This window comes from Melitaea cinxia, chromosome 22 (genome assembly GCF_905220565.1).
Source record: "Melitaea cinxia chromosome 22, ilMelCinx1.1, whole genome shotgun sequence".
Classification (NCBI taxonomy): domain Eukaryota; kingdom Metazoa; phylum Arthropoda; class Insecta; order Lepidoptera; family Nymphalidae; genus Melitaea; species Melitaea cinxia.
In genome coordinates, this window is record NC_059415.1 from 6759166 (window position 1) to 6903344 (window position 144179).

Consider the following 144179-nt stretch of genomic DNA (forward strand, 5'->3'; position numbering starts at 1 on the left):
AATAAATAAATAAATAAATAAATATCTTAAACACACGTACGTCTGTTTCTAGGGTAAGTTGATGCTTGTATTATAAGTAACAGCCGACTGATACAGTAAAAAAAATTTTCTATGACTATACATAGAAATTATATATATACAAATGTTACACCCACACCCGGGCAGGAATCGAACCCACAACCCCCAGAGCAAAAAACATGGCCACTAAAAACTGCGCCAACAGGCTGTCACAAGGATAAAGGGTAAAGATCGAAATACCTAAGAATAACCTAGAGATGAGGGTTTATTCTTTCCATTAGGCTAGATTGTAATCAGGCGCGAGCTAAAAAAAGTCACATCACAGAAAGTGGTCCTATCAGCAAAATATTGTGGTGTATTTTAATTAGAAGTCGATAATGTTATTGCTTTTTATACCATTGTTTGTCATAACAACATTTTTTATTTCTTTTTTATTTTTATGGAAACGATTTAGGTTAGTTTCAAGATAAAAAATTCTTAATGTCATACATATAGGACCTAGTTTTCTTGTATTTAAAATTTATATAAAAAATTCACCAGCTAATGAAACGTATTAGGAAATTGATAAAAATCATACATATCTACTAAATATTCAATTCATATTTAGGCATTGATGAAGAGTAGTTATGGCTAAAGATTTTTAAAAATGTTTCCATAAAGTTCAAATATTATTCAATTTGTTAATTTATATTTGTATTATATCGCCACATTTATATACAAAAGGTTATTTGAGGTGATCGTATTGTATAGATCTGGTTAAACAAGTAAATATGTCAGTGTTAGTCTTATCTTTAAGTTAATGCAAATCTGCAGTTACCTTTACAATAAGTTGGACGGGCGAAATAAAGAAATGTCTACGTCATTTCATTTGAGACTCTATCACCCCATAAATAAGACCTAAAAATGAAACTTGCGAGCTTTATAAATACGTGTTTACGGAGATTAAATTATTATTTATGAGATCACTTGACCACTTAAGTATCGGATTTTACTGATTTCCGTAATATATAAAATTATGCGAACGCGACAACCGCTCACCCCTAATCTTCTTTCGATCAAGCTATCCATTGAATGTAATAATTTTGCATATTACCCCATTTCACAATATACGTTTACAATTAATTGTCTGTGGTACATTTTTTAACTTAATTGTTTTTTTTTGTTGTAGAATTTTTGTGATTTAAACATCGAAAGTAATACGACCAAGTTGAGTAGGCTAGCGGATGCTTACTCCTGGTAAGGGTTTTGAAGGATGAACTAGTGCAGTATTGCATTTACACGCCCTCAAAAGCGACCCTTCCCCTTACAGCGAATCCTATGGAATACTTACAAACGACTTAAAAGCAAGCCAGTCTGGTTTTGTATTTCCAAGCGCGCGGATCGCAGACGCGACGTGTGCCACAACTATTAGTCTTTTCGAATTTTATTAAAAGAACGCTTATTATAAAATCCGTCAATACGATTACACATTTACTTTATTTTCGCACAATTTTTTTCTTATAGTAATAACTTTCGAAAAAGTTTGTTTTAAAAAGTTTTTACTAATTTTCTATTATTTTGTTTTTTAGAAAAAAAAGTCGTGATTGCATTATGTTCTTGTTCAGTTCTGTGAATATATTTTAATTATTTTTGAAATGTTAACGATATTTTGTTTGTTTTTTGAATTTTTCGGTGTTGTGAAGTGTTGTTTCTAAATTCTTAGTGTTAGAGAGAAGATTATTTTGTGCTTTGAGCGTACTTTTTCGGCACAATGAAAGTTTTTTGGAAAGTTTTGCTGTCTCTACTTCTGCTGGTGGAGGCCGCTATGGGCAACTGGTGGTAAGTAAACATTTAAGAGTGCTTTAGCATGTACTTATTTAAAAACTTTTTGTCAAAAGTATAAAAAAATTAAAGTTCCTTATATTGTAACTTACAGTAACACTATTTTAATATAGTTATTACATAAATTTTATTCCTTCTTTCATCTTAAAAGAAGAAAAAATACAATGCATTCTTCTGTTTTTAAATATTTCTAAAATATATTTGAGCTTAAAAATGTTTAAATAGGAAAGTCAATGAAGCATTCTAAGCGTTGAATTAAAAACTACAAGTGATTTCAAGACGAAAATAGCTCGCAACTTTTTGGGTTATCCAAAAATAGTGTTACAAGATGTAAATAATAATGTTTACATTAGCTAGTGTTAGTGTTTGACATGTGTTTTGTGCACTAAACACGATTTATTATATCTACTTGCATTCGTAACGCATTAAAAATAATTGTATAAGGAAATAAAATTAAAAAAAAAAAGATTAGTGATTTACTTAGCATAACTGGTTTATACGTTGGAGTTGGGTTTCTAAGCAAATGTGCTACCGAAACTAAAATAATAAAGAAAAATAATATTTTTTATAGAATGTGACAGTTTCAGAATGTGCCAGTCCAGATTAAATAAAAGTTTTTAAGGGACAGTTTCAACAGTTGTGGATAAGGTTTTATCCTGCAAATAAGTTACGATTAGACTTTAGAATAGTAGGAGATAGAATAGATAATTAGGATCTCTTTCATTTCAATTAATAAACTACAGATTTTAGATTTATTTTTGCGAATAGAAATCTATTATAAATACAGTGGAATTCGATGGCGAAAAAGAATAATACATCAAAAACTTTTATCTGTTGGATATCGTCATCCGTCAAATAGTCCACAACTGGTGAAACAGGCTCTTAATAAGCAATTTTATATGACAGTTACAGGCTATAATATGTCAAGTTATGATTTAAAGAAGCGGAGCAATATTAATTAATTAATGACTATCCCAAGCACCTCGTCTCGTGATGAGTATTTGTGGGGATCAGTTGTATTTTGCGTTATCCAGGTTTATAAGTTAGAATATGCTTTTAAATAAAAATGCGGAATTGAGGGCAAATAAGAAACTTTAAGTTCGAAATTGTTACTTTAGAAATGTACACAGTCACCTTAATAATGTTAAGCAAAACTTACAACCAGTTCAAATAGACGGAAAATATTTTTAATTTAATATATGTGTATTTAAGAAATAAGGATAAGTTAAAGTATTTCATATGTAATTATAATGATTCACTATTTTATATTCTTTTTTTCAAATATACAGATAGGTATATCTTGAGTCGTTTGTTCAAATCTTAAATGATTAGCACGATAGTGCATATTTCTGTTTTATTTTTATACATCCACTCTATAAACTTTTTCTACCCACCAACCTTACGGAAGAACGCGTGTAGAATTGCAAAAGGAAGAAAGAAAAAGTATTTTAAATACTAAATATAAAACAAATAATATACCTTGATAGAAATATTGTAACGATTTAATCGAATTTTAAGCAAAGTGGTAAAATAAAGTAAAAACTTGAAGTAATATAATTATACATAGTCTATTAATATATATTAGCTAAAGCTAACATTAGTAAAATTTGATCCTTGAGTTGATAGGCGCAGTTATATATTAAGTATTACTCTCGGGGGCTGTAAGAGTCCAAATTATTAGGACAAAATATTAAACGTCTGTTTCAGTCATGATTGACAAATATTGACTCCTTAATTTTGGAAGATTAAGTAAATATATTAATATCTAGTAGAAACTAAAATGAGTAAACATTCATTTTAAAAATAATCAAGACTAAGGGATTATCGTCTAAAATATACTTAGTATAAATTTCAACGAAATCTGCCACTCAAGTTCTATTTGTAGATAATATAATTATATAAGCATTAGCGTATATATAAGGAGAATTTTAAGAGAATTTTACCATAACAGTATTTTGCCATTACAAAAAGTTTAACGATGAACATAAGAAAAACCAACGTAGTAAAAAAATCGTAAACCGTTTACCTTTAAAAAGTCCAAATTATGTCAACTAAGCTGCTGAACAAAAAAAAACTCTTTTATAATCGAGAGCACAATGCTGAACTACAGCAAACAGAACAGCTGAGTTATTTGGCCCTTACGGATACTATTGCCATTCTTGTATTTATGAGTATGGAGATCAACATTTTTAACTCTGCTCATAATTACAAATACAATGTAATTTAATTAAATTATGAATAATGTATTGTAATACTAGATGTTTTTAAATTCCAAGTTCCACTTTTATAATAAAGAATACAAGATTATTTATAAAACAAGAGTTTGATCGACGCACGTGACTTGCGCTATATAGGTAGTTTTAATACACCATAAGATCAAAGTTATACTTCTGATGCGTAATTAACTATAGTATAAAAATAAGCGGTAGTTTGTATTCTATCAAGAAAAATATAAAATGTTTTTTTGTTTGGTTTTTCTACACTAAAACTACCAACATCATTTCAGCTTATCGAAGTCCACTGCTGGACATAGGCCTCCACAAGTTCGCGCCAAAAATAGTATGAAGTCATATGTGTTGCCCAGAGTCACCACGCTGGGCAGACGGGTTGGTGACTGCAGGCTTTGTCGCATCGAAGACGCTGCTTCTCGTCTTCGGCCTGTGTATTTCAAAGCCAGCAGTTGGATGGTTATCCCGTCATCGGTTGATTTTTTAAGTTCCAAGGTGGTAGTGGAACTGTGTTATCCCTTAGTCGCCTCTTACGACACCCATGGGAAGAGAGGTGGTGGATATATTCTTTATTGCCCCAACCACAAAACAACCAAATGAAATTTATTTACATATAGTTATCAATTATTACAAGGTCTTAAATTTTTTTTACAAAATAAGTTCTTTACAAAGCGATGATGAAGTTACTAACTGGCTTAATAATTTCATGATAAATATAAATAATAAAGTTAATGAAGTCAGTTATGTAAGTTACACTTATTAAGTACTAATACGAGGATAGTACGACTATAGACGAAAAAGTTAACTAATAGTAAGTTACTACTTTACGTTACTTTTTCGTGTTAATACAATTGAATATTTTATTTATTTATTATTTATTTATTTTATACTTTATTGTACACCACAAATATGTTACAAACAAAGCATAAAGACGGATAGTGAAGTACAATGGGTGGACTTATGGCTAATTAGCCATTTCTTACAGACAACCCATATTTTACTGTGAAAACTTGTGAGAAAAATAAAAAATTGGATGCAATAATCAATCGGCATTTGTCATGACACTAGTTAAAGCCATTAATTATAATTAGTAATTAAATTAGACATGGATTTTAATTAATTATGCAATTGTATAATTATGTAATTATATAATTAATGGCTTTTACTAGTGCCAAGATAGCACAGATTATTTCGCAAAAGTCATATAAAATGGAGAAGACACGAAGCAGATCTGTGCATTTGAGGATACAACTTCAATTATTCGTTATATTGTGAAACGTAGGTAATTTTAATGCATCGAAAAACACAACATAAGTGTTTCAAGTACGACTCGAAATTATTTAATTATCAACTGTACTGTTGTAAAATTGCTAGCCAGCGGGCCTTTTTGTTGTAAAAGTCAAATAACATACTATTTAAATAACATAAATTTTTGCCTATTAAAACAATCAATTGAAACAATAAATAATAATGCAATATAATACAATATTTTACATGATTATATCGCTAAGCACGTTTGACATTATTATAGGTATATAACTTTCTCTCTATATATAACTATTAAATATAAGTAAAATTATAACGAATTGGTATAAAAATGTTTAATTTTGTGTTATTGTAATTTAATTTAGAGCAGGTACCAATATAAATACTCGTATCCAAATATTTAATCTGCGCGATTTTGATGGTAGCAGCACCAGCTGGTGCATACAAGTGTGTTATCGACACTATGCCCGATCCTCCCCATAGTCATCCCTCTGGCTATCATACTCACCACAGGAACACATCACTATTTGAAAGTAGATTTATTAGGCTGTTATTTCCTATAAGGTTGAGATAATTTTCCATTTAGGTTGCTCCAAATTTTAAGCTTAGTTTGTATAGCTGAAGATTTATACATTGTTCATACGTGTTTACGGGATTGGCAGCTACGTGTAAAAAACTGCGAGTTAAACACTAGGATTTCGAACTCAATAATAAATATTTTGTGGTATATAAAGCGAATAAGTTCTTCGATTAGCTAATAGAAAGAAATAGTTCAGTTGACCATTTTTCATTTTCGTTATAATTATAGTTCGTTATAATAATGCCAAAGCTTAAACCATGAGTTACCAAGTTTCCTATAGATTTAATTTTAATTTTTCCTCGCTCAGTTAGCAACATACTCAAAGCAGGTTCAAAGGGATGTCATGTCTGCCTAAGTTTACCCAAGACGTGTGCATTGTTTAAAACAATCCTTGTCCAAACATTAAGGTTAACTTTCAACTTATAGAAATGGTCACGTCCTGTTTACGCGCCGCACACATAGTAATGAAATTTACTTTTAATTTTTCAACGTTCGAAATTTAAATTTATTTTCGTATGTAAAAAGTAAATAAAAAGCTGGTCACCAAAGAGGTTGCATTATTTTTATTAAACAAAGTGCATATTTCATTTTTTAAACTCAACAATCTATTTATATTTGAAAAGCAGTATTTTGTTTAATAAAAGTTTACTATGTAGACGTACATAAATAATATACATATAGTTATTTAGTTCATAGTGGATATAAAAAAATGAAGCTAAAATTACGTAGGGTATGTAGGTATGTTAGTAATGCGAAGCATTTTACATATATTAAATCGATATTGTATTATAAAATTAGCTTTTTTGCATTTTTACATTTTTGCCTGGTCTCACTTAAATTACTAAATAGATTTGAAAGATATTTGTTGCGATTTGAGTCTATAGGTTAGGGTATTGGATAATTTTTATTCCGAAATTCAAGACAGTTCTCTTGGGAGAATGGGTGTCAATGTGTGAAAGACGTTGCGGGTACAGCTTGTTTAATATAAAGGGTCTATATTGTTGTTTAAAAGTTTATAGACAACGCATTCAGCCTGTAACATCCCGCTGCTGGGCAGAGGCCTCTTTCTCCATGTAGGTGGAGGAGTTTAATCCACCACGCTGCTACACTGCTGGTTGGCGGATATGCTCCCTACTATTAGTAAAAATCGCTATCAGGTATTTATGAGCACGGTGAAGAGACCCACAAGGAGAGACATCCACACCGGAAAGAAATGTTTGTAAATACAAATATCATCTCGAGCGGGAATCGAACCCGCAAACCGTCGGTGTTTTAGGCGACTACTCACACTACTACACCGAGTAGTTGTTCTTATAGACAAACCTCGTTCAATTTCTTCTATTAGTTCATTACATTTATAATAACACCTACATTATGATGTTGATGTTTTTTCCGAGTCCGTACGGTTAAGATCGCTTCTTAGCTATAAGTTGCCATATTGTGTATTTAGTGTTAGGTTAATCTGCAGGAACATAACAATGCTTTAGAGTAGTAGCTGTTATTTTATGTAAAATCTTCTCAAAGATTGAGGTATTTCCTGTTAACATCGAACATTTTAAGATGTGTAAAATATATGTATATACTAGCGACCTCTGTCCGTCGATATTTTTTTACACGATAAGTACCTAATCACCAGCATATCACCTTTTCCGAAATACGCTGCATCTTAAGTTATAAGTATTATTCTAATCAGTTCAGTAGTTTCGCAGTAAAACCGAACAAAAAAACCGGCTCTCCATTTATTAGTATAGATAGATTTTTTAATACTCACGTCAAATTATTCAATTATTAAAAATAATAGTTTGTTATTTTTATTGTTTACGTAGCGTATGTTTATTAAAAGTCGTATATTGTTTTGAATTGATTTCCTACATAAATAGTAATGTCGGAATTCTACGAATCGTTTTACGTCATATCCGCTGGAGGCTAATTACGCCAATCTTACATTTCTCATCGTAGTTACGGTGATCAGTATCTATATACCTAATGAAATTGTGTCTAAAAGTGTTTAAAGCTTTTAAAAGATTCGTGTCAAATAATGGGTTTGCCTCCTTTTAGCCGGCTTCCAAAAAAATGGGGGTTCTTAATTCGTCTGTATTTAATGTATATTACCTCAGAACTTTTTAACGTTTCTTTTTTGAAGGTGGTGATTGTCATTTGGTCTCATTTAAATCGAGATCTGACGGCTACTTTATGAGTTATGTTTCATAACACGTATTTCATCATTACAGCCTATACAGTCCACTGCTGGACATAGGCCTCCACAAGTTTACGCCAAAAATAACGTGAACTCATGTGTTTTGCCATAGTCACCACGCTGGGCAGGCGGGTTGGTGACCGCAGTACTGGCTTTGTCGCACCGAAGACGCTGCTGCCCGTCTTCGGCCTGTGTATTTCAAAGCCAGCAGTTGGATGGTTATCCCGCCATCGGTCGGCTTCTTAAGTTCCAAGGTGGTTGTGGAACCTTGTTATCCCTTAGTCGCCTCTTACGACACCCACGGGAAGAGAGGGGGTGGCTAAATTCTTTAGTGCCGTAGCCACACAGATAAACACGTATTTACTCTAGTATATTTTCGTCTACCTTCGTTGTATTACTTGTTGATGTAATTGAAGGCGGTTTTTTTTTTAATTTGCGAGCATACGCTATTGTAAAAAATAACTGTATATGTATTTGATAAGTATAAATGTGTTACATAGGATCATCTTACATAGGATCATCTTATTATTGTGTTCCAGGCATTCACGCTTGGGGTAAATATAGTTTCGGATATAAGAATTTGTTAGTGGTCGGAGTGTCCTTTATCTCTCCGTTGTGTCTCGGAAAGCAGGAAAAGCCTTCGGTTCCGACTCCTGGTTATAGACATCATCATCTGTTTGTTACCCACAGTGGAACAACATAGGCTGTTAAGCTCCAAACTTTCTCAAAGGCAAAACCAACGAAGAACATGGTAAATATCCTGTTTTGTATAGAAATGAATAAAAAAAAATCGCATTAGTCATGACTAGAAAAGTTTAACAGTTAATTTTCAAGTAAATTTGAGTGCAAATAATATGGTACAGTTTAGTATTAGCGGTTATCTTATTCGGTAATTTAAATACTTGTTTTTAAATAGCTTAATATAATATTTGGTTATTAAACAAGTTATAAGTTATATCTGTGGTGTCAAGGAAAAAGGAGTTAAGTCACTTTTTAGTTAAGTCAATAAATAAAAATTTGATAAATGAGATTTTTGCACCGATTGATTCCAAATCCCCATTAAAAAAAGAGTTAACATTAAATAAATTAAAATATTCTAATAAATCACATGAGTTGTTTTCTTATTAATTGCCCGTTGTGTAAAACTCAAATATATGTACTTATCTCCTTTTTCCTTAACACCACAATTATAACTTATGTTTATGTGGCGCTTGATTGAACATAAACTATAATATATAAATTTTATAGATACTTTTAAAAACGTTTTTGTAGACAAGGGAGTTTCGTTAACTTTACCAATACACTTTTTCTGAAGACCTTTCCCTAAATAAAGCCATTTTATTATTTATTTATTATTAGTTAATACTTTTTTGAACATTTAAAATTCCATTAATTTATTTATTTTATTTTATTTATTTTGTTTTATTAGGAAAGCATACAGTGATACATTTTAACAATTGCTTTAAAAAAAGGAAATATCTAAGCACCATTTAGTTGCTTTCGCAAGTACAAATCTATTATTTTGAATGCTTTTAAAATTTAAAAATTTACGACAGTTAAAAATTTAAAAAAAAAAATTAAAAATTAAAAAAATACAGCATGAAATTAACTACATACACTTAATTTTTTTTTTTTTTTTTTTTTTTTAATGAACTTTAAATAAGGAAAAGAGGTTTATGATACCATATCGAACCAGTGTCTTGCCAGTTTAGTTCTAATTGTTTTTACAGAAGTGTTGAATAGGTCAAAGTCGGGGAAGTCATTCAGCTTATTGATTTGATCTGCGGACCTCAAAAGAAAGGAGTTTTGCCTATAATTTGCCGAGCAACTAGGGACATGTAAATAGTTGAGGGGATGTCTTAATGATCTTTTAGGTAGTTTTAGGTAAATTTTGCTAAGAAGATCGGGAGAATCTAATTCACTTTGCGCTATCCTGGTCAACGATGTAATGTCTGCTATTTTACGCCTTTCATGCAACGGTAATATATGATGTCTTTTGCATCTATGTTCGTAACATTCGTCAAACTTGTTAGACTTGACCTGAAGATATCTCATGAATTTACGCTGGATTGTTTCTAACCTATTGATGTATACAACATATTGTGGGTTCCAAATCTGTGAACAGTATTCGAGTATGCTACGCACATATGAGCAATAAAGGATCTTGACAAGCTTAATACTATTAAATTGAGTGCTTTGGCGTAGAATGAACCCCATTGACTTATTCGCTTTTTTTACAATATTGTTTATATGGTACTCATACGTCAGCTTAGAGTCATGAGTAACGCCCAAGTCTCGTATTTCATTTACTACTTTAAGCTCCTGCTGTCTTAGTAGATATTTAAATTTGATGTTATTAATTTTACGTGAAAATGTGATCGAAAAGCATTTTGCGACGTTTATATCTAATTTATTTATGAAACAATAATTTTCGAATCTTAAGAGATCCTGCTGTAGAAGATGACAATCCTTTTCAATACGTACACTTTGAAAGATCTTCATGTCGTCAGCATAAAGTAGGAATTTTGAATGCTTGAAGCAAGAAGCTATATCATTTATGAAAATATTGAACAGCAATGGACCCAGCAGTGAGCCTTGTGGGACTCCAGATGGTACCCAGTTCCATGAAGACATATAGCCATTGAGAACAACAGCTTGAGACCTCATTTCAATGTAAGCTTTGAACCACCTGTATAAGTTTCCGTGAATACCAGCATCTAAAAGTTTTTTCAAGAGTATTTGATGATCAATACGATCAAAACATTTACTGTAATCAGTGAATACACAGTCAACCTGTGCACCTGAATCCATACTCAATGTAATATAGTCTGTAAAGAGCAGCAAATTGGAAGCTGTTGAGCGTCTCTTAACGAAACCATGTTGCTCGGGGATAAACGAAGATGACAAAAAGCTATAGACTTGAGTATGAACTATCCTTTCGAGTATTTTTGCGAATATACATAATTTGGAAATCGGCCTATAGTTTTTCACCTCACTCTTATTTCCACTTTTGAAGATTGGGGATATAAAGGCGGATTTCCAGATTTTGGGAATGATACCTTCTTTTAATGAGCGTGTAAATAGTATTACTAGGGGTTTAGTTAGGCTGTCCGAACATCTCGTAATAAATAACGGTGGTATATGATCGGGACCGGCCCCTTTAGTCAAATCCAAGGATTTTAGTAGCTTTCTAATCGTTTCGGGGGTTATTTCTATGTCTGTGATTACATTACTATGGTTGGGAGGCGGAGCATGAGTATTAGACCGAATGCTGGAGGTGGTAGATGACAGAAATGTGGACTGAAAGTAGTTTGAAAATAATGTACAAATATCATCCCCTGTATCAGCAGTATCTCCTTCGTAAGACACGGAGGAAGGAATATTACTAGAACTTTGTTTATTTGATTTTATGAAAGACCAAAATAACTTTGGGTTTTTGGTTATCGAGTCCTCGCATTTCTTAATATAAGTAGCGTAACAATTTGATTCCAACGATTTAGCCCTGTGACGGAGTAAGGAGAAGGAATCATAGTCTTCAGTGTTACCATAAATACGGTACTTTTGAAGAAATTTAAACTTTTCCTTGAGTACCTTTTTCAGAGAGGCATTGTACCATGGTGGAAAGTTAGTAGCTTTTATAACTTTGTGGGGAACATATTTATTAATCACTTCATTTAAGCAATTATAAAAATTAAATACAGCTTCTTCAACCGAATTTTTTTGCAAGAGTTTATCCCAGTTCAAATCATTTAAGTGTTGCCTAATGTTTACATAGTCGCCTGCCTCAAAAAAGTACTTCAGTCTCGGCTTGGTTGGGAGTTGCTCGTAATGAACACTTTCAATTATTATGTCAAGGGACTTATGGTGAGGGTCTTCTGGCACTAGTGGGTCGTCACAGGAAGAAACTCGTAAGCCTTTGTTACATAATACTAAATCTAGAATCCTGTTATTTATGTTACGGTGAAGATTATATTGATTAAGATTACATTCCGATAATGTGTCAAAGAAGTAAGTTTGTGACTCACCTGTTACTCCGGAGTATTGCGGGTATGTGCTACACTCAAGGAACCAGCTAACGTTGCTAAGGTTAAAGTCGCCCATAATTAAAAATAAATCACTTGGATGTGAATTAATTATTTGTTCAAGATTATCTGTGAAATTAAACAGTTGTGAGTTATAAGAATTACCATGATTTTCGCTACAGAGATATACTGTACATACGTGCATTTTACTGGTTTTGTTACCAATCTTAAGAGTAACGGTTACCCACATGTCTTCAGCCGACGAGGACCACTCCGGGCGGTCCACCGCACTGATTTCGCGACGTACAGCCAGCAGCACACCCCCTCCGTATCTCTCTTGGGTAGCAATATAATTTCTATCTCTGCGCCAAACCATATAACGGTCATCAAATAACTCACTGTTATATATACCATCAAACCAAGCTTCAGTCAATGAGATAATATCATAAGATTTAAGCAATAGATTTCGCTTGAAAAGATGGGTTTTTGTGCGTAGACCTCGTGTATTTTGATAGTATATATTAAGATCAAATGAAGCCATTATTGATAGATAGTAATACATAGCTTAAACAAATCGAGTTGAGGTATTTACAGCGTAATAAAAAGACACTATTCGAAGCCGAAATCCCCGCACATATAATATGTAGGTACCAAACATAATTGTTTGTGAGATTATGCTTATCTAAAATAAGAATTACATAGCCCACGATACACGCCATCACACAGGCGTAAAGAAATGAAGAACAACGCAAAAATGATTTGACTTTTAAGTATATAAAATCATATGATTTAAATTGTAATTTTGTTACATTCTCGGCAAGCGTATAATAGACGGTAGTAGTGTAATAAATAAGTGTAAGCGAATCTATTCTCAGCAATGCACGTGCGCAAGCGATAATGAGCGCTATGACATCGCAAACGCAAGCGCATATCGGCGTTAGCTGTGCACACCGGTGTAAACTTACGTGTGATAACTGAATGACTGCCCCGTTCTCGTTAGTTATTACGCTCAGCAAGTGGTAAGACGAACAAAAGACACCGGTTATTAATATGATTCTCAAACTAATTATATTATTATGTTTAAATAAAAATGAGCTAAACTTTAAGTAATTTTCAAGAGATCCTTCTCGCCTTTTATAAAAAATATTGGTGATGTGTCCGATTTCCTGGCCATGATTTTGCAGTGTTTGACCCAGATGTACTTGAAATTCTTCTCCTTCGCCATTTTTTTTGCTTTACTGAGTAGGTTTTTGTTTCGTAGCGTCAGATGATCGTGAATATAGAAATCTCCCGCAGTACTGAAACCCAGGCCAGACAAGTTAAGATGCTGCTTATTACGGCGTGACGAGGCAACTAACTCCTCCTTAGTGTAGCGGTTGTTAAACGCGATGATTATGGGTTTCTCAATATTGGGTATTCGCGTTGGGATTCGCGCAATATAATTGATTTCTTCCTTTTTTATAGGAGCGTTGCATATGACACCAATTTTGTGGGCAATTTCGTATAGATTTTCGTTTTTCTTCTGAGGGATTCCTCTTATTTCTATATTGTTGGCTCGTGCCCATTGATCTCTATCTTCTAATTCGTGATGAAGCTTAGCAATCTCAGCCTGGAGGGTGGGTACGTCCCGAGCAATATTTTCAACTTTAGTAACTCTTGTTTCCAAGGCTTGGAGTGTCACTGAAAAATTATTTAAGGCCTCTTGAACCAATTCATGTGACTCTTTTAGATCTTTCAAATCACATTTAATCATTTTCACGTCTTCTACCAATGATGCCAGAGGAGCCAACTGCAGCACAACATCATTCAGCTGTGCTTGAATCCTGTCCAACTGGTCAGTTAGAGGGGAAGGTGAAACTGGTGAAGGGGAGAGGCCAGACTTGCATTTTGGGCATCGCCAAGAGTTCTTCCTGTCTCCTAACTTTCTGTATCCTCCTTCTGTGATCCCAGCGCAAGAAAAATCAAAGTGCTGTTTACAAAGACTGCACACCGGTCCATCTGTATGTTGCAATCCACAACTAGCACACGTCACCATTTCGTAGGTTTGAGAATCACTGGTTTCGATAGAAAAGCAAACAAGCGTGTATTCTCTATTAGCGCCGAAACGAGACTAAGTAACTACTGACTATTAAAGAATATAAAACTTAAACATAAGTGCAAGGTAGTTATATCACTAAAAGTGATCTTTTACAGATAACCTCTATCAACAGATAATAATATTATGAATAATTAATTCTAGATTTCTATTTAGTAGTCATAATTTGTTTAAGGAATTATATTTGTTATTAATCTAAGGTGTGTTTTACGTTTACTAAAAACGAAAAAAAAACCGACTTCAATTACATCGACCAGTAATACAACGTAGATCGACGAAAAAATAGTCAAGCAACTACGCGTTATTAAAGATTACTCAAAAAGTAGTTATCAGATCCCAATAAAATTTATATATGACCACATGATAAACATCAGCTGTTGATTAAATTAAAAATTATCAAAATCGGTACACCCAGTAAAAAGTTATTACGGATTTTCGAGAGTTTCCCTCGATTCCTCTGGGATCCCATCATCAGATCCTAGTTTCCTTATCACGGTACCAAACTAGAGATATCCCCTTTCCAAAAAAAAAAGAATTATCAAAATCGGTACATCCAGTAGAAAGTTATGCGGTATAATACAACGTAGGTCGACGAAAAAAGCGTCAAGTAAAAACACATTATTAGATATAACTCGAAAAGTAGTTGTTAGATCTCAAATAAATTTAAATGGGACCAATTGGCACACACCACCTTTCGATTAAAACAAAATTTGTCGAAATCGGTCCACACGGGCAAAAGTTCTGATGTAACATACATAAAAAAAAAAAAAAAAATACAGTCGAATTGAGAACCTCCTCCTTTTTTGGAAGTCGGTTAAAAAGTAATAATAGCGAAGTAAGTTCGACATCTATCCGCAACATGCGTTTGTCAACCGAGCTTTGATGTAGACGATTTCCGCGCACTAAAATTATTTATATACTCACAGGAACGAAGTAGCTTGCACCGTCTTTTGTTACCGATTTCGTAAACAAAGCCAGGTCGGGTTCAACATTAAAATACACACGTGTTTTGTTTATTTACTGTAAACTTATTTGTTTAGATTTAGTTTTCGGCGTTGAATGTCATGTCAGAATGTATTTTAGTGCATTTTTGTTATTTTGTAATATTAATTACAAATTTTTGCTTGCTTATATATTTTTTATTTAAACAAGTCATAAATTGAATAATTAACATCAACGACTTTATCTTTGGGATGTGTATCAAATTACACAAATAATAAAATAAGAAAATAAATGTTACGTTTATGACATCTATTTTTCTTTTAAATATCATTGTTTTTTTATTTTATTTTTATTTATGTGCTAATATTGGTTGTATCTTTATTATCTTTATAAGTAAAATAATTATATATTTTTAATTAAAAAATATGTAAATCTTTTACTACGCAATTTAGTGTAACAATACGAGGGTCCAATAAGTTAGAAAAAACTCTATTGCAGTCATTCAAGCTTATAAATCATTAAACTTACAGAATATAATTTCAGGCTTCAGTGCTGTCCTAAAAAGACAGTATACCACTATTTCTTTATACACATTACACAAAGGTGAGTCAACAAGCGACGTCACAGGAGCGAACTAGTTTAAAATAAATGAAGTGTCAAATAAACAGCGTCATCTGCGCATGCGCCTTTGATCTCTTCCAGTTAGTCTGTGTTTTCTTAATTACGGGAAATTATGTGGTTGGTCGCTTAAAATATTGTCTAATTAGTATGGTCCGGTAGTGCGAAACGTCAGAATGAGTGAATGATATATTTGTGATATATTGTTATGCTAATATGGTTGATAGAGTTACATTTTACAACTAACAAGTTGTTCGCTACCTCTTTCGTGATTTTGCGTTTTGACTTTCATCCTCTCACTAAAGGTAAGTGGAATAAATTTTTGAATGAGAAGTACCCGTTTGACTCTTGCCCTCTTCCACCCTCTCAAGGCAAATGAAATGGATTTTTGGATAAATTGTCCAACAATCCTTGTAGTATGAACCTAAATATGACTAAAGATAATCCGCAATTTTTGGCACAAATGTGGTCTAGATACTGCGAAACAGACAAAAACCGAAAAAATAAATAAATTAAATTCTTAGCTTTATTATTATTCAACTTTTATTTGTATTAAAATTGTATAGAAGATGAACGATAATTTTTCTCGCAAAAAAACGTAGATAGCCTGAGATCGAGAACAAGACATGATGTACTGTTTTATCCTGACGTCTGACAGATATCGAAAGAGAGAGAAAAAAGATCGGAAATCATTAAAGCCACTAGATGTCGCTAGTTTTATATCGGGTAGATTTCACTCGCTGCTAATATAGCTTATTTCGAAAATAAGCTTCAAATAGACTTTCACAAAATTCGCGTAGCGTAAATCATATGCTGACATAGATAATTTAGATGTTTATTTAGATTTTAAATTAGAGTAAATCATACCAGTAGAAATTTTCACTAATAAAAAAAAAAACATTAATAATAGATTACGCGATGCATTTTATTGCTAATCATCTACTTCTTTTGTTGACATAATAAATTATTGAAAATTGCTTTAGAAAACTGTTATTTCAAAAATGATGCATATAGTACATAAAAAGTTTTTTTTAAATTAATATTAGACTAACATACAACAAGAAGGAAAGTTGTAGAGCTTGTCTTAACATTTTAAAATGCCTAAAGCATTCAAACACTGATGCACCTAACGTCATGGACAAAACGCATGTACTACTTACGGACGTCAAAGCGTGTTATTTCTTACTGAAACTGCTAAAATATTGTGCTGTTCTATTGTGATGGTACAACGCTCTCGTACCGCACCTTTGAGCTTAAGTATCGGAAGTACGCAACATTTTGACGTTCTAGCGCGAAGTTAAACATTTTGTTAACCACCTTCAAAAGAGAAGTAAAGTAGGTTCTCAATTGGACTTTTTTTTTTAATACTAAATTTCCAATGTAACTTTTCATACCTATACTAATATTATAAAGAGGTAAAATTTCTAACTTGGTTTGTTTGTAGGAGGTAATCTTCGCAAATACTGATCTGATCATAAAAACTCTTTCAGTAACAGAAAGCTACACTATTCAGGAGTGACATAGGCTATACTTTATTATTATTTACCAAAAATTCTGTGAAATAATAGTATATGTAAATGAAGTCGGGAAAATGCGAGCGAGATGAAAAATTAGATGAAAACTTTATTTGCATCACAAAAATAATAATTCACGCCCAACGAAGTGGGTACAGGTCGACTAGTATTATATAAATGGGAAAAGAGAAATAAAAATAAAAATTTAAATGTGGAATATCAGTGTTATGAATTGATTTTATAACCCATATTTATATTAAGATTTTATAGCATTTCGAAACAGGGAGCTATAATATATCGATAACTGATAACATAGTATATAATATTTTTTTTTTTTAATTTAAAAATTTACATTACCGGGCTCAAAATGCCCATGGCTTTTCTTAATCATGCATGCATTATTACAATAACACAGGCGATTTTTAACCGACTTCAAAAAAAAGGAGGAGGTTACTCAATTCGACCGTATATATATATTTTTTTTTATGTATGTTCGGAGATAACTTCTTCGTTTATGAAACGATTTGGATAATTCTTTTTTTGTTGGAAAGGAGATATTCATAGTTTGGTACCATGATAAGGAAACCAGGATCTGATGATGGGATCCCAGAGAAATCGAGGGAAACTTTCGAAAATCGTAAGGGTGACTAGTAAATTTAATCATGTTTTCATTAAGTACTATAAAGCACTACTATTTAATAAAGGTCTGGAGTCGATCTGATGATGGAGAAGAAAGATAGTCGAGGGAACTCTTCAACAATTTATAGCAATTACCTGCTTTTTGAACTTAATTCGTTTCTATTGATGAGAACTTTGCACCTGTATGAGTTATAAGTGCCATTACAGTCTGATGATGGAGACAAAAGTTAGTCGAGGGAACTCTTTAATGATTTATAGCAATTACCTGCTGTTTGAACTTAATTCGTTTCTATTGATGAGAACTTTGCATATATATGGGTTATAAATGCCATTTCAGTCTGATGATGGAGACAAAAGATAGTCGAGGGTACTCTTCAACGACTTATAGCAATTACCTGCTGTTTGAACTTAATTCGTTTCTATTGATGAGAACTTTGCACCTATATGAGTTACAAGTGCCATTACAGTCTGATGATGGAGACGAAAGATAGTCGAGGGAACTTTTCAACGATTTATAGCAATTACCTGCTGTGTGATCATCTGTGTCGCAGGACCAGGTTTGATGATGGAGCCCATAAACACTCGAGGGAATTTCTCAACAATTTACAGCAGTTACTTTTTGCTGTTTGACGACCTCTTTGATATAATGGTGCATGTGCCGTGTCGGCGGCGCCTAAACACCGACGGTCGCAGGTTCTATTCCCGCCCGGAGTGGATATTTATGTTTATACAAATATTTATTTTCGGTCTAGTTGTTAATCCTTGTGGTTCTCCCAACCTAGCCTCGGAGAACACGCTAGACTGTCAGTCCCGGTTGTTATTACGTACACCTGATAGCGAACTTTACTCATAGTATTTCGACGCGTTAGCGCAGCGGTCACAGCACCGGCTGTTGCGCTGGCGTTAGTTGGTTCAATCCCCGCGCACGACAGACTTTTGTATTGGCCATATAGATGTTTGTCATCATCTGGGTGTTTGTGCTTGTGTATTGTGTATGTTTCCGAACCCTCGAAATAAGAGAAAAAGCATTCTTGTTAGGTCTACCCATCACTAAAAATTGTAAAATAAAATGATTTTTGACAAAAAAAAAACCGACTTCAAAAAGGAAACTAAAAAGTGAAAAATAAATTTACTTAGTACAAAGTAATTCGTATTTTGATTTAGTGAATCAGAAATGATTAAATAAATATTTTATAATTTTGAAGTTGGTGCCAAGTAAACACTACAACAACCTGGCTACAATAACAAATACAAACAACACACACACAACAAACAAGTACAAAAAATATTATTAGATATGTCACAACAATAACAGAATAATAACAGTATTCAACCTAATAGCCAACTAAGTAAATTTATTTTTCACTTTTTAGTTTCCTTTTTGAAGTCGGTTTTTTTTTTGTTAAAAATTATTTTATTCATTACGACTACAAATCGACAGTCCTGTGACTGCCTAGTAAAACTAGGACGTGGTCCGACGCTGACGGTTTTTTTTCTTACAATTACTGTTTGATGGAAAAGTATACGCATCATTCATTCGTAATTTCTGAACATATCATTATTTTTATTATCTATGTCTATATTTACACTTATTTGCTAGTTATCATATATGTACACTTATTTCCTAGTTACCATATATGTACACTTATGTTCTACTTACAATGTACACTTAACCTATGTTACTGTTAGTAAGGGTTTGTTTTTTTCTAATATATTTATTTATATATAGTTATTATTAATATTTATCTATTTATAATTTAATTATTTAAGTATATAAGTTGTTCACATTGATATTATGTTATAAACATGGACACATGTTATTTGAAAATACTAAGCATTCTTTTATATTTTGATTAATTATATTATTGGTTAGGTTTGATAGAGTGAAAAAATATAAACATTTTTTACCATTAAAAACAAGTACTTACTCATTTAAAGGTAAAAATATTCATATGGCATTGTCGTTAAAAAAAGTGTTAGTAATTAATTCTAATAAAAAAGAAACAATTAGTCCTTATAGATAAAATTAATGAATAATTTATTAGCTTATGTTATAAATCCAGCTTACACGCATTCAATTTTCACACATATTTGACATAACTTGAATAATGTTATTGTTATTTTAGTTACTTCAAGTAGAAATTAGCTTATAGATTTCGCCTAATTTAGAATTATCTAATTACATAATTGAACGAAAAATTCATTAGCTTTTTATCAGCCTTAATGCGTTACTACATATAATTCTTCTTGAGTTGACGAAAATAAAAATCACATGACAGCATGGAACGTCTTTATAAACTCTTAGAATAAGAGGAACAGCTTCAGAACATTGTAACATCAACAAGCTCAAGCGTACCGAGCTTTTCGAGGACTCCAATAATAAGCCATAAAGCTGTCTTATTATTTATTCGTAAAAGCTATCAGGACCGGTTAATTTAAATTGAATTTTGGTATGAAGAGGCGGTTCGGTAGGCGTCAACAATTATGTGTAATGAAATATGCATTGTTTTCGTTATTTATATCACTTTATATGTTTTTTTTTATTTTAACGTTACTTAAACTCGTTTTGTATAGACCTTGTATTTATATTTATTTTTTTATAAATATATTCAATTACGTTTACAGATTAAAATGGTATATACGATAAAAAGTAACTTGACTGTATGGAGAGTAATTTACGGCTATTCTTAAATTGTAAACAATGTTTATAAAAACACTGTATTAGTAGTTTTTAGAATCAGCAAGTAATAAATTCTTCATGTCGTTTCTTTTTATTTTTATACACCTGTAAGACCTTACTTGTCCATCTGTATCTCAGGATCAATTCAATAAATTCTCGGGCTTGATAGGCTGTTTATAGTGGAATGTTATAGGCTATAAATCGTCATGTTACGAGTCATAGTAGTGGAGTTATAATCATAAATGTCAATCAATATCTGTTAAAGAGGTTCTGCTGTAGTTATTTTGTAAGATTAGACTTTATAAAATCAGAATTAACACGATTACACACTATTTTATTACTACATTTAGATATTAAATACATAGTTATTGTGGTCTTCCCCACATTGTTCACTTGCACCCGTTAAGCTCCCCCCTTTCTCTGTTATTATCATAGACACCTGATAGCCATCGTTACTTCTAGTAGGGAATATAACCAAAAACCCGCATTAAAGCAGCGTTGTAGATTAACCTTTGACCCTGCTTCTACACGGAGAAAGATGTCAATGCCCAGTTGTGGGATTATATAGAATGAATCAACAAATAGTAATAGTATATATGTATGTATTTGATTAAGTGGTCACAATATTGGCTGCTATGCAAGCTGTCGCGTTTTCCTCCTCTTCTAACAAATAAGTGTATAGAATAGAGTATACTATAAGTACTAATAACCGTTCCCTCTCTTTTTTACATATTGTGTATATATTTATATATTTTTTGATTGGCCTTCTTGACCTTCCTTCCTGACAATACTAAACAAAAAAAAAAAACTATGCCAATTTGGTGCAGCCGTTTGAAAGTTACGCGCTTATTTTGGCGATTCATTTTTATTTATATAGATTTGACAATATTTTATAATCCGTATTTTACCAAACCTGATTGAGGATGATAAAGAAATATAACTCAGTTTCAAAAATAGTTACACTAATGGTCTGATAATGTACCTACTGAGTTGATTCTACGTACTCGCTAGCTATTTAACGGTTGAGTGCCGATGCTTATTAATTTTGTATTCTTGAAAGAAAAAAAATAGGTAAAAAAACTTTTTAAGTTAAACGGTTTTATGTTAAACATACATTGCAATGTTTAAGATAAATGTACTAAAAACCAAAAAATAATAAAATAGATACAGTCGTGGGAATTATAAACATATGCATAGACTAGACTAAAATAAAACCGTGGGGCACGTCAATTGTCTACAATCGTTGATTAAAATGTTTGTTTTGTAATGTTACACTATAATTAGGCAGTTGTTCAACCGACAACGATGGACGTGTGATAAGTAGGGCTAGAATGTGGAAACAAGCTAGCAAGCTCGATTATAAGCGAGTTTTAGGGTTTCATAGTGGTGAGCGAGTAGTACTTTTATCATATGTTTTGTCGATTAAAAACAAACTACGAGCAGTGAAACGATTCCTCGCCAGCCAGCAGTGTGAATGTCCAACGATAAACTAGTTGAAACATCTCTTTTATTTACATGGAGTGTATAACTATTGGAATTTCCATGAGTAAGAAAATATTAAGTAATTTCCTCACCGTCTGCGGGCCAACTGCCTATTTTAACGACGAATTAAACGATTCTTCTATCGCACATTAAGTCGATAATTTGTAGACAATTGACGTGCCCCACGGTTTTATTTTAGTCTAGTCTATTCATATGTTTATAATTCCCACGACTGTATCTATTTTATTATTTTTTGGTTTTTAGTACATTTATCTTAAACATTGCAATGTATGTTTAACATAAAACCGTTTAACTTAAAAAGTTTTTTTACCTATTTTTATTTTCTAGTTTTTAGTTTTTATTTCGCATTCTGTTTAATTCATTTAGTGCTTCATTATTGCAAGGCCCATCTTAAATATTGAGGTTGTATAGTGCACTGTATTCTTCTTGTCAAGCCCTTTTATTTGATACCTATATTGGTGGGATTGATAAAAAATTGTTATCAGACATTTGGTAGCGGCGGCCAGCTTAGATTTCAATTTTGCATAGTAAATTGTATTCTACTTGTTGAGACCTTTCATTTGATACCCATGTTGATGGGATTGATAAAACCTAAGTTATCCGCCATTTTGTAGAGGCCGCCATCTTGGATTTTAATTTTATATAGTACATTGATTATACTGGTTGAGCACTTTCATTTGATACCCATATTGATGGGATCGATAAAACCTACGTCATCCGCCATTTTGTAGCGGCCGCCATCTTGTATTTCAATTTTTTATAGTATATTGTATTCTGCTTGTTGAGCCCTTTCATTTGATACCCATATTGATGGGATTGATAAAACCTACGTTATCCGCCATTTTGTAGCGGCCGCCATCTTGGATTTCAATTTTTTATAATATATTGTATTCTGCTTGTTGAGCCCTTTCATTTGATACCCATATTGATGGGATTAATAAAACATAAATTATCCGCCATTTTGTAGCGGCGGCCATCTTGAATTTATAATGATAATGAATAAACATAATTTTATTGTCACCAAAATCCAAAGTGTATACAAAATTTCAGATTAATCGGTTGACAGGAAGAGGGTGAAATTTGAATTACTAAATTTGACCCAAGAATAAATAATAAATAAAAAATAAAACAAACGGGGTGAGCTAAATAAAACCGTTTAAAAACGTGAATCACATTTATGTAGTCGTTTCAGCGCCGATATACTCGTATTTCTGAACTTATAGGAAACGTGATGAAATTTTTAGATTTTTTAACAAAACTAAATTTTTACAATAATATTACTTACTTATTATTTTAATTTCTTTTTTCAAAATTATTTTAATTAATATTAAGTAATTTAAATATCGTTGACTGTTTTTGTTAATGTACTTTAATATTTTGTACAAAAAAAGTAGTTAAACGTAGCAAAACGCTTGTGATAGTTCGGCAACGCGCTTGCGATAGTTTGCCTACAAACTGTGGCGACGATGGCCGCTTAATCGCAGCCTAATCCGTTTTGAGTTTAAATGCATTTTTATAGTTTGATAACTTTTATTACGGCTTTGTTTCACAGTCAAAACATTATCGTAATTTTTAATTATGCCTAACTTTATTATTTTAAAATGAAATCTATACTAACGCGATTTTTTTTTGTTTTCTTATTACGCTGATAGATTTGGAGTTCAGTTTTTCTGAATTATTATAATATGTGTAATATTACGTCATCTAATCTTCAAAATAGCAAAATCTAAAACAGGACATTTCGACTTGAGTGGCGATACTTTAAATTATTGGTAATATAATATCAACTTTTTTCTCATTAACAATATTCTTTTATTATTAATTTTATAGTTTGTATACTCATGATTATAAATCGTTTTCAATTAATCTTGATCCTCTTAATCTGTCTGCAAGGTGTAAATGTAATTAGTTAGTTACGAGATTTATGTTGACTCTCTATAAAAATGCTTACAACCAGTTTTTGTATTAATTCTTCCACTTCATAAATGTAGGTATATATTCACATATGGTATATATGACCAGGGACCATTTGCAACTTTGCTCGTAATTTTCTTTTTAGTACCTATTTTTTATATTTAATATGCACACAGTCGTCTGTTTGTAATGTAGGAAGCATAATTTTAATGTAATTATCGACTGATATGTATATAATTTTTGTTATTAATTTAAAAATAAATAATACGTGTTATACCCAGATTCGGGGCGAAAACCGAACCCGTAACCCTGGAAAAATAAGTAAATTAACTCTTGATTGCGCCAGTTTGAATCATAATGCAAAAGTTTGTGAGAACGGATGGATGTTTATTGTTCTTTCAGCCACTACTACGCCGCTGACTGTAATTAATCTGGCACGTAGATAACTGGAGCTATTTTTCTAACCCGGCATTCCAACGGGATCGAAAATCACGTAGGTGAAACGTCAAGGTGTAGTTAGTTTATAATACGTCTATAACTTAGACGAGAATAAGGACTTTTTTATTTAATCATCTTTTAAATTATTAACAAATGTGTCAAAGACTAATATAACAATACTAACAAACGAAAATAATCGTATTTTTGGTATTGACTTAATAAGTGATAAATAATAGTACAATGATTCAGTAATTCTAAAGCAAAAATTTTCATAGTTACGATTACGTTTCAGCCTGTAATATCCCACTGCTGGGCATAGGCCTCTTTCCCCATGTAGGAGAAGGAGAGCAAGATTCAATGCGGGTTGGCGGATATATTCCCTACTATTAGTAACGATCGCTATCAGGTGTACATGATAACAACCGGGACCGACGGCTTAACGTGCTCTCCGAGGCACGATGGAGAGACCCACAAGGACTGCACAAACACCCAGACTACGGCATACATCTGTATGGCCAATATTAATGTTTGTCATATGCGATGATTGAACCCGGAACCGCCAGCGAAACAGCCACAAACCAGTGCTGTGACCGTTGCGCCAACGTATTTGATAGTTAAGAAACTTAATTTTATTTGGAGTATTTTAAGATGATTAAAGACTTTTGGTATTTCCTTCAAGAAAAAAAAGCTATACAGACGATCAAATTGCAAAACAATACAAAATGTGTCAATAATTTACGTTCGTTACTTTGTCGAGTATTAAAAATAAGCCATGACTCATTACACTAGTCAAAACTGAGACGCCGAAATAATCAGAGCACTTAAAACTAAAAACCTTAACAATGTCGAACAAGACCTCTCTTGTGTTCTTCTAATGGCGCCTGACGTTAAACACACACACTAAACTAAATGTTTATAATTAGGAAACCTATTAACAAATGTACCGAGATGGCTCAGTGAATAGAATCGATAGGCATATGGTACAAGCGTTCAAATCCAGGCATCTATTGGTGATTTTTTTTGCCAACATGTCTTTAAAATTCTTGTCGTGTAGGTAGATATGATGGTTGTTATACTAAGACATTCACGTTAACAGCAAAAAGTTTACAGCAAAGTATGTCAAACAATCAAAGACATTGGAAAATAAAAGAATTCGGTCCAACGTTGGATCAAACTAATAAATAGGATTCAATAGAATTACATTATAATGACAATAATATAACGCAATAAATACTGTTATAGAATGTTTTTAAAATTTTATTGTAAGGGACAATGTACTATCAGAATTATTTATTTTCGCCAAGCAATTATGTCCGTTTTACAAATTAAATAAAGGTGATAATGTTGTGTTCGAATTTTAAAAATAGTTTCGTTTTACCCTTTCTCATTATACGAATAATAACCGTATTACACTGGGGAGTTTAAAAGCACATGTGTTCATCACATCTCGTTCAGATTGCGACCAATTCAATTTTCTAAAGTAATATTTCACACAAAACATGCCGGATAAAATCATTTATAAAGGCGTCACTAAACATTTACATATCGGTGCTCGGTCCAGGGTTGCCACTATTCAATTTTTATTAAAATTTTTCATTAAAATTTTTTCATCAAATTTTCATTTTAATCATCTACCGTATTAAAAATATAAGTATATAACGTTAATTGTTAGTATAATTGAACTGCAGTCAACCAAGATCGTAACTTTTTAAAATTTAATATAAAAAAAGTTAATTAAATGTATAGACTTTTAGGTATTGAGTAATCTTGATGTGAAAATATTGTGACCTTTCTCGTAAGTTATGTAACAAGAAAAAATTGATATCGATGACCGCAAATTGCTTATAAATTTAACGATTCTAGTTTGTTTTTTAAAAAATATATTTTAATTTAACTAAAAATAAAATTTAATAAAATATACCAGAGACAACCCTAACATAGCCTAAGGGCTAGTGCACAACGCTCGGCTAATTTGGTGATGTTATACAAGTCGCCTCACTCTTTACCCTCTATTACGATATTGGACTATTCAAGTGATGTCAACTATATATATAAATCTATCGATAAATTATCGTACAATGAATTTATTTTTGTCGACAAGTCTTGTTCAACCTACGACGTCATAACTTTAAATATATTTTCTAGAGTTTTAGTTAATGGGTTTTAAATTTTAAATAATTTAATATATTTTGTTTGGCATTTCTGATTTTTTTTCGGTATGTGTTAAAAAGAATTTTGAAAATATTAGTTGTAAATATAATTCAGTATAATAATCTCAATCACTAGAAAGACTTTATTAAATGCTAACACTCCGCCCGAAAGAGATGTTACGCGACAGGAGAAAACATACCAGGGAAAAACTTAAATTACATTTTCTCCTGTTAAAATATATTTCTTTATATCGATATTCGTACATCACTAATAATATGAATACTTAATTTCACCCCTTTCGTGTTTATTTATTGGGCGTATATTTCATAGGTCGGAGTGATGTGCATGCTCAGTTGAAGCAGATGGGGTGAAATGCAACTTAGGGCACTAACAGACTGTCTCTTAACTATTTATGTAAATCTAAAGTAAAATTATAAACTCTTCTTTATTTGTTTATAATTTAGAATTGCAATAAATAAAATAAAAACATTTTACTATCAATTTTGATTACATATCTATAATAGTTATGTTTGATAGATAAATAAATAAAATCTATAATCTCATGAGTAATACTGGTAGAATAAAAAAAAGTGTTCTGAAGTCTGTTTTTTGAAAATGCTATGTTATATTACATTTTATTAAGTAACATAAATACGGATAAAACGGCTTAGGTGATTTAGTATAATAATAAACTGGTCAGTTTGTTTATTTAAATTTTTGTTAATTATATCTGTAAATACAATTGTATTTATTACTAGCTGACCCGGCGAACTTCGTATCGCCTAACACAAACTTTATCGTATTGGTATTAAAGTTCAAATTGACTTTTAAGTATTATCACAAATCAATGTATGGGAGTATAGAAAAGTGTTGTTTTTAAACTTTTTCATTGATTTTTTCTCTCCGTAAGAACCATCCTCGTACTTCAAGGAATATTAAAAAAAAAAAAATTAGCGAAATCGGTCCAACCGTTCTCGAGTTTTGCGCTTAGCAACACATTCAGCGACTCATTTTTATATTATAGATTTAATTCTACACGTTGAAGTTACTTTTGGAAATATTTTGGATCTATAATTGCTATTTAAGCTAAAACTTTTTTCTTTTCGAAAGGATACATATGAAAACTGTACCGTAAATATTTTAACATCTTTGGTTCGACATTTTAAAAGTTACAAACATTATAATCCCAAGCTCAAATAATTTGCAGGCTAGACCTGTACACAAATTTTTAACCGACTTCCAAAAAAGGAGGAGGTTCTCAATTCGACTGTATTTTTTTATGTATGTTACTTCAGAACTTTTGATTGGGTGGACCGAAATCGACAATAAAAAAATTAATCGAAACGTGATGCGTTTCATTTGGTCCCATTTAAATTTATTTGAGATCTAACTACTACTTTTCGAGCTATATCTAATAATGCGTTTTTACGTGACTATTTTTGCGTCGACCTACATTGTATTATACCGCATACCTTTTTACTGGGTGTACCGTTTTTGATGATTTTTAATTAAATCGAAAAATGATGTTTATCGTGTGATCAAATTTAAATTTCATCGAGATCTGATTACAAATTTTATGAGTAATCTTTGATAACGCGTATTTACTTGACTATTTTTTCGTCTTCCTATGTTGTATTACCGCACAAGTAGCAGGCCGAAGACGGGCAGCAGCGTCTTCGGTGCGACAAAGCCAGTACTGCGGTCACCAACCCGCCTGCCCAGCGTGGTGACTATGGGCAAAACACATGAGTTCACGTTATTTTTGGCGTAAACTTGTGGAGGCCTATGTCCAGCAGTGGACTGTATAGGCTGTAATGATGATGTTGTATTACTTGTCGATGTAATTGAAGTCGTTTTTTTTTTCGTTTACGAGCAAATACAATTATTGGGCGTACAGCTCATATTAAACTGGCTTAACTGTTATTGTCTTAATAGCAGCATAATAAGCAGATGGTAATCGTGAACGAAAGTAGTATATTAAAATTTTTGTTTTTAAGTTACCTAGAGAGAAATATAGATTTTCTAGGAAACATAAAACAAAGAAATATGAATAAATCCATATTTTTTTATGAAATATTAGTACAGGAATAAACAGAAATGTTATTATGTGATTTAATTGCTATCTGTAGTAATATGATCCTCACGTAGCTTGGATATCTTTCTCACAGTGTTCTAAGAATACTGGAATTAACCAGAATTTTATAAAACTTTAATTATAATGATAGAAGCAGTTTCCAGCTATTTCATAAAACTTTGACAATCACTATGTCGTTACTAGGTTTCCCTTCGTAGTTCTATTTTCTGTTAAAAATCCTAACGTTTTAAAGATATTTTTAATTACATTATTTTGACACATTTACAATTTAATTATTATTATTATACTTAAGAACGATTTGATTGATCACTGTATTCAGCCTGTAATATTCCACTGCTGGGCATAGGCCTCTTTCACCACTTATTATTCACAGATAATTGCGGTATAAATCATGTACTGTTGAATACTGTCTATGTATCGTAATAGCTATGCTTTTCATTAATTTGTTGATAACAGGTGCCTCTCCAGTGTTCACCGTATCGTTAAAATCTAAGAAGATAAAATTTTAAACGCTTAATCACACATTGTGAACTTTTTTACTTATTCTTAAGTTTCGTACATTCCACATTCTTATCCTTCGGTTTTTGAGATATTCTGGAATCTTTGTATCGTTGTCACAAATAGTGGATGCCATCTTGGTAATTCCATTTTTAAACTTAAGAATTTTTATTTGCAATTCTAATTATAATTGAAATTAATTATAGAACCTATAATTAATTAATTAAAATTACATATATTTAAATATTATTTAATTAATTAGGATTAATATGGAATTAATTATAGTTATAAAGGTACAAGCGGCGAATTATGCGAGTCATTACATTAACAATTTTTTCAAAAATTATATTTGAAATTATTCAGAAGATACGGACATTATTCAAATTTGAAACAACTGATCGTTATTAAGAGCACCTTGAAGCTAAAAATTCAGGACTTATAACTGTTGAAAGGAATCTCAATTAAGAGCTATTCACCCTGGAGTCAGTACGGTGCGATGAGGTTCGATCTCGATATACATAAGTATATATTGTAATGTGTTAACACACGAATTGTAATTAATACGTTTCAACCTGTAACATCCCAATGGCTCTAGGCATCTTTCTCCATACAGGAGAAAGATCAGAGCTTATCCACCACGCTGCTCTACTGCGTGTTTTCTTTTATATACGGCTAGGTCAGCAAACAAGCGTACGGTAACGGTAACGGTCCTGGTAGTAAGTGGTTACTGTAGCCTATAGAAGCCTGCAACACCAGAAGTATCTCAATTGCGTTGCCGACCCTACCCCAGATCTTGCCCGTGAGCTAGCCACCTTATTCAACACAGGAACACAACACTACTTAAGATCGGTATTAGTTTATATCTCCATTGACATGTGTCGTCTTAGCCAAGCACTGTAGCAGTCGAGTTTTATCCGGCGAGGAGAATGAAGGTGATGCAAGGCAATCGTGTTATATAGCGATATATCAGTGGAAGATCAAGCAGAGCAGACAAACACTACACAGATCACTTATTCTTATTATCAACCACAATCTAATTTTCTTTTCATTTTATTTTATATTACTCGTATTTACTTTTATTTGTAAATTTAAACGGACCGTTTAGTTGTCAAATGACAGACAATGACCTTTCGTATTCATTTGTTTTATACAAATACATATATAGGTCTGTGACTGCGTTTTTCGCATAGCTGTTCTCGATGCGTATCATTCTTTACATATAAACGACTCTAATTAAGACTTATTTCGACAATCAAAACCTTTCCAAGCAATGACAGTTACCTTATTTCTTATTCGCGTACATTTACCTTAAAAATATTTTATATAAATTATTAAAAGAATATCAGTCTTAAATCACATTGAAGACCTATCTAACTTTCACAATCTAAGAAATGAGTTTTTATTATGTATGTGTTTTAATATTAACGTAGTTAGTGGTAAAGTCAGCTTTGAGTTGTTGAAGTAAAGTTGGTATACTGTCTTCAGAAAATTAATGAAATACTACTGTCATAGCGTTGTGTACCATGTTGTTGTTGTGGGTGGTTAGATTTGTTCTTTTTTCGACAAAATCGGTAAACAAGAGACGGATTACCTGATATTATGCGATTACCGTAGGTTATAGACGCCTGCAACACCAGAAGCGTTGCAAACGCGTTCTTGACCCTATCCCTGACAGTCTCCAGGAGCTCTGACTACCTTACTCGTCACAGTAATAAAAAATTGCTCGAGAGCAGTATTATTTAGCTGTCATCTTCTATTAGATTCTTCCCCAGTCGGGCTGCTTCAGATTTTGAGCAGCTGCTATGCCCTACCTCAATCAACAGAGAGAATGAGGGTGAGAAGCTAACATTCCCTTCATTTCGTTCCATACTACAGTTTCACTCCCTTCGTTTTAAAAACTTTGACGGCTACCAACAGTGTTTTTAATTATACAAGATTTAGCACGATTGTAATTTTGAAACTTCCGATATTTCGGTGACCGTACAGACGCCAGTGGTCACGGGTGACTTATGTCGGTAAGTTCCATATAAGTAAACGCATTTGTAAGACAGTTGACAATTTCATTTAAAAAACTTAATTAATTAATTTAACATTAAAACTCGTTTGACATTTCATTAATTAGCTAATTGACTTTTGATATTAATATTATGCAATCTATTTTTCTATTAATAAGAGCACACCTTTTGTTATTAACAAAATGCAATGAAATTAATTTCCGAAATGGGTGTTTTATTGAATTATGTAACAAATTTGTTTGTTAAACCGACATTGGCGATTGTAATGTAGGTAATGTTTTTATAGTAAAATATTCAAATTGTATTAATTATTGAAATGAAATAAAGGTGAAATGAAAGATGTCTGCCGTTAAACGCATTTAACATTATGTTAAGTAGGTACAGTTGTAGTCCATGTATTTTTTATTTTAAATAAAAAATTAATATATAATCATAAGCTGTATTTAAAGTTATAATTTAATTTTAGACACTTGGCTCTAGTTAGTTGAGTTACTAAAGTTTTATGATGATACAATTCTTTTTAACCTTACCTTATAAAAGATTTATAGCCTACTATATGTTTCCATAGTAACTTTGTGATTTAGCTTTGTATCATTAATATAATAAGGAACGCAAACAAAGTCGTAAGTATTGGCTAGCTTTAGTACAAAAAGCAAATATACAATTTAAACATTAAAATTGATTATCTCTCATTGATTTAGAACAAATGTAGTATTAAATATAAATTAATTGAATTTTATCTTTGAATATTTATTTCCTCTATTACATACAATATTTGCATATAAAATATTGGTCCAGTTTTTTTAGTCATTTTTTACCGATCACAATCGTATATTTGATGCGCCCGCGGCGGTCTACGTATACAATCAGTATATGTTGATATACCTACTAGTGGATTAATTAGTAATTATGAGATGAAGATTCTTCGACGGATAGAATTTTCAATCGGAGTCGGTATGTATAATGAAAATTTAAACATCGTCCTCATCGGCAACACATAAAAAGGAATGGAATGCCGACGCAGCTCCGGTAGAAATTTTTAGAACCTTTACAAGCTGATACGAACCCAGACCCATACAGCACAGTAAGAAATAAACGGCTACTTATTGTATTTAAACGCCTTAAGACTTAATGTTTAACGAAGGCACATACTGCCTTATGCTCCCTGGCACGATGAAATGGTACGGCCCAGTAAAAACGGTCTGCAATTTGGATCTTTTCATTTTTGAGATTTTTAACCCCCAATGGAAGAGTGTTGTTAAAACTGTCAAGTATGTGTGCGTGTATTTGACCTTCGAGTTATTGAGATGTTTTTTGATACACTTTTTAATTTTGATAAATTTTATTGTTCGATTGATATTGTAAGACACATCGAAATACTTTTGAAATGTTCAAAGAATACGTTGCGTTGTGTTTTGTTTTTACATCTTTGTTATTATTATATATTTTTTATTTATAGACGATTAGCTCAAAAGCTGATGTGTCTATGTCAATTGTGTTTAAAAATCATTTTTGCAGAAGTGAAATCTTGTGTAATTTTAACCAGCTATCGAGTCGGTTTTTGAAAGCATTAATTGAATGGCCAAAATATTTCCTTCATTTGGCGCCCTCTACGTCATTTTTTGGGTTATATTTAGGATTTTGTATGTTTCGATTAGGTTACCACGTAGGTGTCCTTCTTTTTTGTTGGTGTTGTGAGGTGTAAAACGTGGAAATTGTCCTGATACAACTTATTGCGTAGAAAATGTGGGATCTTAGCGGCTTTTCTTTGTATGTTTTCCAATAAAATGATATCTTTTGGTACTAGGGAAAGGATCAGAGCTTAATCCACCACGCTGCTCCAATGCGGGTTGGCGGATATATTCCCTACTATGAGTAACGATCGCTATCAGGTGTACATGATAACAACCGGGACCGACTGCTTAGCGTGCTCTCCGAGGCATGGTGGGGAGACCCACAAGGACTGCACAAACAGCCAGACCACGGCAAACACCTGTATGGCCAATGTATGTCATGTGCGGGGATCGAACCCGCAACAGCCAGCGCAACAGGTACAATCCATGGCTGTAACCGTTGCGCCAACACCTTCACCAACAGTAAATTGTATGTCACATAGGCTATTTTCACTTTATTTTCGTAATAATATCAGTAAATTGGTTCATGTCTGGCTCCTTACGCAAAGTCCTCAGTAATGTTAACTGAGGTAGGGCATAGTAGTCCTCAGCAATTTTAACTGAGGTAGGGCACAGCAGGAATTTCCGGCTCAAAATATGGAGCAGCCCGACTGGGGTAGTACCTCGACCTTACAGAAGATCACAGCAAAATAATACTGTTTTCAAGCAGTATTGTGTTCCTGTTGGTGAGTAAGGTGACCAGAGCTCCTGGGGGATTGGGGATTGGGTCGGCAACGCGCTTGCGATGCTTCTGGTGTTGCAGGCGTCTATAAGCTACGGTAATCGCTTACCATCAGGTGAGCCGTACGCTTGTTTGCCGACCTAGTGACATAAAAAAAAGTCACTTGCTTTTATATAGGCAGTAAGACTCTTGTGGACCTTTAGAAGTAACAAAATACTTTTTTGTTCTGATTGTCTTGGTAATTTGGTTGTTGTGTTTACGGTCGCTCGTTCGATACTCTCTAACGGCATATTTGTGTATTTTACTAAACAGGTCTTTATTATGATCTAAATAGATAATAATTTTCATATATTTAGTAAAATACTAGTTATTCAAGTTTTCATTTCACTAAAATTTTTGTATCTTTTGTTGTCCAATAAATAAACTTTTTTATTTTTTATATTTTATAAATAAACAATACCAATACATAAAAACAAAAGGTTGAATAATATAAGTCCTATAAAAATGTATCAATTAAAACGATAAACATTTCCGAGCAAGGATTTTAACACAACACGAAATTGTTTAAGCGATCCCATTATGAAGGTATCACATAATGGTCTCCGGCCGTAGATAAATTCCGGACTTTTAATTACTTACATATTTCACACGATAAAATATTCTAAAGACGGGCATTAGTGAGGGTTTTTTTATTATTAATTTTGTTACCGAAAATGTTTAAAATTTAGACCACCTCTGACTCTGGTAGCACAATATGACACGACCGCCATTAATTTTAAGCCACGCTATGTGTTGTCAACAGTTTCTTGTTGTTGTTTTTTTGTTAATAATATTATTTAGTTATTTATGTGTTTTGATTATTGAGGTCCGGGATAATAAGATGTCTGGTGAATTCGGATAGTTTTGGTATGTTTATTGTGGTAGATAAATCATGTTTTAATGATTTATTGTATGTGTTATTTATTTTTTAAATTAAATGTATATTTTATTTGAATATTAACACACGGTTTTATTTTTTAATTTAAATGTATATATTGAACATTTACACACGGTTGTCTGTTCCTAAGGTAGGTGGGTAGCTTGACTACTATTTAGATACACATGTGCGATACACATGTGCCTAATTAGTTATTTTACCTATTTAGTTTATTGGCGTCTATAATTTTATTTGTATAGAAATAGGTTGTATAACTTTATGAGTTACGTGAATTGTTAAATACAATATATTTAACATGTGAGATTTCTTGTAAAGTGGTATTTAAGTATTATTTATCTATCGAAATGAATAAAAACAAATCTGTGAATTAACCGAATAAGGTAACTCTTTTATTGTGTTCGTAAAAATAAAATTTGTAAAACGATAATTTATTTTCAAAATCGATACAGCCACGAAAAATTTCTGGCTGTCGAAGTTCGACGGTCTATACTACTAACTAATTAAACAACGTAACCTCTTATATTTTAAAATTCCCAGACCCAAGTTCATTATTGTGTAAAAATTATATTTCACTTCGAGTTCATCCTATCAGCGATCGGGGTCTTTAAATTTTGTTGTCTTTTTTTTGTAATTTTTCATCAACGCGAACTACCAAAGAAGTTATTAAGGCGATATGATCGAGACCGTGGACCTTCTTTCTAAAGGTTCTCGTTAATTTTCAATACTTAATTTAGCCATCGAATATTTTAACTCAAGTAACGTATACAATTTTGATCATATTACGTGAGGGAACGAAGATTTGTTTTAAATTGCTCTTAAGATGATTTAAAGAGTTTAATTAATTCTAATAACTTTTTAGTAATGTAATCATAATGCTGTATAATAAATAAATAAATAAAATGTTTATTTTCTCAATAACCGACACATAACAATAATAACACAAAGGTTGACTTCTTCTTTTGAGTGCAATAAGCTCCCGTGCCCTTCCCATACTTAATCGAAAGTTATAAGACGAAGCAAACTAAGTTTTACAGAGAATACAATGAAATAAAAGAAAAAAGGAAGAAAATTGTTAGTAATAACCTGTGCGTGTGTGTGTGTGTGTGTGCGTGTGCGTGTGCGTGTGTGTGTGTGTGTGTGTGTGTATGTGTGTGTGTGTGTGTGTGGGTGTGGGTGTGTTTGTGTGTGTGTGTGTGTGTCTGTGTGTGTGTGTCTGTGTGTGTGTGGCAGTGTGTGTTTGTGTGTGTGTTTGTTTGTGTGTGTGTGTGTGTGTGTGTGTGTGTGTGTGTGGGTGTGGGTGTGGGTGTGTTTGTGTGTGTGTGTGTGTGTGTGTGTCTGTGTGTGTGTGGCAGTGTGTGTTTGTGTGTGTGTTTGTTTGTGTGTGTGTGTGTGTTTGTGTGGTTTTTGTGTATAATGACTAAGTATTTCGATATCCAAAACTATTTACAAAATATGCCCAAGTAAAACTTCTGTATCTCCATAATTAAGAGTTTTAAGGCACTTTTACTTTTACCTTAATCAAATCGACTCTTACATAAATACACACAGTTGTATATTATTTGCGTATAATCATTTTTTATATACTAGTATATAGGAGTAGGTATTAAAGTAAAAGGTCACTCATTCATTCTCAAAGTAATAAAGAAATCTTGAGTGTATTAGTTGAAGTTTGGCACGTTGGTTGATTTTTGAAGCATTCAAAAACCAAACCAAAAAAAAAATATTAAAAATCAGATAGATTAGAGCAGATGTCAAAAACGATAGTAGAAGAACTTCAATACATATAAATTAAGTGGTTTACCGTAAATATTTTAATTGTTTTTGTTAAGCATTCTTCTAATCATCTTTATCAGAATACTACACCCGTGGTAAGCCGCATTGCTATTACAAGTATAACTTTATCGTTTGAATTAAAATGTCCAGGCATATACCGCAACGATTTAAAAAGTATAAAATAAAGTCCTTTACTAAGTATTATGATAAGGATCGAGATATTTACCATATCTTACACATCAAATAAAAACATCAACAACCGGTGTGGTCTGTTAAGCCGTTTCTAGACGATATTGCATTTTAATGATGGCTTAACTTTACTATTTAAGGATGTTTTTTACAACTGGAAATAAAAAAGGGGATTTGAAAGCAGATATCATAATAAAAAATGAAAATTATGGCAGTGTTATCATGTACTTAATTGCATAGCTTTGCGTAGTACGGTGAGTTGAACGAAAAAAAATATGTCTCTTGTTATAATAACACTACGTAGTTAGTAACCAAATACTAGTTACTATTATATACATGAAGTTGTATTTGTTTGTTGGATTACTTTTTATTGTTTATGTTTTGTATCTGGAAAAGTTAGCACAATATAAAGAAGATTTAAGACTTATATTGTGTATAAGGTTAACGCACTATCATTTTATAAGAGAAAAAATAAATAAAACTAAATACAGAAACAAGAAACAATTTTTGGTGTGATTATAAAATGATAATTATGTTAGCAGAAGTTGACAAAGGGGTAAAATTTAGAGTTAAGATGAGTAGAATAGAAATAAATGTCAAAGATGGGGATTCAAAGAAAAATACTGGAAGCCACTGACATATTTTATCAACACCTAATAGAAAGTGATTAGGGTAAATATGAGTGATGATCTTTATGTTTAATAAATCGAAAATAAAAATCGAAAAATACTCAAGCAAGTTATTATAAGATGGTGACAAGACAGTGTCGGAATCTGGTTCAATAGGTATTTTGGATGCTTATTTATGAATATATTAGAAATAAAGAGTATGCTTCTGTAAAGGCACCTGTATTTGTTATTTTGTTAATTGTTTTCTAGAGGATGACAATAAAATTTCTTCCCACAGGGAATCGTGCGTCGTCTAGTATCAAAAAAGTTTTTAATCTCTTGTTTTAGTTACTATACAGACAGATAGGCTTCAAAGAAGCTTATTGCAACTCCGCTATACTATATTGAATAAAAAAAAATTGGCTATTTCACATTTCTGTTAACTCAAGTGATTCAGCCTACTGTGAAAGTGTAAGTTTAAAATGTCACCACATAAAAATACTCTTAAAAATTTGGTGTTCATAAAATTAAAACAAAATGAGTTTGTATCAACTCTGCGATATTTTTTTTTTGTTAATTAAAAGAAAGGGCGCGATCCGTTCGGACAATTTTCCAGAATTATCAAAATTCCTTTAAAGAGTCTCATAAAATATTTTAACTTTACGCATCCAATTAATATGTACAGTAAACCATACTGAATATTTTAAAACATTTTTTAAGTACATTTTTTAAAATTTTCTGGAATAAAGCAATTTAAATATTTTGTGTTCATGTTTTTATGGTTGTATAGTTAAAACGTAACTATACGTATTTGCTTTCAATATTATTCTAGGAATTATAAAACTACATTTTATAAGTACATACAAGAATAAGGGCATTTTATAGATTCCATGGGATATGGTTTTATCAGGTGTATGAAAGATAACTATAATTAGCCTTACGAATATGGAGGCGTCAAATAATCTTGGCTTACTTTTAATGAATACGGTACTTGGGGATTCGTCTGTACAGACAAAGCAACTGCGCGTGTATTGCAAGTTGTTTTTTTATTATTTGAAATGTTGTCTGTTTTTTTTTGATTTTATCTTAGGCGAGCACCGCATCACTGTTACACAAATTTAGTAGTTTAATGAGTTAATTAGTGATAAGACCTCGTTTGCACTTTTTTAAAGTTAGAGTATTGTTATTTTCTTTAATGTTATTCTTGTATGAATAATTCTAGTACTGCGAATGCGTAATAGAGTATTGAATAAATAAATTAACACATTTTGTATAAAAACACAAAGTAAATAAAAATCCCAGTCAAATACCTATTAATTTAATCAAATAATTGATCGAGATAACAAAGCTCTCGAAAATGAGTAAGTTCGAAGTTAAATAGCTCAGCTGGCGGCGGCTGATAATCGCAGTGTTATTAAATTCATTGTAGTAGGAAACATCGTTGGCTTTACAAATAAGAAATATATTAACGATCGACTCTATCGCTTCATTTACTAGATATTTCATGTGGTTTCACTAGCTTTACAGTTTATGTTTTGTAATATAGTTACTATATATATATATATATATATATATATATATATATATATATATATATATATATATATATATAATGACCTACAAATTTAAAACTTTTAAGATTTCTAAATTTAAACGTATCCTTTTAAATACAGAATTTAATAGCCAGTAAAATACATGAAAAATGAGAGAATTCTAACAAAGACAAAGATAAAAAAATCATCGAAAAATGACATTCATCGTAATCGATTTAAACCAATTTAAATTTACATTCAACATGTCAATGTCACCAAACACATTGACCCGGGAAAAAATTATTATAATTTTTTACGGGCTTGTAAACGTGAACATCTCAAACAAAAATTGCTTAAAAGGTAAGGGGTATCAACATATAACCAGTTAATATTTTATAAAGGAAATGCTCGTCCCTAATAATACAAAGGTCTTTTAAAGAGATCAATTTGGGTGGCTCCGGGAACTGGTAGTTAGTTTTAAAACTATGATATGTTTACTAAATTTCTTTTGGACATTTTCAATTTTATCAATGTAAACATTCTATATTGGATTCCACACAGTTGAAGCATATTCGAGAATTGAGCGAACGTAGACATTGTACAAAGTAAAATGCGTGGCACTATTACGAAAATCTTTACCTACTCTAAGAACTAATCCCAGCGTTTGAAACGCCCTACCACAATGTAGTCAACGTGACTGTTAAAGAAAAGTTTACAGGTAAGGTACACTGCCCGGTCTCTTACCTCAGTAACCCTCAAAATTAGTTCGTTATTAAAGCAATATAGAAGGTGATTTAATTGGTTTAAAATTTTCATATTGTTAGCAGATAATAATATTTCCGAGTTCTTAAATTCTTTATTTACGTTATTTATAAAAAGATTAAAAAGAAAAGGGTCGAAATGAGACCACTGAGGCACACCTGAGGTAACAGGTACAAAAGATATTTAACCAAAAGATTTTACTATCACAGCCTGACTCCGCTCTCTATTATACGAAATTATCCAACATAGGAGATCGCCATGTATACCAACTTCTACAATCTTAAGAATTACCAAATAATGTGACATTTCATCAAATGCTTTTAAGTAATTGGTACACACCACGTCAGCCTGACTACCATTTTCCATATGAGACAATATTCGAAGTAAAAATTCATTTAAATTAGACTCTGTAGATTTTTTACCGTATTGTGATTCAATAATTATAGGCCTTAAAATTGGATAAATGCAGCCATGTATAGTTTTTTCAAATACTTCAGCGATAACACATTTTGGAAATAGGTCTGTATTTCTGAACCTTTTTCCTGTTTTTTATCAGACTTAAAAGCGGGTACCACAAATGACTGTTACCATAATAGCGGCATTATCCCGGAATTCAGGGAATCGCTAAAAAGCAAGAATATTTGAAGCGCAAGACTATCACTACACATTTTTAGAAAATATGGAGAAATAAGGTCCCATTTTTATTTAAACTTAAATTTTTATAAAGAAATTAGAATAAAACTTAATTGTGAAAAGATATTTGGCTGGAATAATACTAAACAAGAAAAAAAAAAAATTAAAATTCAACGTTTACACTTAAATATTGTTGTAATTAAAGCTAAGTTTTTCCTCAATGAGCAACATCCGAGCTAGACGTACAGTTGTACCGCCTCGCGAGGCTGACGACACTCGATAACAGCGGAGTGCACTATTCTTATGAATAGGGGTGGAACTTTTGCAAAATAAAATTACAATAGCAAAAATTAATTTTGTAATAACTTAAGTAATATTTTCATTCGATATCTAAAAAAACGTTATGTCCTATAACAAAAAATAATTTTAAAGTTATTTTAGAGACATTCTGATTATTGGTTGACAATCTTCACTCTTCGTTCCACTACGTATTTATAAATTACAATATGAAATTTATTGAAGAATATGTGTATATATGTATACAAATTTTACGTTATTGCTACTTTTTTAACGAAATTAAAAACAAGAATCAATTAGTGTAGTCTATTGTAAAATATAAAAAAATAAAAACTAATTCTTTTACAGCTATAGCAAAATATATTTCTTATAACAATCTTTTCAATTTACCAAGTTATTGAGGTTGATATTTACGCTGTTACAAATAATCAAAACAAGGTTAAATTGGATCCACTATTACTATGCAAGTGCCCACGTCATAAATTTATATTATTTGAATTTGTATTAATATAAGTTTATAGTATGTAAATGAAGATAAACTTAACAGTTATTATCAATTTTAGCATCTTATAGAAAATATTAAACTTAATATAGATTTTGAAGTGAATTTTTTTTTAAGTGCATGAGGGTAAATTTTTTACTAATGAAATGCAATATTAGTAATATTAACGTCACGAAGATGTGCAACGTTTTTGTTGAACAACAGAGCCACCTAGCGTGTACTATAGAAACTACAAAGGTGGTTACATTAATATCGATAGTATTACATTGCAAACTAACTAGATGACGCTGGCATGGAAATCTAAAGCTTTAGATTTGTATAAATATAAACAAGACTTAAAAATTAGTTTACCAAAGAAGTTTCACTTCTGACATGTATACGTTGTACGCACCTATTTTTTTAGATGGAAGTTAACTTTTATTAAACATTTTTCTAGACTTTTCCTTTACATTTTTAATTTAAACTAATTCCATACATAAAAATAAGGATTACAACATATGTTTACGTCAACATTTAGTAACCCAAAAAACCACTGCAACATCATAGCATAATTATGTAAAACTAAAACATTTACATAATATCAAATTTGCGACAACCCCGCAGTGATTTTGTACGAAAACTTGAAACGCGCACTCGTCTTCATAACGGGTGCTTTGTGCATTAGAATTTATACTCTGTTGTAGTAAATTGAAACTGTTCGGTGAAAAAATAAACTCCACAGTTAACTGCTTACGCTTTTGTAGACGTGGCTTGCTTTGGAAACTCGCAATTTCACTGAAAAGCACTCTTGCGAGGAGACTTACTGAATGCGATCCTTTCTGACGCGGCGCATGGACTGTCTTACTGGATTCCGTACTATTTAATTTGAATTTAGAAAGTTTTATTTTTCATTTTCTATTGAAAGGTAAGTATAACTTTAAAAAAATTATACTTATTGGTGTTATATCTTTTTTCCTATCAGTAACACAAACACACGCACACACGCGCGCGCGCGCGCACACATATCCTCTTAAAATATACAAACGCAACAAAGCATTTTCTGTAAATATGTGTTTTAGCATAATTCATTATTATTTTATTAGATACATATATTGGAGGAACAAATCAATTAAGTGGGATTCTATACTTACTTTAACAAAAAATATAAACCTCTTTCGATCTCATTATTAGTCGGATAAAATTCATTTTCATTAAATACTTTTTAACGAGGATTTACATTAATTCTTAAATATTTCTCGGTATTACGCGAGTAGTGGAACCGAAGTTCACGAATTAATAATTTATGAGGTGAGTTACGGCGACTCGACAATCCTGCATGTCTGAAATGAGTCTTTGACTTCTCGATGTTACGCTAAGAATCACGATAAAAAGTAATAACTGCCTATGTTAATCTTTGATTGTCAGTATTTAGCACGGAAGAAATCAAGAGCTAGCCACTTGCATAGCAATAGTATGATTATCTATAACTAACCCTTACAACTAAATTAAAATATACGAAAAACAAATGTATTGACTTTGAGTAGAACTGAATGTATGCATTAATCTATACTAATATTATAAAGATGAAAAATTTGTTTGATAGTTTAAACGCGCTAATCTCAGTAACTACTCGTTTCAATTAAAAATTATTTATAATGTTTTTTTGGAAAATCTGCAACAAAATAGTTAAAAAATTTTTAATACGTTAGATCTGTTCCTGAGCTTCAACGTTAAATCCGACAAATTCTACTACAACTAAACCATCTCTACTAAACTAAAGTATCTCATTAAATAGGCTTTATTATGTAAAGAGATCAAAGATGTCTGAAAATTAACAAAATAAACAAAATCATTATTCCAATTATAATACAGATATTATCACTGGCTTTTCTGCCGTGTGAAGTATAATACCCGATGTTAATATACCTTCGAATTATTAATGTACTAAGCTTAGGAATTTTGAGGCTTTTGACGTGTAAGAGCACAAATAAAATCACTTCAAATTTATATTAACATACATTTTGAACATATCTGCTCCAATTTTAATCGCTTTGAGATACGAAAACAAGATAATTTCAATTATTTTCGCCATAAACAGCGGGAATTGATATTTAATGCAAATTATATGTTTGTATAACACATTAATACGTATTTAATCAATTAATATTTCATTTCGTTTTAGTAGAACTGATATATCTGATAAAAATTATAAAATCTTGATCTATAAAATCAGATAAATCGCATAATTGACGTTCTTTTAATACGCTTAAAGATCAAAATCCACTGAATAGCGCTACGCGCTGCTATTTTTACTTCCTCGATAGTTCTACATTACCAAAACTAGCTGGGCCCCACGGTTTCATCCGTGTTGATTTGAGGAAAAAATATAAATTTTTTGTTAAATTGAAATTGAACAAAAAATTTACTGACCGTCGTTATAATTATATATAATTTTAATAATTAATTAATTCACAACAAGAGCAATAATAAATTTGTTAGTTGTGGATGCCGGTAGAACAAGCAATTATCTATAAAATGATATGTACTTTATGTCGAGTAATTGTAAGGTTTTTTATAAAAAGGGAGGCAAATATCTTAATTTTACCGTATTAATATACATGATATTTTTTTTTTTTTTTTTTTTTTAAATATATAGACTAGCGCTTGACTGCGATCTCACCTGAAGTCAAGTGAAGATGCAGCCTAAGGTGGTGCGCGCTTGCCTAGAAGATGCCTATTCACTCTTGATTTAAAGATACCCAAGTTATAAGTTCGTTGTAAAAACGGAAGCCGGAAGGGCATTCCAAATTTTTGCGGTGCGTATTAAAAAAATGTATCGCCGAAATGTACTCGCATAGTCTCCGACTAAACCAAAATTAAAATTTCATCATTTATTATTTATACGTCACATAATATTAAAACTTTATTCCATACAAAAAAGATAAAATTTAGAACCATTAGGTACAATCAAATAAGGATGCAAAGACGGCCTTTTGGCTTACAGTAATCTATCATTCATATCGGGTCATTATAAAAACAGCTTCATTAAGTGTTCTTCGTTTAGCACAACGATATAATTTTACTGGCGATCAAGGCTAACGTGAGAATTGGATGCTTCAAATAACTTAGCGAGAACGAATGAGTGTAGGCATTCGTTTTGATATCGCGGGCATTCCTAACACGAACGTCTTTAACGAGACAATTTCATTTCATTGATTGAAGGAAGAACGAACTGTGATTTAACTTTTTCATTGGCCTTAGTCCGTCTATTGCAGACGATTTAGACAGTGTCAGACACTGTACCGCCTAGGCCACTCTTCAGGAAAACGCAGAGTTTGTTTTCCTGAAGAGTGGCTAGGCCCACAGGAACGACGAGTCGATACGTGTGGAGCCAGTTCGGCTGCAGGAGTCACAAAGGATGTCACAAATGTTTGACGACCCCATTCCGGGTTTCAAATGAAGTTTCCTTCTCCAGGATCCTGATGATTTTGAGCCAGGTTTATCCCTCGGTTGCCTCTTACGACCACCACGGGAAGAAAGGGGGTGGTGCTTTGCTACTCGGCCGACACCACACGGCTTTTTTTAAACCTTTTACGGATTAATTTATTAAGGAGTTACTAGAATTACCCTGTTCTTAAGTAGTGTTGTGTGTCTGTGGTTAGTAAGTTAGCCAGAGCTCCTGGGAAGGGTCATAATAAAGGACGAGGTGTGCTTTATACTACACGACTGAAGTAAAATTTCTTTATCTCCTGCGAAACGTAACTCTTTCTCTCTTTCTGTCTTCACTAACTTATATATCTCACCCTCAACTGCTGTTCACCTCGCCTAATCACACTTTTCGTAACGCTCTCGTCATGCATTCACCATCTTACTCCCTAAGTTAAGCGTGCGTAAAGAATAGTTTTACTTCAAAAAAATTAAAGTAAAAACATACATTTTTTTTTAAATGTTTTTGCTAACGAATAAATTAAAAAAAATTTTTTTTGACATACTGAACATGTCGTAAACTGTACTCATACCCTAGAGTACGATCCTTTGATAGTTTGTGTGAAAATAATTTAAAAATTATTTATACAAGTTTTTTTTAGTTTTATATTTTTTACTTTAACTAGGTAATATAATATGTTAAACATTATATTTTGTAATAGTTTATTTTACTTAAATTAAGACTCAAAAAGCCTTAACATTATAAGTACGATTTTCGAATGTTTTTGTATAACGTTAAAAGTACCGCACTTTTCAAAAATATTTTTGTCAAAAAATACTCTTTAAATGTTTACAAAATATTCTTTTATATGGAAATAGAAACCTCATGTAGAGTTACAATAAATGGCTATGACTCTATGTTTTGTAAAATTCAGACAAATTTAATATAATTGTTGGTCATATGTAAAAACAACTGTTATAACTTATGGGACAGATGTCACTATTTTTTTTTACAACGCTTTTATGAAAAGGAATAATTAAAATAATAGACATCAGTATTTATGCAAAAACAGAAAAAAATACAATTATAAGGTAGAAAATACAACTCTATAGTTTTAACTATAAATGAAATAAAAAAGGATCGTCAATTATGTATACTTAATTATGCTTCCTATATAATTGAGTCGACTTATCCATTATTCTTATGTACAACATTTACTACCCTTATACGTAAATTCATTGAATTCCATAATTTACTGACGTCCAATAGCTAATTACATAAAGTATACAACATTCGAATTCCTGTTGAGACCTTTAAACGCTTAATTAAATATGAAAATAAGTACTGGCTGTATATAGCTGAACATAATGATGAAATATTTATAAGCCACGCCCCCGTGTGAGTGAGATGAAAGATTATCTCAGAAGATCCTCATTAAGTTAAGTGTAAAACTTCTGTCCTTTTCTGGGATTCGAAATTTTTTTATAACCAAAAATATATCGAGAATTTTTCGATGTGTCGTCGATTTCAACATCAGAGGATTGCACGAAAGGAATACTAATTAATCTGTAATTATGTGGAACTTATTTGGTATCTTTTATGATATGAATAAATGAACACTTCACCATACACACTGTCGGGTGTACATGTCTCTTTACAAAGGCGGGACGAAATTAAACGCAAATTTGTATCGAATAAGCTTAAAAGTGTTCTTAATTAATACTTATATGAAGTTAAATGAGGTATTTAACTTTTGAAGTTAATATAAAACAATAAAGGAATGATTAAAAATTAATGAGAATTTACTAATTAAACATCACCTGGACTTCATAATCACTCATTAGTCTCTGAGTGCTATTTATAAACATTATATAAATATGTACATCCTTTTTTAAGCCACTAGGTTTACAAACTAGCGTAAGGCTCACCTGATGACAAGCGATTACTTGATCTTATACTACTACCCCTGATCCCCCAAGGAGCTTTGGTCACCTTCCTCACCACAGGTACACAACACTTTTCGTTTATTTGAGGTGAGAGTTATTTATTTTATTTTATTTTATTTTATTTGGGAAACAAACAATTATTACAACACTATTCAATAAAAACAATATAAAAATAACACAAATCAATCAAGTTTCCACAATAAAATTATAACAAACACTTGACAATCCATGATAAAAACAAAAAAAAACTAAACATAAAGTAAACACAGTAATTAACAGTTAAAACAATTGTTCACAAAATAACAATTTATGTAAAATATTCTTATAATTACTAATTTTCATGTTGAATATGTCTAAACTCTCACTATGCTTATTATAATTCCTACAGGCACGCAGCAAAAACACATTTTTGGCATAATCATTTCTACAACGGGGCACGAAGAACAAAGATTGATTTCTTGAGCTAAGACGGGGACATTCAAATAAAATTTTACTAAAAAGACTCTTAGAATCAACAAGACTATGGACAATTTTGTAAAGAAATAATTGGTCCTTCAAGTCTCTGCGCACCTTTAATGGGGTGATACTTGCCAGGACTTTATTGGTCGAATGGTCGGAGTTGGCAATTCTAAATCGGAAATGTTTTAAAAATTTTAATTGAATTTTTTCGATTGTATTTATATATTTTTTATAAATCGGGTTCCAAACTGTAGATCCATATTCCAAAAGGGACCTTACGTAAGCATTAAAAAGAAGGATAAGGGTATTGCAATTTTTAAACTCTTTAGTAGATCTTAGGATAAATCCTAGCATCTTATAAGCTTTGGATGTGATATAATCAATATGATAAGCATAACTTAACTTTTGATCTAAGAAGACACCCAAATCTCTTATCTCAGAAACTCTGGCTAAAACGGTATTCTGTAATTTGTAGTCAAACTGTATAGCCCTCATCTTCCTCGTAAATGTCACGGCACTGCATTTTTTTATATTTAATTTTAAAAGGTTATAATTACAGTAACTCTCAAAGCTATCAAGATCATCCTGAAGTAAAACGCAGTCGTGAGTAGAGTCAATAATTTTAAAAATCTTCATATCATCTGCATAGAGCAATATACTGCAATTACTAATGTATTTTGTTACGTCATTGATAAAGATATTAAACAATAATGGTCCGAGATGAGAGCCCTGAGGTACTCCAGAGGTAACGGGCACAAATGACGAACAAAAACCCTTAACAGCAACAGCCTGACTACGGTCCCGTAAATAAGATTCGAGCCAACGAAGCAAATCACCGTGTATACCTATTGCACTAAGTTTTTTGACTAACAGGTTATGAGAGATCTTATCAAAGGCTTTTGAAAAGTCCGTATAAACGACATCAACCTGACCACCCCTATCCATTGTTGTTGTCAGTTGATGAGTCAACTCACAAAGGTTTGTTTCGGTCGATCTGCCATCTACAAATCCATGCTGCTGGTCAATAATCAAAGGCCTTACTACGGGATATAATTGATCATAAATAACTTTTTCAAATAATTTTGCAACAGTGTTTAGTTTGGATATAGGTCTATAATTCTGTATGTTGTGCCTATCTCCCGTCTTGTAAATTGGTACTACAAACGATTGTTTCCATATTTTAGGTACTCTTCCAGTACGAAGAGATAAGTTAAATAAAATAAATAGAGGGACATCCAAACTACCGTAGCAAGACTTAAGAAAAATGGGAGGAATACCATCAGGACCCCCTTGCATATATCCAAACCTTTCAAGTATTTTCTAACTAATTTAGTAGAAAGATCGACCGAACCTATAGAAGCAGCCTGAGAGTTACCATAGAGATCTACCAGCAACGATTCGCTGTCACTATGTGATTGCGAATTAGATTCAAAGGCTGACTGAAAATAGGAATTAAAAAGCTGACAGATTTCGAAACCGTTAGAAGATTGAATTTCATTAAAAATCATTATATCTGGAATGTCGGTAGAAGCTTTCTTGGATTTAATAAAAGACCAAAAGGATTTGCTATTAATTTTGATATTACTTTCAGCACTCTCAATGAATTTATCGTAACATTCCGACTGAACACGCTTTTGGCGATTGCGTAAAAGTTTAAACGTATTGTAGTCACTCTCTCTCTTATAAATCTTCCATTTTTTATGAAATTTCAGCTTCTCATTAATAATTTTAATGAGCGCCTTCGTATACCACGGGGGATATCGTACACCTTTACATTTTTTGGTTGGAACGTACTTTTCAATAATTAAATTAATTACTTCATAAAAATTACATAGTGCCGTATCTATATCATTCGTATTTAAAACTTCAGCCCATTTGATTGAGGACAATGCTAAATTTATGGTATCGTAATCAGCAGCACGGAAGACAGACACACAACGAATTGGAGGGCGCAATGTAAGAGTGCATAAAATAAGAGGCTGCACAAGTAAAGCTGGATGATGAGAGTCCTCAATTACTAGTGGCTCCCTACAGTGGCTGGTATTACAGTTAACATCGCTAATCACCAAATCAAGAAATCTATCATTAATATTACGAACATTATTAAATTGACTAAAACCAGTAAATTGGAGAAAACTATATAGTGACTGGACTGAGGCATCGTTAGTATTTACATTTAAAGTTTGATTACTAGACGAGTCAGAGTGGCTCCATCTAGCAGCACTAATATTAAAATCACCTAATATTAAAAAGTGATCGCAAGGTTTATTTAAATAATAATTTGAAATAGATTCAAAAAAGTCGACCAAAGCGTCAGACTGGTATAGACAATGTGGAAAATAGCAACAAAATAAATGCAACACAGCTGAATTTGGTCGCACATTAATTTGTAACGTAACCTGCATCACATCCGCAACAGCACCAGGGAATTCGACAGGCTCTGATTCGATAACTAAGAGGCCACGCCTAACTGCTATAAGGACACCACCACCCATCCGATCCCCCCTAGAAGCATAATTACGATCACATCTGTATACGTTGTACCGACTATCGAATAATTCAGCGTCAAAAATTCCAGGATTCAACCATGTTTCGCTTAGACAGATAATATCGTAATCATTGCACATTAGGCTCCTAAAGAAAGTATTAGTCTTATTATATTATTTAGCTGTGATCTTCTCTAAGGTTGAGGTAAGTCCAGTCAAGTTGCTCCAGATTTTGAGCAGACTCAGGCGGGATTGAATCCGTAACCCCAGGAGCAGAAAGTAAGCCAATGACGCTAGTCAAATAAAAATAGATAAATTGACGAATGAAAAAATGGCGGTAGAAACTTGCTCCGGTCAGCTATTTTAAAAGATTTTATATAGGAATTAGACAAAAAAAAAAGATCAAAATACAAATTGTTTATCTCTGTTGCTTTACATTTTCAACAAGGTTATCGCCTCATTTTATGTATAAATTAAAGTTACTGTCTTATCACCAGATTATTCGTGAAATCAATCATTTTAATATTATATTTGTCATAAATCAAGATGAAATAATAACTTAAATAATAATAAGTTTCGAGAGTAAAGTTATAGATATTCATTTAGTATAATATATATTATGACGTTATATTTTATAAAATATTATAAAAGAATTATGAAAAACGGACTTAGAATTAATTATATGCTTTCAATTTATTATACATCATTTTTATTACCATTTATAAAATCGTGACTCTAAAAATTATTTTTTCTATACTTAAAATTGTAAGTAATGCTTACTTAATTAAAACTGAAGATTTAATTTTGATAGTGTGTATGTGTGTACGTGAATGTATCTACTATACCTACTAAACACATTTAAATGTAAATTAATGATAGTGAATAAATCATTGCTAAATTAACGATGTAGCTTATACTCTTATTTTATAATAACTCAAATCAATGAAATGAAAAGTATCAGGGTTTATATATTTATATAAACATTAGCATAAGCTAATAAAATTTCGTATTACTATGTTAAAAAAAAAAACTTATATTCATCACGCCACCTAGCACATCGTTCGATAGTCACCTACCCTCACTCCGAGTTATTCTGACGTGTATAAAACGAACGGTGCAACCGCGGCTAAGGCAGTCTTGGCTCTGGCTTTGCACGATGCATTTGTTGTATCCTGCTAGTAGCTTAACCTTGATTGTTTTTACTTGTGCCAACATTGACCACTGAAGCCCTACTACTACTAGCTACTGAAGTAAGAGTACTCTGTCTAGAGTACTCTGAGACGATGAGCGAGAGAAAACTACCTCATTCCTACATATAGATAATACACACACACACACACACACACACACACACACACACATATATATATATATATATATATAAATATATCATACTACACTAGTACACACTAACCAATAAAACATATAAAGATACATACCAAAATACAGAAATACACTTGTACACATAAACATATAGATACTCACTATAATATATAAGTAAATACATATTCTATAAACATTATACACATTAGGTAGTGAAAGCAAGTGTTTTTTATTTATAAAACCTATTATTTACATATATATCGTCTTTGCTTTATCTTATTTACTATTTTTAATAGAGAAAATTCACTACATCAATACTTTAAAAACAAATCGTTAAAAATTAAAACATTATTATAATATTATAAAGAGGTACAATATTTTCTTACTCAATTTTAAAAGCGTCAGACTTATCATTTGCTAGATCAGTATAATCTGCTATAAAAATTCTCTTCGCGCTTGGAAGTTGTTTATTGACAAAGGTTAAAGATAAAAAAACGCCTATAGAAATGGTGAAGTGAAAATAAACTTATAAAAAATCCTACGGGTAACGTAACACAACGGAATGAACACTAGAATGCCTGGTTATTTTGTAATGTAAGCGTGGACTTAATTTGTTTTGCAATCTTTCGTCAAATTCAGACAAAAATTGAGTGTTTCTTAAGCGAAATTTTAATTAATATTTCTAAATTCCCGCTTCTTTTTGTTTGAATACGATACAGCAAAAATAACGGACTATACAAGAATGTTTAAAAATCTAAAAAGAAAAAGATCAGTGCATCGAACGTAACGTCGAAAAACGACCACTAAACCAAAGGACATACGGCCTACTATTTCTTTTTATCGAAGCTAAAAATAGGTAAGGCAATTCGAAATAGTCGTATTGTGAAGAATATGCTTCCATAGATGTTTATTTAGACGGAACGGGCTTTAAATTTTATTCTAAGACTTTCGAAATACTTCAACTTATGTATTTTATTTACTTTTAGTGGTCAATTGTTTAGGTTAAGCCCTTTGTGAACAGTTTGATTATTTATTTGCTACTGTCTGTTGTGTCTAAATATTAAGATAGAAATATCTTATTATTTACAATTTTATTGTTAATTTCAGCGTTTTCAAATAAATAGTATAATAAATAAACGCTTCACACTCAACGGTCCCCAGTAGGAGTTTTCTCCTGTGTCGGGGGTCCGGAAACACACACAATACACAAGCATAAACGCCCAGACCACGACAAACATCTATATGGCCAATACAAATATCTGTCGTGAGCGGGGATCGAACCCGCGACCGCCAGTGCAACAGTCAGTACTGTGACCACTGAGCCAACGCGTCGTCATATACTTACAAGGAGTTCCTAAGTTTCGAATTTTGAATTGAGACTTTTTCATTTTTATTTTTATTTATTAAACTTTATTGCACACACAAAAAAGAAGATACATTTTAGAACGATTAAGATACCAAAACAAACAATGTATGCAAAGGCGGTCCTATCGCTTATAGCGATATCGTCCAGGCAACCTTTAATATTATTATTATAATTAGTTTTAAAGTTCTGTTGAAATAAAAAAAAAAAAAAACAAAACTATATTCAGAAAGTTAAATAAATACTCCTTTTAGGATAAACTCTTCGAAATCTTTTTTATACTTTACACTTAAAAATAGTTTTTTTCAAATTTTATTTTTTCTATGATAAGTACTATAGTCACATATATACACATAAACAGTCAAAATATTAGAAATTAAAAAATAATCTAAATAAAAAGACGGTATTCAATAGACTTTTGTGAATAAGAACCAAATAATGAAATATATCTTTGTTGCATAACTTAAATTAAAGTATACCAATTTATTAAAATTGTCTTTTTATTTATTAATATTTAATTTTATTAAGATACATGTAAAAATATAAAAAAATTATAACATTATTTTATTTTTAATTTTTCTATAAACAATTGTAATAAATGTTAATTTAATAAATACATTAAAAATGGAATGTACAAAGTTAATAGCATTTATATAAATGCTTACAAGTTATGTATGTTAGTTTCATATCTAAGATCGTAATTATAACCGTACGTTAACAAGAGGTTAATGAAGTTACTTCATTACACAGGTCGGGTGGTAATCGTTTGAAGTGATCATTGATTTAACGATAGAGAACAGCAACTGCTTTCCTTGATGTAATTGATAGTAAAAGTAAGAGCTTGTTAGTGTTTTACAATGAGATTATTCTGTTACTACGGATATTTATCTGCTATATTGTTTCTGTAAGCTGTGTTTGTGAGTTCTGTTAACTCTTTGGAGTGTCAACATAAGGCCTACGGTATAAAAACTAGCACTGCCGATACAAATATCAAGCATTGATTTTTGTTTTAATTTATAGTATTTTATTATTTTAATTAATTAATAGTTTGATTAATTTTAATATTATATATTAATTATTAAAAATTATGATAGTCGTTCTCAAGGAGTTTACTCCAGTTGCGTGTCAGAGTTGATCACACACAATTTGTTATTTGTGTGTGTGTAATACATATGGCAATTAATGATTGTTGTAGGTATAAACCTTCACAGGAAACTGGTAAAGATTCTAATGTACGTCTGGTTGACATTAATGGCTACCGCTTTTCTCCTATGTCGTAGAATAATTTTTTATAACATACGAGTATATTACTCAGTGCATATACTTTCACAAAGTATATATTTTACATAAGGCTTGTAAACCTTATCTCGAGAATATTTTTTTATTAACTTTCAGGCCTGTTTTACCTCCAGCCGACAAAATACCTGATAGGCTATCATTAATTTATATTTGAATTGAACTACCACTTCATATATTTGACAAACAGAGTGTGTGGTGTGAAATGCTTAAGCAGAAATACAACATATCAGAATTTTTTTATTTAATACCGATATATGATGAGTTAATTACCTATCTGGAACTTTGATAGTGATTGGTAAACATTTTCAGTTTTTTTTGTAAACCAAAAGCTTTTTTTTCAAAAGTTTTTTTTTTATAATATATTTTCTCGTTACAAAAAATTTTAAATCTATTTATTTACTCAGTATTTTCAATCAAATAAGTTCTAAAATAAATAAATTTGATATAAATAAAATAATATACAAATATTTTTTTATTTATTTCGTTTGTATCAATATCATTCCAATTATCACGTGATTGTTAACCGCCTATTTCTAACAAAAATTTAATATCAGTTCAAGCAATTAAAGAAAAACGAGTAAAAATTAACGAAATTTAACATAAATGTAATCTACAAAGGTTAGAATTATAGACTTAGTATTATACATATAATAGTGATTAGTAAGAGAATATATACCGTTAATGCCAAAAATACTAAAGCAATATTGTAAACATTTAGAAATTGTTTCATAGATGTATATACACACTCCTGTGCAATAACTATGTAATATTTATTACAAACATCGACTTTCGTCGGCACTAGTAATAATTGTATTAATAAAATTCAGTAACTATACCAATAAAGTTTCTTATTATTACGTGTAAAAGCTAACAAAATCGCGCCATAAACTTTAGTGACGTACATTGCGCTGCCTTCCTTTATCAAGCTTTAAAAGCCTTTCATAAAGTCATACGATGGGATATATTTATATCGTTTATTGCCTCAAGATTACTAGATGACGGAAGATCAATTAAAACGGTACACTTACTTGCGCGCAGTTGAAGTCTGATTTACGTTGAAGGAAGGTCAGCGGTTGACGCTTGAGTTATAGCTGGGGTGTGTAAGCGTTTCCCACCATAAGGATTTTGACGACCAAATTCTTATGATGTTTTGACATTTAAAGAGACTAGATTTAATTTCATTTTAGTTACGAACACATTTTGGTCTTTGAAACCAAAATTGAAATATCCTTTTTTTTTTCTTTAATATCATAAAATATAACATAGTAAAATGTTTCATAGGCTATGGTAATACTTTATATTTGAGACTACCGAGGACCATACAAACATGTTTTCCTATGAAATGTAAACTTTATTTATGTAAAAAAAATCGAGATAGTTAATTTCTCTGTTAAAGTTAAAACGTCAAACTATAAATCACCAGTTCATGTGAACTGTTTTCTTCTTAGGCCAATTTTTGCTATAGAGGTAAACTTTATAATATTATCTCAAAAGTTGAAATAAGAAATGTGTGAATTAATGAGGCCTGTATGAGAAAATCAAATTGGAATAAAATGGCGAATAATGTCTAATTTAATTTTAAAAAATTAAATTTGAAATAAAACACTTAGGATATCGACAGCTATCACCATTCTAAATATAAAATAAATTTACAAATTGACTAATTATTCTTTTAATTAATGATAAGAATAAAATTAAGATTTTATGCCTTATTAAAAACCGATCGAAAAAGTTTTAAAGCCACTCTATTACTTAAATTTAGCCATGACTTATAATAAAGTAGGAACAATTTGTTACCTAAGTATGATTTTATATATTGAGTAACATTCCAATTTAATTAGAAAACAAGTTTACAATGGCTGTTTTATGCCGTATTATAAATAAAGAAACATTTTTTGTAATTTCAAAGAACGGATAGACAATTTTACCTAATTTTTAATAGCTGTAACTGTACAAAAACGTTAATAAATAATAGCAAAAAAAAAAACAAAATAAAAAATAAGAGAAATCGAAAACAGCTATCTGTTTTCGATTTCTCTTGTTTTTTTTTTGTTTTTTTTTTTTTGCATTATTAAGACAAGAAAAGTGTAGGTAAATATTTTCTTTGATGCATGCCTACGCATACTTTTTGATTTAATTGAGAAATAAAAATATCCAGGGAGTTTCAACGGTATGGTGACCATAAAGTTCACTCGCAAAACTCTTGTCTCTATATTCTGAAGGATTAACGTCTTGTTTAAAGTGAACTCTAGCGTCGTGGCATTCGAAATAAATATCTCCTATTATATTGGAGCATTCATTAGTGAAAGAAAAACGGAGGCATACCTTATCTAGAAAGTTACACAGGTAAGTACAAACGAGAGGCATAAATTAAGGCACATGCACTTTTTAACCATATAAGTACAAAAGTCAAATAGATATATGCCTCTGTATAATGCATATTTGACTGATTTTCTTATAAAGCTTTGTAATGGTATATAGTTTATGTGTTTCAATTCGATGACAGGTTTTCCTTGTTTCTAAAACGTTATAATTTTAATAATTTAGTAAGTATTAAATAACTATGTTTACTAGAAAATTCTGACGCGAAAAGCTCTACGCCTTAACGTTAGTAGTGCGAAATCAAACCTACGAGTATTTGGGTAAATTTTAAAATATATTTAACGTTGTAATGAGCATTTTTAATGCAATAAATTTCTGCTGATATACAAATGTTGGATGTTAACAATTCAATAAGTGAACGTACTAACATTTTATACATACAAATATTTTCAGCAAAAGCTATGCCAAAGTTCAAACTTTTTCGAGATGTATTTAAAATCTCACTACACACAAGCTGCTTTGAAAATCTTGCGGAATTGCATTCCATAGCTTTTTACATTTTCTTTTTATAAATATATCTGATCATTTCATTCAACAAAAAAATAAAAGTTGCGTACCTTTTATTTATATGTAAAGCGAAGTCACATTGTTTCAAATTGAATCACATCGTACATAAAACAACCGAATTAATACAATAGATCTTTTGTAAACAAACCTTTTTTATTTTATTTCCACCGCAGCTCTAAAGAGTATGTCATTCATGTTTATGTTTATCTTTTGCTTCATTGACAAGTGATGTTGCGCGCCAATTGTTTTGGCGGGACGCAACGGAATGCGTTTTACGCTTATTGCTGGCTGTATGCATTTCTAACTTTTTATTTACCGATGCAAATAGAATACTGTTTGAATTTATCGACTGTAAAATTATTTATTTTATGTTCCTATATTATAGTAATCTGACTAAAAGTGTATTTGATGATTTTAGCTGTTATACTCTGTTTCAGGTAAGTTAAATAAGAGATGGCATTTAAAAAAAAAATGCTGATGATTTTAAACGAGGTATTTATATTTTCCCTCAAATAATTAATTTAATAAAATCCAATCAATCTATTATTTGCCCAAAATATAGCATTATCAAATTCAATGATAATTGTTTAAAAATAAAAAAATAATCTTTTACTATCACACAAAATTTGTTATGCATTCATCTAAATGTTATTCACAATAAAAATAATATCAAAAAAAACATAGAAAAGGCCGTCGCAGAAACACGATCGCTAATCTATCATATACACAATAGGATAAAACAAGCTCCTCAACAAAATCCTTTCTTCAGGACCCTAATAGTATCAATTTAAACCTACAAGTATAACAAATCGTAACACTCTGAAAGCAAAAGTGTCCATTAGCATCATTGTACCATTGAAGGAGGTTTTAAAACCCCTTATGATCTCCTCTCATTTCAAAATGACCCTTTATCTGTTTACACATTAGTCGTTCAAATGACAAAGTACACAATGTCGCTCGACCAAAATAAAATAAATTAAATCACATCTATTCTGTGTAAAGAAAGAGATCTTTCTAAATTGGAAGTATGTCGGGACGCCTGCACCTTTTCCAAACAAATCAAACGCCGGGAAGTATTTGACACGCTGGACAAATATTGGCCCAACTTTGTTGCCTCATAGTACAATTAAAAATCGGCTTTAAAAATACGCATGTGAAGTTGAATTTTCATTATGTACTGTGGAGTTGGTGCAGCGTTTGGTCGGAGATAAGTGAAGTTTTAAAGGTGACAAAAGTAGAGCCTACTTCGTACATTTTTTTGGGATTTTATCTTGAAGTTATTATTAATGATAGACCTTAAATTGATGTGGGTAATTAATTGTACGTTTTATCATTTAAGTGGTGAATCAATATCTATAAAGTGTGTCTTACAAATGGATAACTTTTTATATTATTATCTCTCGTTCTTAGAACTATCATTGCAGCCTATACAGTCCACTGTTGGACATAGGCCTCCACAAGTTTACGCCAAAAATAACGTGAACTCATGTGTTTTGCCCATAGTCACCACGCAGGGCAGGCGGGTTGGTGACCGCAGGGCTTGCTTTGTCGCACCGAAGACGATGCTGCCCGTCTTCGGCCAGTGTATTTCAAAGCCAGCAGTTGGATGGTTATCTCGCCACCGGTCGGCTTTTTAAGTTCCAAGGTGGTAATGAAACTGTGATATCCCTTAGTCGCCTCTTACGACACCCACGGGAAGAGAGGGGGTGGCTAAATTCTTTAGTACCGTAGCCACACAGTACACTGTAGCCACACAGTACTTAGAACAGTTATTAGAACTATTCGTCTATATAATATTATAAAATATTCAATAATTTTGTTATGTAGAGACAAAAGGCATTACATATTTTTAAAAGTATAAAATTTTATTTTATTTTAAATGATACATTACATTATTTTGAACATATTATTTTGAAATATCACTCAATAATTTTTTTTATATTTATTTTGTAAGGAAAAGCAGTATTTTGGCCGATATTTGCTGGCGTCACACTAAGTTTAGACAAAGTATTTTTAAAGATTTCATCTGCTGTTCGATGACACATGTGTCGATCAGATTTATGTATTTAAAAATATATTTTATGACCGTGACGAAAACTTTCGTCAAAATAAACCTAAAAGGGTCTCAAAAAGGAAGGAACGAAAAGAAACTCAAAAAAAAAGTCGCAGTTCCATTAAATGCTTTTTAATTATAAAAAAGGGTTTCTAGGATTTTTTTAAAATAAATGTAGAAAACAAAATAAAGTTTCATATTAGATAGCTATCTTACCTAGAATTACCATCTTCTACAAAATGTCACACAACACTAGTTAGGTGGAGGATAAAAGCTGAAGAAACCGGGAGGTAATTGACTGAGGCTGAGTAGGGTACAGCAGGATGTATCCAGCTCAAAACTTGGAGCAAAGCGTCTAGAGAAGTAATCTAACCTTACAGAAGATCAAGTTGTTGTGGTGTTCCTGCGGTAAGTAAGGTAGTCAGAGTTTAAACATGCTGGCGATGCTCCTAGTGCTGCAGGCTCCTGTAGTTTATGGTAACCGCTTATCATCAGGCGAGCCGTAAGCATGTTTGCTGACCTAGTCGTTTGAAAATAAGGAAAAATAAATAAGAGCTACATTTTATCATTCATAATTTAAGACGGAATATACGTATTATTTAAGTCTACTTTTTTAAATATTTTACAAAACGTTTTTATCATCAAAACATAAAAATATTTTATTAATTTTTAACGTTTCTTACGTTAAAAGAAGTTAACGCATAAACATAACATAATTCTCATTTCGATTATCAAACAAATAATAATCAACAAAAAGTAAAAATAATGTCAAGAGTAATAAAAATTTCGACGTTCATTGATTGCTCTCTGAGTAACTTGTAATTATCTGTTTAATGATATAAGGCCAAGATTAAATGGTCCAAATTTTTTTTATTCATATTGCTTTTTTTATAACATATTTTCAGATTTAAGTAACACAGCGTATTAAGGGTCAAAGTTAGTTAAGCAACGTTAATTTTAAACCTTGTATAATTTTCTCGCTAAACTTTTCAACTAGCCAAATTATTTGCTACAGTATTATTAATTTAGATTAGCTCCTTTCAAAATGACTGCCTATACTTCTACGCTATTATAAAGAGAAGAGGCAATTTTTTGTTTTGTGTGAAGTGGAAGTCTAAGCTTTAAAATAATGTTAAGATTAAGATTGCCAGAGACACCAATATTACAAAGCAATATTAATGTAGGTAACTTACTACTTTCCGACGCTATATATTCCTATATTATTTAAGTAAGATAAATACGATTATTTAAAAAATATATAAAATACTAACAACTTGGTGACCTTATAACCATGGTTTTTTTTCTATTATACAGGATGAGTCTTCATAAAGTGCACATATCAAAATCATGAAAACTACACCTTATTTCATCGATGAAGTTATGCGCGTAAACTACTTACTTACTTACTTTTTGGTGATACATTTATCTTTTATATAAAATTCTTTTGTCACAATATTAGTAACAATACTCCTTCGAAACGGCTGGACCGGTTTTCATTAAATTTGTGTGCATATCGGGTAGATCTGAGAATCGGCCAACATCTATTTTTCATACCCCTTAGTTATAAGGGGGGAGAAGGGATTAGGAGGTTAATAACATATATGGCAAAACATCCAGGGCAAGCGCAGTGTGGGTCGTAGAAGAACATCTTCGCTAAAAAATCTACGCCAATGGTTTGGCTAAAGCACCCGTTCGTTGTTCAGGGCTGCGGTATCAAAGATACAAGTTGCCAAAATGATCGCTGAACTTCGTGAGAAGATGGCACTTTAAGAAGAAGAAGATGGCAAAACAACGTTTGCGGGTCAGATAGTATTTATATAGATTTGAAATTAATTGTAATAAACAAACATAACATTTATTAGGTTTTTAAGGAAAGAAATGTAACATATTATTTTTAAAATTCACAGAATCTTGTTTAACATTAAAAATCTAAACTTAGTTCATTAACGAAATCACAGAAATCTAAAAAAAACATCGTATTTCTAGGAATTTATTACATTGTCTCGGCCTAACGTCCGTGGTTGTTTTCAAATAATTAACAAGTGCACGCACTCTGAGTTTGACTGATAGTTTTAAATTATCGTGTGTCATTCGCGTACCGAGGCCTTCATATATCGACCACGAGAACGGACAGAAATATTTATTTATATGTGAGTGTAATTTACGCTCATTTGTATTTTTAAATAATTAAGCGCTTTAGAAAAAAATCTCATAAAAAACATGGATAAATGCAGAGCAAATTATCAAAGACCTCATAGCCTCTCATAGCTCGGTATGAAATTTGGTCTGTATTTGTCTATAGTTTTATGAGGTTTATTAGATTTTTCGATTGGGAGTTTCTTCGAGTAAATAGATTAGTTTCTTAACTGTAAAAATATAAGTAATTATGTATAACTTGGCTAAGATCTATACAATTAGGTACAGATAAATAACCGTTACATTTTTTAAAGTTTAACCTCCAGAATAATTCTAATATGCACATTTAATTTCTTGCTGTAGATTTTGCTGGATACCGTAATAAAAAACATATAGAACTAAAGACGAAAAGTAATTGTTTTGTTTTCCAATACTTAAACAAAATTACAAAATTCTCTAAGATTGTTTTCTTTTTCTCTTCCAAAATACCCCTACAGTCTTCTATTATATACTAGCTACAAATACTAGCTGACCCTGCAAACGTTGTTTTGCCATATATGTTATGAACCCTCCTTAATCCCCTCCCCCCTTATAACTTAGCAGTATGAAAAATAGATGTTGGCCGATTCTCAGATCTATTCGATATGCACACAAAATTTTATAAAAATCAGTCCAGCCGTTTCGGAGGAGTATTGTGATTAACCTTGGTGACACGGGAATTTTATATATAATATTTTTCACTGAATTTTTTGATTAATCACAATAAAATATAACTTATGTCACTCCTGAATAGTGTAGCTTTCTGTTACTGAAAGAATTTTCGTGATCGGATCAGTATTTGCGAAGATTACCTCCTACAAACAAACAAAGTTAGAAACTTTAACTCTTTATAATATTAGTATAGATGTACAGACTAATAAAATTAATAACGCCCATTTTCTACTCATCTCTAAACACAGGTTTCTGGGTAGGAGTCAGTTCCGTCGTTAACAAACAATCAAATTATAACCTTAGTAACGTCGTAACTTAGCTTCAATATTTTATTGTTTATGTCATTTAAACTAAAAACTGTAGTATATATAAGCGCTGTCGATTGTATACAAAAATTTAAATTAGTGAAGAAAAAAGAAAAAAAAAACAAAATACGTAAATTCGAAATTCAACCGAGACAAAAAGTAAATAGCATGAATAAAATCGCATACAGCAGAAATTACTAAGAATACTTTCTGCAGCAGTGTTATGGATCCAGATTATCTCAAACGATAGAATTTCGCTCGTGTTGTTCTAGGAATCTTTTACAACATACATATACCTTTGAAGGGCTATTTAAACTTAGCGAGAGTAGCGGTCGGGTCGTGACTGTGCATACGACTGTCTGGGGTTCAAGTTACAAGCGATATGAGAAATTTAATTTTCGTAATTTATATGTAAAGAACGCTTTTGATTCTACGGATCTCTTTAATTTACTCGGGTAACTCACCAATGACCATTGTGCCTGATACGTTGCCGAAAAATAAAGAGTTTATAGTGATCGTGAAATTTTAAAAACATATATATGTAAAGCACTATTGAAAAATAAAAATTAAATTTTGAAACGATAACATAAAATATGCGTGATAAAGTATAAAAACTATTACTACTTAAACAATATATTCTGACAGTAGTAAGCGATCGTAAGCTTTGTAGCCAAAGTGACATGAACAGTTATCTATTGAATATCATAACTATGTACAAAATATCTTTAAATATATTTAACGTAAATTTTGTTATTAAGTTTTTATTGTTTTTGTATTATTGTATTATTTGTATCCGAAACGCCGGGCATGTAAAAAATCTAATAAACCGCGAGAATATTTTCTTGTATAAAACTTTTTAAAGTTTTTTGTTTCATACGTGATTTTTCCGTAGTCGGACTATAGTTTGAACTTTTATGCCCATGTGTTTAATGCATGTCTTATTGTATGTGATGTGTACGGAAATAACTTTTCGTCGCCTATAGTATACTACATAGTAAAGAATGTTAGTATATTGGTTTTTTATATATATATTTTTTTGTCCCTTATAATATTTAAAAATTTAGCCTAATTCTCTTGACTTGGAACACAAAGTCCCCTGAAATTGTGCATTACAATCATCGTTCTATGACCCCCCTGCGCATATTAAGGGGACTCTGACCCTCTCCAGGTGAGCATTAGGGGTGTTTGTATGCAAAACATCAATTAATTTATAATTAGCGGTTCTCATTTGGGTATAACAAGTTTCGATAATTTTGTCAGGCCAAACTTCATAATGTTAGCATATATGTAGGCACATTATACCGATTGCGCCCTATGGCTTTACTTGCCTAATTTTATAATATTTGAATTAATGAATAAAAATAGTTTACTTTTTTATTCTATAACACTAAGGTAGCAAAGAGAACGTACAGGCCATTTAATGGTATAAGCGACTATGAGGGACTACCATTAATAGCCTATGAATGTTTGTAACACCAGTAGCATCGCAAGCACGTTGCTTACCCTACCCCCGCTGTTAGCACAGTGCATCATCATGAGCCCTGGCTACCTGATTTACTACAGTAACAAAAACTGCTCATGAGCATTATTATTTGGTTGACATCCCTTGAAACTTTTTATTATCTACTTCCCCAGTCCGGCTGCTCCAGATTTTAAGAAAGTTATTTCCTACAGTGCACACTACTTTCTTACTTTATGACCTGCTTATGTAGGATTTCAACTATCGATGTATCATGTTTTATCACAAACTGTTAAATTCATTATGAAAAGATTTATTCACTTTTATAAAAAAGTTCAAATATAATCAATTTTATTACAGCATATGCGAATGAATTATGTATGTAAACATTTGAGTTAATATTTAGTTTTAAAATTAGGAATCCCTTGTTTTCTTTTTTTTTTAAGTTAAAACTTTTAAAATTTAACAATTGCCAGTATCACTGATGAAAAAAAAATGACTCCTTTGTGATATAGTTATTGTATAAGCTGTGAATTGAAATATATTTCGGTGTTAAGTGGTCCTCACTTCAAATCCATTTGCACCTTTTTCGAGGTATTTGTTGTATCCGTCGGCGGCTTAAAAAGAATTTAGTGGAAATCAAAAAACGCAGTTAGTGAACACATTAAGAAGAAATATATGTATAATATTTATTTTTGTATTTTAGTACTTATGTAAATATAAAATGTATAAAATTTTATCAAAAGTAGTGCTACGAAAATAATGTAATTTTTTTTACTTTTAACTATTCGAATTATGCTCTAAATCATATCTTTTGTTACCTTGCCTTTACGATTCAACCTGTAATATCTCACTGTTGGTTATAAGCCTCTTTCTCCATGTAGAAGCAGGATCAGAGCTTAACCATCACGCTGCTCCACTGTAGGTTGTCGGATACCATGTCTTTAATTGTAATAAATTAGCGAAAACAGAATTATAACTCAACGAAATAAAAAATAAATAAATAAACTAAACTATAAATTCTGCTTACGACTTTTATTAGCTATTTATATCTGCACACTCAAATATGCGCAATACAATATAAAAGGCACAGTTTGAAACAAAATACTTACAATATATACTCAAAAACAACAATCAAATTAAATTTATTTAAACAAAATCAATACGAAGTTACTTATCCTTAGTTAAGCTTATTTTTATTCAACGAATCGTCATGCCATATATTTATTCGATTTCAAAAAGAGAACATACGTTTTCTCATTTTGAACAGAGAAAAAAAAGCGTACGTAACGAATGTGTTCCAAAATTAAATTTGGCATTTCACTTCGCACTGATAATATTTTAATGCTATTAAGAAAGAAAAAAAGTAACAAAACCAGTAATTGATTAAATATTCATTTGTAAAGTGATAAATATTCATCAATACGTCATTAGATACAGACGGCCGTGCTGAAATAATTCGATAGCCGATAATATAAATAAATTATACGACGGGAACGAAGTTACATTTTAAATTCAATTTTGAAATTTTAAATTTAGTGCAGATAAACTCGGACTCGAATAGTATTGAAAGTTAGGTTATTTAATCTGAAGATTAATGGATTAGTAATACTTACTTGGTACATTAAAATATTAACTTTTAACAAATACCATGTGTACCTATCAAATTCCATTATAATATTCAAAACTATGACATAGTCGGTAATCAAAATAAAAGTAAAAAAAAAGAAAAATAAATTCATCTAAACGAATTATAAAATTTTTACAAAAATGTTTTAATGCAATATTTTCATTACACCAAAACTAGAGAAGACAACACCAAGAAAAAAATCAAAACATGATTTTATTAAACCTTAAACTATCAAATATGTTCGTTTGCTCTATAACCATAGTGGTCAAAGCGGCGATTGGTACAAAAAGTAACAAAATGCACCGAAATTACCTCCCCTTCCAACATATACCATTGTGAGCCGCGGGATAGCTATTAACAGGTAATAATGTGGTTTTGTAAACGAAATAGACTGAATATATGTATACGAATTATTAGGTTTTTTTTTTCAAAAAGTTTGTCCTTTGTCGCTCCCACTGTGAGACCTGTCTCATCCCATTAATCGTAATCTTTCGTCAGACGAAAATTTATCGTTTTTATTATTTTTAAACCGAAGATATAAAGTATTTGGTAACTTATTAATAATTTATCTTTATAGAATTGATGTACCTCGAGTGTCACGGTTTTTCTCTTAATCGTCTTTATTATGTATATCTGTTTGTCATTAATGTTGGCGCTGTTTTATTTAATTCGGTATTTTGTTTTCATTTAGTCGATCATACGATAAGAATCAATTTGACGCACATATATCGTCTGGTGCTAACTTTTTAAGCTATTACTTTTTCACTGGTTGTGGAAAATGCTATTTAACAGATGACGGTATCGAACAGATAAAAGCTTATGATGTATTATTCTTTTTAACCATTGAATTCCACTATATTCATGAGATATTTCTATTCACAATTGTTAACCTAAAAATAGCAGTTTATTATTGAGTAGAAATAAGTCCTAGTGGCCTATTCTACCTATTCGTAACTTATGTGAAGGAAAAACTTTACCCACAACCAGTGAAACAGGCCCTAAGAATAAAAAAAGATGAAAAAGGTTTTATATGTGCTATAGAAAAAAAGATTTATAAGATTAGATTCTTTATACCTAATTAAATTTAAAATTAAAATCTATTAATAATAAAAATTAAGATTTAAGAATATAATTGTAGTACATAAAATATATGCCCAAAAATTTATCTTAATACGCATTTTGAATGCAATTATATTTGTATTAATTTTGTTTTTAGAGTAGTATTAGTCAAATTTGGTGCTAATGACACGCGACGCCTTCTAGCATGGATATTGTTATGAGTTAAAGTGTAATGCTGTTTCGTTTATCAGAATCTGCACTAAAACTCAGTCCCCTACGTTTTTTACGTTGGCTCAGTTGGTGTTTGTACCAATACGGTCGATCGTACTATCGATGAAACCATTTTGTGTTAATAACATTAGTCGAATTATCCAGTATTTTACATTTATTTGTGTGGACATTACTTTTAATTAATTACATATATATCAAAATTATCAACACCTGGAAAGTTTAAGCAGTTGTATCTGAGTAGAAGACAAAATTTCTTATTACTTACAGGCCGATGTTTAGGGGTAATGGATGATTAAATTATTGTCACAATAGTATTGTACTATTTTTAAAGGAGAATAAATGGCAATAATTAATGCCAATTCTACGATCCTTGACAATTTTAGCATAATGATAATTGAGTTATATTAAAAGACAAATCATTCAATGATTTACCATCGGAACGCGTTTGAAATAGCGGAATTGCGGCCCAGTTTTAGATGTGTGGTATTGTTAGATGCCTACGCACACTACTCTGTTTGGTTGCATTGTTTGTTTGCATGTGTGTACCGTTAAAGAACATTGAACGTTTGTTGAACATGATTTTGGCGATTCAGTTGTGTGTACGTAGGGACTGTGTATGGAAAAATTTAATGGATATCATATAAATATGACTAATGAGACAGAAAGGAATAGATACTTGTAAACTCGTGCGAAAATATTTTCTTGCTGTATTAGCTAATATAAGTACTTTATTATTAGTGGCGTTGACATTTATAGTTGCAGTTCTGGTACTTTGAGTTTCAGCGTCATATATATTTTTTGTTATATATATTCTAATGATAAATGAATAATTAAGTTTAGTAGTTATTCTTAAATTATTAACTTAAAATTTGAATGTAATTACGGCTGCAGTTTGTACATATACTAATAGAAATAGTAACAAAAACTAGACTTATTTTCCCTAACACCGACACGTTACAGACGACAGTGAAGTATAGAAATATATATTTTTTATGGTTTTTTTTTCACCTAACAAAATACCACTGTTCTATATTATAATTAACAAACATAAATTCGTAAGAAAACGAAGAATTTGTAATCAATATTCGTATAATTAGTGCTCTCATTTTTATTGGATTTGAACTGGTTTTAGAATCCGGTTTTAATGTTCATTATTTTGATTGATGTTATAACTTTTTTTTTTCTATTTTACTATCCGTTGATAGCATTGTAATTTTATTGATCGATGTTTTAGTTATACTAATAGTAAATAAAACCGTTTTAAAAAAAATCGATTTTCACGTTACGTTAAAGATAAAATGGTTGAAAAATGTTTTATTTTAAATTTTCATAATTTTATACTCAATCTAATAATACTTGATAATAAATAAGAATATTTAACCTTTTAGATGTTAAATTAAATTATTTTCATAATTTCATATTCAATGTAATATACTTGATAATAAATATGAATATTTAAACTTTTTAGATGATAGATTTAGATAGACTATTTATGGCTTGAAGGCCATAAATAGTCGTACATGTAGTATGTAAAAAAAAAGAAAAACAACATGAGTAGGTTTCTGAAACAATTCATTGAAATTAAAATTCCTTAAAATAACACAAACAAATAAAAAAATATGTATAAAAAAATTCTGATAGGAATTAAAAATGATTTCTATACTCATAATCTACCTTATATAAAAAATATTTCCAATTTTGTCTAATGCTGTTTTAACTAAATCATCATCTGTGTGGGTATTAATTATCTAAATAAATATTTATGAGTTATTTCCTTATATAAAAAGCAGGTGTGATGTTAATTATATATTTAAATTTTAAATTGGTAATTTCTTGTTAAGAACGATTTGTAAAGGGATACACAACATAATTTAATATGAGATATTTCATTTTGGCGAAGTATTTAAATATTATTTTAGAATATTTGATAAATTATGAATATATTAATATGATATTATACTGTTATTAGTTTTCTGTTAATTGGATTTACTGTTTGCCTAGTTTAGTGTCTAGTCAGTTTATTTTTTAAATTGGATGGCAAACAAGTGAACGGCCTACCTGATGGTAAGCGTTTACCGTAGCCTACATAATTATGTAAGCCGCTTTTAACTTTACCCGCAAACCTCTCCAGAAGCTGTGACCACCTCACTCCTTACTTACACAGGAACACGAGATTACTTGAGAGCATCGCTATTTGCCTAAGATCTTTTGGTATGGTGAAGTATATCTCCAGTTGGGCTGATCTAGATTTTAAACAAGTTATTTCTTTCTGTAAAGGGAAGGGAGGCAGTCCTGAGTTGTGTTTTATTATCACATTTAAAAGTATTAATCTGTCCCTGTTGAAATCGACTTACTACGAATTAATTTGTCAAACGGCGTGGCTAAGTTAAGTGGCCAAGTGGCTATTTTCATATAATTCAGCATTTAAAAATTCAACAATTTTTATCCAATGACGCAGGTAGTTTCAGTCAAAGTCTTGTCGTCTTTCAGTCAGCGATTCAGGCAAAGCCTAACTCACAGTTAAAAGTGTAAATAAATAAATATCTTAAACACTATATAAGTAAACTTAACATCTACGGTTACGTACGGTAGGTTAGGTAAGGCCTATACATTTTTTGATGGATACATATATAAATAATAAATATATACGTAATGCATATAATACACCCTGACTCGGGCTGGAAATCGAACTCGAAGCGAGTAGAAAGTAAGCTCACTGTATACTACTCCAAGACTAGTAAAAAAGTGAAAAAGAATTATAAAAACTTTTATAAGATTTTCTTTGAAAGCTTCGTTTTTTTTTGTGTTGTTATTTACCATTAAAATGTCTGTTTTAATGAAAATAAATTTAAGTAGGCAAGGATTACAGTAAAAGGTCTGTCCGAAAGATTGTTTTCGCTCAGACGGTGAGAGGCTTAGAGGTTAAAGCTTCGTGGATTTTTAAATGTATAAAAGTTAGTTCTTCGTTTTAGAAATCATCTTATTTTAACCATTTAATGTTTACTTTGTTTTCTGTCTTATAATATATATAAAACCTTTTTTTCTTTATTATTATTTATGTTCTACTTTACTTATTTTGAATTGATATGTGTAGCGCGAGGTTATGGAGGCCTATGTCCAGTAGTGGACAGTGATAGGTAGTAAGGGATATGAAATGTAGTATTCATCGAGTATGAGTATAAATTGTTTATTTATTATTGTTATTTTTTATTGTTTATTTTTTTACGGACCCGACTCATAGGGTTATTTTTTTACTAACTTCTACTTCAAGTGAGTGGTGTTCATTTTTCTATTATTTACCTTTGGATTGATTGATTTAGCCTGTGACATCCCACAGCTGGCCAATGGCCTCTTTCTCTATATAAGTAAAGAGTAAAAGACAATTCACCATGCGTATTTTACTGCGGGTTGTCAATCAATTATAATTTACTTAACTTTACTTTTAAGACTTTTAATAACACTAAAAGTTACCAGTTTCAATGTTGTTTCATAATTTACTTATTATCTTATTTAAACTCAATATATTTAAAAACCTGCTAAGATTAACTATCAATCATCGCGTAATGGCTTGTTCGAACCGAAGCTATGTGCGTAAAAAGCTGTCTAAGCGAGTGTCCTCAGATTTTGACGTTTTAGCGCAAAGCTTAAGTACGCGTACTACTTTAATAAAGCCTTAATAATCGAGTAACTTTCACTTTTATATATAACGAATAATTAAACGTGAAACGACAATGATGATAAGCCTGATTATAATAAAAAAAAATAATGATATAATCAAGATAATTATAATGATTTAATCATCATTTATAAAAGTCGGTCTCGAAAATTATGGCAATTTATTGAAATGTACATTAAACTTTTATTGTAAAGAAACAGCGAATTGATCGTCTTGCACAATTACCGTGAAGTGTTCTTAAAAAATAATATGGGGGAATAGCGGCCATTAACTGTAATTAGGACAAAAATACCGGGGAGGTATTGTTCGACACGTCCACTGAGCAATTAGGGTATACAAGATGTAACGTATTTAGTAATTGGCCTTTATAAGATTATTTACTTATTACGTACAAAAGTTTTATTATACAATTAGGTGGGTATATATACTACACATTGAATCTAATTTCATATTATTTATTACTAGCTATGCCCCCGGTTTCACACGCGTTAATTTGAGGAAAAGCAACATATTGCCTTTCTCGGTATATGGGCTATTCAACACAAAATATATTTTTTTAATTCGAATCAGTATTCCCTGTAAATTAGCACGTTTAACAAGATACACGTTTCAGTTTTATAATATAAGTCTAGATAAGCTTTTTATTATTATAAGCATATGATAATCAGACTTTATTAAGACCTATTTTTATACATACACATGTAATTACTTTACATATGTATTAAAATAGGTTTATTTGAATTCGATCGAGCTCCTTAAAGCCGCAAGACGACCTGCTCTAAAAGCCTTGGCAAGACTCTTTAACGCCATCATCCACCGAGGTACCACTCCGGAGGCGTGGTCCAGGAGTATGGTGGCGCTGTTTTTTAAGAGAGGCGATAAGTCTCTGTTGAAAAATTGCAGACCAATCTCACTTTTGAGCCATGTCTATAAGCTGTTTTCGAGGCTTGTTACGATCGTCTCGCCAGAAGACTCGATGAATTCCAACCACCAGAGCAGGCTGGGCTACAGCACCGTAGACCACATTCATACTGTTCGGCAGATTATTCAAAAGATAGAAGAATATTAAGCCTTTGTTAACATACGAAGCCGAGACATGGACACTGACGAAGGGACTGGTCCACAAGCTTAAAGTCACTCAACGTGCATTGGAACGGGCTATGCTTGGGTTTTTTTTTTAAATCAAAGATAGGATTAGAAATGTGACTATCCATGGGAGGACGAAAGTATCCAACATAGCCCACAGAATTAACAAGTTGAAGTGGAAGTGGGCTGGTCATCTGTGTCGCAGTACCGATGGCCGTTGGAGCAGATGGGTCCTGGAGTGGAGACCGCGTCTTGGCAAACGCAGGATGGGATGTCCGCCGGCCCGTTGGATCGACGATCTACGTAAGATTGCCGGTGTAGGCTTGATGAGGATTGCGGAAAACCGGGATGTCTGGCGCGAACTTGGGGAGGCCTATGTCCAGCAGTGGACTGCAACAGGCTGAACTGAATTACTTTACCTTGAGTATCCAAAATAAAATAATAATATATTTTATAAAATTTGTAGTTTATAGGTTTTATTAATGTTTTTTTTTTAAATATTATTATTAAAGTTCTGATTTTTTATTTAGAATACGATTCATTTTCTTCACGAATTTTTTAATAGCAAATTTTAAATTTTATAAAAATATGGTTTATTCAAAATGGTTCATTCTGAACATCTTTATTAAAAACTAATATAATTTTAACGCGAAATATGAAGATTGAAAGTTTTTTTTAAAGCTATTTAAAGAATGTGATTTTGGTCAAAGCAATGAGATTTTGTAATATGAATAAGGTATTTAATCTTCATATCAATACCAATTACACTCTTTCTCAGCGCAGGTGGTAAAAAAAGATTTGTTCGTGCACACAATAGTTGTAGCACACAAACTGCGCAATTTAAACGTCCACCGTTTCTCATAACCGCCTCCCCACTAATAAACCATTGATAGTAAAACCATAGGAATCTTGTACCGTGGGGTAAAGTTATGTCCTGGGGTTGTTTTACGAGTTCTTTACACACTGGGGTGAAATGAGTTTAGAAGAAACATCGCGCTCTCGAGCAGACTTTCCAAAGTAAATTTTAACAAATCAAAAATTGTGTATTTGCCACAAGTATAAGTAGGTAATTCATTTTCAATTTACATTTGATTTAGAACAGTCAGCAGTAGTAATAGTTACTTTTGTTCTATTTACAGTTTTATTTTACTGTATGTGGTTTCAACTTAGATATTATGTTATGTATGAAGTATTTCTGTATTTGAAATGAATGTAACCTGTTCTGTATGTGAATAAATAAATACAATAAAAATAAAAAGTTCTATTTAAATTCATAAACGCACAATTTATTTAAACAAAGTCTCGATATTGAAATAAATGTTAAAAAAAAATAATAAAGTAAAAACCTCTGAATAGGAAACTATAAAACCAATATTTATTTTGTATCCTATCTCTGTTTTTTGTAAAGAGTGAATATAATTTACAAAAGCGACAAAAATAGCAAAATTTCATTTCGAATATTACTTTGAAGGTACCGATATGAAAAAAAAGTTTCTTACTGTTCAACAATATACTGACGTCAATATAAAAATAAAAAAAAAATACAATGGATTATAGAACCTCCTCTTATTGAAGTCGATTAAAAAGAGATCAACTTTCAATGGATGCCTATTTTTAAATTCCATTTATTTATGGAAAAATTCTAAGTTAAAATTAAAATTCTATTTATGAGTCGGCACATGACCATTGCTGAAATAGAACGCTTCAAAAACATTTTTCAAATTCCTGCTTTTTCCTGCTTCAACTCTGGGTTTGGTTCCTACCTCGAGTCTGGGTTTATAAAATTTATTATGTTACGGATTTACAAAAAATATCGATATATCGTGTGTCAGTTGACATCTGTCTAAAACAAAAACATTAAGTTGCTCATTTAAAGGACACACGACATTGTGTTCACATATACACACACACTTAAACATTTTTATTTATTTTGTATTGGTGTAGAGATTGTAGATAATTTACGGTTGACCTTATTACCTATATTTCTATAATACTACCAACCTTGATGTATTTTTAAGAATCATTTGTGTTTTTTTTTTCATTTTTTCAGGACCTTTCAAAATAATTAGTGTTACTTCTATTTCTAACGCTCGGAATGTATTAAAGAGTCAGTAATTTACTCACTAAGGTATAATTTGTGCGACTGAACCCCTCATTCAAAACGTAAAAATGCAACAAAAAATGATCCTACCACCGTGTCCAATTTGAACTAGTGAAAAATGAACCTTTATTATCCTTACTAAATTATTGTAGAATAACCACTACTATTTATTTTCGAAGATTTGAAAACGAGTTAAAAGTGATATACGCCATTATACTCATTTAATGGTTTTATTGCACATAATGATTTTTAAAAAATATATTGTATTAAAAATACTACGTAGTTGAAAAAATATATGAATAATTTATGAATCGATTTTATTACAAATTAATGTATCAGATATCGTATAAATAACGGAAATTTCGTAATTAAAATTGGTCGAATAGATATTATTTAATAGGTCAGATCGAAATAAAATACTCCAAAGTCGAACTCCGTTACATTTTACGTTTTCGATTCTTAATAAATTTAAAACTAATTTGCTTCGTTTTATATCTCTTAAATAATACTCATTAAAATATTATATTTATTTGTTTTGAGGCAACGATAAGATCACTATGGACTATGTTATGAAAGTTTTTAAATAGAAATATTTAGTATATATATCACATTAAACCAGTCATGTCTCTTAAGAATTTTTTAGTTGATAAATAAAATTCAATTAATTTTTTGGTTACTTTAGTAAAATATTTTTTTATTATTTTAGAACGATTCAATTTGTATTTGTAGTGCCTTTTTGATATTATAAAATATATATTTTCGTAGCATTTGATTCATGATGTAAGATGTAATCTCATCACCGGTGTCACAGACGCGTAGTAAGGGCCTGGGCCAGACACCGCAACTTTACGATTTCAACTTTACTGCAATGGCCCTGCAACGATGGGGAAAAAATAAATTGGAATCCGCGCCCTCCGATGGAAACGTATTTTACGATGCGTGCGTATCTCGTACATGCACTATCCTTAATTATAGACGTGTTCGATTACCGGCCTTTCTTACTTCAGCGCGATCATAAATCTGATATAGTTTCACTCTGTACATTGTACAAGTGCAGTCTTTGTTGTTAGTGTTTTGTTTAACGAGACTTTAATTGCTGTGACACGAGTAAGTCGAGAAATAAATACTTTTATTTTCTCTATTTTTTTTTCTTGATCCACAATGACAGGTGTGTGCGGTGTAACTGGCGCTAGCAGTCGTGTGTTCGTTCTAGTATAAGTCATTGAGCTAACTGTTGTCATTGTTGTTTTTCATGATGTCATAATGTGTGTCATGATCGATTTTTCAAAAAACATTCTATTGTGTCGTTAGGTGATAGGCGTTTATCAAAATTAAATTATTTTCTATTTATTTATTTTTTCAGTTAGAAAGTTTCAATCTTTTATACAGCAAGTTAATTTTTTAAAACGTGTCATTAATCTCTATCCCAAGTGAATGTACATATGTTCTACTTCAATAACACGTAGCAATAAACAACCATATAAGCTCACCTATAATTAACTAATAACATACAAAATGTTCAAGTTCTCATGGCAACGCAACATAATGAAATATCCCATCAACATTGTAATTTATCCACTTTAATAAGCCATCACGTTTATGGTGGGTTTAACATCGAGCATTAATTCGGCTGTAAAGTGTAGCCACAACATAACATAGGAGTGGCTTACCTTGATCTCAGAGGTAATCGCTGTGTTTTGATACTACCTTTTAGAATTATGACAAACTTTTGTACGTTTGAGGTGTGTATTTTATGATGATTCAAATGTGCTTTTTGAAGTCTTGATTAAAGAAATGTGTTAAGGTGTAACAGTGAGAGTAGTTATTTTAGCACCGGCATTTGCGTGTTCGATTCCCGCTAGGACAGAGTGCATTAAACTCCAAAACTTATTACGTGGGACGCCTGGTTCAGTCATTAGTCAAACACATATTTTCGCGAGCCGACCGAATAAATCTGAAGAAAATAATTCGTTTCCAATAGTTAATATAACGATTATAGTTGCCGTAGCGGTTATAGTGTCTGGCCATAGTAACAAACGCAGTTGGATTTCCACTTTTAATAAGCGTTTGTCTGGGTCTGGGTTTTTGTGTTTGTGTTATATCCGGATCCCTAACAGAGGATTTTGATCCTACATAGGGCCGTTGAGTGTGGCGTGTTTATATATTTTATTTTCTTATATAATTATTATACTAAGTAAATTTCACATTAAACACCGCCGTGGTGTATTGATGCGTATTTCGTGTGAGTGTCTAACTAAACACTGGCGGTTGCGGTTTTGTTTCCCGTTCGGGATAGATATTTGTATTCATACAAATATTTCTTTCCGGTCTGGATCTCTGTCTTTATGGGTCTCCCTACCGTTCCTCAGAGAGCATATAAAGTTGTCAATTCCGGTTATTATTATAGGCACCTGATAGAGATCGTTACTCATAGTTGGGAATGTATTCGCTAATCCGTAGTAGAGTCCCGTAGTGGATTGATATAATAGTGGCATAAGAAATAGAATCACAACCCAGTACATTTCAGTAAGCTGTTATCTAAAATTATGTAATAGTAATGATTACTAGGTTTGTCTACCATGTAAAAAATATTGGGAATGCTTATTCCTTGTCTTGCTTGTCTTCCTTGAGGTTTTTATGTTTTAATTATAAAGCCTAATTCTTATTTGTAAAGAAACCTTCGTATAACACAATAAAAGAATTTGAACTATTTAATCGAGGACTACAATCGTATTCGAAACGAATGACCGCTAAAAAATTATGAAACCCGATCCTTGATACGCAGAGCGATCCATCAAATTTATGACGGATGAGAAGAATTCTATACCTTTTGTATTGCCTTTAAGAATGTTTTTGATGCAATAAACTCTATAATTAAAAAACTTCTCCAGTAAACAATGTATTTTAGTACTATTATTAAGATATCAAATAGAATATTTAACATTTTTGTTCTCAGTTCACGATATTCCGTACTGTTGTAACGACATTAACTTACACAAAAAAATAATAAAAAAATAATAATATTAGTACGTCATCAACGTAGTCGAAGTCGATTAATAAGATAATATTAAAATGTTTGCTTCCCGTTTTAGAAAAAAACCTCACAATTAGTCTACATAAATTATATATCATTTTATAGATATTTTCTTGTTTTACCGGAATCCACAACTAAAAAATTTATTATAGCTTTTGTGTTTGTAAATTAGTTAATTATTGAAATTATATATGTAGATATACATTGAGACAATACAGCAATGCTTTCATCTGAAGGCATTAATTTTGAAACAACGTCAACATGATTAACGGTCAGTAATTTTTTTTGTTCAATTTCAAATCAAATTACATATAAATACTTTTTTGTAATTTTATAAAGTGATAATAATTATATCTACTTATTTATTACGAATTATTCGCACTGGTATAGCAATTAAGTATTATTAGGGATAGCTAAAAACTTCTCGTCAGAACTCGTTCAAAATTAAATGAGATCACATAACAAGGAAGAAATTTCCATTCTATAAAGAATCATCATAATCGGTCCACTCAGTAAAAAGTTAAAGTGAGATAACACATATAAACATATACAGTCGAATTGAGAAACGATTTTTTTTTAAGTTAGCGGAAAGGTGTTTTAATTTTTATTTTACAAATGTGTTACGTTAGATTTATTACATACGTTACGTTACATTTATAAATTCATAATGAAGGTATACAATTAAATTACTTGAGTGTGTAAATTTTACAAGTAATAATATCGTAAACTTTCTTAACACAGGAAATGGCACAAATAAGTCATTAATTGCCAATAATACTGTTATAACATAAATGGTGCTGTAACTTATGTTATTAATTCGTTGATTGCATTTTATGCCTTATACACATATACATTAAGGGCTGAAATGTACAAACGTTTTGAAGACCGCTTCTACTTTTGAATTCATGTTATTGAATGAACATGCTAGTAATTTTCACTTTGGTGCAATAAATATCAATTTAAGAGTCCACCAAATTATATATTTCATATCTACATGCCCATATAGATCTACACAAGTATACAACAAGCTTGCTTTGGGAGTTATTTATAACAAGATCTTTGTTTGGTATGGTATTACTGTTGTTGTTAACTATTAACCTTTCTTAATTTCTTTTTATTTATTTACTTTATTTATTATATCTATTTTTAAGTTTTTTTTTAACCTAACTTTCTTAATAACAATATTTGTTACCAAAAAAAGAAGTCCTAAATTCCGTCATGTAGATCAATCTTAAATATAAGTTAATTAACAGTTTTAAAGACACTGAAATAAGCACACTGAAGCTTAATACATAAAATTTAGCTTTATTAAATGTAGATATGTTTTGTTCTGACAACAAATATTTAATAAGAAAATCTTTATGATATAAAATTAATTTTAAGTTAGAAAATTTTGTATGTAGTTACCTTTAACTTACATTTTATTCCGCGCAGTAAAGATTTTCATATTCTTTTGTTTCGATCATTTTGATAATTTCATTCTTTAATGATTTTAAGTTACAAATATGTAATTAAATTTTCTTTCGAACACTATAATAAACAACTCGTAAATCTTAAATTGCTCGTTGTTATATTGGAAATGATTTAAATCATTTAATGTCTAATATTTCGTCGCTATTATGATAGATCGCGCTTTGAAACGGTAATTATATTGGGTGTGAAATTCCACGCTATCATAAACTTTATTGGGAGGTTATATTGAAAGCTTAAATTATGCAAAATTTTCCTTTGATTATACACTTGACTTATACATACTAATTATGTCTTATTCTTAATCTTTATAGGGTTTTATCCTTTTTTGTTTGTATTATTAAAAATGAAGAACGATGTCGTAAATATAATTTTAGAATCGCTGTAGATTTGTGAGTGTGTTTTGTATCTTGACAAACGGCTCTGAGTGTCCGTGTATTCGTAAATAATGTCTCGGCAGTTGTCACACTAGCAACACGTCTTCTTGTCTTGTTATGTGAGCGTAGGTAATGAAATAAAACTTTACATAATGACGACATATAACTGTCGTTTAAATTGTTGTAACGTAAGAAATTGACATATTTAACATGTGTTTTTATAAGTTATTTCTGAACAAGTCAGTAGACAGAATAAGTGGATTTCAAATCGATGTTCATTTTTCAAATAAGTCTTATGATTATCGACAAAAGAGACAACTGTGGAGAAGATTGGATATTTTTCATCTCGTTCATAGTTTTTTTAGAGTAGTATAGAAAACGTTGTTCTAATGATACAAAATATAATACATAGGAGTTCAATGAACACTTCTAAACCATATATGAACGTCTTTAAACAAAACAAATCACTAAGTCGAAGAGAAGACGCGAGCATTTAGATATATTCGTATGTAGAGTCAAACTGACGGGATACAAAATTAATGTGACTCGTGAAACAATACTTTCCCCTTCCATCCGTCGAGTTCCAATACTAATAAATAATACAATATATCCGCAAGCTATAATTTAGACATACCTTAATCTTTAGCCTGTGACACGTCTCGTACAGGGGTCAGGCTTGAGAAACTGTTGACAGATTGCGACATGACCGCTTTGCATTTAAACTTTGTAATAAATAATATTAAATATTACTTGCCGGGACGTTTTGATTTAATTTAAATTTGTTAAGGTTTAGTAATAATTGTAAATGAAGGATTACCATTTATAACTTACTCGTCGTGACATTTTGAAGCTACAAGATCTAAGTACTAACCTGTAGTTTAGTAAAAATGTTTTGGGATGTAATAGTTAAAGTCAAGTTAAGTTAAACTAAGCAAGTTAACATTTTGCGAATACAAACCTATTTAAAAAAATTGTATGTAACGGATCTGCCTGTAGTCGAGCACAATGTAGTTAGCGGAAGTGCTCGAGAAGTAGGTACTTAATTGTATAATTAATTTAAAATTTACTTACTGTATGATTTTTAGTGCATCTTATGTAAGGGGAAGACGCTGTTAAACTACCTCCTCCAAAGTTTATTACTTAAAAGTGTTGTAAGTTCATATCATCAAGTTTAAAAAATATATTCAATATTCTAGTCAAATGAAATGTGTCTTTTCATTTATCAATAGGTACTACAGAAAATTACAAATTGTGAGGTAAGGACCTGATTAAAAAAAGTTTGTTCAATTTAAAAAGTTGAGGCGACTTACATAGTTAATTTATTAAAGAATATTCAGCGACTAAAGTCTTTCTTTTCATTATAAAAAGCGGTGTTTGTTCAACGATTTGTCATTTTCAGGCTCTTAGAGCAGAGTGATCTATAAACTAGGGTGGGTTTTAAAACAGTTCAATCCTTGCTTCTCGGAAAGCAGCCATCACATCTTCAGCTTTGTGTACTAGTGCATTGTCTTGTAGGAGCAATACTTTTAGACGCAGTTTGACTCATCTTTTTTTTGTTAAAGAGTTTAACCTGCTTTTGTAATATCTGAGCGTATTATTAAAGATCCAGTATTAATAGGCGCATTTTCGTAAAATCTCAAATTTTAAAAAATTTCATTTTCCTTAAAATAAATACGCTTCAGCCTGTAATATCCCACTCCTGGGCATAGGCCTCTTTCCCCATGTAGGAGAAGGATCAGAGCTTAATCCACCACGCTGCTCCAATGCGGGTTGGCGGATGTATTTCCTACTATGAGTAACGATCACTATCAGGTGTACATGATAACAACTGGGACCGACGGCTTAACGTGCTCTCCGAGGCACGGTCCTTAAAATAAATGTCTTAAGAATATTCTTATTGTTGCGCTAACTCCACATAAAAACCAGTTTAATTATACATTTTTAGACTTTTGTATCCATTCTCCACCATAGAGCTCTAGCTACGGCCATGAATAAGGTAATTTTTAATGATTCTTATACAAAGTTTACGTTAGACAGTATTCTTAATAAATTTTCACCAAGCGCCATCTATCGAACGATAGCGGTACTAAACACGTTTTACTCGATATAGACGACTTTTATTAACCGTAAAATCCATTTTCATGAGTTTTTTTATTTTTTCCAATAAAATGTTATTGGTTTTCACTTTATTGCAGGGATAGCGAAGTTTATTAGACGATTCACTATAAATTACGGTTATTAATGTAGACTATTTATACCTAATACTTATTTATATACACAAATTAGAGTCCGTATAAATATAGAACGATTTAAATAATAAATTAATTTAGTTGATAGAATTATGTTTATTTCTTATTATTTTGTATTGTTGGGTGGTAAAATATTTAAGAAACCGATCAATTTTATTTGAAAATGTGTTTTTTTTGTGTAAATTTTCATTTCCACGACTTCAGCCTATCGCAGTCCATTGCTGGATATAAGCCATTCTAAATTCACGCCAAACTTTTAAGCCGACGACCAAAAAGTCCAAGTTTAACCAAAAAGCTGATTTTCCTCATACAGCCACCACCGGCAATCTTACGTAGATCATCGGTACAGCGCAGAGGGCCGCAGTTAGATATATTAATATAATTATTATTATGCGTAATAGAAAGATGTTATTAAAATATAAGTATAAAGGTATATGTACTGTGTGGCTACGGTACTAAAGAATATAGCCACCCCCTCTCTTCTCGTGGGTGTCGTAAGAGGCGATTAAGGGATAACACAGTTCCGCTACCACCTTGGAACTTAAAAAGCCGACCGGTGGCGGGATAACCATCTAACTGCTGGCTTTGAAATACACAGGCCGAAGACGGGCAGCAGCGTCTTCGGTGCGATTAAGCTAGTACTGCGGTCACCAACCCGCCTGCCCAGCGTGGTGACTATGAGCAAAAAACATGAGTTCACGCTATTTTTGGCGTAAACTTGTGGAGGCTTATGTCCAGCAGTGGACTGTATAGGCTGTAATGACGATAAAGGAAGAGTTTTCTTCCAGCACACCCGAAAAGGCTTAATCACAGATAGAAAACGAAGGAGGCCATATTATTTTAGCACATTTTTCAAGAGTTATGACATACTTGAAATATGCAAAAAATATACATCTGGAAAACATATATGTGTCTGCGTAAATTATGACGCGAAACTCGTCGGGCAGCATAAATTCGAAATTATTATACCGAAATGTATGACATATTTCAAAAACGAACCGAGGTTTTTTTAGGTACTCGTTGGATTATAATTTTATAAAAATATACATTTTATGCTTGAGTAACATATAGTGTCAAAGTTCTATTTAATCATGCCCAATTTCTATAAAATTGTCAGTACAAGCAACAACAATCGCTCTGGTGTCGTGGTCCGTGTAGTCGCCTAAAACACCGACGGTTTGCGGGTTCGATTCCCGCTCGGAATGGATATTTGTATTTATACAAATATTTTTTTCTGGTTCCGATGTTTGTCCTCGTGGGTCACCTCACCGCGCCCCGGAGATCATGTAAAGCTGTCGGTCCCAGTTGTTATCATAAATATCTGATAACGATCACTACTCGTAGTAGGGGACTTAGCCAGTGCCATGACATATACAGCAGTGGAGCAGCGTGGTTGATTAAACTCCAATCCTTCTCCTACATGAGAGAAAGAGGCCTATGTCCAGTTGGGAATGTTACAGGCTGAATTGTGAATCGTGTCAGTACAAGAAAAATACGGGTCTGTTTCACAGATTACGATGAAATCTATCTTTAATATAAGTATTGATAGGATTTTTTAGCTGGTAGTAAAACAGGTGAAGACGAACAATATATATCTTAATCTTATATGTATTATATAAACGTCAAATATCTTTGTGGCGTGGAGACTCAGAGCAATTGCATCTCAACTGAGCTCTAATGGCTCTTGACAGGAGTTCGTTACTCTTATGAATGAGACTTAGGAAAGTAATGAGCGCAGTTAAGGTAGACAGAATCATTTTCTAATCTAGGCTAGTGTGTTGCTTAGAAACTTACTACTGCTCGCAATCACCGCACATCTTTATTAAGAGTGAAGTCAAATGCGTGCTACATATGCCTTTTTTATTATAACAGGAAAAAAATATACAAGCAATTCATAAAGTATTCATTTTTTATACATACTTGTTAAGAATAGAACTGTTGGCTTAAAAGAAGTACATTAAAATATTTGTGATTTAGAATAATATAAATACTACAATCAATGGCTTTAGAGAAATACTCTTTTAAAAATTTTAAATTAAAATGGATGTTTCGTCAAACTTAGAACGGATATTTGTGTTAAGTCCAAAACTATAATAGATATTGAAAATAAAAATCCAATCATAATAAATTTTATTTAATTTTCAAAAGACGATTTTATATTTTTCTTATAATACCACATGTTATATCATAACCAGAAGTTTTTTGAGAAACTATACTAAACCAATATCTTCTCCAGTAAAAAAGTTGATATCAAAAGAACCCCACCTAATCATTTATTAAACCGAGTCAATATTCATTGCTCATAAACGCGCAGACAGGGGCCTAACTTACACCTGTGACTCAGTTATGACTATTGAACGTTGAAAAACCAGACGTACATTCACTTAAATTGACTGTAATCATACAACTTATGTAGCTGAAAAATATTTGCCCGTTTAAACGTATTCGTGTTTATTCTTTTTAAATCTATATGTTTTTTACTTACTTACTAGTGATAGATTTTTGCCATTATTCGTAATAATATAAAAATAATATATATATACTATCTACTGTAACATAAGATTTAAATAAAATAAACAAATATTTTTGTAATACATTAAAGGGTATTAAGATCAGTTCCTTCAATCGTTAGTTTATTGGATTATTTTTCTAAGAAGTTAATGCTGTGTTGCTAATATCAAATATCAAAAAAACTAGTAGGTTATTGTTAAGAGAGGGGAGGCAAAGACAAAGTCAACAACGTGCCTCTTTTAACTTTATTTGAATTATCATTTAATTCTACCCTAAGGTTTTAAATAATTGAATTTCCTTTTATTTAAAGCAGTGCTCGAGCCATTCCGTTAATCGTTTCTGTTTAATCAAGTTTTTTTTTTAAATTTTATAAGGCTTAATGTAATCAAATAATAAATAAAATATTATAAGCAGCGGCAAAACTATGGTACGACTACTAGTTTTATGCAAAGATAAAAGACGTTAAAACAACCTAATTGATGTGTCAAGTAAAAGTGAAATCTTAAAGATAAAATTTTTATCGTTTCATCAAAAAATATTATCATTTCATTACCTAACTGTTGCCTTCCTGCCTCGATAACGTATTTAGGCTAATTACACGACATTTTTTAGGACATACGTACCGAAATATACCAATAAAAAATGAGTGTGCATTAGAACACACGACTAAAGTAAAACTACTTTAGCAATAGACCTGCACAGTGTCTTAGATATACGAAATATAACTGGCTATGAGAGAAAGAAAGTGTGTGCTCCTTTCCTTGCTGGAAAAAAAACGTGTGCTTTAGTCCAGACAACTGAAGTAAAAGTAACGAAACGTAACTCTCTCTCTTTCTATCTTCACTAATTTATATTTCCGTCTAAACTTCCGTTCGCCTCGCTCAGATACACTTTTTCACGTCACGCATTCACCAGCTTACTCTCCAAGTCAAGCGTTCGTAAAAAAGTTTTAATTCAAAAAGTACGCACTTCCCTTCATCATCTGGGATATATATACTACATTAAAAACTTTATCTACTACAGGTTACACCATATTCACATATTATGTCATTTTTTTTTAAACTGAGAAACATCAAGAAATATATTGTTTTAAAATTAAAATTAATTATTTGCCTGTGTGGTTAGTAAAGAATATAGCCATCCCCTCTCTTCCCGTGGGTGGCGTAAGAGGCGACTAAGGGATAGTACAGTTCCACTAAAACCTTGGAACTTAAAAAGCCGACCGATGGCGGGATAAAAATCAAACTGTTGGCTTTGAAATACACAGGCCGAAGACGGGCAGCAGAGTCTTCGGTGCGACAAAGCCAGCCCTACGGTCACCAACCCGCCTACCCAGCGTGGTGACTATGGGCAAAACACATGACTTGTGGAGGCCTATGTCCAGCAGTGGACTGCGATAGGCTGAAGTGATGATTAAAATTAAAAGGACGTCCACAACTTTGCGTAGTTTAAAAAGTCAATAATTTTTTTATTTACATTCTTCAAATAAACAGTATTACTTACTTTTTGATAAAAAGGTAAAGTTTTGTCTTTTGTCCTTATCTTTTTTAGCAGTTTTAGCATATGTATAGGAAAGATAGAACATTAGCAATTCCGTTAATAAGTATTAGCGAGTTCAATAGCAAGTTGACACGTAATGAGGAAGTTTGAAACAACCAATAGTAAAGAGCACTCAATGAGAAAGAGAGTTAAAATGCGGTTAAGCTACGCTTACTCTAACTTTGCTTAATACTGCTGCTACATAATGTATTTATTTATTAGTCCATACGTACAAGTTTACAGAGCTTTGCTTCTTTGTAAGTCATACAAAAAAAAACCTATGTAAAAATAAATAAAATTAAAAAAATCTTAATAAAAATCTTATTAAAATACAATGATAATTAAAATTCAGAATTATTTTCAGCGGATTGAATATTGAAAGAATCAAATGTTAAAATTTACGTATTAATATTCTTTTACTACAAGAATATGGCTACTGTTTTGATTAATTGGAACCAATCAGATAAAATACTTTTTATTTCCATTTATGTTTATGACATTTATTTTTTTATTCCTTTTGATTAACTTACATATAAACTTTTCAGAGAGTTTTATTCAACCACAGACTAATAATTACAGTCAGTATACAGTATGTTTAAAAGTAGTACAGATAAATGATAGACAATAATTTACATTTCATAATCGTGCAATCTCATCTTTCGTAATGTAATAAATGCGAAATTTGGATATTTCAAATCATGAAAAAAAACTTCTTAATCGTCTGCAGTAAGATGTTCTACGTAGGTTGTTAAACAAACAGCAACTTGTTTACCTACCTACGTAGAAAATTTGCTATCTTTGCTAATTTTATTTTTACTTCTACATTTTTCAGAATGGGAAGTCACGTGGCTAAAATAGCGTGGCGCGGCTACTAACATTATTATATTTGTAGTTATTTTAGTACTCTTGTGATTTCAAGAATTTATAATACTAGATATGTTCTCCAGTGTTTTTGTCATGTAGAATTTTGATACGTGTTCCGTACCGTTACTATTAAGTTCCTACTATATCATGAAGTTATATAGCCTATAGTAGTTTTTAAGATAAATAAAATATGTTATTAATCTAATTAAAGGCGTTTGTTACACAAAAGTAAATTAAAAAAATCCTTATTACGATTTAAGTTTAAAAAAGTCACATACAAAATGATCCCACGGCGTTCGCAGGTGTGTCTGAACCTTAAGAATCGTTAGATTTTAAACACAATTTTACGCGTCGCGGCACCATAAAAGACCCTTTGGTGTAGAATATTTCGTCATGGTCTATAGTATAATAGGTTTTCTAAAAATAAATTTAGTTGTTCTGCATGATTTTAGAATGTGATTCTTGTGAAGACATAATAAATAAATTTGAGCTTACATTTTGAAAAAACAATTCAACGGTAAAATTTTATTCGTAAAACGGAAACGCCGAGCGCATTTCATACACGTTGAAAGGAGCACAAAACATGCATACAAAAATATGGTTCTGTGACAGAGGGATGCACAGTTGTCTTAGTTCTAAGTTTCCCTAGATTTATCTTTGAATACTGTTTAGTAAATAATTTAACTTTATATGTATTATATTATTATATGAATGAAGATGAATACAGTTTAAAAAAAAGCAAGTTAACTTTAGACCACACGACTGAAGTAAAACTTACGAAACGTCTCTCTTTTTCTATCTTCACTAACTTAACCTCTCAACTTGCGTTCGCTCCCTCGACCACACTTTTTGTAACACTCTCGTCACGCAATCAGTTTACTCTCCAAGTCAAACATGCGTAAAGAAGTGTTACGACAAAAATCAAAAAATATATATATTTGTTAAGAATTGAAGATGATGATCAAATACGTTCATAAAAAGGTAACAGTAACCCATTTTTATAGTAAGCAATTACTACAAGATTTTAATGCTTAAATGAGATTTTTTTTTAAATATACTTGTTACATTTTTGGCAGATATTTTGGTATAGTTATGCAAGTAATCGTCTTAATATAGGTGGTGGTAGGTTCGATATGCGATAGGTACAGATATGTATCTGTAAAAACATTTGATTCTGGGTTTTGGGCCATATGCGTGTTCCCTTTGTGTTTCGGAAGTCGCGGTTTTTATCCGGTAGATAACCACTAAAAATAAAAAGAACAATATTCAAACAAAGAGGTGCCTTTATTAATATTGCGTCGTTTACATGCTAGTTAGATCGTATTAGTATGCATTCTAAATTAGTATACTCGGACATCTCGGCCAACTCACAGTGGAGCAACGTGGTAGATTAAGCTCGAATCCTTCTTGTACATGGAGAAAGAGACCTATGGATGAGAGCAGTGGGATGTTACAAGCTCAATCGTGAATCGTGATACATCTCGGAAATATGATAGTACTTTATTTTATTTTCTAGCTGCAAATAACTTAAACTAAACTATTCTTCGAGTAAGAGAAAACGAGTAAAGTATTCGGATAAAGGTATTTGTGAAAAAAGTCTTTCATTTGCTTTGGTAACTGTTTTTGTAATGGTCATCTGTTATTAAGCCAAATAAGGGAATGCTGAAGGATTTTAAACTTAATGATTACATAAAATTGAGTTCAAACTGTATAGTGAAACGTATATTGTCACACTGAGTTGTGAATTGAGCTATAAACGATAGAATGTTAACAGTTACATACCACAAAACTGTAAAACATAGGTACTTGTATTTATTTGTATTCACCTGTCTCATCTTTTAAAGTTTTATTCAAGCGTGATCAATTCCTACGTCTTATATTACATTGTTATTATTGTAACTCAAAGTAGAACCCCACATTTTATAATCGGTTAAAATCATTTGATCTTTGATACGTATTAATTGGTAGGCGTTAAATGGGTAACACTATTACTCAGATAAGCCAGTTTATTGTTCCACAACACGCGACTATTTAGTTTTAATTTCTTGCAACACTGATTGATTGTGTAATATTCTGTCATTACACACCCCATGGAAGATGGTCGTTAAAACAACTTAACCGCATTTGAAATGTTCCATTTTTAAATGTAAGGTTTTACAAATAGGTAAACAAATAAATATAAACACGTAAATTAAAACAAGATGACAAAAAAAAACCTTTTTCAAGAGTTCATTTTTCCTGTAGCAGAATAAAGTATCGTCCGTACAAAGAGCCTATTCTTGTAAAAAAAAATACGTGGAAAGTGCTTAAGCATTGTGACTAAGAAAAGGCACTCAATTTTAATTGACCCACATAATGAATCTAGGTAGCTGCGAGACTGCCATACAGAAATATTACGCTGTAACCCCCATCTGACAACATGGATGACATAAACAAGACCCCTTCTCCCTATTTAAACAAGTTGAATGCGCTTCCCCGAGCCGCAACCTCTGCACGTGCGGCACTCAAGGTCTCACAACCCTTTACACATCCTCTCGTGTTTGCAATTAAAACGAAAACCCGAACGGAATAGACATACAGCATCTTCGCGGGACGAAATGAGATAGCGCGCCTAATTTACCCGAGCACTTTTTATTTCCACTTGCACTCAAGGGAGGTCGTCGGCCAATCAACGTACTGTGGCGCGCCCGTTCCCATTGGCCGGTTTGAATACAGAATTTTTTCAAACAAAAGCGGAGGGTAGGTAATAGCGAGTTTTGTTTTCTTCGAGTGGCATTTCTCATTCGAGTGCCAGAGTTCGTACGGAGCGGACGTCTCGAGACTAATTACCTTAGCTTACATGCATTGTTTACGAGGGTGCTCTCGCTAAGCTCTCTTCATTTGAATTGTCAGACGATGATGTTTTAACATTGTTATTTATTGTACGGAACTCGTTCTCGGTTCTCGAGCTAGGTGGAATTGCAGAGCAAGCAAATTAGCTATGTTTATTTCACTTACAATAACTCTGTCTACAATGTTTGCCGAGAACCGGGATGCGGTGTTTGCTTTCGTTCAAGTATAACGAGATACATTCCCTACATTTGAAAGGTATCTTATTATTTAGTATGCTAATTGTGTTTACTTCAATATTCGTCGAAGAAGTGGTTACTAATGTTTGTTACCTTGTTACGATGCTTCGAATGGTACGAGTAATATATGGACACAATCAGAAGATCTTCCTTTACTATCTAAGGTCTTACTAAAATCATTTTTGTTTGGTCTTATAGGAATCTAGCGGCTCCGATTCGTCCCGTTCAAACATCCAACACCTCCTTGGAATCGATTCCAACGCTGCACAAAGAGAGCTGTCATCGGTTGGAGTACCTTGTTGAGCGACAGAAACAACTGTGCATGCTATCCGATAAAATGGTTCAGGTATGATTAATCTTATTATGTTATACAGATTTTCCTTCCATATATAATCTCAAGAAATATTTATCTTGTTTATAATTTACTTCAAAGTTATAAATGTAAACAGCAAGTTCACTGTTTTAGAGATATTAGATCAAACAAGTCAAGTTTTGTTTGTATGCAGTTATATAGTTGCGTACAGTTGACTTATATGACCACCAATTTACATCAAAGTACAAAAAATTGCTTTAAGGTTACGAGTAGATTCCTTATAATGCTTCTTAATTTGAGTCATATTCATTATCTGTAAAAAAAAAATTGAGAGAAAATCGCAATGTTTACACATGTTTAACCTTACACTTAGCGCCAGCGCCATCTATTATTGAATAGTAGAAACATAAAGAAAACTGTTCTGTTTGAAAAAGCTTCGAGCATGACTCGTCACATGATGCAAATACGTCACAACGGAATTCACATACATATGAAAGTTTTGATGACGCACCGTTTATAGAAAATCCTTAATAATTTGAATAACTATTAGGATTGTCAAAATTAGTCTGTTAGATCCCGAGATAAGAAATATTTAAAAGTAAACTAACTGTTGACAATTTGTATAGTGTATACCTAATTTTTAATCTTCACAATACTTTGAATTAGAAGATTTTTGTGAACCAATTGAGTAGATCATAAACAACAAAAATGTAATATTAATTAACACCTGTACACACCTGTACACTTACAAGCACTAGTGGGTTTGTAAATTTAATAGCCAAGGCGATTATCACTCATCGTCATCTGTCTATATTTTGAGCAGCTTAATGTTGTTAACAACTCGAATAATAGTGAATGCTTAAAATGATTGTCTACCCTCTTTATAAAATTTTACCGATGTGTCAAATCAGAATTATTTATTGATTAATTTATAATAGTAAACGAATGTAATTATAAATAAGAATATTAATTATTGATTAAAAAAATTATTACATGTATTTACTAAGCTATATCATAACAATTAATATTAACTACGTCATAACCGTTGGGCGACGATTGAATACTTGATAACACCTATATTTCTAAATTTGAACAAATCTAAGAATATTCTAGAACCTCCCCGAATTATTGACAACATTACATCAGAAGTACTCAGACATTCCGATACTAACTACATTAACCCTTTACCATATCACGATCGCCGATAAACTAAAGGCCTGTTCCACCGCTTGTGGATAAAGTTTATCCTGCACATAAGTTACGAGTAGACTTAAACAGCAGGTGGTAGAATAGGCCTAAGGAATTGTTTCTCCTCATTAATAAACTACAACTTTTAGATTCATAATAGCAAACGTAAATACGCCGTAAATATAGTGGAATTTGATGGTGAAAAAGAACAATGTTCAATAAATTTTTACCTGTTGGTTACCTCCATCTGTCAAATAGCGTTATCCACAAACGGTGTAATAGGTCCTTAAAGGATACGCCATTAAACGATGTTATAAACAGCAGCGCTCATCTATTAGCAATTAACTGCGATAATAGCAATGAAATAAAATATTTATATACAAGATTTTATCAAAAGATTGCACTGACGATATTTTTCCATGTAATTTTCTTAAGTATACTTCGGTACGATTTTGCATTAAGCAAATTAAGAAGTTGGTAGATGATTCTTTATTATAAAGATGCTAATACATGCAGATTTTATTGTGTAGTTATTTCTTAAAGGTCAAATTGCTTTAATGGGTTCTCAGATGTTACGACCTTTTAAATCATAAGAATTTTAAGAATCTTGTCGTTGGCCGACTCTATTATGTATTTATTTTAAAAAAAGTTTAAGTTAAAAAAACTTTGTTTCCGTTTTTACGAAAATGGCGCGGACGGAGGAGTATAAAATTTCGCACACTTATAGTATGTATAGAGAGAAGGAGTGCAGAATGCGGATATTTTTTTTAAATAATGCATAAAAACACATTAAATTAATTAAAAAAAAAAAAAAAAATTACATACACTACCATGTATTTGAAACAAACACGCATATATACTCTTTTGTTTAATTTTCAAACTTATGATTTAAATTAATTATGGTCGAATTTCGACCACTGGGCGACTATATTTTTAAATAAGCTAGGTTTTACGATTTATTTTTGTTTTACCTACACATTAGGGAATTCTTAACAATTTTTAATATCACAACAATTAATAATAGTGGGTACATCGTTCCATAGCTTAATTGGATAAAGCACCACAGCACCAGTACACGTCAGTCGGAGATGCAGGTTCGATCCCCGCTGGAACGGTCGATTTTTGATATGATATTTAAAATTGTTTAACTTAATTTTAGTTACAACTTTCTTGCTAAAAAATTTGATGAAAATAGTCAATATTTTAAATTAATTTAAAGTTTTTTTCAAGTAATTATTAAAAGTGATAATGAAAGTATCTGATTGCTATATTTATTTTGAAAACTCGACACACAGACAACTCAAAAGACTTGTGTACTTAATAATTGCATTATGGCGCTTATGTTTAAACGTAAGCTTACATTGTTGTAGACTTAAATTCCGTTCCTTATTTTGTTCAATTTTAATTAAATGACGAACATTATAAGTTTATATTGTGCTAATAAAAATTATATTTAATGAAATTTGTAGAAGTACGGTAAAAAATTATTTGATTAGAATATAATTATACACCCATTAGCTATTGATTACAATTTTCATTCTGATTATTACTAATTAACATATTATAAATTATTACAAAACATAAGAGACATGCAAGTATGTGATATAATAGGTATGTGATTATGTTTAGTTACTAAAGTATTTATAGTATGCTAAAGTATAATTTACAATAAACTTGTTTTTTATTCGGTTTTTAGTATTCGTCAAATCATTAGACATTTTTATGACGTCCTTACTTCTATCTTGTAAGACTTACGGCCGTTGCCTATAGAAAAAGAACAGTTCGTGCTTCTTCATCATTTCAGCCTATTGCAGTCCACTGCTGAACATAGGCCTCCACAAGTTCGCACCAAAAATGGCGTGAACTCATGTGTGTTGCCCTCGCGTTCTTACTAGCCGTTAAATTTTTAACGGCCCGTAACGCAAACGCATGCCTATAGAATTTTATTTTACCGACGGTTTGTACCTACGAATAGGAGGACTGTTTAGTACCTACGTTAGAAGAATGTATGAGAAATAAGTAAGAGGACGAATCGCTGTCAAAAAAGTACCATTACCGTAATTAATTACTGGCTGATTTTGATCGGTGGCCGTGTATTGCTATTATGTACTTATCCAATTTACGTGCTAAAATTATCGAAATATCTAGTTGAAATTATTCAAATAATGACTTGAGTGACTTGATTAGTTCTTGAATGTAATATTAACAATCATAGAAAGTACCAAAAGCATATGTTATTGAATTGAATTTATAAGAGTTTGTGATCAGACTGATTTTTGTTTGCTGTGGCTTCAATGGAAAGCTTACTCCTTGATATATATACATATTTACTATAGTAAAAGTAGCGGTAATATTAAGTTGCGTCATTTTCTATAGGCAATGGGCATTAGTGTGATTAAATACCTATAACGCTTTAAAATAAATAATTGTTTGCTCGCTAACAAGAAAAAACCGACTTCAATGACATCGATAAGATAAACACGGTCAAATTTAAATGGTACCTTAAAAATAGTAAAATTAAACCAGTAAAATTAAACCATTAAGTATGAGCTTTCGATTAAAATCAATCATCAAAAGAATCATCAAAATCGGTACACCCAGTGAAAAGTTATGCGGTATAATACAACGTAAGTCAACGAAAAAATAGTCGAGAAAACACATTATTAAATATAACTCAAAAATAACTTCGCAATTTAATTTAAATGGAACTAAATGACACACACCTTCATTTATTAAAATAAAAAATTATCGAAACCGGCCCACCGAGTCAAAAGTTCTGAGGTAACAGGTTCATAAAAAAAAAATCGATACCTACGATTTTATTTTTGTGTTACCCACACATTAGGAATTCTAAACATTTAAAAAAAAAAGTTTCTCCTGTCAAAGATTTTCATTGTAATATGAAACTTTGAATAGTTACGGGTCTCTGTAAAGAACTCACTATAGACAGCGCCACGGTTCGCTTAAACCGAAAATAAAAATCATCATATCAAAAATTTCGCTCTAGCGGGTATATCGTTCCATAGCTTAATTGGCTAGAGCGCCGACACGGTCAGTCGGAGACGCGGGTTCGAATCCCGCTGGAGCGGTCAATTTTTGATATGATATTCAAAAATGTTTAAAAAAAATCGATTTAAGAACCTCCTTCTTTTTTAAAAGTCGGTTAAAAAATTAATCGCTTACTAAAAAATCATGAGATGAACCAAGAAAAGATTTTTTTTTACGTTAGTAGGATTAATACTTTAATCGTTTGAAATGAATATTGTGGTAAATGGTATACTTCGATATGTGACCGTGTTGCAATAAACTTAACTAAACATACATATTTTAAACGTGTTTGCTTTACAAACGGGACATTGAAATCAAAGGCACCAATTATTCATTGTATAAATAGTCAGTACTTTCGATCTTTTAATCTTATTTTTGCTTCCGTTTGCTGGCTTGTCACTTGTCTCTCTAATCACTTGGATTTAAGACTTTGTATATTGAAAGATTACATAGCAGTAGTATGTACCTATGTATGTTCAGAATTATTTTTGTTATTTATGACTCTATTGCTCACTTCAAAAATGGTATTACTTGTACTTCTTTTTAGTGTGTTTTATTTTACCTTTTTGGCAACATGGAATACAAATAGTGTATATTTTTTTATAACTTACGTAATTTAAGAGGCATTAAATTAAACCTTATTTGTGAAAACAAAATCCGCGCGCTATTGTAGTGTTGTAGTGTAAAAAATTATATTGTGCATAAACTAATGCTTCTATTTGACTAATTATTGGGTACATAACTTGTAAAATTGTATCTAGTATATGCAGTTTTGTTTAATGCCTCTCGTCTATCTATCCTTAAACTGCGGGTAAAAGGTGGTCCTAAAAACTTTTCGTAATTTTTTTTCCAGGTTATTCAAACTGGAGCTCAGCAAACAATCGAGGAGTGTCAGCATCAGTTCAGAAATAGTCGTTGGAACTGCAGCACTGTTGAGAACGGCACTGATATTTTTGGAGGAGTTCTTAAATTTAGTACGTCTAATCTTATTTTAATACCAGCTTCTGCCCGCGACTTCGTCCGCGTGGAACAGTTACTTTGAGCGAACTGGGGAAGCTCTGAATAAGAAAAAACCCCGATTTCGAAATATTTTTCATGGGTGCTCCGTTCCTATTGGTCTTAGCGTGATGATATATAGCCTACCTCAATAAATAGGCTATCTAAAACTGTAAGAATTTTTCAAATCGGACAAGTAATTCCTCAGATTAGCGCGTTCAAGCAAGCAAACAAAACAAACTCTTCAGCTATATAATATTAGTTTTAATATACGTGTTTCAAATCGTACCTGATAGTGATCGTAACTCGTAGTAGGTAATATATCCGCTAACCAAGTAGAGTTGCGTGGTGGGTGTAAGATACGACATTTCTCCCACATGAAAAAAAATCATGCTTAGAAGTCTCAGCAGTGAGTGGTTACAATCTAAATCAGTCAGCCGCGAAATATTTTAAATTGTTGTTTATATTATGTACAGCATTAGTTTTTTCTTTCTAGCAAGTGTGAGGCTTTTGAACAATTTCTTTGTCCTACCAAATGTCGAAATTTAATCCTGTCGTAAGGGACAGTTGTCTTTGTTTATTTCATATTGTATTGAGTTTAATACGTCACGCTGCTTTAATACGGGCTGACGAATATAGATACATTACGTACGAATAAGTAGTCTGTTCTATATTCAAAATGTAATTTTATATTTTTGTTTTCAAATATCCCATCAACTTGACATATGAATAGTTCGTTCCAAATTTAAAAAAAAGTATAAATCACGTTTAGAAAATAAAAGTTTCAACAAAGATCAACCTTTTAACCATAAAGTTAAAACAAAGAATTTCTTTCCTCATCTACAACTACTAACTATATCGTAAGCTTCTGTCTTCTCTTCTCGTATCGTAAGCACTTCTGTTTCATAAACGCGACCATCAGTTGTACTGACGCTTCAGCCTGTAATATCCAACTGCTAGGCATAAACCTCTTTCTCCATGTAGGAGAAGGTTCAGAGCTTAATCCACCACCATATTCCACTGCAAGTTGACGGATATATTCCCTACTATGAGTGACGATCGTTATCAAGTGTACATGATAACATCCGGGACCGACAGCTTAACGTGCTCTCCGAGGCACGGCGTGGAGACAAGGATTAACAACCAGACCGGAAATGATTATTTGTATGCACACTAATATCTACTGCGAGCGAGAATCGAACCCGCGACCGACGGTACTTAGGTGCCGCCAACATGGCACACGCACCATTGCACTAGAGCGGTCGTACAGTTGTACTTGTGACCTAATATTTGTTTCAAACGGATCTAAATATTTGGCAAATCATTTCAGTCGTGTGATAATTCAAGTCGCTTTTAGACCTTGATTAGAGCGATTTAGGGTCCATGCGTTTAATTATATTGGATTTAACATTTGCAATATCTTTGACTTAACTACATACTATGGAGTTAGATCATAATAAATTAATTTTATGTTATAGGTCTGCTATATATAAATATAACTAGCTGACCCTGTGAACTTTTTTTTTTGGTACATATACCTTTATATGTATAAAAACATAAACTCTAACCTAATAATAATGATTAAAAAAAAGATTTATGCAATTTTGTACAGCTTGTTGTAAGTTTTACCCTTTAATATATTTTGGTGATTCATTTTTATTAATACAAAATATAAATAAAATCTTTGTAATGTTGGTTAATGGAACTAATTTTTGAATGTTTTAGAAAGTAATTTAGAATTAATTAAACAAAGCGATAGGAGCTACAAGAGGAACTATTTGACAGCTAATACCTGTTACTTTTTGTTGCAAAGTTATTAAATACATCTTTATAATAAATAATTAAGTAAGTATTGGGTTTAGTTTTTCAATTGGCAGTAGCGAAAGCTACAGTAAAAGCAATAAAGTTAATAATAAGGTGTTTCATACTCTCCTCATGTTTTATTACACACTGTTAATTCCACTTCAATATCTAAATTAAATGGCGCATAACTTGCACTGAACATCGTCGTAAAATTTAAAATTTCCGCTCAGTTAGTACTCCGATACAAAGCGACTTGTAAATACTTAAATTATCATCTGTTACAATAGCTTAAGTTTCGTATGCACTGTGCGTTATGGAATACGCGTTTTTTTCACTTACAAGTGTATAATAATATTACAAGAAGAAATAATAATAAATTAAGATTTTTGTGATAGTTATTTATAAAATTTTAAAACGACTGACATGTTGTAATTTAATTCCTTCACTATATAAAAAATTAAGTATCATTTTCAAAAAAATCAAGCTTTTGCGCACATCCCATATTAGCGGAACGGTAGTTGTAAACACGAATGCGAGTAAAACTGCGAGGGCTCTCTACTAGTATATAATAGTAAGCACTGACGAATGTTTACAATCACAATAGTGAAGCAATTTTACATGTTGGTTAATTAATTACATCCTAATTTTTCATAATCTGCTTATTAAATTCTGCCATTAACCTACTAATGATTACTAAAACTGTCAAAACTAATGATAAAGATATCAATCAATAATATTATATTCTAGAAGTATAGAAACGCCCAGTTTGTACGAGGCCTTATCTCGGCGAAACGCACTGTTCAAAGGATGTGCTAAGTGAAACCCACATGCTCTTTGATGTTCCTGTATGGCTTTCAAACGATCTTCGTCCGATCTGTTTATATTTGAATCTCATAGTTAGACATAGTAATGCTGATGCTGTAACAACACGTGAATCAGCTTAACTCGTTTATTGTTTAATTAGCACATTGTAGCAAATATAGTATAATTATATCTTGATTATTTATTTATGGGTACAGAATCTTCGAAAAAAAAAAAACGAATATTTGACTAAAATTAACTTGTAATTAAAAATGGATTTGAATACTTAAACAAATTCCTGGTTGCTTTTTCGTCTTTTTCTTGATTGCGGATTAGAAAATAACGTTAACGTTTTGGATATCAAGCTAACATATTGTTTTTAATTTCTGTTTTAGTTTTAAGCCTTTTTTATACATAGATATGCTTCCGTTTGACCGGTATTTCACCTGATGATAAGTGAATATAAGATGGAGCACGCTTACTTAGAAGTAACCTATTCACTCGCGACTTAAAGATCCCCAGGTTATAGTTTTCCGGAAACACTGACGCTGAGTACAAGACGCTGGTAGAGAGTTCTAATCTTTGACTGTACGGATCAAGAATGTACTAGCGAATCGCTGAGTGCATTTTTTTTTACTTTACCTTTGATAATAAGACGAAAATGATTAATGATATATTTTCCGTTATCTTTTAACGTTTGTTACAGTAGTAGCCAAGTACAGGGCTTAAACCTGTGTTGAAATTGATACATACAATTAAATTATACTACGTCGAAATGTTTATATTAGTTCATGACTAGTGATATCAAAATAATACGAAGAATTTGTGGAATCTAATATTACAATAACAAATATCCAAAAACTCTAACTATAATTACATAGGAAAATGTATAATATAATTTTATTTTCAAAAAGTTAAATTTTTTACCTATATATTTGAAAATATTTAACACATTTGAGGTGGAATATAATCAGTTTGCAACTGATGCAAAAATTCCTTCTTTCAAAATCGATTATATCGTAAGCAGCTGTAACATTTGTCTGGCTGACGTTTTCGCATAAATATATTGTAATATTCAATAGATTAAAATCGTTCCAGATTTCAGAATAGGATTTAGATAACTGACAGGTTTATTTTAATTCGTAGACGTTTGTAAGCAATTTTAAATTTTCGACTTTTTCTAATATCATCTCCTATGTCATCACCTGTAGCGATCATTTATTACTACTATTTTAAGTGTTATAAATCAAATTTCTGCGATTTGAAGTATTATAAATATTTCAAATTGCAGAAATTTAATGCATTTAATTCACAAAATTCGATTCCATGAAAAATAATTTTGTTTGTTTATTTATTGTATTTATTTTACAATAACTTAATAAATATAGTCATTAAATTTATTTCTAAAGTGTTGTGAATTTTTTTCTTTGATATCTCGATATTACTAGGTATTATTTTTTTATATGGTCAACATTAAAAAAAAGCCTAGCATTCCCATTCCATTTCCCAGTACAATCTACATCGTAAATCTGAAGATTTTTTTGTAAAATGATGATTCGAAAATGCTTCTGAAGTGGGTTTGTAAATATTCAAAATATTATTTCACTTTTTTCAGTTTCAGGCTGAGCACATAATATAAAAGACAAATTAATGATAATTTATAACACTTCTGTCAATTTTGAGATCAGACAAAAATTTCTTGAACCGAATTTTTTTTTTAAAACCAGAAGTAATAAACTTCACAAAAATAAATTGTTTATTCAAAATGCGCCTTATGAGCTATGTTCCATGTTCGATATATTGAATAACTTCAAGATTGTATTCAAGGAATTTCTTCTCTTCATGTATCTTGTTTATTTTCAAATGTCGATTACTCGGATCACGTGTGTACTTGTTGACGGAGCCGCTCAGTTTGTTTAACATATATCACTGTTAACGTAACCAGCGTAGGCCGAACCCTAGAACTTTGTACAGGTTTTGGAAATGTTGTCTTTTCTCTTACTCCGAAACGACTATGCGGGGATTTGTTATTGGTTATTTCTACAGTTGGTCGGTCAGTGAACTTTTTTACATGTCGTTTTGTGAAGTCTTGAAGCTATATTATGTTAAATACAATTTAAAGTTATTTTACTGAAACATTATTTAAAACTCAATTTTAGCTAGAGATTCACATTTTTCAAATTTTTGCAATAACTATTAATATAACTAAATATATAGTACATCAGATTTATAGATCTAGAGATCTATAGAATATATCTATAGATATACCTTAAAAAGTTATTATGGAAATTTTGTTTGAATTATATGACAAGACTTGTAATGTTCAGGTTTTTACTATTTTCCAATTACAACAATCTTTAAATAAGACGATCTGCATCATACGCCTTTATAGTTACTGTTCGGTTCCTTAATGTTTTATAGCCTATAAACTCCCTTGAAACGTTGACAATCAAACAACCGACTCCATATTATTACACAGATTTAGGTATCATGTAAAGATTATATATCAGATAATTTGATGAAGATAAATAAGGCTATCTTAAAAAAAAACTATCCCGATACTTATTGCTACTGTAACATGATACAGCAACAAAAATATCTTACAAAATATCACGTTCAGATTATGTCCTATAAGATGGTCCGTAATTGGTAAACGACAAAATAATATCATTACAGAATCCCGCGAATCTGCATTCGTTCATGCGCTGTCCGCTGCAGCATTGGCTCATGCGGTTGCGCGTGCTTGCAGTCGCGGGGAACTAAACGAGTGTTCTTGTGACGCGCGCGTGAGGAAACGCACTCCGAGACACTGGCAGTGGGGAGGTTGCTCTGAGGTATGTTTAAGTATCCATATATGTAGAAGACCTCCAGCTCGCTGGATCGTTGTATATAGTATATAGTTGGGAGATCACTCTGAGGTATCTTCAATTATCCAGATATGTATCTTCTATAAGTCTTTCAGTCCGCTGGACAGACAGGCTATGCAAGATTGCTGACGAAGGCTGGTGGAGGATCGTGGAAAACCGGGATGTCTGGTGTAAGCTTGGGGAGGCCTATGTCCAGTAGTGGAATGCGATAGGCTGAAGTGCAAGTGCATGTCGAAGTATATGGGTAACTACCTGTGCCCTGTGGTTTTACCATAATTTTCGATACCACGGGAGTTTTAGTAGAGAGGTAGTAATTGTAATCAGGGTTTATAACTAAGAACAAAGTATTTTGCATCGCGCATGGTGAAGTAGTTCTTGCTATTTTTTCTTAATAACAAAAAATATTTTTTTTCTATTTATGTAGTTAATATTAGTCTAGGAAATAACAAATGTTTTGTTTTTTATAAGATAAAATAGATTAAAATCATCGTCTGTATGAATCGTAATTATTATATTAATTATTCAAAACAAGTTTCTTGCAAAATGCACAACCAAAAAATATTATAAGTATAGATGATTTGCTCGCAAACGAAAAAAGCCGAATTCAATTACATCGATAAGTATTACAACATAAGTAGACGAAAAAAATTAACAAACACTAGTCGTTACTACGATTTTCGAAGGTTCCCCTCGATTTCTCTGGGATGCCATCATCAGATCCTATTTTCTTTATCATGGTACCGCCCTTGGGTTATTTCTTTTCCAACAAAAAAATACACACACATACGTATACACAATATATAAACCCCTGTTACAAATCTTAATTCTATCTTATTCTAATTTCTAGACGACGCGTTGGCGCAGCGGTCATAGCACTGGCTGTTGCGCTGGCGGTCGCGGGTTCGATTCCCGCTTACGACAGACATTTGTATCGACCATATAGATGTTAGTCGTAGTCTGGGCGTTGTGTTTGTGTATTGTGTGTGTTTCCAGACTCCCAACAGGAGAAAATCCTACTGGGAGATCCGTTGAGTGTAAAGCGTTTATTATTGATTGTTATTAATTGTCTGGAAAATATCACTGACTATGTGAGTGCTATTATTACTTATTACGATTAATAACATAAAAATAAAGCTATAAATGAGATTAATCATGACCTTGATCTTTTGCTAGACGCTTGATAAATTTTAACTTAACGATAAAACTAATGATAAATAATTTGATTTCTAGGATATAAAATATGGCGAAAAGTACAGTCGTGACTTTATTGATGTCAAAGAAGATAAAGAAAGCGATGAAGGAATTATGAATTTACATAATAATGAAGCTGGACGCAGGGTTTGTATAATAAACCATTTGTTACTAGAGTAGGTAATTAAATAAACACATAAGTGCACACAATTTTAGATTAATGGGATTTTTTGTTATAAACGTCAAAATAACATTACGTAAATTTTTATTTTGAACGTTTTGACGTTATTTTTTTTTAATTTATAGTATCTTCCTCAGTTATCGAGACCATATCACGTTTTTAAAAATGTTCGATGGCTATCAGTGAATCTGATACTCTAAAACGGTCCGATACTTTTTGGCATTGCAATTTTTTAATTATTAATTGTTTATAACGTATCATTAAGGTATCATAAAAATTACAGAGATAATCGATGCGGTGTCTTTGTTGACATAATTGTTTTTTTTTGTTCGTCATATTATCTGGTCTCATTATTGGTAAACTAGCTTCTGTTTTCGGTTTTGACAATGAAAATTCATTGTCAACTTATATAAATAATGTATCAAAGAAATTTGTAGTTTCTATATATTACGATCTTTTATTTTTACAATATAGTACACACATATAAATATTTTTATGTAACTAAAAAACTTTTTTCTAAAATTATAACCATTAACCCTTACTTAGTAATTCATATAAATAAGTTAATGAGATCTGGTCGAATATTAACAAAATCTGATCAATTAAGTCTAACATAAATATTGGACATATATAATGTCAATGATACATAAAAGACTTGGTAGGTTGGTACACCCGAAGTATAATTGAAGTAGTAATTGAAGTACGGTATCCAGATTTAATTTTTTTTGTGGATCAACGTTATATATATTAGTAGCTAGTTGATAGAATTAATTGGTATTTTATTCTTGTGACTATTTGTTGCTGTTTGTGAACGTTGTTTATGGCATTATACAGACATAATACAAAAAACAGTTTATAGCAAGAAATATTGTGACAAGACAGTTCATAATCTTCAGCTCTTAAAATAAACCTGGTTCCTTTAAGTATCTATTAGAAATTTAGACTAGAATTTAGCATTTTAAAAATGATATTGTACTTATTTATGGTAGATACTTAGATAGATAGTATTCTTTATTGTGCACTATAATTATGTACAAAGAGATGTAAATGATATAAAAAGGTTGTACAAAGGCAATATTGTTGCTGATGAGCGATTTCTTCCAGATAGCTTTTGGGCACACGATACGATATAGTAGCAGCGGTTAGGAAGTGTATAATATAGTGAAACAAAACAAGATTAATAATAGTGTTTAATATAATATACTTATTTAACAACAATATAATTGTAAATAAAAAATATATATACGCACATACACACTGTATATATATTTCCGTACTTCCTAACTGCTTTTATATGCCCTGTCCAGTACCCAAGTATTTTAGCGATAAGATCGCCTTTGTACATCTTCCTCTAACCGTCCATTTATTTTTTACGTTGGATGTATGCCCCAGGCGGTACGTGGTCGCATGCAGCGTGTATGCAAGTGTCACGGCATGTCTGGTTCTTGTTCTGTTCGCGTGTGCTGGCGACGTCTGCCGCAATTGCGCGTCGTAGGTGACGCACTTGCCACTCGATATGAGGGCGCTTCACATGTTAAGGTTAGTAAGTTATTTATTACGTGTTCGTTTGTTTTTTTTAAATAACTAAGTCGGCAAAAAAAATTACAACTCACCTGACCATAGGCGGGTACCTGTGCCTACAGACGCCTGTAATAAAGCATCGTAAGCGCGTCGCTGACTCTAATCCCAATCCTCCCCAGGAGTACTGGAAACCTTACTCACCATAGCAATACACATTACTCGAGAGCAGTATTATTTAGCTGTGATCTTATGTAAGGTTGAGGTACTATCTCAGTCCGTCTGCTCCGTATCTTCTCTAGTTTTGCTGCTCCAGATTTTGACCAAGATATGGTCCTGCTGAGTTCAACCTTAATAAATCCTTGACGTCGCAAAAGCCATTGTAACGGGTGCCTAAGGAGCTACCGTACAAATCAAACTGTCGACAGTGTGTCGCCATATTAACATATTTACAGTTTATTAATTAAATAACTTAGTGTTGGTAATAGTCTACATAATTATATAGGGGCAGCTTAATGCTATGCTTACTTTAAGTATAAATATGCTACTTTAAGTATAATATAATGCTTATGTAGAAAATGAACAAATGTTTTTTAAATAAGCAAACGTCATCCTAGATTGCCGTCTATTAGGTAAGGTTTTGGTCAACCTATAAACTAAAATATAATTTAAAAATATATTTCTCTCTAGTTTTTTAGACTATCAAAAATTAATACCTTAGTAATATTTTTGCAAAGTTTTGGGTAGATTAAACAAGTTTTTTAAAAGAATTGTCGTTACAATAGTGTCATCATAAACTGAAAATAAAGATAAATTCTTAAAAAAAAATCTAATAAACTATGAAATATAATGAATATAATAAATTCTTCAAAAGAAATAAAAGTTCAAAAAAAATTATCAGAAAAAAAATTGTTATGACCACATTAATTAACTTTTCGTTGACTCGTTTATAATATGATTATATTTTCTAATATAACATATGTACTGTTTTCTAATGTTTACGCGAATTTTACTCATTTAATGAAACAACTTTTTTCGGATTTTATCGCGGTTTATTATTATCTTTTGATTCCCGACGTTTCGGATACTTTACAGCAACCATGGAGTCCCCCCGTGACCATGGTTGCTGTAAAGTATCCGAAACGTCGGGAATCAAAAGATAATAATAAACCGCGATAAAATCCGAAAAAAGTTGTTTCATTAAATAACATATGTACTTTCAGATTGTAGAAAGGAAAAGAGGCAAAAATATAAGAAAGTTACGACCCATACACGCCGATATCAAGAAACCAAACAAAACTGATCTGGTTTACCTCGAGGATTCCCCTGATTATTGTGAACCAAATGATGAGTGAGTACAATATGTCATATTTAAAACACTTTCTGATATAACTTTTAGCATTTTTTTAAATGTAACCCATGTTCTTTACTACATTTTAGACTAACTACATAGCTTATTTTTGTTTTTTCTTTGTCTCATGATGCCATTTTACAGACAGACGAAGAAATTTTTACTATGCCTTCAAGGATGAACGTTTTTATATTCAAAATCCAAGCCGATATCGATTTCTCATTAATCGATTGTACCATATATTTTAATTGCTCATTTTACAAGGCTGGATTGATCACGTCCACTCTCTGAACGATTACGAACTCCTTGGAATGTTTCTACGGGGAAAACTGATGAGAAAGTTAGCGGCTTCGTTTTTAGGTTTAAACATTATTAGTTTCTCAGATGTCTTCCCTGGAAACCAATCTACAAAAAAATCACACATCTGTTTTGCTTTAGCAAAACATTTTATAATTGTTACACACAACGATTTATTCGATTAACTCGATGATCACCGTCGCAGTTATGTTTACAGAATATTTCTGTAATATCTGAGGACCATAGATTACCAACTAATAAATATCAGAATATTCAAATAGAAATATTAACTTAAAATTAAGTGATTTACGATAGTTTTAAGCTATCGTACAAATAGTTACTTTTTATCCGTTGCAAAACGTAACAATCTCAATATTGGTAAATTGTTAAAAAAACTCACTTTTTAACCAGCGATATATTTTGATTCCTCAAGTTAAATTTATTTATTAATTAATTGATAGCTAATCAGAGGAAACACAATAGTGCTTTTTACTATCATCTTTTATTCTAATTATGACAAAGCTATTGCAAGCTTCTTAAAAGTTTGGGCGATGTTCAAGATTAGTTATGTGAATAGTCTTGGAAAAGTTCACGGTGATACCAATATATCCTTAGAGAAATTAATGTTTTTTTCTATCTATTAAAATTATTGACTGTTTTTTTTATTATTATTAAAATTGTCTTTCTCAGCCTCGGTATACTTGGAACGAGAGGAAGAACATGTAACAGAACATCTGCAGGATTGGACGGATGTCGACTTTTGTGTTGCGGACGAGGTTATCAAACAAGGGTTAGAGACCACGAGGAGAAATGCAGGTGTCGTTTTGTATGGTGTTGTAGAGTCCATTGCGAGATATGTCGGTCGAAACGAGACCATCACGTCTGTAATTAAAGACTAATTATGTGATAGTTACTGTGACAAATATGAGGCAAGACTTGATCTGCGACATGAAGATAGAAGGACTGGAATGTTTTTGCGATATCAAAATTTTCAGATTCGAAACGAAAATGTATTTACGATTTTTTAATTATTAATATATTTAGCGTTTTAACTTTTTTTTTGAAAAAGATATTTATATCATTCAAAGATATAATTATTCTAAATTGACGCTAAATATATTAAAATGTATTTTTGGATTATAGAACCGATAGTATTGTCTACGATATCCTTTTAATTGTAAGCTCTTTAGAATGAATGTGGCCTAGTTTGAGTATTTAAGTTTAACAATGTAACTAAAATCCATTTGAAACTGGTACTTACTTAGCATATAATATAGAACTAACTGATACATTATCGCTTATTTGATAAATAAATACTCCATTACTGTATTTAAAAGGAAGTTATTATTAATTAGCATTACAGTGCAATTGTTGATAATTTACTAATACAAAATAATCGTATTATTTTTTAATGCGATTAAACCAATTGCAAAATTAGCATCGGACTGATATATTTAATTATTTATAATTTTAATTGTTTTCTGATCGTAAGCTTTAAAATTTTTTACAGTATTAACGAGTAATTTATTTTATTTTACGTTTTTATATTGTATAAAGTTGTAAATAGTAATTTTGTTATAGGTTATTTTAGTTGCTAGTACAAACTGTTAAGATTAATCAAAGAGGTGTTCTTTTCATTATTATATAATTATGTACATGAATGTAATATTTTGTATTGTGAAAGTAACTTCTGACATTGATTATTGGTTTGGTGCAAGCAAATATTCTTGAAATTCATCTTCACTTGCCTTTGTCGTAAGGATTACCTTTGTCATAAACAATCATCTGTAAATAGTGATTATACATTAAAAATCACTAAATGTACTTATTAGGGTTATATTATTTTACGTTCTACCTCAAATATGGAATCTTTTTGATTAGCTTTATCAATAAGCGAAGGGAGGCGTAAGATTCGGGAAGTCTTCTAGAATAATTTGTTGGTGTAAATAAATCTTAATATTGATACTAAGTTAGTAATTTATTGTATTAGATTGTGATAGCTTTATATATGCTAAAATATAACCTGTCGAAACATGTAGTATTTCGTAATTTATAAAATTTTCCGATTATATAGATTGTAGATTTTTCCACTGTAAATAGTCCATAGTAGTAATAATTTCGAGGAACTTTGGAGGATTATTACTTGATAGTCACTGATCTTTTAATATAACATTGTTATTAACGTTTAGGTTAGGGGGCTTTTGATAAGAGAGAACAATTTAAGCTCAGAATTATAACTGACTAGCATTTTCGTACGATTTTACTCGAAAGTATTACAGAAGTGCGAATTTTTTGAAAAATAATGGTAAACAATGCACATTATTTCCACCTACACGTTATTAAACTTACTAAAAAAAATGTTATTTTAAAATATGAAGCCGATCTAGGCTTACAGCCTTAAATTATTTTCTTTCGAATCCACCTGACTCTGAAAAAGTGGGCTATTTTTAATTAAAATATGTTTTTGCGACTAATAATAATTAAACGACCTTATATCAAAACTTCAGTCAATGAATTGTAATTCACAAACACATTTAAAAATTAGAATGTAAGAGGCCTCTGTATCGAGGTCTATACCAAATGTTAATTTTTAAAAGTTAGTATAATTTGTGTACAGTTGGCATCATTTTCAGAAATTTACAGTTACATAAAAACATCTTTTCTGTGAATGTATGTCTGTTGTCTTATTTATCTCATCGTAATAAGCTGTTGACTGTTGGTACACGTGAGCGCGATATTAGAATTGATACCTCTAGCATAATCTCTTTGCATATGGAATAGTTACTATTTGATGTAAATTACATAAATAAATGTATCATAAAACTTATTTCTTTCATTTTACCACTTTGTTTTACAACTTTTATTGATCGATGTATATATTTATTTCAAATAGGTAGGAAATTTTAATTCAATATTTGAAACAAGACTTATTGAATTATTAGTGATTTCAATACTTCACCGGATACCACAGGGCTCACAATTGAGCCTTTGTTGTTCTTAGCGTTTATAAACGATATTGTGACATCGATTAGGAATAGTAAATATGCATTTTTACCGATGATGAGATATCTACAGAACGACAGAATTCAATGTGGTATGTTTAATTATTATTATTATAAATAGTCAATTTTGTAGGTATTGTTAAATGGTGCGACGTCAACGAGAAGTGACAATATAATGCGGGCATTTCAGAAGGTCGTAAGAAGAAAAAACCACCTGCCACTTGGTTTTTGATCTGTGACAGTTTAAACACAGTTTCCATAAATTAAAATTTTGGAATTGATGAAAAACTGTGTAGAACTTAACTTTGGAAACTTTGAGGTTTCATATTAATAACATCGTTACGAAGACCGCATTGTTTTTTTCTTAGAAAGAACACGAAAGGTTTTCATCACACTACTAAAATACTTTTATTATATGTCGAAGTATTAAGCGCCTGATACAAAAATGTTACTCGCCACCGTTCGTCGTAAGAGTAGGAGGTAAATTACAAATTTGTGTTGGTGGTCATGTTTTGCCTAACAGTAATTGTCTCTTTTAGCCTACGTGGAACAGGATTAAGAAGTTGTTAAAGAACTGAGGTAGGGCACAGTAGGAAATATGCTACTGAAATCCGGGGGTCGACTGGGGAAGTACCTCGACCTTACATAAGATCACAGCTTAATAACACTGCTTTCAAGAAGTGTTGTGGTCCTGAGGTTACCAAAGCTCCTGGGGGGATTGGGGTAGGATAGACAATGTATTTGCGATACTTCTGGTGTAACAGGTGACTTTGTCGACCTACTTTATAATATTATACCACATAGCTTTTCACTGGGTATACAGATTTAGATGATTCCTGTTTTAATTAAAAGCTAATGCTTGTCTTGTAGTCACATTTAATCTGAATCAACTTCTACTATAGAAGACGAGTAAATTTGTTTAGGTCAAATAGCAGTTAAATTATGTAATTGATAAAGAAAAAGATTATCATGTATCGATAATGCACTTAATATGTGCCAATTTTTGGATTATAGGATCGATAGTACTTTAAGCTATAACATTATTTGTTTATAATAATTTATTATTAACTAGCTGTGGCCGCGGCTTCGTCTGCGTAGAATTTAATTAAAAAAAATTGTTCAGTTCCCAGAGTTATAAAATAAACAAATTTATAAAAAAAGTAGCCTGAATTACTCCTCACTACATCAGTTATCTGCCAGTGAAAGTCCCGGTCCAGCCGTTTCAGAGAATAGCCGGAATGAACAGACAGACAGACAGACAGACAAAAATGTTATTTTGGTATATGTACCATGTACCTATACATCCATATGCATTTAGTAAGAAGCGGGGGCAGGGCGAAATTTTTATTACAAACAGACACTAACATAATTTTGGTATTTAAAATTGTTAAAAGAATTTAAATACATTCGAAAGTTTACTTAATTGATTGAAAAAATAAAAACTCAATAATGTATAAAAAAACTTTATCTAAAAATATTTCATAGCTTGTTATAGTCCAAGAGGGTTATTGACCCACGGGTACTCATTCGGACATTCATTACAAATCTGCAAGTAGTATATCATCTGAAATAAATGAAAATTATTACTTAATTAAGTAATGTGTTTATACTCGTATAGCTACACTTTTTTATTTTCGGTACGTAATCTGTGTGTATGAGTTGATATGATATAGATTTATTCATTTTTGATTAAAGTATAAAAAATAATATGATACGGTAATGGTTGTGCAATTTTATTTAACGTAACATAATATTTTATTAATATTGAGATGAGGCATAGCAGAAAATATCTTGCTCAAAATCTGGTGCAGCCCGACAGAAAAACTTCGACCTTACAGAGGATTATAGCTAAATAAAACTGCTTTCAAGCAGTGTTGTTTTCCCGAGGTGAGTAAGATCACTAGAGCTCCTGGAGGGGGTTGGGGGTAGTATCGGCAACGCGTTTGCGATGCTCCTGGTGTTGCAGGTCGCTATTAGGTTCGGTAATAGCTTACCATCAGGTGAACCGTACGCATGTTGTGCCGACCTAGTTCATCATTATCATTACAGCCTATACAGTCCACTGCTGGACATAGGCCTCCACAAGTTTACGCCAAAAATAACGTGAACTCATGTGTTTTGCCCATAGTCACCACGCTGGGCAGGCGGGTTGGTGACCGCAGTACTGGCTTTGTCGCACCGAAGACGCTGCTGCCCGTCTTCGGCCTGTGTATTTCAAAGCCAGCAGTTGGATGGTTATCCCGCCACCGGTCGGCTTCTTAAGTTCCAAGGTGGTCGTGGAACCTTGTTATCCCTTAGTCGCCTCTTACGACACCCACGGGAAGAGAGGGGGTGGCTAAATTCTTTAGTGCCGTAGCCACACAGCCGACCTAGTTGTATAAAAAAAAAAATGAAGAAAACCTCTGTGTGATTAGCTGTGATCGCATTGCAGGAACTGGGTCTACACTGAGTTGGAGTCCATTGTCTACAATCTTTAGTGATATATTCGTTCAAAGGAATGGGATCTTTTACCCAGTCTATGACTTCGTTGGCAGTTACCTGAAATGTAATTTCATTAATATAAAAGACACAATGTCCGCCATTATATATACAAACATTAACGTACGTGTAAAATTATTGTGCAATTTTTTTAAGTGTGATAAGTGTTTGTTTTTAGTATCAAATGTTTTTATGTAATAGGCTAATAAAATTTAAAAATTCATAGTTACCATGAAAACATCGTTAAGATGGTTAATCGTATCCAAAAATCGTATAAATGCTGCTCTTAAAGCAGGATTTACAGCAATGTACCACTCATGAACATAGAATCCAAACGGAGCACGATTATTGGAATAATGTCTTTCGAAGTTGCTAAGAATAAATGAAAACCACCCCTCTTCATCATCACGATCTGGACTGAATAAAACATATATGTGAATTGTTATTTGTAGATGATTATAAATTATAGTCACTATGTTAATATTTACATGTAATAGCAAGTGTCAGCTGTTGAGCACGGAACTCCTTGTAGATCACGCCAAGAAATCATGGGAAGAATCCAGGGGCCAGGAAGAGATGCAGTGGGACAAGGAGGAACAACACAATCTTGGATGGATTTATAATCAAGAGTATAAGGCCACAGACCGGGGTTAATAAAATTAATAGTGGGCCAACTTAAATCGTATGTAAGACCAGCATTCGTCATCATCTGATACGTCGAATTACCAGACATTTGAAAAAATGGACTCCTCAACCCTAAAAAAATACATGCGTTTAGATATTTTTTATGGAGATTTGTAAAATTCTTAAAAAAGTAAATACAAAAATTACCATGAATACTGTCTATAGAAATATTTGCAAAATGAGCTATTTGTATTTTCTGATCTCCAAATTCTCGCATTAAAGTTTCATTTGAAGCATCTCTCCAGTATTCTTGGTTAGCTTCGTGTGAAATGGAGTGCAGAGCGATTTCGTAACCTTGATTGTAAAGCTCGTTGACCAGGGTATAGTCAGTGTATTCATGACTCACAAAAAATGTAACTCCAGCCTTGCAGCCGTTACTATTTAATCTGTTGTAAACGAGCGATCTGTAGCTGAACATGTTATTGACGTTGACCGCATCATCGAAAGTTAGAATGACAAACTGGAAGTGAGACAGTAAAATAAACATGATACGCAGAATAACTAGCGTAGGAATAATAAATGTAAGAGGTAGGAAAATTATATTCTTGTGTATCTGACAATAGAGATATTTAACTTAAACCTATAAAACAAAATCTAATTATGTTCATACCTGTGGGGTATCCCTTGGTGCCAACCCACCTGGTATGTTCACGGAGGAACACCTGCACGTTGGCAATTGACATTCAGTTTCGTTACATGGCTTAGCCAATGGAAGATCTGCTGCGACGCAAGAGAGGGTGGCAAAAGTCAAACAAATGGTAAATGTGTAAAGTTTCATATTAGAATGTGAGCTTGACAGTTTTTATGTAAAGGACTACGTATTTTTTATCGTATTTATATGCATGACTTTATCTATTGAGTATACTTTATCTTGATATCAAGACAAAAAATTAAACAATATAATTTAAACCTTAAAATCGTATAAAAATACAAATAATGACCTTTATTTCTATGAACCTACGATTTCACTTAGGGTTTGGAAAAAAACATTTTTCAATAAAGATATATACAAACTTTCAGCACTTAGTAGATAATAAAATATATGCACGTAAGCAAGATTACAAAAACTGCATGACATACTTACGCTGTATTATTAATCATGTATAATTTATAGATAGAATAGGGTTCTTTTATAAGGCATATTAGACTATTATCAAGGTCTCAGTAGGTCCAAGTCCAATGAATTTTACCTTGTTTCACAACATCCAGCCATTATTTACCAGGACACTCTGAGGGTCTAGTTTCAGGTTCAAATATACACAGGTCATCAAAAAAATCGACCCACGCACTTTTTGTTTAATATTTATCGATTGTTTCACAGATAAGCTGTTTCACACGTTTGTTTTTTATTTTGAGGGTCGGTTACGATGTTTGGCATCTTATTTGTCGTAAATCTTATTGAACTTGAAGGTACTTAACCATTTCTTATACAGAAACACTGTTGAGTACTGATTTGATGGTTTTACATCGTAACAAATTGGAATCGTTCTTTGAGTCCGGAAGAGCCCTTTGTAGGGATTACTTGTTAATAACGTTAAGTTTATTTACTGTGGCTGTATTTTGATTCATTTTGACTAAAAATAATGAACACTACAGAAGCTGAGGCGGCCCAAGTTGTGGCTTTGCTGCAACAAGGCATAAGTCAACGTATCGTGGCCAGGAGGTTAAATCTGAGCCGTTCTGCAGTTCGGCGAGTTTACCAAAGGTTTCTGGAGACTGGGCAGTATCGAAGAAGGTCTGGATCTGGAATACATAGAGTGACAACTCAAAGAGATGACCGCTTTATAGTGTTATCAGCTCTACGGAATCGACACCTATCTGGTGTTGATCTCCAGCGACGCTTACACGAAGATCGGGGGGTGGCTATAAGTGACAGTACTGTAAGAAGGAGACTTCGTGAGCAGAATTTAAGACCACATAAGCCAGCAACAGGACCACATAAGCCAGCAACAGGACCACAATTGACCACAGCTCATCGACAAGCCAGACTTCAATTCGCACGTAATCATATCAACTGGACCATAGGCCAATGGGAGTCAGTTCTTTTTAGTGATGAGAGTCGAATGACTTTACACGGTTCTGATGGACGCCGTAATGTCATGCGATGGCCAGGTGAACGTTATACCCAGTGTTGCATAAGGGAAACTGTCAGTTATGGTGGGGGCTCTGTAATGTTTTGGGGTGGAATATCTTTGACTGGACGGACGGAGCTGGTTTTCATACGAAGAGGTGCTTTAACTGCTGCACGCTATATCACAGAGATCTTAGAAGACCATGTGATGCCTTATGCCGGCTATATTGGAGAAAACTTTGAATTAATGCATGATAATGCACGACCACACGTAGCGCGCATCACCACCGATTACCTTCAAGAGGTTGGCATTCGGGTAATGTCCTGGCCAGCAAGAAGCCCCGATCTCAATCCTATAGAGCATATGTGGGACACCCTAAAACAAAAGGTTAGAGCCCGTAATCCAGTCCCTACAACATTAGGAGACCTGGAAACCGCCATTAGGGAAGAATGGAACCGAATCCCTCAAGAGACCATTAAAATCTTGATAAGGTCATTAAAACGGCGGATGCAGGCCGTCATTCGAGCAAGAGGAGGGAATACGCAATATTAAATTGCAACAATTGTATGCATACCATTTAAGACTAAAAAACTAGAGCGTATTAAAAATTAATCAAAAAATCGTGTAAAATTAAAGATTCTGATTTTTAAATCAAAATCTTAAAAAAAAAACATTTTGATGTTTTAATTGTGATTAAATTGTTGTAAATAAACAAGTTCAATAAAACATTATTCAGTACTAAAAAGTTTTGTTGTGATTTGTTTAAAAAAAACGTGATTATCGGTAAAAACGCAGGTGGGCCGATTTTTTTGATGACCAGTTTATTAAGGAATTGTATTCGGTCTGCTCCGCTAATTACAAATCAACTGCTCATATTAATAATATATAAGTAATTATAATATATAAGTAATATAGGTTTTTTATTTACAAAAAATATAGTTTCTCAGAATGAAACCGTGATTCGCATAACATTTTGAGCAATGGACTTTAAAATTTAATTAAGAGTCAAATATTATGCTATTGTCATTGATATTGTAGCATTTTTGCAATTATTTGTATTTATTAAAAAATTATTACACACAAAATAGATACAATTAAGAACCACTCAATACAAAACAAATAAGATAACAACGGCCTTATCATTTATAGCGATTTTACAGGCAACCTTCAATGGTAGTAGTTTAGGAAAAAGTGCCGGGAAATAATGAAAGATTATTGAAGATATGTAAACCATACCATATAATACATCATGTTTTTTTTGTTGTTAAAAAACCTCAATGCATCGCGTTGCATTTGCATCGGATTAACCTACAAAATTATCTAGGAAAATTTGTATGTAAATAAAATTATAAGCTCATTCAATAGTTTTCATAAATTTAAGATCTTCTGCACATACATAAAAGAAGGTCGTTTACATTAATATTAAATATAAAGGTCTAAAATGGTATCCCAGTGGGATACCTGTGTTTGTAAGATAACTCGGAGCAAGTCTTTAGACATACTGCTAACAAGCTCGACTCCAGTTATTTTTGCACAAAAGTAGCCATTTTAACTGAAAATTACAACAATGAATTACATACTATGTTGAAGTTATTTAACTTTAAAAATCGAAAACCAATTTAATTAGTATATTTGTTTAATTCTTTAAAAAAACTTACGTTGTCTAAGAAAAGTGGAGATAAAATTAGAAAGTGTTGTTCAAGGACACTTTTATTACAGTTTATATTGAAAAATATACATAATTGGCAAAGATTTTTTTTTAATTAATACTTAATTAGTCTTGTCGGCTGCTATTCCTCATTCCGAGAATTAAAATCCACAATTGCTAATAATTTTCCGATAAAATCTTAATTAAATAGTTATCTTATTCAGTTCTTATCTAATAGCAATTTTATCAATTACTATCTTTTATCCGTGACATGTATGGCACAAATTTTGGAATCAATTATAACCTTTATTTAGTCATTACATCAGTCAGCTCCAACGTATGACTGTAGTTTACTCCTTCAGATCGACTGTCTAAATAGGCACAAAAAGGGCTTACTAGTCTAAGAAAAAGATTAATACCATATCAAATGGTAAATAAACGAATCAAATAACGTCATTTATCGACCGATCGATGGAGTCTCATATGAAAATCGATTCTTAAGGTGTAAACTTCAATTTATTTATTTATTTATTCAGAAAACCAACAGCTTCTTATATACTATTCTTATCATAAAGCATATACCAAATAATATAGCCAATAACAGGTTTCCCTAAAGTTAACAAATTGGTACTATGGAGATATCGTTGACAAAAAAGAAAACAACAGTCACAATCAGTACATTCTAATACACAAAAAATGCTTATAAGAGAATTTAGAATAAACTCCAACAACCGCATACTAATATTATGTACATGAAATCGATGTATGTATATAAATACTAGCAGACTCGGCAAACGTTGTCTTGCCGCTAAACGCTATTTAAAAATAGAGGTTGGTGGTAGAAGGATGAAAATTTAGGATTACGTATTTTTCAACGCCAAATCATAATAAAATAAAAAATAAATAATGTATCTAAAAATTAAAAAAAAAAACTTTTAGGAGTGGACTACCCTTAATATTTAGGGGGATGAAAAAGACCTACCCAATATGCACACAGAATTTCATGAGAATCGATCAAGCCGTTTCGGAGGAGTTTAACTACACACACCGCGACTCGAGAATTTTATATATTAGATTTTTATAAGCTTACTTAGATCTACTGCAATAACGACTTTGAAATTTAAAGAAAAAGTATACTGCAGTTTTAATTTCGTGAATGAGTGAAGTAATTTGTATCTTTTTAGTATCTTTAGAGAATTAATAAATCACCATGTTTTGTAAGTAGTGTTGCGACTGCGAATACCTACACTTCAGACGAAGAGTGTTGAATCTCCATATACTCGTACTTAACATAAAAGCTAAATTATTGATTCTTATTTATCTTATTATGCAAAAATGCATAAAGTTATTTTTTATTTGAACTTTTTTTTGAATGTTAAAATGAAACAAAAGATTTATGATTTGGTCGCTTTATTCACAACGGTTTTGATATAAATATATGATATATAAAATATCAATATAGATAATATATGGCCGTTTCTTTAAATTTACAAACCAAGCGGGTTGTCGAGCCACGGATAATTGCGAGGACATCTGTTGCAGACCCTCATATAATATGATACCTGGAACAAAAAGGTTTTGAATGGTTAAGGTTTTAAAACTACTCTAAAAACAAACGATATTTTTAAAGTACAAAAACATAGTCTAGTTTATTAGTTAGGGCCTGGGGGACTGTTTTACCTCCTGCAGATAAAACTTATCAGTAAATTATGTTCGATATAAAATTATTGTACTGTGTGGCTACGGTACTAAAGAATATAGCCACCCCCTCTCTTCCCGTGGGTGTCGTAAGAGGCGACTAAGTGATAACACAGTTCCACTACCACCTTGGAACTTAAAAAGCCGACCGATGGCGGTATAACCATCCAATCGCTGGCTTAGAAATACACAGGCCGAAGACGGGCAGCGTCTTCGGTGTGACAAAGCCAACCCTGCTGCGGTCGCCAACCCGCCTGCCCAGCGTGATGACTATGGGCAACACACAAGAGTTTACGCCATTTTTGGCGCGATCTTGTGGCCTATGAAGCGATGAAGTGATGAAATAAATACTTATATTACACTCAGACTCGAGGTGGGAATCGAACCCACAACCACCGGAGCAGAAAGCACTGCAAACTGCGCCAACGGGCTAGTCAAATATAGTTAAAAATCACAATCACAATCACATTATTGCTACTATAAGCAGATTATCAAAATTGTGATAATTATTGGTAGTTTTACAGCCCATCATTTTATACTTACAGAGTTATGTTGACCTTCGAGTGGACCACAGTTAGCAAGCCTACAGGGAGATGGAGGGTTTACCCTGCAGGGCTGTCTCACATATTCGTCGATTGGAACAGGGTTTTGTACCCAATCGATCACGTCATTAGCATTTACCTGAAAATTTGAAATGAAAATAAAGATGTTCAGGAATTAATATTTAAATAAAGATTTCTTTTGTGATATAATTAGGACATAATTGATTATACACAGTAGACATTGAATTAGAAGTCATTTGCCTAAGCTAGGAGCCGTTGATTATATGCTCTTACTGTAGAATACAATTAATAATATAAAAAAAATTTATGTAGTGTCATGGGACACCAGGAAGGAACGAACAACACGATTTGAAAAAAAAAAGTTAAATTTTATATATGTTGCAGTCAAAACTCTTAACCAGTCAAAAGCACTATTGACTAGCAAAATCAGTCAGAAGTACTTTTGACCGTTTGCTTTAGTCAATAATACTTTTGACTAAAATAACAGTTAAAAGTACTTTTGCCCAATGGAGCTGGTTAAAAATACTTTTGACTAAATGATTCCGTCAAAAGTGGTTTTGACTGGTTGTATCAGTCAAAACTCTTAAAAAGTTAAGGTGGTCGATAAAAATAACGACAAACGCACATATAAACTTTTATATTATTCATTATTAGTGGAGAACGTACTGATATTAGAACAAAAATGAGTGACTACGAAAAGAAAGAAGGCTTTTTGCAAAGAATTTTAGCGATGGAAGATATGAAAGATAGTCATTGATGACAAAAGAAAAATGAAAAAATTGCAATGGATGTGGAAGACGCGAAATTTAATGAAAAGGAAACATCATTACAGTACAGTAGACTACAACGCTTTAACACATTGAAGTTTGTGGTATAAAAAAATTAGTTACAAACACAGAACCTGTAAAATATTTTTCCCGGCTGAGGAAATCTATGACATTATTGATGCTGCTCATATTTCTATAGGGCATGGTGGTCGCGATAGACTTAAGAATGAAACGGCAAAAAAGTACGCTAATGTTACAAAAGAAATGATTAATATATATTTATCAATGTGCGAAGTATGCCAAAGGAAGAAAAGCAAGAAAAGGATGGGTCAGGTTTAGAAACCGATCCTGCACACTGAAATGAACAGCCGCTGCCAAGTCGATCTGATTGACATGCAGTCGCAAGAAGATCGTGGGCATAAATTTATTATGGTTTATCAGGATCATTTGACCAAATTTATTCACATCTAACGAGTTAATAGTGCTTTTGACTGACGCTTTTTTGCAGTTAAAAATACTTTTGACGGAGAGCGTCAGTCAAAAGTATTTTTGACCGCGAAATTGCAGTCAAAAGTACTAATAACCAATAATTTTCAGTCAAAACCACTTTTGACCAACTTGTCTAGTCAAAAGTACTTTTGACTGATTTCGCTAGTCAATAGTACTTTTGACTGGTTAAGAGTTCTGACTGCAACATATATATTTTCTAGTTATTTTTTTTATTTACAAAAGTCAAATATGATCTTACCATGAATACGTCATTAAGATTGTTCAGCATATCCAAGAATCGGATGAACGCCCTATGCACTGCAACATTGCGTGAGATGAACCATTCGTGAACGTAAAAACCGAAAGGAGCACGGTTATTGTTATAGTGCCTTTCGAAGTTCATGAGAATAAATCTAAACCATCCATCTTCGTCATCTAAATTGGGTCTTAAAAAAAACAAGGCAGGAATGTTAAAAAAATAAAGGATATACAAGAAAGAAAGCCATAGTTAATAAATATTTACCTGTAGAAGCAAGCGTCTACAAAAGAGCATGCGACACCTTCCAAATCCTGCCAAGTGATTATAGGTAAAACCCAAGGACCAGGAATGGACGCAGTGGGGCATGATGGTATAAAGCAATCTTGAATAGATTGATAGTGCAGAGTATAAGGCCATAATCCTGGGTCGCGGTGTGCCATCGTCGGCCAACTTAAGTCATAACGGAGATTTGCTTCAGCCATCATTTCGAATGTCGCATTTCCAGCCATTTGGAGGAAAGGACTGCGAACACCTATAAAAGATTATTAGTAATCTATACATCTATCATTACAATGATTTAGGTAACCCTAACTTAATTGCAATAACATATTTTAATATTTTTCTTACAAATTCTAATTATGCCAAAGTTATTGTCGATAAAATTCATTCAGTAGTATTGGCATGATATATGATTCAGACCGATGAATAAAACGAAAACTCAAATATGATTTCAGTAGACTTTCTAACAAAATTATAAAGTACGAGTACTAATGTTTAATGTGATGATTGGATTTGTTATAGTTTTATCATAAATATCGATATACATAGATTTATCTTTCGTTTATTATAATGTCTCGATGTGAGAGCAACAGTTACCTAGTACTATAATTGGAACTTTCACTTATTTATAAAAATTATTAAAAAGTGATTACCATTAATTCTATTAATAGGGATGTTTGCGAAATGCGCCATTTGACTTTTCTGATCACTAAATTCTTTCATCAAGGTTTCAGTGGAAGCTTCTCTCCAGTATGTTTGATTAGATACATGTGTTATAGAGTGCAAAGCGATTTCAAATCCTTGGTTGTAAAGTTCATTGACTCCGTTGTATTCTGTGTATTCATGGCTTACGAAAAATGTCGTTCCAATTGGACAGTTGTTTAGTTTATTTCTTCTATTGTAGATGGTAGAGCGATAAGTTTCTAAATTTTGTGAGTTAACGGCATCATCAAAAGTTAGGATCACGAACTAAATAGAAAAAATATCATAAGTATGGCTAAGTAGTTAGTTTATTTACTTAAAGCCGTAACATATACCAATAATTATGTTTACAATCTAGTATATCAAAGGTGATATGAAAGCAAAAGGTTTTTTCTTCTTAATATTTTCTCCACGACTACAGCTCTCCCTTTAATTTGTCTTTACATATTGAAAGAAGAATTCACGTAACTCTAGAACCAGTAATTTACTAACCTGTGGAGTATTTCTCTTGTCTAATCCTCCAGGTATATCGGTAGATGAACACCTGCAGGTTGGTAGTTGACATGCTTCTGGATCACACTCTTGTGCGGCATCCTGTTGACACTCAACCAAAGTGAAAGCGCCCAGCGCAAACAAAACCACAATGGAAGCAAGCCTCATGTTGACTTTCTTGGTATGGTATTGGAAATGTGCCATCCATAATAATATTGCGTCTTTATATATATATTTTTATATTTCCTATCAATTTTATCTACTTTATCTTAATCTGTTGCTTTTAATATTAATGCATTTATTTCAATAATTCATTTTTAAGGTTCCGTACCGTAAAAGGAAGAAACAGAACCCTTATAGGATCACTTTGTTGTTCGTCTGTCTGTCTAGACCCTTTTTCTCATGAACGCATGAAGGTATTAAGCTGAAATTCATATCAAATACTTAAATCTACTGTCCTTTGGTGCTGTAAAAAAATCAAACTTCTAAGCCAATGCAATCAAATAATACAGCCGTTTTTGCTGCAGATTTTGACACTCGCAAGGGAATCACAACCTACAGGGTACTTTCCGTGAACTCAGAATCTTGAAATTTGGTATGAATCAACATTTATAGCACAGATAAAGGAAAAATTGCGAAAATCATAAACTTTTAGTTACATCATATAATAAAAATATTTTTAATAATATTTGTACAGAACCCTCGGTCCTCGAGTCCGACTCGCACATGGCCGGTTTTTTTTAAGTTTTACCATACCATAATGTACATTTATTGTGATCGATATTGGGGATTCCTACAATAGCATCATTTAATTAAATTTTATATACCTGCTTTAAAGAACCCCCTGCTGGTAGGGGGTGGATATGGATTCCCTCGCCTGGCTCGCGAATGTACACATTACTAACACATATACATATATTTAAGTATATATTATGCTTAGACTTGTGGCGGGAATCGAACTAGTAATCGAGCAAGAATCTTAGTCTTTGCTAACTGCGTCGACAGGCCAATCTCAAACTATAATTATCAAACTATAATTATATAATGTATCGATTTATTTTCTTAATTTTTTTTTCATAACATTATACTGATAATAACAAACACAAAAAAAAACTCTATTTGATGCAGTCGTTTAGAAGTTATAGTATATCATTTTGGCGATCTACTTTAATTCATGTAGGAGATTATATATATTTTTCTTTGTTAATTATTAAAATTTTAACAAAGAGTACTTAAAAAAAAACATTTAATTATACTCAACTCTAAGTGAACTTTTCTCATCGTGTACTTTTTTTATTAATCTGATTACATTAAAATAAAAACAAAAAAAAAAAAATAAAAAAAAAATAAAGGAGTAACAGTTTCAACCTTTTTACTATTGATTTGTGATGCAATAAGAAGTGAACAAAAAAAAAAATGACTGAACAAACTATCCGTCCCACTTTATTATTTTCTATTATATTTATTACTTTCTATGTAACTAATCAAACATCGGGAAAATATAGATAAAAACTGATTGATTATTTATCTTTATTCGCCGAATGTCCAAAATATCGAAATACGAGTATATATTATGTATATATGAAATTTAATCACTAAGAATTTCTTAGTGACTAAATTTTCAACAAATAATGTAGTTCCGCAATTTATTCCTAAGGGGTTAAAATGGCTGTTGTTGTTTATCGGAATATTTTTATTTTTAAACATACCAGGCTACCTTATCTTTTTAAATATTTTTTTTTGTTTAGAAGCCATTACACACGTAAAGCTATTTCGATGTTTGGGAACTTTAAACTTAATGGGTTGAAATAAGAACTTAAGTTTTTAAATAATAGACAAATAAATAAATAATTAACATGTACACAACACACACGGTCGTCTCTCCCTAAAGTAAGCTACTTAATTCTTGTGTTATAGGTAACAGCCGACTGGTATAGCTACTTTTTTTTTCGATTAACATATATACATATATCTTACACCCAGGCTCGGGGTGGGACTCGAACCCACAATCCCTGAAGCACAAAACACGGTCACCACTAACTGCGCCACGGGCTAGTCAATGAGTAGAATAAATGTAACCATAATCTTATTTGCCAATTGCAGTTTTAGCGATTAATTGATTTCAAATAATTTGACAATTTTATGTCAAAATATTATTATAAATAGTATTTGTATGTATTAATCCCCTTCAGATTAAAGTTAAGGCGTTTATGCTATTAGGTGATGTTAGCAATAGCGACCTAGAGGTCTACTAGACTAGAGTCTCAAATAACAATTAATAACAATTTATCAACTGGCAGTCCGTCTAGGGAAGTACCGCAACTTTAAAGAAAATAATTGTGCTCTCAAATAGCGTTGAGTTACTGTGGTAAGTAAGAACAAAAAGAATCTCTAAATTAAACTAAAAAAATTTGAAACTATTATATTTGGGAAAAATATTTCGTGTAAAACAAACTAAATAACAATTTTTCCATATTTATTTTTAACGAACCTAAAATAATAATTATATCTATAATTTAGTGGAGTCTTTCGGAAGTTATGTACGTAGACACATTTCAGCGATTCATTTTGATTTATATACTCGTACATGCTGATTAAAATGTTGACGCTTCAGCCAGTAATATCCCACTACTGGGCATAGGCCTCTTTCCCCATGTAGGGGAAGGATCAGAGCTTAATCCACCACGCTGCTCCAATCTATATTCCCTACTATGAGTAACGATCGCTATCAGGTGTACATGATAACAACCGGGACCGACGGCTTAACGTGCTCTCCGAGGCACGGTGGGGAGACTCACAAGGACTGCACAAACACCCAGACCACGGCAAACACCTGTATGGCCAATACAAATGTTTGTCATGTGCTGGGATCGAACCCGTAACCGCTAGCGCAACCAGCACAATCCATGGATGTGACCGTTGCGCCAAAACGGCGCAAAAATGTTGACGATTCTGGTTAAATTTTAAAATAACTAGGTAGTTAATAATGTATTTGAAATACTGTGTAATAAAATTATTGTGGTTTTGGAGGTCGAAAAGTTAAATTGCGATTTATTCGAGCGTCGTCGTGGGAATCTATTAGTATGTGAAGATAAGATGCTAAAAAGAAAATAAAGATTATATATGGATGTTTAGTCATAAATAAATAGATACTCGAGTGCGTCAGATATTAATAGTATAATTATGGGCAGTGTGTGTTTCTGAAAATGAAAAAATATTAATCTTCCGGTTTGCATAGTAACCGTACGAAGTTTGAAAATTTATTATCAAGCCCTTCGTACGGTAAAAAATTTCAAACCGTCAGATTAAGGAATTTACTTCACATGATTGTTACGGTTTAGGGTCAGCACGAGGAGAGCTTTAAGGTGAAGCATCGACTTTTTACTAATTTGATCAGTTGCCCTAGACGTTCAAAACTATATATCGGGCTCAAGTATGGTTGGAGTATTTCGCAAGGTGCAAGGCTATTGAGGCATTATGATATTCTGTGGCGCTCGAGTCACTTCCAAACTCCATTATTAACTACCATTATTAACTACCATTATTTTTACCCCAGCAAGAGTACGCCTATATCTGTATGTACGCCTATATCAGTACTCGTATGTATGCTTATATCAGTTGCACTGATTAGTAGTTTTTTTCTCTACGAAAATAAAGTATACTGATGTGGACATCACATATTTAATAACAGATTTTGAGTATCTACCTCAACCATAGTAATTATAAATGATAAGACAAGTTTGCGCACAAACACAGTATAGGCTTAGTACCTACAAACTACTGTCTACTTCAATTAAGACATCTTTTTCAGGGGCTTTTATTTTTATCAATAAGCACTAGGTATATGTGTATACCTATCTAATCGAATGAGTAATGTTATTCAGAAATGGTGTGACTACTTGGGTAATTTTTTTGTGATTGTAATCGGATTCCAGTAAATTGATATGATGTTATTTTCATGTAATGGATTTCTTATGCATCCTTTATATCGCTTTTTATCGATTATACGGCTTCCTGCAATATTTTTAAGCGGTCCTATATGGACACTTCTCTGTAAACTGGGTAACTTTAAGGCTATATTTGCCCCAGTCATAACATCACATACACACACATAATTATCTTTGGCAAAAATTTATCGTAAATCACATGCCATTACTAAACACACCTATCATAATTATAGTAGGTGTGATAAAATTAATAATTTGTGAATTGATTAAACAGTTTTCTTTGATGTGTGTATTGATTTACGTAATACCTTTGCCACGGTATTTATTTCAATTTATTTGATAAACAAATCACTACGTTAATCTACACCACTTTAATTACTAAACTTGCCGTTTATCTATATCAATTTAGATAAAATAATTTAAAGTTAGTAAACACGAAAGACAAAATAGATTAAAATCAAAAGAGTTCAAAATGTTGTTTTGTTTTCAGTGTGTATTTCTTTCCGTTTTCTTCTCTTGTCTTTTGGTCAATGTTGTTGAGGAGAGATAAAGAGGTCATCCTTTTTAACCGATTAAATAAAATAAAGCATCTAAAAAAATACAACAGACCGCAATAAAATCCGAAAAAGTTGTTTTATTATAATGAGTGAAATTCCCGAAAACATTAAAAAAATATATATATATAATTTGGTATACAACAAATAATACATTTTGTTTCACTATAGATTTAAGCAGGAAAACAACGTCAAAAGACAAACAGATAAGCCGGTGACAAAAATCAAAACGGTTCAAAACCACACCTCTAGATGTACAATGCGATTTTGGTGGATGTTTTGAAAATAAAGATTTTCAAATAAAAAAGAAATAATGCTTCCGTTTTCAGGCTATAATATACGGTACCTACATACCATCAGGTGGACCCGTACGATTATTTGCTCTTATAGCATAATAATTGTGTTTGCTCGCAAACGAAAAAAAAAAACCGACTTCAATTACATCGAAGAGTAATACAACGTAGATCGACGAAAAAATAGTCAAGTAACTACGCGTTATCAAAGATTACTCAAAAAGTAGTTATCAGATCTCGATAAAATTTATATGTGACCACATGATAAACATCAGCTTACGATTAAATTAAAAATTATCAAAATCGGTACACCCAGTAAAAAGTTATTGCGGATTTTCAAGAGTTTCCCTCGATTTCTCTGGGATCCCATCGTCAAATCCTGGTTTCCTTATCATGGTATCAAATTAGGGATATCTCCTTTCCACCAAAAAAGAATTATCAAAATCGGTACATCCAGTAGAAAGTTATGCGGTATAATACAACGTAGGTCGACGAAAAAAGCGTCAAGTAAAAAGGCATTATTAGATATAACTCGAAAAGTAGTTGTTAGGTCTCAAATAAATTTAAATGGGACCAATTGACACACACCACCTTTCGATTAAAAAAACTTTGTCGAAATCGGTCCACCTAGTCAAAAGTTCTGACGTAACATACATAAAAAAAATAATAGTCGAATTGCGAACCTCCTCTTTTTTTGGAAGTGGGTTAATAAACCAGATGATTTAATTTTTGTAGACATCATTACAGCCTTTACAGTCCACTACTGGACATAGGCCTCCACAAGTTTACGCCAAAAATAACGTGAACTCATGTGTTTTGCCCATAGTCGCCACGCTGGGCAGGCGGGTTGGTGACCGCAGGGCTGGCTTTGTCGCACCGAAGACGCTGCTGCCCGTCTTCAGCCTGTATATTTCAAAGCCAGCAGTTGGATGGTTATTCCGCCATCGGTCGGCTTTTCAAGTTCCAAGGTGGTAGCGGAACTATGTTATCCCTTAGTCGCCTCTTACGACACCCACGGGAAGAGAGGGGGTGGCTATATTCTTTAGTACCGTAGCCACACAGTACACAACCACCTAAGACCTTTACCTTTGTAGACAACCACCTATTAAAATCAAAGTTAAGCGATATTTTAGACAGTAAAATCACCACTAAAAACTACTTGTTGATTTGATTTAATTCATTATTACGTGGCAGTTGTATATTTTGCTTTTATTTTTATTTCAACACTAGCTGTGCCCGCGACTTTGTCCGCGTAGAATTTAACAAATTATTTAGTGTTTATTGTAGCAGCTTAAGTTACTTCTTATTACATCAGCTATCTGCCAGTGAAAATTCCGTCAAAATCGGTCTAGCCGTTTCAGAGATTAGCCGGAACAAACAGAAAGACAGATAGACAAAAATTGTAAAAAAAATATTTTGGTATATGTAGGTACCGTGTACATACATATGAATTTAGTTTAAAGCGGTTATTTTAATATTACAAACAGACACTCAAATTTTATTTATATGTATTGTGAGATTTTATGGTCAGTAATAATTTTAGCTTATATAAATGTCAATAATAACATTTCAAGAACATTCTTCAAAATGATGTGATAATCAAATTTACTCGTGATCGAAATCTATATGCATTAATTACAATACTATCAATTAACAAATAGATATGGAACAGAAATACAAGGGTTTCATTTTAATTATACGTTTTATACGGAAACAGATAGAAGTGATAACGACAAATTAAAAGAACATTTGTTTTAATTTAAATGAGCTATTTATTTTACAAGTATAATATTATGGTAAGATTTTAATTTAGTTCCATGATGTTTAAAGTTTCCCATCACTATCATCACTATCACAGTTAACTAATAATATAAATAAATTTGTATTATTATGTTATTTTATTCCTATTGCTATAAGAAAGGAATGATACTAATTGTCGCGCTCGTAAAATAGGGAAAAAACAAACACTGGAAATCAGCGGAAAAAAACAACTCTAAGCTGAATGATATATATACCCTTTGGGGTACAACAATTAGCTACACGTGGATTTTTTTTATGTATAATTGCTGTCACTTAACTTGTTCACTTTGGTGCGACAAAGCCAGCCCTGCGTTCACCAACCCGCTTGCCCAGCGTGGTGACTATGGGCAAAGCACATGAGTTCACGTTATTTTTGGCGTAAACTTGTAGAGGCCTATGTCCAGCAGTGGACTGTATAGGCTGTAATGATGATGATGATGATGATGAACTTGTGCACTTGTTTTTTTTTTGTTACTATTTGGAGTTTTTTGTGATATTGATTTTTAATTTCTTGACTACTGTTATTTGTGATATTTGTTAACTTAGTTTTTTATTATTTAATTTTATTTATCTTTTTGTGTAATGACTGTCTGCCATTTTTGGGATATCTTGAATAAACTTCTTTCTTTCTTTCTTTCTAATTATAAAACAGAGTTTTCCGCCGCGTCTTTCTTTCGTCTGTCTGCTTGCGACAAATTTAAAAACTGAACTATCTAAGGAACATACTATCATACGATTTTCATTAGTAGTCACAGTTGTCCGTGAAAAAGATTAAGTTTTAGAAACTTGTAAAAGTTTTGTATAAATTTATTGAAAAATGAACTTGTTAAAAGGCTAGCCATAGTCAAGCAAATAACAAACATATCGCTGGCCCCGGGCAATAAAGCGGTATACGCCGGTTACACCCTTTTTAATGTTATTTAATTTTTGGCTTCTCTGAGTATCAATCTATCACTCTTATTTTTTTCAGTTTTTTTTTATTAATATTTCGTTAGAATAAATGACAATAACCATTTTATTGCATGGATAATTCTCTTACGACTAAGCTATGTATTATTGCATTACTCTAAGAAAAGTAACACAAAAAACCGGTGAACATCTTAACAGTAATTGTTAATGATCTTGCAATTAAAATAGTGTCATCTATGAATTGTATTATACATTTTTTTTAATTATTTCATTAAAAAATTATACGATTTGTTTTTAAAAAATTATTTTTGAAAGCTTAAATTGGTAAAAAAAATAGCTTTCATTTGACATATTGAACGTCTGTTTTGGATCACTGTACACTGCACTATAAACAAATTAGCTTCTTTTATTTCTCCTGTAAAATTTGATTTTTGATATTACTGCTTTATTGCCCGGGGACAGCGATATAACAAAACAACGTATGTTGTTGTTGTTGTTGTTTACAATAGAACACGGATTCTTCGATAATCAACCAAATAAAGCCCAAACTCGAATTATATCTGATATGGAAAATAATAGCAAAACCAGTAGGTACTTTAAAACACATTTTCAAATTATCAAAATTGACAGCTGTCCGTCCCGTCTTTAGGTAAAGTGTGTTACACTAATTTACAACTATTTCTTACTTTTTTATTTATTTATCTGGAAGTATAACATCAACCAAACCAACTACTACTTCAGTTGTGTGGTCTCTTAGTTCGAGCGGTCTCTCAGTGCGTCTTCTTAATATTCTATTGTATTTTTTATATATGTATGTTTTTATCTATGTATGTTATGTATTTATGTATGTATTACTTCAGAACTTTTGACTGGGTGGACCGATTTCGATATTTTTTTTTAATCGAAAGGTGGTGTGTGTAATTTTGTTCCATTTAAATGTATTTAAGATCTAACAACTACTTTTCGAGCTATATCTAATAATGCGTTTTTACTTGACTATTTTTTCGACTTACGCTGTATTATACCGCATAACTTATTGTGTACTGATTTTGATGATTTTTATTTTAATCGAAAGTTGATGTTTATCAAGTGGTCACATTTAAATTTCATCGAGATCTGATTACAACTTTTTGAGTAATCTTTAGTAACACGTATTAACTTGACAATTTTTTCGTGTACGTATTACTCGTCGATGTAATTGAAGTCGGTTTTTTTTTATTTGCGAAGAAACAATTATTTATAGCATGTTGTGTTGCCCTTAATATAAATTTACATTTTTCCAATGTTATCTTAATATCTATTGTAATTGTGTTACCTAGTAGTAAAACTGTTGGTAAACCTTAAATAAATAAAATAAAATCTCGGGCAGTATTTTTTCTGTAAAAACGCCATCTGTACGATGTATGCCGAACTTTTCCGTAATTTGATTTGGGTAACGTTCACTATGTTAACTACATTCTGAACACAGCTAATATTTTAAACAATAAAACAGAGATGTCGTTGTCTTAACATACAATTTTATCGTAAGAACAATTAAGATTGTCATTATTCTGATACATTACTATTGTTCTAATTTTTAACGTAATTTATGAAATAAAGTCCGAAAAAAAAAATGCAAATTTATCGACTATACGTTTGATAATTAACAAGAAATAAATTAACCATTTTGCAGTTATTATTGGTCCCTTGAAAATTAGATTAATATAAAAATAACCTACGCGCGTTGCTACGCTTTTTTTTGGTCGCACCGACTCAGAAACCCTTGTGGACTCATCCACAACACTTTCCTGAAGATCTTGACATGATCAAATGCATAGTTTACAATTCTATAAAGGATATACAGACAAACGTTAATTTTTATATATATAATAAATATAATTTATTATATTTTTATAAATATAAAATAACTCGAATCCGCCTTCTTCGTCCCTTCTCCATTTTACATAACATTTATTAAATTCTTTAAGCTATTTTGGCACCATTGGTAGTTATCTAAATGAATAAATTAAATCGGCTTAAAAAGGAAAAATTGATCTTTGTGACTCATTTTTTTTAGCATTAGCTTAGAGTAACATTTTTAAGGAGAAAAAACAATTACTGGTGTAAAGTTATTGACTTATTTGGAATGAAAGTAATAATAATATTAATAATATAAGAAAACAAATAAAAAGCGTTCTATTTATAGCACGGTTGTATGGGTAGAATGAAATTTTAAAAATTTTACACTTTACATTTTAAATTTTCGTTTCGCTAAAGCTGTAAATATAAAATAACGTATACACGTAACTTTCATACCAAGAGGATATTAGTTTTATTATACTTACTAGCTGTGCCCGCGACTTCAACCGCGTGAAATTTAACAAAAAAGTTATTAGTCAGTTCGCAGTTATAAAATAAGTAAATTTCCAAAATAAAAGTAGTCTAAGTTACTCCTTACTACATCAGCTATCTGTCTGTGAAAGTCCCGTCAAAATCGGTCCAGCCCTTTCAGAGATTAGCCGGAACAAACAGACAGACAGACAGACTGACAAAAAAAAAATGTTATTTTTGTATACATATAAACCGTGCAAATATCCATATGCATTTATTAAAAAGGAGTTATTTTAATATTACAAACAGACCCTCTAATTTTATTTATTTGTATAGATAATTTAAATATGTAATAATATACTATTAATAAACTTTTTTAATTTAAGTGAAAGCTATGTATAAGCATATTCAAAATGTACAAAACAAAACAGTTTCAACTAAGGAATTTCAAGGGAATGGCATACGCAAAAACATTTGACCGTTCCGTTGTTTGTGGTCGAAGCACAGGTCGTAATCCTCTTGTAATCCTGCAGGGTTTAAAAAAAGTACTGCATTACATTATGACTCTGTCTCTTAGATTTTCGAACAACATTTTCAGATGTAAGCAACTAACATTTTGCAATTACTCAGTTTAGTTCTTTGCCTATAGATGTATCTATGTATAAACCCTCGTCTTGTCGTGTGGAAGATAAATGTTAAGCCTGTTCACTAATCCAGTACCTCTTTATCTATACGTGAGAGCTACTTAAGGAATTCGAATTTTTCTGGCCTTTATAAAGTAAATGAAAATTATAACAATTATTTTTTGAAGTGATATTAATCCCGCTGTAAAAAGATATCGAATTCTAGATATACTTGTAGTGCAATCTTTATTTGTAACTGTATAATTGCCATTGTCTTTCCTATTACTATGAACAGAAAAACAAAATCCATTACTAAAAAATGTTACTTTGTCTGTTTCAAAATTGTACTATTTCGCATCATATTATCAGATTAGTAGCCATTAAAGTCAATACGGGTAAAACCATAGAGATCAGCTAGTGCATTGATTCTCAAGGTGGTCTAAGTCCACGATTAAATGATGGTCTACGTTGGCGTGACCACAAAATGTTGGTTCACTTTCTTTCGTTGGTTAATTTCATTCGTTGGCGAGGATCCATGAAAATTTACCTCTTTTGGGTACGGTGGGCATACACACAACTCAATTATTTTATAGAATTACTAGCTGACCCGGAAACGTTGTTTTGCTCTATATGTTATTGACCCCCTTAATCCCCCCCCCTATAACTTAGGGGTATGAAAAATAGATGTTAACCGATTCTCAGATCAACCCGATATGCACACAAAATTTCATAAAAATCGGTCCAGCCGTTAAAAAAAAAAGCCAGCGGAAATATATTCCGATTATTTTATGGAACTATGGAACGATTGGTTTAAAAAAAAGGTCATCTGAAATATTCTGTTTTTTTTTTATCGCGGCATCGAGACTTGCAAAGCGAACTCAGTCGCAACACAAATTTCCATAATTAGATCTAATCTTCACATTTTTGGCAAGTTTTGGGAATATAGTGTGTATGCAGTGTGTTTTAAAAAATTAGGGATTCAAGGAAGTTAAAAAATTAAAGGAGTTGATGATATTCAATGTATATTTGTATGATAATGAAAGAGTTGACTATGAGTGCTTGTGCTAGAAGTGTATTGAAATATAAATGTGTATTCACTCTTACCATTGACCGTACTTCTAAAACGCCTGACAAAATATAATGGCAATTCTGTTTATTAATGAAGTTTAATCTCATGCTTCAATATATAGGAATAGAAAAAAGGTTAGGGAACCTCTGGGCTAGTAGTAGTAGTAGGCAATAATGAAGTCGATACTTTAAAATATATTTTCAATTAATCGTAGTAACAGCTTTTACCCCAACGATCAACTTATAGGACCCATTCTGTTGACCCTTAAAGGCTTTATGCCCCGGTTTTCTTGCAATGAAACGCCTTTAAATAAGGTTACTGGATGAACAGGACGTATTAGCCACTTGATAGGGTCAACCCTTCAAGTTTAAGTGAACTAATATTTTGTCTAACATATCAGAGGTTACAAGGCCATTATTCAATGATTCTTTAAAATATATATATTTTTTAATATCACTAATTACTCTGAGAAACTGTTAACATGCTCTACTTGGTAGAATAAGGTTGCACATTGACGAGGAACAAGGTTTTTTTAAAAACCATTTTCTCTCACCCAAAGCTCAAATTTTTATACCGTACTCGACGGTCATAATGATACTATGAATATCCTCAGTGGTAGAAAAGACTTTTGCGATTTGTCACAATTATCAACAAATTAGTTAACCTTTGAGTAGATATATATTAATAAATAAGTTGGACGCCAGTACTGTAAAATGTGCTCGTTATCATGCTTATCATATTATAATTATTATTTTCATTATTGTAATATGCATAAAATTTCACAATACTCCTACAGTCCTGATAACAATAGCAAATATTCCATGTATTCAAAGTCAAATGAAAGCTTTAATATGGCTCTTTGTCTTTAAAAGTACATTTTAGCATAAAATTTTAATGTTGACTAGGTATGTGATGGACAAAACATACGTGCTTAAATTTTAACATTTTAATCTCTTTTATATATATGATAGTAAATTTCATTTTTTGTGCCTCGTACTACTATGCCGGTAATCAAGCATAGGATCCGTCTGATGATAAATTGGTAACCGTAACCTATAGATCACCAGGAGCAACACAAGTGCGTTGTTGTCTTTATCCCCGCTGTCAACACAGCGATAGAAATAATAAGGCGTTGCACACGCTTCTTGCTATTTTAAGGAGCTCTAGCTACCTTACTATCTCAGGAGCATAAAACCCTTGATCTCTTTGTTCGTAAAATATGTAAACTTAAGATTTATTTTTACCTGTGTACCTATTTTATATTTATACTAGCTGCCCGGACAAACTTCGTTCTATCAATAGTATTGATATATAAAAAACCCTTTTATAGATCAATGATCAATAGTTAATCTATAAAAACAAAATAAATAAAATTGGAGTGTCTGTCTGTAATATTAAAATAACCGTTTTTTTACTAAATGCATATATATGTATGTATACATATACCAAAATAACATTTTTTACAATTTTTGTCTGTCTGTCTGTCTGTTCGTTCCGCCTAATTTCTGAAACGACTGGACCGATTTTGAAGGGACTTCCACTGGCAGCTGATGTAATAAGAAGTAACTTAGGCTACTCCTTATTACATCAGGTTACTTATTATTAAACGCAATTATAAACAGGAGATGCTCGATAGGAGATGACTGATAGGACTATAAAAATCCATTAAGTTAACCTGGTCTATCGTAAAACCCATAACAGCGTTTTGTGCTAGTAGTATTTTTATCTAAAAATGTAGGTTAAGTACCTACCTGTAAGTATTCGTTCGATCAGAGCTGTTTACAATCTATCTGGTTTCCTTTGTTTGAAGAAAAATATCGTGAGGTGATCTGCATTACGCTGTTAAGCTTCGAAAGTAATATTTTGATCTTTTAGAAAAGTAATAAAAGTAGGTATATTTTGATGTTAGTTCTTTAATCCAACAAAACCCATTAACCATTGAAACTTTTTTACCTCCTTAATTTCCCTTTTTTAAATATGATCAAATCTCTATATTTCCCTTCTACACACCTAGAATTTTCCGATCTTGTTCGAACTAAGGTTGGCAGTATGAGAACGCAACTATTAGTAAATAATGTAAAAATAATCTAATTCAGTCCTCCCGTGACCATGTTTGCGTAAAGTATCCGAAACGTCGGGCATCTAAAAAGGTGTTTCATTGTAATAATGTAACAATTAACTGACTTATAATTAAAAAAATATATACTAAACTACTCTTTATTTTAGTTCACGTGGTAATACTTCTACGCGTACTCTTTAATTTAACTTCTTGGTGTAGAACCAGCCAGATGTGTAATACTCGTATAAAATGTGTAAATCCCACTGTCAAGCTATTATTAAATATTTAATTACGATAAAGAAAAAAAAGATGATCAACTGTTTTTTCTTTGTCATTTTTGGTTTCATCGATATATTGTGTACATTTCTTCAGGGAGCAAACCTTTTTAGCTCCTTTTGTGTGGTAACTGAACATTATAAGCACTAGTACACCTATACATACAGATGTGAAAGTAGTGGATGTAGACCTTGTTTGAATGCAAAAATATTAGGATCCTTTTGTTCAGATATTTATCACAACTAATTTAATCTTCTGAAGCCCATTTATTTTTTTATTTTTTAATATATAAAGTTATGTCCACAGGCTTATAGTGCCCGTGCTTTTGTTATTACGATTTTTAGTTTTGTTAGTGATCGTTTACTTGGTACACTACTGCAGCTTACATTAAGAGAACTAATTATTCTATCTTAGTATCCCTAATGCAGACGTGAGTTCTCCGACCAACATTATGCTAACTTAATTATTGCCCATTTATTTCAAACGTTATACGTCATAAAACTATACACTGTGAATTGTAGGAATGGTATGGCTTAAAGAAACATAATCTGAGTAACGGTTACCCAAGCTAACTTAAACCTAGAGACTGAGAGTGTTTTTGTCTTTATACACATCATAGTATGTTAACGGTCATGTTTAGATCCTAACTATATTTGGTTTTATGAAGTTACTAAGCACTATTATAATACAAGCATGCCTTTATTATATTACAATTACAATATTTTCAACATCAATGTAGTTCGTCGAACCGTGTTCTAGCGTTTCTAGGCAGTCTTAGGACTGCCGGTCTGAAGTACCATTACAATATAATAAAACACATGAGAATAAGTAAAAAATGCGTGATAAATAAAAAGACACGGGGACTAAGAGCCCGTAGATGTCGTGTCACTAAATAAAAAAATATCCTAATGTGTGAGTCAACGTAGAAAGATTTCTTAATTATATTATTCTAATAACTACAATCTAACTAAATTCTAATTTTAACACAACTATGTTGGCGAACTAGCTTACAGATCACCTGATGGTAAACAGTCACCATAGCCATCAAAGAAGCATCGCAAGCGCGTTGTCAATCCTATCCCCTCCCTATATTGCTTTCCTCTTATAAGGTTCAGGTACTTCCCCAGACGGTTTGCTCCAGATTTTTAGCATGATATATCTAGCTACGCCTTAACTATAAAAAATATTTTATTTTCTTAGGTCGGCAAATAAGCGTACGATTCACCTAATGGTAAGCGATTACCGTAGCTTATGGTTTTGCAACATTAGAAGGATCGCAAGCGCGTTGCCGATTCGATCCCCGATCCTCCCCAGGCGCTCTGGTCGTCTTGCTCAACAACAGGAATACAACACTGCTTGAAAGCGATATTATTTAGCCGTGATATTTTGTAACGTCGAGGTACTACCCCATTCGAGCTGTTCCTCATTTCGAGCAGGATATTTCCTGCTGTGCCCCACCTCAGTTAAAGTACAACTATAACTAATACAGAGTAGGAATAGAAAAAAAGTTAGTAACAACTTATCACATATTAAAGTATAGAAACTTTGTTAGTCTTTGCTATATTATATGTATTAACTATCCAACTTTAAGGTTTTATTTAAGGTTTCACCGGATGTGAATTAAATTATAAGACGGATGCCGGTATCCAATAGATAAAAGTTTTTGACATATCGGAATGAAGTTCCTTACGGCAGGCTTGACATTTGGCGGGGCGACCGAACTGAAAAAAATGTGATACTAAAACCGTAAGAAAAACATATAACGGAAGTGACGTAATATCAGTCACACGACTGTATAATATGAAGTTTGTAAATCTAAAATATTACTAGTAAACATTTTTTTAAATTATTTATGTAATTTTATACTGTCGAGAAAAATAAATAAATACATATGTTTTTTTATTTCACTTAATAGTTTGAATTATTATTATTATTATTATTTTGTTTGATTTATTTTATTTTACGGTATTTGTTATTTTCTAAAATACTAAATTTCCTAAATAATTTTATGTACTTAATTAAAAATCAAACAACAAAATTAATAAAAATCAAGAACTGGACAATATATACAAAATTCAACATTTTTTTTCCAAATTTTATTGCTTCTATATACTATCCGAACGAACTTCGTTACTACCTGGTGTCCCATGACACCACATATTTTTTTAATTTCATCGAGTTCCCCTAGATTTATGTGATAAAGTGTGAAACCATCCCTTAATTAAGTTAATATCAAGACTAAATTTATAATATTATATAACTGTCATTATCATTTATATATAAAAAATATTGACTAGCCCGTTTGTGCAGTATGTAGTTACCATGCTGTCCGCTCCGAGAGTTGATGGTTCAATTCCCACCCCGAGTCTGGGTGTATTATTTGAACGAATTTATAGAAAAAAAACTACCTATGTAAGTCGGCCTTTACCTATAACACAAGCATTAAGTTGCTTATCATAGGAACAGACCACAGTGTGCGTATTAACGAAAATAAAGTAAAATTACTAAAGATTTAGGTAACATGATCTAAAACTGTAAAACTTACCAATATAAATAAATAATGATGTATTATCAAGTACGATGTTTAGACGATGTAATTTAAGTTCAACCGAAGGAAGACTAGTACTAAAAGTTATTTTATATTCTTTCTATTGTCAACAAAAGGAATGTGGAAAGTCCCATACGTATTGATTTTGATGAAACACCTGGAAAATTTTATGGAATTTCCTCCAAGATATTGAACTATTCTTACATTTCAATAATAAATCGCGGGTTTACTAGGATTAATGATTCTTTGTTCGTAGTTTTTAGGGGCTGATGTTAGAAAGAAACATAGCATTTACAAATACTTATTTCCATTCAATATTTTTGTCTAAATGTAATTACTAAAATTTATCGTTAAGGGTAAAATATTATTCATCTTTTCATTTAGAAACTAAACCTGATATATTTCCTATAAAATTATGTCTTAATATATATCGATTACAAGTTAAAAAATTAAAGTAATAAATGTCTCAAAAATATTTAAATACCAGTCTTATTTATTATGATTATTATTATTTTTTGTTTTCAACTCATGTTTTGCAATAGTTGTTTTAAAATTTTGTGTAATTTTTTTTTCATTTATTATTATTTTTATCACAGTTTTTACTCAGTTGTTGCAACTAAAGTAATTGTGCAGTCTTTCTAATATCAAAAATTTATTTAAATTCTATTTATCATTACCTACAGAAGTCTCTGTTAAATTATGACTATACGCGATATATCGTAGCGTTATGTTCATAGGCTACATTATTTCTGGTTGGTGTAGGTTTTTCATATAAAGTAATTATTAACAACGCTTTACCTTTTAAAAAATCTCGTTGCTCTATTGCGTAATGGTAGAAACCTTGCCTACCATGGTTAACGAACACTATCTGATGTATGATAACAATCGAGACCAAAGGATTTCAAGATAGGCTCCATGAAACGTTTAGGATACGCAATTGTCAAGACCCACAACCATGGAGTCAGAGTACAAAAATGTTTTTATTCAAATAGACATATTATGCAGATACTTGTGTTATCCGTATGGGAATCGAACATTAGAATTATTACTTACGCCAGAGCGATGGAGTCAGTCCGATTACAACAAATAACACAATGTTAAACCCCAAGAAAAATATATTTAGGTTGCTCGCTGTACGAGTACCTAACATCGAACATCTTAATAAAAATTTAATAATTAGTAACTAAAATCTTGTTGCTACTAAGACTAGAATTCTGGGATAATTTAAAAGTGATGAAATTTTAAAACTTTTATTTAGTGGAATTCACATTTATCACAGGACTGGGAGATTCAGTCCTGCGGCATTTGGGGCTAGAAAAGTTTGTCAAAGAACTTTGACAAGTCTTTGTTCGTATATTTTAGTTATTTCCACAGTGTCATCTCTAATGGTTTTATAATTAGGGTAACTTGTAATTGTGTTGCAATAAATAATTGTAAATAGCTGGCTGCCACACACATATACCTACACATAATATATCCTTTAGCCTGCGATATGCAATTTACGATATCAAAATCAAACGAAGCGTTATAAAAAGAGAATAATCAAGCTTTTGTTTTATTTAGAGGGAAATCTTTGACACCGATAAAATATCATCTTGCAAAATCTTCAAACAATTCTAACTTTATGTTATATTGTCTGTTTTCTTTTAATTTTTTTTTTTAAATTCCAATTTTACATCGAAATATACATTTTCGAACGTAATTGTTTTTTTTTAGCTTTTTTGTATGTACAATAATTAATACCTATATTCAAATTAAGACGGTTTAATTATTCTGTTTTCAAAGTAAACATCTTAGCTATAATATAGGGTAATAGATACTGTTGTTCATTCCAAGATCTGCTCAAGAGTATTATTGTGAACACGGAGAAGTTTTGAGTTTGGCGAAGTTAAGACTAACAATACCTTGGTTCGATCTAAAATATTAGATACTGGTATAATTAAATTTAATCAGTTGTAGATTTCGTTTGATATGCTAACAATACAAAACATATTGCAACTATGTATAAAATAATCAATGTAATTTATTTTGTGAATCACTAACTTTTTGCAGGTTGCTCGACGGATGTCTACGTTGGCGTAACCATAAAATCGGGGTCCATAAAAATTTATATTATATATTATACAACGTGTTGATAGGGCGTTTATATTATTATATATAATACAGCGTTGTGGGCATGGTGGGCATACCCACAACCTTCAGCCAAAAGCTTTTTTATGAAACTATGGAATGGCTGACCTAAAAAAAAGTTCAGCCGAATAATATCATCTTTTCTTCTTTGATTCATCGGGGGTTTCCCCGGAACCAGCAAGATTTTGAAAGTGGTTAATGATATAAAATGGGAACCTAACTCTAAAACCTGACTTAATGAATGTTCAGTTTGAACATCACTGACAAGTCTGAATTTGTACCAAATATTTCACGAAAATTACCTTAGTAGCTGCATTTAGTATGGTTAGTGAGAGTGTAGCCAAAAACTTTCTCTTAATTTTATGCTCTGTGACTTAGTTAGAGTTTCATGTATTACTTACAAAATTTATAATTTGAAACAACCCTTAAAATTTTACCAATACCAAAATCCCAATAAAAATGTCTATAAAAGGTTTAAGGGGTTAAGGTTGTGTTTATTAATACAATATCTATGAATATCGTTTGCCCGATGTACAATATGCATGGATACGATTCGTTAATGATGTAGCATTTATCAGCTTTTTTTTGACGCGTAAAATATTTCATATTTAGACAAAATATTTTGTAACAAAAGGACCTCTATTCTAATATTACGCTCCTTCTATACTTACTATAGTGTGCTGAGTACTGAAGAAATATTATCTGACACTTGTTGGAATACAATATTTTTTTGTACTCAGTCATGCGACAGCATTTGTTGTTTCTGAAAAACTGTAAATATTCAGTTTTTAGGCGTCGTCTAACTTTCTTTTGCCATATACGAGAGAGCATACTTACTATATATTGTTTTCTTAGCTGTGTTAATATTTTATGTTACAATTACTGTCTGAATAACGTCTTTCCTAGCTTGTATCACCCACTATGGAGATAAGCGTACGGTTCGTCTGATGGTAAGAGTTTATAGTAAACCAAGAGTCTTGTAAGCAAGTTGCTACATCCACTACTTTTTACACAACGTTTTCCCAGTAGCTCGGACTATCTTAATCACCGTAGAAACTCAACGCTACTTAAATAAAAGTATTATTTTGTGATTTCTGTAAGGTTGAAGTACTTCTTAAGTTAGACTGCTACAGATAATGGGGAATATATAAGCTGTATCCTACACCAATAAAATCATAGTTTGATTGTTAATAACAGTAATCCATACATGGCTAACATCAATGACGCGTTGATCAGTCATAACAACTGAATGATGTGCTAACCGACCCGTGAGCCATAGCGCTGTGACCCGTTCAAAGCGCGGTTTGTATAGATTATACAGATGTTTGTAATGATCTAATTGTTCATCTCGTTTTAGAAAAAAAAAACATTGAAAAAGAGAGATACTCGTATATTGTTATCTATAGTTTGAAAATTAGCCCACTTGACTGTTAAGCTAGTACGGTAAAACAAATTAAATTTTTAAGATGTTTAAAATATTTTTTTACCCTCACAATTGTTAAATCGATTTATATTATTTGTAGCAGTTCAAGTAATTCGTGAATTTTAATTTAATAATTATTAAAAAAAGAATAGTTAAATAATTGTGTTTGCTCGCAAACGAAAAAAAACCGACTCAATTACATCAACGAGTAATACAACGTAGATCGACGAAAAAAATACTCAAGTAACTGCGCGTTATCAAAGATTACTCAAAAAGTAGTTATCAGATCTCAATGAAATTAATATGTGACTACATGACAAACATCAGCTTTTGATTAAATTAAAAATTATTAAAATCTGTATACCCAGTAAAAAGTTATTGCCGATTTTCAAGAATTTCCATCAATTTCTCTGGGATCCCATCATCAGATCCTGATTTCCTTATCATAGATAGCAAACTCAGGATATCTCCTTTCCAACAAAAAAAGAATTATCAAAATCGGTACATCCAGTAGAAAGTTATGCGGTATAATACAACGTAGGTCGACGAAAAAAGCGTCAAGTAAAAACGCATTATTAGATATAGCTCGAAAAGTAGTTGTTAGATCTCAAATAAATTTAAATGGGACCAATTTGGCACACGATTAAAAGAAAATTTGTCGAAATCGCTTCACCCAGTCAAAAGTTCTGATGTAACATACATTAAAAAAAAAATACTTAATAATAATATATTTAATATGCGAATAATCCAGCTATATGACATACACGCACCTATAAGGCCTGTGAGATTAAAGCACCATCCGGCTCCGTGGCTATCTGAGGAGCTTAAAACTTTAATTGCCGATAAAAACAAAGCCAAGTATAAATATAAAATCAATAACACTGACCGTAACCGCGATAAATATAAAAAAATCCGTAATCGCTGCAATACATTATGTAGAGATGCTCAACGACGCCACATCCATAAATTTGTCGAAAACGGCGACATTGCTAAAACATGGAAATTTCTCGAAACCTTAGGAGTTGGTAAATCGTCTCGTAAAAACTCTTTAAATATTGACATTGAGCTTCTCAATAAGCATTTCTCCTCTTCCACGATACTCAATGATGTTGATAAACAACAAACTTTAAATTATCTTTCATCACTATCAACTTCTAACATCTTACCGTTTACTTTCTCCTCTGTCACCGGGAGTGATGTTAGAAGAGTTGCGCTGTCTGTGGCTTCGAATGCCGTCGGAGCCGACTGTTTAAGCCGTAATATGATCATCCCTATCCTAGATATAATTATTCCTATTTTGTTACACATCCTTAATTACTCTCTCACGTGTAGTAAGTTTCCCAAAACCTGGAAAGATGCACATATTATCCCTATTCCTAAAAAAACTAGTGCTACCTGTATATCCGATTTCCGGCCGATTTCTATTCTTCCTTTCCTCTCAAAAATCCTAGAAAAGTTAGTTTTCCAACAATTAAATAGTTTCCTTTACAAACATTCCCTCTTAAATCCTCTTCAATCTGGATTTCGTTCTGGTCATAGTACGGCTTCAGCTCTGGTCAAGGTTACCGACGACATCCGACTGGCTATGGATAATAAACAACTCACTGTTTTAATACTTTTGGACTTTAGTAACGCGTTCAACTGTGTTGACCACGACATTCTATTGAGTGTGTTGCGCGCTTTTAGCATGTCTCACTCGGTGATAGACTGGTTTCTGAGCTACCTCAAAGGGCGACGACAGCGCATACGCTACAATGATGCCACATCTTCATGGTGTGATGTCCAAGCTGGCGTACCTCAAGGCGGCGTTCTATCTCCATTGCTCTTCTCAATCTTTATCAATTCGATTACTCAATCCATTTCTTCTCTCTACCATATGTATGCAGACGATGTCCAAATTTATCGTCACGCAACGCTTCAAGATCTCCATAGTACAATTGATTTAATCAACAGAGATTTAGCTAATATTTCTAAGTGGAGTAGACGCTACGGACTTAATGTTAACCCGAGCAAATCACAGGTTATAGTTATTGGTAGTCCAAGCTTGATCGCAGCGGTTGATAGCTCAACACTACCTACTATCTTTTATAATGGTATTAGTCTGCCTTACTGTGCCACCGTAAGGGACCTTGGTATACAACTCGATCGGACTTTGTCGTGGTCAGAACAATTAAAAGAAGTCAGAAGAAAAACTTTCGCTGCATTGAGCTCCCTACGGCGCCTCAAGTCTTTTTTACCAATTCCTACCAAAATTATGTTGGCGAATTCTCTCCTCCTATCGATTCTCAACTATGCAGATGTAAGCTATATTAATCTAACAGAGGACCAACTTAATAGGCTTGAGCGTCTTCAAAATTTTGCTATACGGTTTATTTTCTGCCTTCGCAAATATGACCATGTTTCTGAATTTCGTTCCAAGCTCAAGTGGCTTCCAATACGTTCTCGCCGAAACCTGCATATTTTATCTCTTCTGTACTGTGCGTTGTTTGATCCTAAGGCTCCGTCTTATTTAAAAGATAAGTTTGAATTTATCGGGGACCCTTCTTCCCTAAGATCTTCGAGGAGACTAATGTTAAAAATGCCTGTTCATAAAACAAAATTTTTCAGTCAGTCTTTCACCATTCGGGCAATTAAACTATGGAATAATTTACCATTATGTATCAAAGAAGCCAAATCACTCCCATCGTTCAAAAGATTAGTTAAAATACATTACCTTAATACTGAGAGCGATTCCAATTAAATTTATTTGTTTATTAATTTTATTATTTTTTTTTTAATTTATTTATGGCGAAATTGATTGTAACTGCTATGAGATACTGTTGTTATATTTATTAGTTTATTATATTATATTAATCAAATGTATATATATGTATTGCTTATAAGTATTAATGTGTAGATATTTGTATGTAAGTTTATTACAATATAACTGCACCACCTACCCGATCCTCAAATAAATAGTATTCAATCCTATTTCGGGTTGTCTGGAAGAAATGGCTAACTAGCCATAAGACCGCCTCTTGTACTACACATTCTTAAGTTGTCTGTATTATTATTATTTTGTATTTGCATATTGTGGTGTACAATAAAGAGTAAATAAATAAATAAATAAATACTGTCGAATTGAGAACCTCCTCCTTTTTTGGAAGTCGGTTAAAAAGTATAGGGGCACTATATCACCTAGGTGTTCAGAAACTAGCATACGACCTATCTTATAGCCCTACCAACAACAACACACAATTCTTTTTTTATAAAAATCGATCAAGCTGTGTCGGAGGAGTTTAATAACAAACACCGCGAAACGAGATTTTTATACATTATTTTGATGTCCTGTAATAAATATGAAAATAGCATTAAATTTTCGTGTCTCAAGTTTACAATCGTAAGACGAGTTCAATAAAACAAATGGATAGCGTTAGTAAAATTATTGCAATATTTCATATTTAGTTTTCGATAGAGCTCAACGAAAGATATTTATCGCTTTGTTTAATAAACTCACAAATAATTCGAATAAGCTTCATTTCTCTCGCTATCTGAAATACACTGTCTGCAGGTTGTATGTTATTGTGTGAAATAAATGATAACAAATAAATTTCGAACTTGTACAATTTATTATCTATTGCATTCACATTTATTGAAGTTTCAAAATAATATCAAGCTTATATTTTCACATACTATTTTACATTATTGAATAGAGAAATTTAGTTTTATTTTTAGTAGACCTTGTTCAGCATTGTTTTTTAAATTTGGATTCTTTTTTTAACTGTGTTTAGAATATAGTTTTTAATCGACTTCCAAAAAAGGATTAGGTTCTTAATTCGAATGTAGTTTTTTATGTATCTTACCTCAAAGCTTTTCACTTCAATGATTTTTTTTCAATCGAAAGGTGGTGGGTGTCATGTGGTTCTATTTAAATTTTTTAATTGATTTAGGCTAGTACTTTTCGAGTTATATCGAATAATGCGTACTTATTTGGCTATGTTTTCGTCGATCTACATTGTATTATACCGTATAAATTTTCACTGGGTTTACCGATTTTGTTTTAATCGGAAGCCGATGCTTGTCTGGTTGTTGTTTGTGGATGCTTGTCTTGGGTGGTGTGGTGGGTTGTAGTTTGGATCCAATTTTGGACCGGTTGGATGCAAATTTGATCGAGATGACTTTTTTTTGAGTAATCTTACTATACGAATGTTTGTCATGTGGTGGGATTAAACCCGCAACTACCAGCGTAACAGCCAAAAACCAGTGTTGTGACCGCTGCGCCAACTCGTCGTCACGTAGTTTGAGTTAATAAGTATATAAGTAATGAGCAATAAAGTAAGTAACTTAATGCTTGTGTTATGAAATATTCTAGTCACTGTTACTAAAATTAATCAAATTTAGTTATAGAATTATCACGATTCGAATAAGGTAAGACATCAGCTATAATTTTAAGCTTTCAAGGAATAAAAGTACTCATCGTTAAATAAAATTCCAGGCAAAAAGCACCCTGTGCTAGCTCAAGAATTATCAAGATACGAATGTGGTAATACACCGCCTATAATATTAAGCTTACAAGGAGCTTGCCGGCCAATGAGAAGGATTAGGCCCAGTTGTTACCCGCATCTGCGACGCTCGCTTACACGGCTGAGACTTGAACGGGAGCCAACGTTTGTTATCCGTTTTAATGGAATATTTACACTTGCTTAATATGCAAGAATTCATTTTTACACTTTCATTTAGTTGAATCCCGTAAGGAACGATGTGAGGCCCGTTGCATGAAAAAAAAGGAGAGTGAAATTGTGTGAAACAACTGAACGACACACTACACTCAGTGATGCTAACTTTTAGTCACGTTGACGCATAGTGATGCTTAGTAACGTTTTAGAGCGCTTGCAACTCTTTATGTAGGTTTCGTTTATATAATATAAAACTTGGGTTCATTTGATAACAGCCGGGATCGAAAACTCAAAGAGCTCTCCGAGGCAAGTAAAGGAAAAATAACTAAACCGTGAAGAAATATTTTTAGAAAAACAATTATTATTCCCGAGCAGGAATCGAACTCGATGCTTAGGCACTAATATGGCACCAGTCCTTCTACACCAGAGTGGTGTCGGTTTTTGATGATTGATGATTGAGTAGAGTGATACATGATATTACGCAGGTTCGATCCTTAAAATGCTATTTAACGACGGAACATAAAATTTACGTAAATATAGTTACTATGTAATTTTTTTTACAAAACAGTTTACAAAGGAATACGCTCACTTCAGCGTATTAGAGTCCACTACTCGACATATAGCTTCCCAAATTTGCGTCAAGCATCCCAGTTCTACGAAATCCTCACCCAGGCTCTGTAATACTTACTACGCTTCAGGTCATTATATAGGGTTTTTAACATTTATTCGCAATAACAAAATTAACGCAAATAATCGTATTACGAATTAAAAATCATAAAATAAATGAAGCTTACATAAAAATCGCAATAAAAACAAAACGACCACATTTGAAACACTCGTAGCTAGCGGAAGTGTACAAAAATATTCTTTTAATATTTTTCCTAGTGCAATTTTTGCGTATGGAAATTTTTTTAAATTGAAATTTATACCCCTTTAGGAGTAGTTAAATGTGACCAGAGAAAAGCGGAGCGTGTCCCGTTTATAATACTGTTTTATGTTCTTACTTTTGTTTTAATTTACTGTGTATTATGCAGCTTATTGGTTTTTGCTGCTCGGCGACGATTCGTTATGGTTTTGTTTCATTTATTTTTAAGTGAAAGAGTAATGTAACTAACCGCTTATAAATGTTACTGCAGAGTATTTAGAAAGTAACTATACAGTGCAATATTGTATTGTGCTATGTAATGCATTATAATATTGTGAACTGCATAGTAATCTAACGAAAACATTGATTGACAAACATTTTCTCTACCAACCTTGTCTTCGACAACGAACACAAAAAAAAGATTAACCAATTTTGTATAGGTAGTCGTTGGCGAGCAATGCGAGTAAATACTTTTTGGT

General features: G+C 31.8%; 3 protein-coding genes across 3 annotated transcripts; 1 reads left to right on the forward strand and 2 right to left on the reverse strand.

The window, feature by feature from the left end:
• The first annotated feature begins 1636 nt into the window (after positions 1 to 1636).
• Positions 1637 to 103998, forward strand: LOC123664524 (protein Wnt-4-like). The gene is made up of 9 exons (XM_045599061.1): positions 1637 to 1836; positions 87751 to 87898; positions 92955 to 93075; positions 98378 to 98535; positions 99799 to 99906; positions 101333 to 101483; positions 101857 to 101864; positions 102682 to 102809; positions 103797 to 103998. The coding sequence occupies exons 1-9, from the start codon at positions 1769 to 1771 to the stop codon at positions 103996 to 103998; spliced, it is 1092 nt and encodes a 363-aa protein (XP_045455017.1). The 5' UTR covers positions 1637 to 1768.
• Positions 103999 to 107555: 3557 nt separating this feature from the next.
• On the reverse strand, positions 107556 to 110048 carry LOC123664425 (chitin deacetylase 8-like). Its single transcript, XM_045598968.1, has 6 exons — positions 109881 to 110048; positions 109418 to 109730; positions 109075 to 109342; positions 108817 to 109003; positions 108509 to 108646; positions 107556 to 107672 (listed from the first exon to the last, which is right to left on the reverse strand). Exons 1-6 carry the CDS (start codon positions 110046 to 110048, stop codon positions 107598 to 107600), a joined length of 1149 nt encoding a protein of 382 aa, XP_045454924.1. The 3' UTR covers positions 107556 to 107597.
• Positions 110049 to 114383: 4335 nt separating this feature from the next.
• Positions 114384 to 118430, reverse strand: LOC123664700 (chitin deacetylase 8-like). The gene is made up of 6 exons (XM_045599205.1): positions 118240 to 118430; positions 117699 to 118014; positions 117031 to 117298; positions 116767 to 116953; positions 115232 to 115369; positions 114384 to 114552 (listed from the first exon to the last, which is right to left on the reverse strand). The coding sequence occupies exons 1-6, from the start codon at positions 118405 to 118407 to the stop codon at positions 114478 to 114480; spliced, it is 1152 nt and encodes a 383-aa protein (XP_045455161.1). The 5' UTR covers positions 118408 to 118430; the 3' UTR covers positions 114384 to 114477.
• Between the last annotated feature and the right edge of the window lie 25749 nt (positions 118431 to 144179).

Excerpts from the sequence above, each read along its gene's own strand:
- LOC123664524 (XM_045599061.1), top strand. The coding sequence starts at position 1,769 with ATGAAAGTTTTTTGGAAAGTTTTGCTGTCTCTACTTCTGCTGGTGGAG. Across the intron at positions 93,076-98,377 it reads TGGAGGAGTTCTTAAATTTA|AATCCCGCGAATCTGCATTC; the intron begins GTACGTCTAATC and ends ATATCATTACAG. Across the intron at positions 99,907-101,332 it reads ATAATGAAGCTGGACGCAGG|GCGGTACGTGGTCGCATGCA; the intron begins GTTTGTATAATA and ends TGTATGCCCCAG.
- LOC123664425 (XM_045598968.1), bottom strand. The coding sequence starts at position 110,048 with ATGAAACTTTACACATTTACCATTTGTTTGACTTTTGCCACCCTCTCT. Across the intron at positions 109,731-109,880 it reads CACCAAGGGATACCCCACAG|TTTGTCATTCTAACTTTCGA; the intron begins GTATGAACATAA and ends TCTCACTTCCAG. Across the intron at positions 109,004-109,074 it reads GCTGACACTTGCTATTACAT|TCCAGATCGTGATGATGAAG; the intron begins GTAAATATTAAC and ends TGTTTTATTCAG.
- LOC123664700 (XM_045599205.1), bottom strand. The coding sequence starts at position 118,407 with ATGAGGCTTGCTTCCATTGTGGTTTTGTTTGCGCTGGGCGCTTTCACT. Across the intron at positions 117,299-117,698 it reads CCCTATTAATAGAATTAATG|GTGTTCGCAGTCCTTTCCTC; the intron begins GTAATCACTTTT and ends AATCTTTTATAG. Across the intron at positions 115,370-116,766 it reads ATCTTAATGACGTATTCATG|GTAAATGCTAATGACGTGAT; the intron begins GTAAGATCATAT and ends TCAAATTTTCAG.